The sequence below is a fragment of the Neoarius graeffei genome, chromosome 17 (assembly GCF_027579695.1).
Source record: "Neoarius graeffei isolate fNeoGra1 chromosome 17, fNeoGra1.pri, whole genome shotgun sequence".
Lineage (NCBI taxonomy): Eukaryota > Metazoa > Chordata > Actinopteri > Siluriformes > Ariidae > Neoarius > Neoarius graeffei.
Genome location: NC_083585.1, coordinates 42,713,665 through 42,841,262, shown reverse-complemented (window position 1 = coordinate 42,841,262; position 127,598 = coordinate 42,713,665). Strand labels below are relative to the sequence as shown.

Genomic DNA, 127,598 nt, shown 5'->3' with positions numbered 1-127,598 from the left:
ACCACTACACCACCGTGCCGCCCCCAATAAATAAATGACCAAGTATAATATTTTTGTCTCATTTGTTTAAATGGGTTCTCTTTATCTACTTTTAGGACTTGTGTGAAATCTGATGTTGTTTTAGGTCATATTTATGCAGAAATATAGAAAATCCTAAAGGGTTCACAAACTTTCAAGCACCACTGTACTACAAGTGGTCCAAGCAACAGGACAGCGACAGGATCATGGGTACTCATTGATGTCTGATGATCATTGCCTAAATGTTTGATCTCAATAATTATCAAAAACATGTTGAGTTTTTATCAACTACATGGCCACCATTTGCTCATCAATTCTTGAATGGCTGAGCTTAATTCACTCAATAAGCTATAACACGTGATATTTTAGATAGATTTACATGAAAGTGAAGGTTTTATTTAGGGCTAAATGCAGGGGCGCAGATAGGATTTTTGAACTGGGGGGGACTGAGCTGTCAGCAAATGATTCCATTTTGTGTATGCATGTATGGGTGCGTGTGTATATATATATATATATATATATATATATATATATATATATATATATATATACTACCGTTCAAAAGTTTGGGGTCACTTTGAAATGTCCTTATTTTTGAAAGAAAAGCACTGTTCTTTTCAATGAAGATCACTTTAAACTAATCAGAAATCCACTCTATACATTGCTAATGTGGTAAATGACTATTCTAGCTGCAAATGTGTGGTTTTTGGTGCAATATCTCCATAGGTGTATAGAGGCCCATTTCCAGCAACTCTCACTCCAGTGTTCTAATGGTACAATGTGTTTGCTCATTGCCTCAGAAGGCTAATGGATGATTAGAAAACCCTTGTACAATCATGTTAGCACAGCTGAAAACAGTTGAGCTCTTTAGAGAAGCTATAAAACTGACCTTCCTTTGAGCAGATTGAGTTTCTGGAGCATCACATTTGTGGGCTCGATTAAATGCTCAAAATGGCCAGAAAAATGTCTTGACCAGTGATGGGAATAACGGCGTTAGAATAAACGGCGTTACTAACGGCGTTACTTTTTTTAGTAACGAGTAATCTAACTAATTACTTTTTACATCGTTATAACGCCGTTCCCGTTACTTACAATAAAATACTATGCGTTACTTTATTAAAGCTGTTCTCATCTGGCACGCTGCTCGTTCAGCCTTTCTTTACTCTGCTTTAGTGTGGGGCGGGGAGACACGAGACAACGGCACAGTAAGCCAATCAGAGTAGATTTGGACAACATATGTAGGTAGGCCACGCCTACTGCACTACTGCGCACGCTTTCAATCGGAAGACCCAGCGATGGCGAGCGGTCAGCCCAGCACTGCGCTTTCACACTGGAAATACAGCCATTACTTTTCATTACTTGAAATAAAAGGCAAGAGTGTTTACGTGCAATGCACATTATGTCGAGGAACAAAGCGTTTGTCCTCGTCAGTGGCCAGTAATTAGTAACATAATTTTAATAACTGCAAAAATATATTACATTTGATAGATGTCTTCTCACATTGTCCCACAAAAATATTAATATAGTGTAGATAATGTTACTAACTGGTTCTGTTAAGTGTCCATTTCAGTCATTAAACACATTTAACATTCACTTTTATTATGATTACACTAATTGAATTTGATTTTTTTTTTTTTTGGGGGGGGGGAACAAAATGTAACGGAATAATTACTTTCCCTGGTAATTAGTTACTTTTATAACAAAGTAACTCCGTTACTAACTCAGTTACTTTTTGGGAAAAGTAACTAGTAACTATAACTAATTACTTTTTGAAAGTAACGTGCCCAACACTGGTCTTGACTATATTTTCTATTCATTTTACAACTTATGGTGGTAAATAAAAGTGTGACTTTTCATGGAAAACACAAAATTGTCTGGGTGACCCCAAACTTTTGAACGGTAGTGTGTATACATGTTATTTCACCTCCCTCACTGCCATCACCAGGAACTACCTGCAGGCCAGGACAATGATAACATTTTAACATAGCCTATGGAAATCCAAAGTTTACACATTATCATCACGCACAGAAATTGCAAAACTAGTTTTAAAACCGCTAAGTTCCAACTGTTAACCATAGCGAGAGGCTGGGCTACGTGTGTGTGTGTGTAAAGTGTAAACCAGTGCATCCTGACTTTCTAACTATGCCTGTGTGTTGCGTGAGCGGCAGTCAGTCAACAACTCTTCGCAAAGTTTCCTTATGAAACAATATGCTCGCTGAAATTATGTCAGGGAACGCCAGATTAAACATTAAAACTGCCTTCTGAGCACTGTATCTACAGGCTACCACCGAAAGAAGGAGGCTACCAGAAAGGCATCTCTACTCCGTACAATTTTACTTTCACTACGACATTACTTTGAACAGACTATCAAAACATTGCAAGGTGATATGATAAAGTAAGGCACAGTTTACTTACAGTCGTTTTTTTTTTTTTTAAAAACGATGCAATCGTTTTCTGCCTCTTGGCACCCTTCATCATGCCGTGTTGGGGTCCTGAACTAGGAGGCGCTGTCCCCGATATGCCTGTCAAACTTGTAACCATAGCAACCAAGCTCGAGCTCGCAACCTGTGCAGTCTGCGCAGTTGCAACTATGTCTGTACTGCTGCTGTGCACCTCAATAAACTTAAACTTGCTCTTTTGATTTTTACCTGAGGTTTGCCTTATGCAAAGAAAGACAGTATAGACGTTTTTTCCTCCCTATAAGTGGGGGGGACCGAACGAGGTGAATTTAAATCCGGGTGGGACGAATCCCCTCCGTCCCCCCCTCTATCTGCGCCCGTGGCTAAATGCTGAGACCATATGTCAGGCTGAGGCATGCTCATTTATGAAGTGTGGGGTTAAAGTCACATAACTGTTTCTTAGATACTGTAGGTCCAATCAAGACCATCAAATAAAAACTGGTGTTTTAGTCCTTTTTTTTTTTTTTTGACTAGTCTATTGAAACTGTGGACACACACAAGCCAGGATGTATTTTTAAAATTAAAAACAGTGGAGGGACATCCTGTAATGTCCAATTCATGCCTAATCAAATGCTTTTTAAAACATGCGCATACGGCACATAGCCACTAGATGGCAGCATTTCTCCCATTTGAGGCCCTTAAGCTTTTCATTTTTCTGTGAGAGAATATACTGTATACATATACTTAAATAAATAACAAATGCACGTTTTTTTCTGAGTTCCTTAATAATTCTGGAATTGGTGTAACATGTCTGTGTTAGTGGACTATCTAAAGTAGGCTGGTGGTATATTTAAAAGTATTTACACCCCTAAACATAGTGAGGAAGAGGTTTCCTGAGGGAAGAGCTATGGCATCTGTTAATGGCATTAGAGAAATCTCTTGCTTTCTTCTTCACTTTTGAAAGAGTTGCCTGTTTTGGTTCCTGCAAGAACACCTGAAAAAACAACCATTCGCCAAAAGCCCAAGAAAAAAAAAGTTCTTTATTAAGGAGCCTTTCTACATACTTGGACACACAACTTGTGTCCATCTGCAAGTTTGGCTGAAATATATCAGGATTAAAAGTATTTCATGTAAAATCTACAATGTAAAAACATTAATAAAATCTGATGAGGCTGATGATTGTCTTGCACGACTATGGAATAATAACTACGTCATGGAAGAATTTCCCAAGATAATTTCAGTAAAGGGATCATTTATTTAAAAAAAAAAATGAGTAGCATCAGAGAGATTTTATGTAAGAGTCACTTTCTCTGACAGCGAAAGAAATGCATCAACTCTGGTCTGAAAACATCGAGTTGTACTGGTCTTGAGGAGGGGGATCATTTGGTGCACATCTGGAAAAACCATTTCCTTACATCTGGGAATGTGATATTCTACAAATAAACTATGAAGGTTTCATGAGAGACTGTAACCATGCTTGTGGACTAAAGCTTGTAGAGATAGTACCATACTTTTATTATTCTATATATGAGTGGGGCATTTAATTATGGTTTTACACACAGACCATTGCTACAATTTGATATACTTGAAATAAAAGCTCCTAAGAAGCTCCATCACTGTCTAAACTCAAAACTAAAAGAGTCAGGTTCACTTGGGAGATTTATCAAATGCCATGTAGACCTTTGTAATATACATCTATCACACTCTCCACTCCTTTTTCATTGTGGTGGTTATCCTATTCCTTCCTTGTCATGGATCAGTGTCATTCCTCCTCTGTCCTGAAGGTGTGCTGTAGAACAGGGTGGCATATCCAGGGAGCTGGACCCCATTCCTGAACCCTCACTCTTCCCTGTTCCTTGTGTGTGAGAGTTTGTGGATACAAGAATGGCCGTGTTTAATCAGTCATCCTCACTGCTCTGGACTTACCTCTGTATGGCCATGTTGGGTCTTCTGGCTGGTGGGTGTCTGGGAGGATCTGACTCACCCCGTGGCGTCTCCTTGCCTTTTGTGTTTGATCTGAATGCAGTGTGTGATCCACCATGCAGACATGCTGGGATTTGTATCCGAAACAGCACCTGCTTGTGCTCACGGGGCTACGAAGGAGAGACCTGCCAGTATGGTGATGTTTCCACATTTTACTCATTTAACAAGTGTGGGAGGCTGTGAGGAGTGTGTGACTGTGTTTATAGATGTACACTTGTATACAGTTTCCATTTTGGTTATTTAATACATTAACCAGAACATTTTAATGTAATTTTCTGCATATTGGAACAGTTGTGTCATTTATAAACTGAAGATGTTTAATGTAACATCATGATTGTTGATTTCAGCTACCTGTGAGCCAAAGTGTAAAAATGGTGGTGAATGTCTCCGACCTGGAAAGTGCAGATGTCCTCCAGGACTTGGTGGAAAATATTGTGAAAAAGGTATTTTGAATGTTTCTATACCAAACTCTCACTGTTGTGATTTTTAACCTCTGAGAGAATGAAATGTGTGAGGGTACAGATTTCATAATTACAAAAGAAAAGGAGCAGAAAAAAATAAGGACATATGACAGATAGATATGTAGAAAAAATGAAAGATGAATGGATAGCAAACCTTGGAGTGTCTGTCTTTAACAGTGGCATGTGACGGTGGCTGCTGGAATGGTGGAGAATGCATTGTAGTGAACGGACAGGCCAAGTGCATTTGTCCCTCCAGCTGGATTGGATCCAAATGTCAAGAAGGTTTGTTGATTTTTCTTTAGTAATATTTCAAAATAATAATAAAAAAAAATTCCAAGAAATAATGCCATGGGTTAAGTTTGGATTTAGGAAATGAAGGAGGCCTGTTTCATTCATGAGGAATGTGCCATTCAGTTTATATCTTATAATGAAAAAGTTCTCAAAACTTCTATCATGGAAATTTGATTAAACACATTTTTGGTGTGTCTGGTTTTCAGGATATAATTTAACAAGCAACATTTTCAGATCTTTTCGGTAATCCTTGTTGAGCAGTTTCAGCAGCAAATTGATATGAAACAAAACAGTAAAGCTTTTAAACTTTAATGATGAACTGAATAATTGTACAGTTGGGGCCCAATGAGGATGGCAAAGTTTTCTAAAAGAAACTGTAAATGAGAAATCTAATATGAGAACATGTCCATGTGTGTGTTTCATGACCGAATGCCATTTTGAGTGTGTGTGCTGGTTCTGTTTCGACAGCAATTTGTCCTCAGGGTTGCCAGAATGGAGGCAGCTGTGTGGCTCCAGGAATCTGCAGCTGTCCAGAGGGATGGCTGGGGGGAGCCTGTCACATCGGTGAGCCAAATTTAAACATTGTAAAACAATACTGAAGACATAAAGGCTATGAAATAACATGTACGGAATTATGTGGTTAAAAAAAAGTGTTAAAAACCAAAACATGCTTCATATTTTAGATTCTTCAAAGTAGCAAGCGTTTACCTTGATGACGCTTTGCACACTACTGGCGTTATCTTAACCAGCTTCATGAGGTCGTCACCTGGAATGCTTTTCAATTAATGGGTGCCTCGTCAAAAGTTAATTAGTGCAATTTCTTGCCTTCTTAATGACTTTGAGATCAAACAGTAAATAATAATAATAATAATAATAATACCAAAGAACCACTCAACTAAGTAAAGAGAAACAACAGTCCATCATTACTTTAAGACATAAAGTGTCTTTTAATTAATACAAATAATGAAAAACTATTTAATTCGGTGTGTCCAAACTTTTGGCTGATACCGTATATTTATGTGTTTTCTTTTTGAACATTGTTGTGGAAAAATGACAAACACCAGTCTCGTCCTTTTGCAAGAGAAAGAAGGTTTATTGCAGAAACGGACAAGTGATGAGGGTTCGTCACACCCCTCACACCGTCCCTTTGTTCTCAAATCTATATATACTCTTTACTAGATAAAAAGGAGACATTGCATCTTTTGCATTACATCATTGCAATTACATGCCCTGATCACGCGCCGGGAGCATGATCAGGTCTAAAGCTGATTGGATCTTGTCTAATCGCTGGCTCGTACACACATCTGCTACGTACACTACCGTTCAAAAGTTTGGGGTCACCCAGACAATTTTGTGTTTTCCATGAAAAGTCACACTTTTATTTACCACCATAAGTTGTAAAATGAATAGAAAATATAGTCAAGACATTTTTCTGGCCATTTTGAGCATTTAATCGACCCCACAAATGTGATGCTCCAGAAACTCAATCTGCTCAAAGGAAGGTCAGTTTTATAGCTTCTCTAAAGAGCTCAACTGTTTTCAGCTGTGCTAACATGATTGTACAAGGGTTTTCTAATCATCCATTAGCCTTCTGAGGCAATGAGCAAACACATTGTACCATTAGAACACTGGAGTGAGAGTTGCTGGAAATGGGCCTCTATACACCTATGGAGATATTGCACCAAAAAACAGACATTTGCAGCTAGAATAGTAATTTACCACATTAGCAATGTATAGAGTGGATTTCTGATTAGTTTAAAGTGATCTTCATTGAAAAGAACAGTGCTTTTCTTTCAAAAATAAGGACATTTCAAAGTGACCCCAAACTTTTGAACGGTAGTGTACGTCTGCTACACACGTAATGAGCATAAGATAAACATGTTTCGATGCAAAACGTTCTGAGCCGTTAGTCCTTGAAGAGATGACAAGGAAAATTACAAACCAGTATGACACTAAAATTTACTCTGCAACACTGTTTTGTTTACCACATAATTCCATACATGTTCCAGATGTTATTTCATAGTTCTGATGTCTTCAGTATTGTTCTATAATGTTCAAAATATGTATATAGTTGCTCTGAAAACATAGAATAAAATATTTCAACATACCATAGTTATATAGGTGACTCTATTGAATAATATTGCTGGACTGTACTATTATTAACAGCAGCGTAAATATAAGTCAGACTGTGAGCTTTCCTGCTTTCTTTAGCCTTTAAAAATTGTAATGCTGATCTCAGGCAAGTTCCAGATGAAGCAATGTGTTTGCCATTATGAATATTATTTCTTTCCGCAGCTGTGTGTAAGAAGCCGTGTCTGAACGGTGGGAAGTGTGTGTCTCCAAACAAATGTCGCTGTCGCACTCTGTTCTCCGGCCCTCAGTGCGAGGACAGAAAAAAGCTCTTCTGATCTCAGCACTTACGCTCCTTCAGAGCTGGAGACTTGGCCAACATGGTGCTATTCATTTAAGTTTGTTCACTTACTTGTACCTTTTACACTTGTAAACAAATTTCTTACATTATATATACGCTGTGTGATTGTATAATATTAAATAAATTAAAACACAAGTTTGTGTGTGTGTGTGGGGTTGATTACTTGGGGATGTTTTCAGATATTATAATGAACATTCAATTCAATGGTACTGTATATGAGCTCTGCTATTACTAAGTGTTCATCTTTTGTCAGAATTTATACACACTGCCACGCCCTAAATACGTTTGTTTATGTCTCCTTTCAGTATAATGAAAAATAAATTTAAATATTCATCTCTCATAGAAAACTTGATTGTGCTCGTGTAAATTATAATTAATTTCTTTAAATCCAATCTATTATTAGAAGTCAAGTTTATTTGTATAGCGCTTTTAACAACAGACATTGTCGCAAAGCAGCTTTACAGAAAATTATAGACTTTAAACATGAGCTAATTTGATCCCTAATCTATCCCCAATGAGCAAGCCTGCGGCAACGGTGGCAAGGAAAAACTCCCTCAGACGACATGAGGAAGAAACCTCGAGAGGAACCAGACTCAAAGGGGAACCCATCCTCATCTGGGTGATAACAGACAGAAAACAGAAGTCTGATTATATTGCTGCTTTAATTTAATTCAGTACAGATTCATTAATAAGAAATAAGTTATCACAAGGGGCGGCACGGTGGTGTAGTGGTTAGCGCTGTCACCTCACAGCAAGAAGGTCCGGGTTCGAGCCCCGTGGCCGGCGAGGGCCTTTCTGTGTGGAGTTTGCATGTTCTCCCCGTGTCCGCGTGGGTTTCCTCCGGGTGCTCCGGTTTCCCCCACAGTCCAAAGACATGCAGGTTAGGTTAACTGGTGACTCTAAATTGACCGTAGGTGTGAATGGTTGTCTGTGTCTATGTGTCAGCCCTGTGATGACCTGGCGACTTGTCCAGGGTGTACCCCACCTTTCGCCCGTAGTCAGCTGGGATAGGCTCCAGCTTGCCTGCGACCCTGTAGAAGGATAAAGCGGCTAGAGATAATGAGATGAGATGAGAAGTTATCACAATTTGATGTTATAAATCTGCCAGTCAGGCGGTTTTGATCATCCCATATTAACATTTGACACTTTGTTTAAATCTCAAGGTTTATTTTAAATCCTTTAAAATTAACGTGTGCTTTTAGTAAATGAGAAATGTAAGTTTAAAAAAGTCTTGATCTAACTGAAAAAGGTCCAGATCTCAGTCACTTTAATTAGGCACTTGTGGCACCTATTTTTTTTAGAACCAATGCTAGTACAAATTAATTAGTTATTTATCTGCATCTTTAACTGGTTCATCCTCCAAGTGCTTCTGCCTTTAATAAAGCCTCATTTAGAGAGATTAAGATCTGAGACTGGACAGTTGATACAAAGCTATCATGTAAAGGCCACGGGCGATTGCTCTAAGACAACGAGGGAGGCTCAGCCTCCTCTAAAAATGACGAACATCATGTAGGATGAATTACGCTAGGCTTATGTTATAGCCGAACTTATAACATTGCTATTTCAGATCCAGAATCATAGAAATATATGTGCTCAACCCAACTACAGTGCGAAATCATTCCGTTATAACTTAAATGTGTGCATGAGTTTTTCCCCCTCGTGACAGCGCGATGCAGCCCAGCCTCAGTGGACTTCAATGGCATTTGGGAGCTATGCGCTTTTCAATCTCAAAATGCAAGACGGTTATTGGACAAATACTGCGAAAACGCCCGCCCACGGACTCCCAGCCTCAGTGGACTTCAATGGCATTTGGGAGCTATGTGCTTTTCAATCTCAAAATGCAAGACGGTTATTGGACAAATACTGCGAAAACGCCCGCCTACAGACTCCGAGCCTCACATGAGCGGGACATGGCAAAGCTTTCCGCGAGGAGACTGGTGATTGGTGAAAGCGGCCGGATATTTTCTTTGATTGACAGCTCGTTTCAACTATAGACAGGCAGCGGTGAATTTCAGTTCAGTCCCATGCGGATTCGCAAGTGCTGTGGTGTACTGTAAGAGATCAGCTTACATTTCGATTTCATTCATTACATACGGTTTCTACCAGCTTTTTTAGTTTGTATATATTTTCATTGTAAATAAAGTGTAATATAGTGTTAAGTTTGCTATCTTAGTTCCAGAAATTTCGTTTATTTGAGTGACTGAACTTGAACTTGAGGGGGCTAGTCAGCTAGCAAGAAAGCTGCGCAGGGATGCCAAGCATTGCGGATTTAATTTTGGCGAAGCCATTTGCCAGTCTTCCTTTCGAGGAAAAAATTAAAATTAAAGAGCAGGGTAGACCAACGCCTCAAATTGACTTGGTGAAAAAGGTAGGGAATAATACTCGCTCCTTTCAGTTCTCCTGGTACGAGAAAGTGAATTGGCTAACAGCAAGTGACCCACATCAACAACAGTAAATAGGCTACTTTAGTAATATGTCATGGATGGACCAAAAATATAGAATCTATTTAAAATGTTTATGCTGAGTATATTATATTGGAATATATATTTTCTGGATATGAATTAAACACAGCTACAATTTGGAAAACATTTTTAAACAAAAACACAGCCGAGAACATTTCACACTACAGACCTGGATTAAAAGTGAAGGGTTATCAGAATTATCAATAAAACATTTCTCAGTCAAAATAAGTAAAATATAGGGAAAGTGTCATTGAATGAAATGTGTGGCACCCAGCTCTGTTTGGCTCCCTAAGGTCAGTGCTTGTGCCTATTCCAGAACACTCTGCTGTTACTGCTGAGGTTCCTGACAAAGAGCTGCTTTCAGTAATGATCAATTTTTAAACAACATGCCACAATTTTAAAATATAAAATGTTAAAATATACCCCTCCCCCCCAACACCACCATCATGTATATTGGACAGTAGGCTAATGGGCCAAAAGAACCTGTTATTTCAGAGTTTGTGACGCTGCCAACAATCAGCCAGATCAGAGGCAAGAGTATGGGCAAAATTGATGTTTTTTCTTTTAAAATCTGGAAATATCGTAGCCGACCAGCCTCCCCTGTTTGAAAGACTACCAGCCGCCACTGGTAAAGGCAGTAGATGGATGTAAGTGCAGAAAGATTTTATTAAAAGCATGCTGGTGAACAGGTCCAAAACGTAATGTAAAAGCAGTGTCGAGAAACAGGCAAGGGTAATGTGAGGCACGGACAGAATATTAAAGGCTGAGACAAAGGGCAAAAGTCAAAACCAGAAAGGCAATTTAAAGACAAAAGCCTTGGTAACATGAGACACAATGTACAGCGTGTATACACTACCGTTCAAAAGTTTGGGGTCACCCAGACAATTTTGTGTTTTCCATGAAAAGTTACACTTTTATTTACCACCATAAGTTGTCAAATGAATAGAAAATATAGTCAAGACATTTTTCTGGCCATTTTGAGCATTTAATCGACCCCACAAATGTGATGCTCCAGAAACTCAATCTGCTCAAAGGAAGGTCAGTTTTATAGCTTCTCTAAAGAGCTCAACTGTTTTCAGCTGTGCTAACATGATTGTACAAGGGTTTTCTAATCATCCATTAGCCTTCTGAGGCAATGAGCAAACACATTGTACCATTAGAACACTGGAGTGAGAGTTGCTGGAAATGGGCCTCTATACACCTATGGAGATATTGCACCAAAAACCAGACATTTAGTAGAATTTAGCTAGAATAGTCATTTACCACATTAGCAATGTATAGAGTGTATTTCTGATTAGTTTAAAGTGATCGTCATTGAAAAGAACAGTGCTTTTCTTTCAGAAATAAGGAAACTTCAAAGTGACCCCAAACTTTTGAACGGTAGTGTACTTCGCAAAGTCTGTGTATTGTGAGAGTCTTTATATGCCTGCTGTGATTGCACTCTGATCAGGAACAGGTGCACGATGATTAGTTCTAATGAGCTTGAGCATGGTGTGTGAGTAGGCGCATGCTCCGAGCACGAACACGTGCAGATGTGGCACAAGATTTTGGTCTATGGCTGAAACTGTGTTTAATATGGGGCGGCACAGTGGTGTAAGTGGTTAGCACGGTTGCCTCGCAGCAAGAAGGTTCTGGGTTTGCGGCCAGCGTGGGTCTTCCTGTGTGCAGCTTGCATGTTCTCCCTGTGGGTTTCCTCTGGGTGCTCTGGTTTCCCCCACAGTCCAAAGATGTGGTTAGGTTAATATGTGACAGCCTTGGGCTGAGGTGCCCTTGAGCGAGGCACCTAACTCCCAACTGCTCCCTGGGTGCTGTTAGCATGGCTGCCCACTGCTCTGGGTATGTGTGTGTTCACTGCTTCAGATGGGTTAAATGCAGAGAGGAATTTCACAAGTGTGTGATGAATAAAGTTGTGCTTTCTTTCTTTAATATTACTTATTGGCTCAGTGTTTGGCTGAAACCTATAGAAGCACCTGTCTGTATGTGTGTTTAAGAATGTAAGATGGTCATTGGCATGCCAGCCTCAGGTAGCGAGTCCACAGTTGTGGTGTGGCGCCACGTTACATAACCTCAGTTCCTGATGTAATCCTGAGTGGTCTAGCACGCACTCCAGGAAAGGAACAGGTTTTGCAACATCGGTTCGAATCCTGGTGTCATCATAAAAGGCTGAGCTCAGACCTGTACAGGTCTCTAGTTTTTTAATTACTTTTATGTGCCTTTTAATTTTGTCTGTGGTGATAAAAGTGAATAAGTTATTGCCAAATCATTGTAAGAGGAAAAAACATCGCTGTTATTCTAAATTCAACACACCACCCATATAGATTATATTCCTGTAACAGCATGCCCTGTCATGTTTTATTCTTTATATATCAAACACCTTCATATATTAAAACCAATAAAAAACCCACCAAGATTACAAATTTACATTAACATTTATTGTATTCCAGTATAAAGTACACATACATCAAAATAAACCTAAAACTATTGTTTTACAAAATAAAACATGACCGTAAAATAAAGAATGTTCCATTAATTTCTTTAAGAAATGTACCTGTATAGAGGAAAAGCTCATCAGTCTGTTCCAGGTCACCATTACCCGTAAGAACACTGTGCTCTCTCACATGTATACACTACGTCCTTACGGTTTCTCTTAAACAGTGCGTATTATACTGTACGGCTTATAAAACTGACGAGGTTAACAGCTGAACATGGAGAAAAAGAAAATACTTTCGTGAGATGTATACTTGGCAGACACACTTTGTTGAATGCACTCACCTTGTGACAAAACAGCAGAGTGAAACTGCAGAATTACTGTAGATGTGTGATCATAGCAAAAAGCAAAATGTCGAGTGTTAGTCATTCTTTTCTTGTCTGCTGCCTGAGATACACATTCATAAACATATAAACAGTTACATACACGTAAGGCCATGGAGTCTCTCTCACACATACACTACCGTTCAAAAGTTTGGGGTCACCCAGACAATTTTGTGTTTTCCATGAAAAGTCACACTTTTATTTACCACCATAAGTTGTCAAACGAATAGAAAATATAGTCGAGACATTTTTCTGGCCATTTTGAGCATTTAATCGACCCCACAAATGTGATGCTCCAGAAACTCAATCTGCTCAAAGGAAGGTCAGTTTTATAGCTTCTCTAAAGAGCTAAACTGTTTTCAGCTGTGCTAACATGATTGTACAAGGGTTTTCTAATCATCCATTAGCCTTCTGAGACAATGAGCAAACACATTGTACCATTAGAACACTGGAGTGAGAGTTGCTGGAAATGGGCCTCTATACACCTATGGAGATATTGCACCAAAAACCACACATTTGCAGCTAGAATAGTCATTTACCACATTAGCAATGGATAGAGTGGATTTCTGATTAGTTTAAAGTGATCTTCATTGAAAAGAACAGTGCTTTTCTTTCAAAAATAACGACATTTCAAAGTGACCCCAAACTTTTGAACGGTAGTGTATATCCACTCCTGTGGAGTTTGTACTTTGTATGAGGTGGGTAGAGACAGTGTATATAACGCCATCTCCTCATGTTTCTGGGTTCCTGTTCTTCTTTCATCATCTGGTCTGGAAATACAAAGTTCAGACTTGCTTTATGTTCCATACAGTATGCAAGATATAATATCAACATGTAGCCTGTAATAATAATAATAATAATAATAATAATAATAATCTCATCTCATTATCTCTAGCCGCTTTATCCTGTTCTACAGGGTCGCAGGCAAGCTGGAGCCTATCCCAGCTGACTACGGGCGAAAGGCGGGGTACACCCTGGACAAGTCGCCAGGTCATCACAGGGCTGACACATAGACACAGACAACCATTCACACTCACATTCACACCTACGCTCAATTTAGAGTCACCAGTTAACCTAACCTGCATGTCTTTGGACTGTGGGGGAAACCGGAGCACCCGGAGGAAACCCACGCGGACACGGGGAGAACATGCAAACTCCGCACAGAAAGGCCCTCGCCAGCCACGGGGCTCGAACCCGGACCTTCTTGCTGTGAGGCGACAGCGCTAACCACTACACCACCGTGCCGCCCTTTTAGATTATTATTATTATTATTGGGCGGCACGGTGGTGTAGTGGTTAGCGCTGTCGCCTCACAGCAAGAAGGTCTGGGTTCGAGCCCCGTGGCTGGCGAGGGCCTTTCTGTGCGGAGTTTGCATGTTCTCCCCGTGTCCGCGTGGGTTTCCTCCGGGTGCTCCGGTTTCCCCCACAGTCCAAAGACATGCAGGTTAGGTTAACTGGTGACTCTAAATTGACCATAGGTGTGAATGTGAGCCTGAATGGTTGTCTGTGTCTATGTGTCAGCCCTGTGATGACCTGGCGACTTGTCCAGGGTGTACCCCGCCTTTCGCCCGTAGTCAGCTGGGATAGGCTCCAGCTTGCCTGCGACCCTGTAGAACAGGATAAAGCGGCTAGAGATAATGAGATGAATGAGATGAGATAATCTAAAAGCAGTGAGGAAATTGAAACTCGGCTTACTTTGGCAGCGCAGGTCGATCCTGTGTATCCTGAGCGACACTGACAGAAGTTTGGAAGCACACACTTTCCTCCATTTTGGCACTTGTGCTTGCAGGTGGCTGTATTTAATGACACAGTATGTCTCATTATGTGTCAGAAAATCATCAAAAGGCCCAACAGTAAAAATCCAAAATATGAAAAGTTAAAAAAATGTGCAGTATATTACAGTTTAATGATCAGCAAGATATGAGTTAGACTTACGAGTCTGGCACTGTATGCCTTCCCATCCAGCAGGGCAATGACACATGTTGGGTCCCACACACTCGCCTCCGTTTTTACACTTCTGTAAGCAAACCGCTACATACAGAACAGAGATTACGCTTAATGGGTCTGCTTAATATGCTGTAATGTGATAAGACCTACAGTGGTGCTTGAAAGTTTGTGAACCCTTTAGAATTTTCTACATTTCTGCATAAATATGACCTAAAGCATGATCAGATTTTCACACAAGTCCTAAAAGTAGATAAAGAGAACCCAGTTAAACAAATCAGGCAAAAATATTACACTTGGTCATTTATTTATTGAGGAAAATGATCCAATATTACATATCTGTGAGTGGCAAAAGTATGCGAACCTCTAGGATTAGCAGTTAATTTGAAGGTGAAATTAGAGTCAGGTGTTTTCAGTCAATGGGATGACAATCAGGTGTGAGTGGGCACCCTGTTTTATTTAAAGAACAGGGATCTATCAAAGTCTGATCTTCACAACACATGTTTGTGGAAGTGTATCATGGCACGAACAAAGGAGATTTCTGAGGACCTCAGAAAAAGCGTTGTTGATGCTCATCAGGCTGGAAAAGGTTACAAAACCATCTCTAAAGAGTTTGGACTCCACCAATCCACAGTCAGACAGATTGTGTACAAATGGAGGAAATTCAAGACCATTGTTACCCTCCCCAGGAGTGGTCGACCAACAAAGATCACTCCAAGAGCAAGGCGTGTAATAGTCGGCGAGGTCACAAAGGACCCCAGGGTAACTTCTAAGCAACTGAAGGCCTCTCTCACATTGGCTAATGCTATGTTCATGACTCCACCATCAGGAGAACACTGAACAACAATGGTGTGCATGGCAGAGCTGCCAGTACACTACTTTAAAACTTACAGTAAGTTATTAAAAAACATTTATAGTAAAGTACTGTAGTATCTTTACAGGTAATTCCTGTATGTTTCCAGTAATATACTGCACATTTTTTTCAAGTAAAATATTTTTAAATATGATTATAGTATAAAATAAAACATAATCGAGTAAATTTTTTTTCTGTTCATTTGGCTGATCCAGGATACAACTGAGCAGAAGGTTAAGGGTCTTGCTCAAGGATCCAATCATGGCAGCTTCTGCTATACTGAGATTAAACACACAACCTTCTGAACTGTAACACTGAGCCACCATAACTAGCTCAACAAGTTTGATTCAAGATTGTACTAGCATCTAAAATTTAATTCAAGGTTGACACAAGGATCATTTTTACCATTCATACCCCTGCCAAAAATGATAGATGCCCCACTATGCACTGCTTTTTCTGGTATTTTACTGTAAATCAGTGCACTGCTCTAATTGCCTAATTGTTTAAGTGCAATACTGTAAAATAAAAAAAGTACTTTGCAGTAAAATAAATACTGTAAATTTACAGCAATTTTTACAGTATATTAAACATGATAAAGACTAGAAGATGTGACTCATACAGTATAAAAGCTCACTTACGGATGTTACAGATTCCCCCCCACCAGCCAGAAGCACAGGAACAGGTGTTTGGACCCACACACTTTCCTTTATTCATGCACATCGGATCACACACACCTACACACAAACATGCAAGAGTAATACAAGACGGTCAAAACAATTTAAGCAGAAACGGGTTTGCTTTCCTTGTAACTGAAACCCTGGACAATATGAATTTAAAAACAGTTGTAATTAACCAAGCTCTCAGACAAAAAAAAAATTGTTTCATCCACATCTTGCAATGCCTTATTTGTATATCATTGCTGTGCACATAGATGAATGCAACTTAAAATTTAGCCTTTTGTGTTTTATGTCCAAGTCGAACACAACAGTTCCAGGATCACAACTGTGATGTGTACAAGGCCAAATTTGTGTGTGACTTGTTAACATCTACAGTACCAGTCAAAAGTTTGGATACACCTTCAAATTCAATGATTTTTCTTCATTTTTATTAATTAAAAGACACAATGTGTTAAAGTAATGATGGATGTCGTTTCTCTTTACTCAATTGAGAGGTTCTTGACATAATATGGATTACTACAGTTGTGTTACAGGGCTATTTACTGTATTATTTATTGTCTGAGCTCAAATGCATTAAGAAGGCAAGAAATCGCACTAATTAGCTTTTGACGAGGCACCTGTTAATTGAAAAGCATTCCAGGTGACTACCTCATGAAGCTGGTTAAGATAATGCCAATAGTGTGTAAAGCGTCGTCAAGGTAAACGCTAGCTACTTTGAAGAATCTAAAACATGAAACGTTTTGTTTTGAAACACTTTTTTGTTTATCACATAATTCTATTTATTTTTTTCGCGGTCTGGTTTCCATCAAATCCTGCGCTCTGATTGGCTGGCGAGCGGGTCCGTATCCTACGATATGGACCCCAGTTACGGACCTCTGGTGACTCGCTTGTTCACAACAACAACAATAGTCGCATTTTTTGTCAACATTTATCTTTTTTTATAAGATTTATTTATAAGATTATCAAAAATCTTATAACTTTTTGCCAGCATTTCTCAGGAGAATAGCATTAATTTTACAGCATGGATAGCGATAATGACAGTGTTCACAGCGAAAGCGAGTTTTACTACCCTGAGGAAGAAGAAATAAAAGAAAACATTTCAGGAGAAAGCTAAAACCTGGAACTGTTGCTAACACCGAGCAAAAACATGTCTGAATCCTGAATGACTCAATTTTGTATAAATAGGAGACTACATAGGCGGCAAAATGTAGTTTTTTCCTGCCATGGAAGTGCACTTGTATACCGAGGAGGAAACCATTTGCATTACAGCCGTGAATGAGGATTCAAAATGGCGGCTCAGCTCGGTTTTCCCTTTCGGGCGCTCTCGTTTTCTGTTAGAATTTGGTAAAGAAAAATATTAATATATTATTTACCAGCTTAAGGTCGGTCCGTATGGTGAAATACCGTGACCTCGGCCTTGAATACTGACCTCAGCCCAGAGGGCCTCAGTTAGTACTTTCAAGACCTCGGTCACGGTATTTCACCATACAGACCTCCCAGCTGGTAAATAACATATATATATACACTACCGTTCAAAAGTTTGGGGTCACTTTGAAATGTCCTTATTTTTGAAAGAAAAGCACTGTTCTTTTCAATGAAGATCACTTTAAACTAATCAGAAATCCACTCTATCCATTGCTAATGTGGTAAATGACTATTCTAGCTGCAAATGTGTGGTTTTTGGTGCAATATCTCCATAGGTGTATAGAGGCCCATTTCCAGCAACTCTCACTCCAGTGTTCTAATGGTACAATGTGTTTGCTCATTGCCTCAGAAGGCTAATGGATGATTAGAAAACCCTTGTACAATCATGTTAGCACAGCTGAAAACAGTTTAGCTCTTTAGAGAAGCTATAAAACTGACCTTCCTTTGAGCAGATTGAGTTTCTGGAGCATCACATTTGTGGGGTCGATTAAATGCTCAAAATGGCCAGAAAAATGTCTTGACTATATTTTCTATTCATTTTACAACTTATGGTGGTAAATAAAAGTGTGACTTTTCATGGAAAACACAAAATTGTCTGGGTGACCCCAAACTTTTGAATGGTAGTGTATGTTCCATATGTTATTTCATGGCGGCACGGTGGTGTAGTGGTTAGCACTATCGCCTCACAGCAAGGAGGTCTTGGGTTCAAGCCCAGCGGCCAACAAGGGCCTTTCTGTGTGGAGTTTGCATGTTCTCCCCGTGTCCGCGTGGATTTCCTCCGGGTGCTCCGGTTTCCCCCACAGTCCAAAGACATGCAGGTTAGGTTAACTGGTGACTCTAAATTGAGCGTAGGTGTGAATGTGAGTGTGAATGGTTGTTTGTCTCGATGTGTCAGACCTGTGATGACCTGGTGACTTGTCCAGGGTGTACCCTGCCTCTCGCCCATAGTCAGCTGGGATAGGCTCCAGCTTGCCTGCGACCATGTACAGGATAAGCGGCTACAGATGATGGATGGATGTTATTTCATAGTTTTTATATCTTCAGTATTGTTCTACAATGTAGAAAATAGTCACAATACAGAAAAACCTATGAATGAGTAGGGGTGTCCAAACTTTTGACTGGTGCTGTAAGTCTGTAAGTAACTGAATCTCACACACACACACACACACACACACACACACACACACACACACACACACAGTGGAAGAGTGGGTTAAAATGAACAGAAGCTTGAAACACAGTCTTACTGGACAAGCTGGCACAGTTATTGAGGTCAGAGGAAGTATAACCAAGTCTTAAGAAACAATTAACGCATGCAATTATCTTTATCTGGGGAGCTATAATGTTATAAATGTAGACATGTAACACTCACTCATTTGACATCTCTTGCCAGTGTAGCCTTCAGGACAGGAGCACACATTGTTCCTCATACACTGACCGCGGTTTTTACAGGGAGGGTTGCACACAGCTACAACACAAATCCTGCATTATGCATTTATTTTGTATTATCCTGCAGAACAAATTATCCATAAGCTAGACAATTAAGCAGATCTACAAATTAAACAGCTAATAATACCTAATGGAACATAAAAGCAATAAAAATAATAAAGTAATATGAGTAAATATTGGCGTCACAGTAGTGCAGCAGGTAGTGTTGCTGCTTCAGAGCTCCAAGGTCCCGGGTTTGATCTTGAGCTTGAGTTAGTATCAATGCAGTGTCTGTGTGTGTTCTCCCCATCTGTGTAGGTTTCTTCTGGGTTCTCCGGTTTCCTTCCATCTCCAAAAAACAAGCCAGTAGGTGTACTGGCTGTGTTAAATTACCCCTAAATGTGAATGTGTGTGTTCATGGTGCCCTGGGATGGAATGGTGTCCCACCTCAGGCTCAGTGTTCCTGGGATAGGCTTTTGTAAAATTATCACAGGTATCAAAGATCACAGAACACTCTGGTACTGTACCTATCTGGCACTGTGATCCATAGAAGCCACGAGGACATGTACAGATGTTAGGCTTGATACAGGTGCCACCATTCAGACACACTGGCTTACAATCAGCTGAAAGACAATCAGATTACAATTATTACTGAACAGTGTAGAGACATAGGCGAGGTCGGTATTTAAGGCACCCTGAGTATTCTAAGATATACTTTTATACAATAATTTCAGGGGAATTATTGTGAGTGTGTAGAAATCTGACACCAGGTTACAAAGGGAAGGTTGATGGACACATTTGAGGTGACAGGTACGGTATTTTTATTTGCATATTAATGAAATATAGGTTTGCTGATGGGCTGCACGGTGGTGTAGTGGTTAGCACTGTCGCCTCACAGCAAGAAGGTCCGGGTTCGAGCCCCGTGGCCGGCGAGGGCCTTTCTGTGCGGAGTTTGCATGTTCTCCCCGTGTCCGCATGGGTTTCCTCCGGGTGCTCCGGTTTCCCCCACAGTCCAAAGACATGCAGGTTAGGTTAACTGGTGACTCTAAATTGACCGTAGGTGTGAATGGTTGTTTGTCTCTATGTGTCAGCCCTGTGATGACCTGGCGACTTGTCCAGGGTGTACCCCGCCTTTCGCCCGTAGTCAGCTGGGATAGGCTCCAGCTTGCCTGCGACCCTGTAGAAGGATAAAGCGGCTAGAGATAATGAGATGAGATGAGATGAGAATAAATGAAGAAAAAAAGTTTTTTATTATGTTGGAAAGAAGAAACTGTTGTTATTTAACAATAAAAAAAAGTATGATCATTGATATAGTAAAACGTTCGGTCAGGAGATTATTTAACATTTTGGAAGGATTCTCCGTTTAACAGTCAAAACTGATTAATTTCCTATAACAACATTAATTCCTTACTACACACATGTACTAAGGATATGAGCAGGTACCTGAGTTACAAGTTGGTCCATACCAGCCAGGCTTGCACTTACACACTTCAGGAGATACACATTCCCCACCATTCTCACAGTGCCGGGTACACACCACTGTAGACACACAGCCACAGATTAAATCAATGTGCAGTTTGTTAAACTGAGTGCCATAATCGCACAAGAGTGCTCTGAGAGCATGATATCCCCCGCTGGCAAATCTGCCATAACTCTGGTAAAATGCGACTGAATTGAACGAAATTGCAATATACGTATTGTTAGGACTTGGATGATCTTGGCCTCTAGAGGCCGCTATTATTCTGTATTGTCATGTTTATTTTGGCCTCTAGGGGCCGCTTTTGCTTCTGTGTTTTGTGTTTGTCTTTATTGCCTGTTTAGTCCTCATAATTGTCACCTGTTTCCCATTTATCTTGTGTATATATACTCCCTCAGTTCAGTCCCTAGTCACGGAGTCTTTATGCTATGCTGTTAGTGCTAGTTCCCTCTGTCCCATGTACCTTGCCTGTGTCCTAGTATTCTTGGTTTTTGTTGCTTTCTTTTGGACTTTGTGGATTTTTGTTTTGACCTTTGGATCTTCTGAGTGTTTGGGTTTTTGCCTCTTCTTTTCTGGGTTTGAATTTTGGACATTGAACTTTGGATATTTTTATTTTGTATATCTTCTGAGCTTTTGGATTATCCTTTTTGTTTTTCCCTTGGATTGTAAATATTGTAAATAAACTGTTTTTGATACTCTACTTTCGCCTCACGCCTCTGCACTTGAGTCATCCCCCTGGTGGCCTAGTGGGGGTTTGCTGGATTATCACACCAGTGACCCGCGTTCGAATCCCAGCAAAACCCTAACATGTATTACCAACATATAACAAAGAATCCTGTCAAGTACGACTGTGCCATCAACTTGCTCCCTGGGACTACCCCTCCTCGGGGCAGACTGTTCTCCCTCTCTCAGCTAGAATGCAAGGCCATGGAGGAATACCTCAAGGACGCCCTGGTCTCTGGGTTCATTCGACCCTCCACCTCACCTGCTGGTGCCGGCTTCTTCTTTGTCGGCAAGAAGGATGGGGGGCTCCGACCATGTATTGACTACAGGGGCCTGAACAAGATCACTGTGCGCAACCGCTATCCCCTTCCGCTGATGTCCACAGCATTCGACCTGCTCCAAGGCGCCACCGTCTTCACCAAGTTGGACCTACGGAATGCATACCACCTCATCCGTATCCGACAGGGAGACGAGTGGAAGACTGCCTTTAACACCCCGTCAGGGCACTACGAGTACCAGGTGATGCCCTTCGGACTCACCAATGCACCAGCTGTTTTTCAGGCCCTAATCAACGACGTCTTGAGGGACATGATTAACCAGTACATTTTTGTCTACCTCGACGACATCTTGGTATTTTCCAAGACCTTACAGGAGCACCGCCACCATGTCCGCCAAGTCCTCTAGAGACTACTACGGAACAATCTGTTTGCTAAGACCCAGAAATGCGAATTTCATGTCCCCGAGGTCTCCTTCCTGGGATTTATTGTATGGACGGGACAACTCCAAATGGACCCAGCCAAGACCCTGGCCGTCCGGGACTGGCCCACTCCCAAGTCCGTTAAGGAGGTTCAGCGGTTCTTAGAATTCACTAACTTCTACTGCAAGTTCGTCAGGAACTTCAGTTCCGTAGCAGCACCCATGTCGGATCTCACCAAGAGGACTGGTGGATCTTATGTCTGGTCTCCTCAGGCGGATAAGGCGTTCAAGGACCTCAAGCACCGCTTCTGCATGGCACCCATTCTGGTCCTCCCGGACACTTCCCAACCATTCATCGTGGAGGTGGACGCCTCGGACAGTGGTGTCGGCGCGGTGCTCTCTCAATGTTCGGTAGGAAAGTTGCACCCCTGCGCATACTTCTCCCACCGCCTGAGCCCTGCGGAGTCCCGGTACGATGTGGGGGATCGAGAACTGCTAGCGGTCAAGCTGGCCCTTGAGGAGTGGAGGCACTGGCTGGAGGGAGCGCAACATCCATTCCTGGTTTGGACGGACCACAAGAACCTGGAGCACCTCCAGCAAGCCAAGAGACTGAAACCACGACAGGCTAGGTGAGCCTTGTTTTTCAGTTGATTCGACTTCACCCTATCGTACCGCCCCGGCTCCAAGAACACCAAACCTGATGCACTGTCCAGGCTGTTCTCTGCCACTAACAGGGAGAGTGAAGTCGGGCCTATTATCCCTGTGTCCCGGACTGTGGCCCCTGTCCGCCGGGGTGTCGAGGAGGTCGTCCGACGAGCTCAACGCCAGGACCCCAGTCCTGGGACGGGGCCATCGGGCCTCTTGTACGTCCCTCGTCAAGCCCGGGCCAAGGTTCTCCAGTGAGGGCATTCGTCCCCTCTCACCGCCCACCCGGGAGCTCGGAGGACCCTGGACTTCTTGAAAAGACGCTTCTGGTGGCCAAGCATGGAGAAAGAGGTGAGGTCATTCGTTCTGTCCTGTGAAGTGTGCACCAGAAGCAAAAATCCATGACAGCATCCCCAGGGCCTCCTGCACCCTCTGCCTATTCCCCGGCGTCCCTGGTCCCATGTGGCAGTTGACTTCATCACGGGCCTTCCAGACTCACAAGGTAACACTGTCATTTTGGTAATAGCCGACAGATTCTCTAAGGCCTGCCGCTTCATACCACTGTACAAACTCCCTTCTGCTCTTGAAACAGCCAAACTCATTTTCACTCATGTCTTCCGAGTCTTTGGTCTCCCGCAGGACATCGTCTCAGACCGGGGGCCCCAGTTCTCCTCCCGAGTGTGGCGCGGGTTCTGCAAGCTTATCGGAGCCACTGCCAGCCTCTCCTCTGGGTTCCACCCCCAGTCCAATGGCCAGACGGAGAAGCTCAACCAGGACCTGGAAACCACCCTGCGAGGCCTGGCAATGGATAACCCGACTACATGGAGCACCTGGCTGCCATGGGCAGAGTACGCTCACAACACCCTGCAGTCATCGGCCACCAGGTTATCACCGTTCCAGTGCCAGTTCGGGTTCCAGCCACCTCTGTTTCCGGACCAGGAGGAGGACGCTGGGGTGCCCTCGGTCAATCAGTATGTGGGACGGTGTCACAAGACCTGGAACAAGGTCAGGAGGACCCTCATCCAGACTTCCAGGTCCAACCAGATTCAGGCCAACTGCCATAGAAGGCCTGCCCACGTCTTCTGCCCAGGGCAGCGGGTTTGGCTGTCCACCAAGGACCTTCCACTGCGGGTGGAGAACCGCAAGCTTGCTCCTCACTACATTGGCCCCTTCAAGGTTGTGCGCAGGGTGAACCCTGTCGCCTACCGGCTCCAGTTGCCCCGGACTCTTAAGATCAACCCTACATTCCATGTTTCCCTGTTGCGGCCCGTACTGTCGTCCACGTATGCCCCTGCCCCTAGGAATCCCCCGCCCCCCCGCATCTTCCAGGGTCAGACCATGTTCACTGTGCGCCATCTGCTGGACTCCCGCCGGGTCCATGGCAGGCTTCAATATCTGGTGGACTGGGAGGGCTATGGCCCTGAGGAACGCTGTTGGGTCCCCGCCCGGGACATTTTAGATAAAGGACTTTGCCGGGAATTCCATTTGGCCCATCCTGAGCGTCCTGGGAATGTCAGGAGACGCTCCTTGGGGGGGGGGGGGGGGGGGTGTCCTGTTAGGACTTGGACGATCTTGGCCTCTAGAGGCCGCTATTATTCTGTCTTGTCATGTTTATTTTGGCCTCTAGGGGCCGCTTTTGCTTCTGTGTTTTGTGTTTGTCTTTATTGCCTGTTTAGTCCTCATTATTGTCACTTGTTTCCCATTTATTTTGTGTATATATACTCCCTCAGTTCAGTCCCTAGTCACGGAGTCTTTATGCTATGCTGTTAGTGCTAGTTCCCTCTGTCCCATGTACCTTGCCTGTGTCCTAGTATTCTTGGTTTTTGTTGCTTTTTTTTGGACTTTGTGGATTTTTGTTTTGACCTTTGGATCTTCTGAGCGTTTGGGTTTTTGCCTCTTCTTTTCTGGGTTTGGATTTTGGACATTGAACTTTTGGATATTTTTATTTTGTATATCTTCTGAGATTTTGGATTATCCTTTTTGTTTTTCCCTTGGATTGTAAATATTGTAAATAAACTGTTTTTGATACTCTACTTTCGCCTCACGCCTCTGCACTTGAGTCATCCCCCTGGTGGCCTAGTGGGGGTTTGCTGGATTATCACACCAGTGACCCGCGTTCGAATCCCAGCAAAACCCTAACATGTATTACCAACATATAACAAAGAATCCTGTCAAGTTTCATGAAATTCCTCCAAAAATTGAGAGAAGTTGATTTCAGAAGGTGAGTACCCTTCCTGGGACGGACGGACATTGCCACGACATAATCCCCTTTTGGCCAGCAGGGGATAAACATTGTGAGGAAAGTTGATTTCAGAAAGCAAGCACACCTTGATGAAATTGCCAAAGTATAAGTTTGTTAATAATCAAGGGCATAACTCTGGTAAAATTTGCCCAAATTAAACGAAATTTCAATTTGCGTATAACTGTCATATAACAAAGGCTTTTGCCAAGTTTGGTGAAATTCCTCCACAAATTGTGAGAGAAGTTGATTTTAGAAGAACGTACACCCTCCTGAACTTGTCAAATACAAGTTATTTAATCAAGGGTCAAAACTCTGGTAAAAATTTCACAAACGAAATTAAATTGCAATATGCGTATTACCGTCATATAACAAGGCCTTTTGCCAAGCTTCGAGAAATTCATCCAAAAATTGAGAGAGGAGTTGACGTCAGAATGCGAGCGCACCTTCATGAAATTGTGGAAGTACAAGGTTGTTAATCAAGGGCCACAACTCTGGTAAAATGCGACTGAATTGAACAAAAAAACGATCTGTGTACTACCGACATATAACAATGTCTTCTGCCAAATTTCGTGAAATTCCTCCAAAAATTGAGAGAGGAGTTGATTTCAGAAGGAAAACACACTCTCATGAAATTGTCAAAGTATAATTTTGTTAATCAAGGGCTGTAACTCTGGTAAAATGTGACCGAATTTAACGACATTACAATATGCGTACTATCGACGTATAACAAAGAATCTTCCCAAATTTCATGAAGTTCCTCCAAAAATTGTAAGAGGAGTTGATTTCAGAAGGTGAGCACCCTTCCCAGGACAGACGGACAGAAATCACCATGTCATCCAGTTTTTATTCTTTCGGCCAGCAGGGGATAAAAACTGGATGTTGGAGCTTTATCTGATCCTTACCTAAAATGTACAATATTTTTAAGGGTAAAGCACTGTATTTGTAATACACTGCTTAAATAAGTAAAATAAACTGAAGCATCTGCTCACTAATTTCACACCGTGGCCCCACATAGCCGAAGGAGCAGGTGCACAGGTTTCTGGACAAGCAGCTGCCACCATTTTGACACAGCGGATCACATGTAGCTGGGAGGCAAAACAGAGAGAACATTTTTAACTTCTTTCAGCTACCGTACACACACAGCAACATAAATGATGCACTCAAAAAAAATCATCCTAGAAAGTGAAAATATCTGAAATACTGTCAAATTTATCTAGTATTCTCTATTATAAGAGTATAATAACACAAATAAGATAATTCAAATAATTTCTATACATTTATTTTACTAATTTCAAGTTTGAAATAGTTTTATTCTTGTTCAATTTAGCTAATTTTAAGCAATTCTATCTACAAAGAAGCAAAATTATTTGCCAAAAGGCAAATATGGCAATTTAAAGACTGAATTTAGTAACAATGTCTAGATATAGGTTTCATAATTTTATATTTGGTCAAGTGTAATCTTATAATAGGAAATACTACATACATTTGACTATATTCAAGATATTTACACTTGTTTAGATGTTAGTATTTGCAGTGTGGAAATAATACTGTATTGCATAAATTCATTATAAATTCCACTACAAAAAGTTATGCATTAGAATGTCAATGACTGCGAGACAGTGAAAAATATCTAGCACAAATCCCACCTTCCTCACAGGTTGGTCCACTGTAGCCTGCAGGACACTCACACACGTTGGGCTTTACACACCTCCCTCTGTTCTTGCAGTCAGGACGACAAATAGCTGGTAGAAAGGAACAGATTTTGAGATCGTGGTTTGATAGTGTGTTATGCATGAAGCTTGCTGAAAATAGTAGCTAATGGAGGAAACACAACTCACCGATATGGCAGTTATATCCAGTGTATCCTTCTTTACAGGTGCATGTATTAGGCAGAGTACACTCCATGTTCTGACCACATGGATAACGACACATGGCTGCATGCAGAGCAAAAAACCACAATCATGCATGTTCTAACATTGTTATGAACTGAACTTGTGCATTTTGTGGAAAATAATCAACAATGGGGGCGGCACGGTGGTGTAGTGGTTAGCACTGTCACCTCACAGCAAGAAGGTTCTGGGTTTGAGCCCAGCAGCCAACGAGGGCCTTTCTGTGTGGAGTTTGCATGTTCTCCCCGTGTCTGCGTGGGTTTCCTCCGGGTGCTCCGGTTTCCCCCACAGTCCAAAGACATGCAGGTTAGGTTAACTGGCGACTCTAAATTGACCGTAGGTGTGAATGTGAGCGTGAATGGTTGTCTGTGTCTGTGTCGGCCCTGTGATGACCTGGCGACTTGTCCAGGGTGTACCCCGCCTTTCGCCCGTAGTCAGCTGGGATAGGCTCCAGCTTGCCTGCGACCCTGTAGAACAGGATAAGCGGCTACAGATAACGGATGGATGGATAATCAACAATGGAATGGTGTGATGAAGTGTTTTATTCCTGTTATACCACAGCAATTTTCCATCAATTGGAGATTTTTTTGTTTATTATAGAACATTATACTTTTTCCATCCATCCGTTATCTGTAGCCGCTTTATCCTGTTCTACAGGGTCGCAGGCAAGCTGGAGCCTATCCCAGCTGACTACGGGGGAAAGGCGGGGTACACCCTGGACAAGTCGCCAGGTCATCACAGGGCTGACACATAGACACAGACAACCATTCACACTCACATTCACACCTACGCTCAATTTAGAGTCACCAGTTAACCTAACCTGCATGTCTTTGGACTGTGGGGGAAACCGGAGCACCCAGAGGAAACCCACGCGGACACGGGGAGAACATCCAAACTCCGCACAGAAAGGCCCTCGCCGGCTGCTGGGCTCGAACCCAGAACCTTCTTGCTGTGAGGCGACAGTGCTAACCACTACAACACTGTGCTGCCCTTATACTTTTCCATTTATCATTATTTAATGTTTATACAGTAGTTACATTTACATTTCCTTTTATCACTTATGTTATAGCAGTTACATTCTCTCACCAGCCTCTCTTTTCTCCTCTGTCTTTGTAGTTAAAAGACAAAAAGAAACACAATTTGTATCGAGAAAGCAGAACCAGAAAAGGCTCTTTGCCCTGAAGACTTCCCTGTAGTGAAAAATACAGGACTAAAACTACAACTAAAATTTACTGAACTTTATAAAGGTATAGAAGGAAAGTGAATATCATTCAGGCATATAGTCACCCACTGGCTTTAATGGACTTAAAGTTCAATCATTAGGAGGAAGAGCAAACCTTTACAGGTGACTCCATCCCCCCTGTATCCGTTGGGACAGCGGCCACACTTGAAGTGTCCAGCGGCAGAAGGCTCACAAGGCACGCCAGGAAAACAGGAAGAGTCAGAGCAAGTCCTGCCATCTTCAACCACAGACTCTGAATCCTCCTCATGAAGCTGACCTCCAGAACCAGAAGCTTTTGTAGGACTGTTATCATGGTTAACAGGGCTTAAAGAAGTCTTTCTATCAATGAGTGATGGTATCTTCTTGTTAAATAGAGGCCTTTCAGCTATAATAGAAGATTCTGTGGATTTCTGAGATGAGGAGGAAATGGAGAATGATGAAGAGAAAAGGACATCAGGTCTGTTCCCTTCTCTAGTGCCTGGTGTTAACCCTGTAAAATGTTCAGAATGTAAGAAGGCCAAGTCTGAGCAGCTAAAATATTCAACATCAAAATCAATAACCTTGATCTGAATAATAAAGATCATTTCAGGATCACAATCTGCTTTTCATTGGTCTGTTTTCTGTGACATAACCATCACAACCACGGCCTATTTTACGACAGGAAAGTCTTTACTTACTGTTTTCTGGTCTTGACATGCAGTTTTGGCCGTTACCATGGAGACCTGGAGGACAGGGACCACAGATATATCCAGCAGATGTATACACACTCTCAAAGCACTGGACTCCTGGGTAACAGGGTTGACTGGAACATTGGCTTTGAGCTACAGAAGAAAAATTATTGACATAGATGGCAAGCAAAACAAGAAAAAGATTTTTAAACATACAGCAAAAATTTAATTGCATTATTTTCAGAAAGCAGATCTATAGGCAGCATTTTTATCAGCATTTGAACACTGCAGAGATGAATGCACGTCTTATTTTGGCCAAATCACTTGTTTTGTAGTGAACAGTCAAACTGTTGATTGTATTTTTGTTTCATAGTACTTTGGTTGAAATGAGCTAACTAATGTAACTTGATCTCACAGGTTATTTAGTTAGCTTTTTTAACTTGCTAACCACTATCTCTCTAACCACGAATGCTAACTTGTTAGATAGCCAGCAAACCTCAGAAGCAAGCAAGTATTACCTGCAAGGCCTTAAAGTGCCATTCCACCATTGGATGTATTCTTTGGCATAAAATACAATATATTTTGACAACATATATAAATGGTATCACTAGATAGAGAAATCTTTTAGCTTCAAAATGATATATCAAACATAAATTTTTGACAACGACAAGTATATTAATTTTGCGACCAAAGTCACCTACCCTTTTAATTTCCGTGCATGATGTCATCGGCAGGTTCCCCTTCTTGTGTACCACGTGACGTGTGACGTGGCACATATTATCAGCAATGGCGGATAGAACGCGATAAAAATAATACCAATAAATCTAGCTAATACCAATAAATCTAGCTAACTGAAAGATTAACTCAAAATTTTTCGCAATTTTTTTGGCCCCCATATACGAGGAGAAATGACTCTCTCACTTTGGGGGTTTCCTGGTCTAAAAATAGACCGACACGTGGTACACAAGAAGGGGAACCTGCCGATGACATCACGTTTCACTACCGCGCGGAAATTAAAAGGGTAGGTGACTTTGGTCGCAAAATTAATATACTTGTCGTTGTCAAAAAATTATGTTTGATATATCATTTTGAAGCTAAAAGATTTCTCTGTCTAGTCATGTTGTCATAAAATATATTGTATTTTATGCCAAAGAATACATCCAATGGTGGAATGGCACTTTAATATACACTACCGTTCAAAAGTTTGGGGTCACTTTGAAATGTCCTTATTTTTGAAAGAAAAGCACTGTTCTTTTCAATGATGATCACTTTAAACTAATCAGAAATACACTCTATACATTGCTAATGTGGTAAATAACTATTCTAGCTAAATTCTACTAAATGTGTGGTTTTTGGTGCAATATCTCCATAGGTGTATAGAGGCCCATTTCCAGCAACTCTCACTCCAGTGTTCTAATGGTACAATGTGTTTGCTCATTGCCTCAGAAGGCTAATGGAGGATTAGAAAACCCTTGTACAATCATGTTAGCACAGCTGAAAACAGTTGAGCTCTTTAGAGAAGCTATAAAACTGACCTTCCTTTGAGCAGATTGAGTTTCTGGAGCATCACATTTGTGGGGTCGATTAAATGCTCAAAATGGCCAGGAAAATGTCTTGACTATATTTTCTATTCATTTGACAACTTATGGTGGTAAATAAAAGTGTGACTTTTCATGGAAAACACAAAATTGTCTGGGTGACCCCAAACTTTTGAACGGTAGTGTAGATGTGTAATCTGCAATGCTCCCAGACTGTCAAGTTTATGTTCGAATTAACTCTCCTACCTGGGTCGAGGTTGGGTTTGAAGTGTCTGAGGTTGAGTCCTTGGTCTCCTGTATGGTCTCGGTGTCTTGTTTTACCTTTTAAACCAGTACAAGCAATTTCCATGAGAGGAGGTACATCTACTACAAAAACTACTACTACTAGTATTACTACTAATAATAATGATATTCAAGTCATGATACTGGACAAATCAGTGTTTTTTCACAGCTTAAGTACAAACTGCTCAAAATGGAATGTGACACGTTCGAGGGATGAACTCACGGATGCAGTTTTTCCCGTCTCCAGTGAAGTGATCAGGACAGGATCCACATACAAATGACCCTAATGTGTTTGTACAAGGCACCCCAGGGAAGCATGGAGCTGACAAACACTCATCAATATCCTCCTCACACGTCACACCTGTAGTAACACACAGCATCAAAAAGATCTAAATTACCAACCTTAACCAAATCTCCTTGACCAGTATATCCTTCCATAATTATAACCATACAGAATAACAACCACAAATTTTTTTTTTCTAAGAATACGAGTATGTACCAGTAAAACCTGCTGGGCAGAGGCATGTGAAAGAATTCAGTCCCTCCACACATTCACCTCTCTGACACGGGTTTGATTTGCAGTCATTCACATTAACCAGACATTTCTCCCCCTCTAGACCAGCTGGGCAGACACACAGATACTCGCCGCTGCCAGGAGGGAAGTTCATGTTGGTCACGCATGAGGCTCCATTGTAGCAGTCGCAATGGCGAACTGAGACCTGGGAAATATGTATGTGCTGAAATTACTCAGATGCAGTAAGATCAGTCTCAGCAGCACTGTTTTTTAATCTGAAGTTTAAAGTGAAATATCACTGGCCTTAAGCTGTTTATTGTTGCAAAACATGGTATTATTTTAATCCTGTTATTCTGCTGAAACCTGAGCTGGGTATGCATATAAAGTATAATATTGGTGAGTTCACATTTTCGAAAACCACTTACCACCCTCTTGTGGTCATGATATGCACTAAAAATATTATACGTCACATATTCAGACATGCAATTATTATTATTATTTTAAATATGCAGCATATGTGCAAAAAGGTATTGTTTTGTTTGGATCAAATGCTCACCAGGCAGTCTTATGCAAACTAAATAGCCACATGGGTTACCTAAACTGAGTGCGGGTTTGACAGCACATGTAAACTATACCTCACCTTTACCATAGCCTGTGTCTCTGCATTACAGTCATCTCTCACAGCCAGTTCAAAGGTCACGAGGGAGGATGACAGGGCTTTCCAGATGAGCAGGCCAGCAGGAGAGAGAACAGCATCTTTGGGCCCAGACAGCAGTGTGAACAGAACTGCAGAACCTTCTGGATCAGTTGATACAAACTGGTACACAAAGTTTTCCCCGTAAAATGTCTGCAGGTGGGTTTGCTCTGAATGAAACACCGGAGGTTTGTTTTCTGGAACACAGTGTGACAATCCAAAAGAAAAACTTATATGCCCGGGTCTTGATGTTGATTACAACATTTATGACAAAAAAGCTTATGTGCATTCACGTGAAGTGATTCCTCCTCATTGTATATAGTCATGCATACTGCATGGCAGGAAGAACAAGAAGATATTATCACAAGGTTACAGTGATGGGAATGAGTGGTCTTTGAACACCAACGTCAGCAGTCACATAGATGAGTCTTATTTAATATAAACTGTATACAGTATAGGAGGAAGCCATGGCCTAATGGTTAGAGAAGCAGTTTTGGGACCAAAAGGTCATCAGTTCGATTCCCTGGACTAGCAGGAATGGCTGAAGTACCCTTGAGCAAGGCACCTATAACCCCCAACTGCTCCCCAGGCTGATCTGGGTATGTTGTATGGGTACATTGCTCTGGATAAGAGTATCTGCTAATGTAATGTAATGCGTCTTACTCTCACTAACAGACCAGGTGTACTTGGAGAGATCGGGCCGACAGATGAGACAGGGGCTGCTGGGACTGCGCTCACTTTCTCCATAACACTGACCATCAATGTTACAGCTGCTGTTCTGAGAAGGCAGAATTAAACACATCCGAATGCAAAATCATGAAAAATAAACAATATGACTGAATTGAATCATTTTAAAAAGCAGCCATAAACATTTTTATAAACTCTATTTTTATGATTTCTTCTGATTTACTCTCCTTCTTATATTTCTTTACACTCTACTATACTTTATGATTTCTCTAGTTTTTATTTACTCTTATTCTCAGTTTTCTCATGATGTTTCTTAATAACTTATATTTTATTATTTGCTGCCCATATTATGTCCCTACTTGAAGTTTTGCATTCTCTTTAACTGCCTTTTTAATCTCCTTAGGAAACACTTTGAGCTGCGTTTTCTCCATAAAAGGTGCTATACAAATAATCATTATTATCCATTACCAGACTTGGAAATGCCATATGATAATACAAGTAATATCATTAAAAATAATTGGGGCTTTATCAAAATCTTATAAAATAAAAATACTGTTTAAAGGGCAGGAGAGCCCTCTATTATATATATACACTATAAAAACAAATAATATCACTATTATTACACTACGTTCAGACTGCAACCTGAAACGACCCATATCCGATTTGTTGTGAAATCCGATTTTTTTGTTAGGCCGTTCACATTACCAATTATATGAGACTTGTATGCAATCTCCAATATGAACGGAAAACGACCCAAAAGTGTCCCGCATGCGCAAATTGACACGTAATAAGCACATCTACGTAATATGTAAACAAAAAAAAGCGCACTCTTCAAGTTTCCACCAAAGAGGCGGGATTAGCCAACGCAGAATAGTGACGTTTGTCTCTTGTTGATGACGTGTAGGTCGCATGAATACGACCTGTCCGGTCAGACTGCAGTCGCATGTGAAAATAACGGATATGCATCAGAATTAGGACCACATATCCAAGCGGCCTGGGTCGCATGTGAAAAAAATCGGATCTGTGTCGTTCAGATTGTCAATAACAAATCGGATACAGGTCGCATATGGGCAAAAAAATCGGATATGGGTCGTTTCAGGGTGCAGTCTGAACGTATGACTGATCAGTGCAAGGACATAGGCCAAGAGCCACAAACTGCTAAACTGTTTCCAAACACACATAATAGTTGAGAGGAATATCTTTCAAGGCTTTAGGTAACTGATATGCGGTGAAGTAATTTTCTATGCTTAGTAAAGAATGCAAGCAGGTGTAGGTGTGTTAAAATAAATAATAATTTCTTAGTGTGGCAGCTCAACAGAAATGTCATTAGCAGGGGTGGACAGTAACGAAGTACATTTACTTGAGTACTGTACTTAAGTACACTTTTTGAGTATCTGTACTTTACTTGAGTATTATTTTTTTAGAAACTTATGACTTTAACTTCACTACATTTGAAAGACAGATATCATACTTTTTACTCCACTACATTTCTATCAAGGTCCTCGTTACTCGTTACGATGAAGCGGATTTGAAAGTGGATGTTTTTTCTTTTCTTTTCTAAAAGGTGATTGGTTTTTTTGCAGGTGAGACTGAGACAGACTATCAGTAATCACTCGGGTCACGTCACGTCCATAGACTGTATAAAATCAAGTTCAGTGATTTCTCAGCAGCATTATTTAACTCGATCAGTTGATGGCAGAATGGAAGGAGGCGGTTCTTCTAGGGAATACACGCACTCATGGCTTTACCTAGAACCCATGTTTCAGTTTTCTGAAAGGAATAAAGAGTTGTTTCATTTTAAATGTTTGTTTTGTTTGCTGAAAACAAACCACATGACGGCCTACAAAAACTCGCCGTCCAACCTGCGGAAGCATATTGAGGGATATAAATGTTTTATTCCAAGAGAAAGCTTGCAATGAAGCTGTCTGTGCTTTTAGAGCTAGCGATAATGTTGCAATAGCTAAGCAGTCTGGTTAGTCAAATGAATTTCTATGGATTTGCCCGCCAAGTTGCCATCGCCTTGTCCACAGCTAACGTTAACATGTAGCTAGTTAATTTGGACACTGTTATTTGTCACATGCACACTCAAGCACAGTGAAATTCGTTCTCTGCATTTAACCCATCTGAAGTAGTGAACACACGCACGCACACACACACACACACACAAGTGAGCAATCAGCACACACACATACCCAGAGCAGTGAGCAGCTATGCTACAGCGCCTGGGGAGCAGTTGGAGGTTAGGTACCTTGCTCAAGTGCACTTCAGCCCAAGGCCGCCCCATGTTAACCTAACAGCATGTCTTGGAACTGTAGGGGAAACCTGAGCACCCGGAGGAAACCCACGCAACACGGGGAGAACATGCAAACTCTACACAGAAAGGCCCCTGTTGGCCACTGGGCTCGAACCCAGAACCTTCTTGCTGTGAAGGCGACGGTGCTAACCACTACACCACCATGCCGCCCAAAATTTAGGTCTTTACTATTTCTACATTTCTACAAGTTCCTCTTCGCAACTCAATTTCTTATCCTTCCAAAACTATCTCAGCATTATTACTATATGTACAATGGTGCTTGAAAGTTTGTGAACCCTTTAGAATTTTCTATATTTCTGCATAAATATGACCTAAAACATCATCCAATTTTCACGCAAGTCCTAAAAGTAGATAAAGAGAACCCAGTTAAACAAATCAGGCAAAAATATTACACTTGGTCATTTATTTATTGAGGAAAACGATCCATTACATATCTGTGAGTGGCAAAAGTATGTGAACCTCTAGGATTAGCAGTTAATTTGAAGGTGAAATTAGAGTCAGGTGTTTTCAATCAATGGGATGACAATCAGGTGTGAGTGGGCACCCTGTTTTATTTAAAGAACAGGGATCTATCAAAGTCTGATCTTCACAGCACATGTTTGTGGAAGTGTATCATGGCACGAACAAAGGAGATTTCTGAGGACATCGGAAAAAGCGTTGTTGATGCTCATCAGGCTGGAAAAGGTTACAAAACCATCTCTAAAGAATTTGGACTCCACCAATCCACAGTTACACAGATTGTGTACAAATGGAGGAAATTCAAGACCATTGTTACCCTCCCCAGGAATAGTCGACCAACAAAGCTCATTCCAAGAGCAAGGCGTGTAATATTTGGCAAGGTCACAAAGGACCCCAGGGTAACTTCTAAGCAATTGAAGGCCTCTCTCACATTGGCTAATGTTAATGTTCATGAGTCCACCATCAGGAGAACACTGAACAACAATGGTGTGCATGGCAGGGCTGCAGGGAGAAAGCCACTGCTCTCCAAAAAGAACATTGCTGCTCGTCTGCAGTTTGCTAAAGATCACGTGGACAATCCAGAAGGCTGTTGGAAAAATATTTTGTGGATGGATGAGACCAAAATATAACTTTTTGGTTTAAATGAGAAGTGTTATGTTTGGAGAAAGGAAAACACTGCATTCCAGCATAAGAACCTTACCCCATCTGTGAAACATGGTGGTGGTAGTATCATGGTTTGGGCCTGTTTTGCTGCATCTGGGCCAGGATGGCTTGCCATCATTGATGGAACAATGGATTCTGAATTATACCAGCGAATTCTAAAGGAAAATGTCAGGATATCTGTCCATGAACTGAATCTAAAGAGAAGGTGGGTCACGCAGGAAGACAACGACCCTAAGCACACAAGTCATTCTACCAAAGAATGGTTAAAGAAGAATAAAGTTAATGTTTTGGAATGGCCAAGTCAAAGTCCTGACCTTAATCCAATCGAAATGTTGTGGAAGGACCTGAAGCGAGCAGTTCATGTGAGGAAACCCACCAACATCCCAGAGTTGAAGCTGTTCTGTACGGAGGAATGGGCTAAAATTCCTTCAAGCCAGTGTGCAGCACTGATCAACAGTTACCGGAAACGTTTAGTTGCAGTTATTGCTGCACAAGGGGGTCACACCAGATACTGAAAGCAAAGGTTCACATACTTTTGCCACTCACGGATATGTAATATTGGATAATTTTCCTCAATAAATAAATGACCAAGTATAATATTTTGTCTCATTTGTTTAACTGGGTTCTCTTTATCTACTTTTAGGACTTGTGTGAAAATCTGATGATGTTTTAGGTCATATTTATGCAGAAATATAGAAAATTCTAAAGGGTTCACAAACTTTCAAGCACCACTGTAGCTTAAAACTAGGCCAGTTTTGAAAGAAAGATATATGACAAAGATATATGACTAATACATTAATGCTACTGCTAAGGATCTTACTGTGAGTGATCTTACAGAGAGTTTAGTATGTATATCTTACACTTACACACCTTTAAAGTGCACTGAACCCCACTGCTGTGTGTGCACTCTTGACACGTGCCATCAAACAGTGTGAATATCTTGGCATTGCTGAAGCTGTAGCCATCATTTGAAACCTGCCCAAAGCAGTAAGAAAACAGCTTGAAACAGGCTGATTTCAGTGTACTAATGATTTTCATACTCTTGAGCTAGTTTGTGTAAACACAGCTTGATAATACCTACAAATACAGTAGCTGCAAGCTACAGTGGGGCAAAAAAGTATTTAGTCAGTCACCAATTGTGCAAGTTCTCCCACTTAAAAAGATGAGAGAGGCCTGTAATTTTCATCATAGGTATACCTCAACTATGAGAGACAAAATGAGAAAAAAAATCCAGAAAATCACATTGTCTGATTTTAAAATAATTTATTCGCAAATTATGGTGGAAAATAAGTATTTGGTCAATAACAAAAGTTCATCTCAATACTTTGTTATATACCCTTTGTTGGCAATGACAGAGGTCAAACGTTTTCTGTAAGTCTTCACAAGGTTTTCACACACTGTTGCTGGTATTTTGGCCCATTCCTCCATGCAGATCTCCTCTAGAGCAGTGATGTTTTGGGGCTGTCGCTGGGCAACACGGACTTTCAACTCCCTCCAAAGATTTTCTATGGGGTTGAGATCTGGAGACTGGCTAGGCCACTCCAGGACCTTGAAATGCTTCTTACGAAGCCACTCCTTCATTGCCCGGGCGGTGTGTTTGGGATCGTTGTCATGCTGAAAGACCCAGCCACGTTTCATCTTCAATGCCCTTGCTGATGGAAGGAGGTTTTCACTCAAAATCTCACAATACATGGCCCCATTCATTCTTTCCTTTACACGGATCAGTCGTCCTGGTCCCTTTGCAGAAAAACAGCCCCAAAGCATGATGTTTCCACCCCCATGCTTCACAGTAGGTATGGTGTTCTTTGGATGCAACTCAGCATTCTTTCTCCTCCAAACACGACAAGTTGAGTTTTTACCAAAAAGTTCTATTTTGGTTTCATCCGACCATATGACATTCTCCCAATCCTCTTCTGGATCATCCAAATGCTCTCTAGCAAACTTCAGATGGGCCTGGACATGTACTGACTCAAGCAGGGGGACACGTCTGGCACTGCAGGATTTGAGTCCCTGGCGGCGTAGTGTGTTACTGATGGTAGCCTTTGTTACTTTGGTCCCAGCTCTCTGCAGGTCATTCACTAGGTCCCCCCATGTGGTTCTGGGATTTTTGCTCACCGTTCTTGTGATCATTTTGACCCCACGGGGTGAGATCTTGCGTGGAGCCCCAGATCGAGGGAGATTATCAGTGGTCTTGTATGTCTTCCATTTTCTAATAATTGCTCCCACAGTTGATTTCTTCACACCAAGCTGCTTACCTATTGCAGATTCAGTCTTCCCAGCCTGGTGCAGGTCTACAATTTTGTTTCTGGTGTCCTTTGACAGCTCTTTGGTCTTGGCCATAGTGGAGTTTGGAGTGTGACTGTTTGAGGTTGTGGACAGGTGTCTTTTATACTGATAACGAGTTCAAACAGGTGCCATTAATACAGGTAACGAGTGGAGGACAGAGGAGCCTCTTAAAGAAGAAGTTACAGGTCTGTGAGAGCCAGAAATCTTGCTTGTTTGTAGGTGACCAAATACTTATTTTACCGAGGAATTTACCAATTAATTCATTAAAAATCCTACAATGTGATTTCCTGGATTCTTTCCCCCCATTCTGTCTCTCATAGTTGAAGTGTACCTATGATGAAAATTACAGGCCTCTCTCATCTTTTTAAGTGGGAGAACTTGCACAATTGGTGGCTGACTAAATACTTTTTTGCCCCACTGTATGTCTTTCACAATTGCCTGCAATTTCGGTCATTTCCATTTAATACGCAAATACAACATGGTGTTTACACAAATCCATTAATTTTGCACGTGGAATGTGCTTTAAGTTCAGGTATTTGTATTTGCAGGTGTCCTTTGTTGTCACTTGAAGACAAATTTATACCATTTAATTATTCTTCATGAATAAGTTTATAAAACTTAAAATGATGAAGTTAATATTCAGTTAAAGGGGTGAGAACTGGAATTGTGGAGCCATCCATGTCTCTCAGGGTATAAAAGGTTTAACAGATACCTTGATTTGCCAGCGAGTGACAGGTGGGTGATGGACACCTGCAGAGTGCACATCGTCAACAGGGAGCTGGCACTCTAAAGCAGAGGAGCTGAGGAACAACGCAGGAACCATCACAGGATCACTCAGTGACCACTCGCCATCTACTATCTGTACAAAAAGAAACACTGTACACAGAGATACATCCACCTATACAAAGCACAAATTAATAAAAAAAAGGTGGAGAAAGACTTCACCTTCTCCTTCATGACTTCACATTTCAGTTCAAATGCATTCCTAAAGCCTTTCCCAACAACTTTAACAGTGGAACAGGAGCTGTGTTTAAGATCACAGAGCCCTCCACCCTCCAGTTCTGTGATCTCTGGGATCTGATCTGGAAAAATATTGAAGATGTTATTGTTTTCCAGTAACAGCACATACTGAAGTGCTTTATTCCTTTCATACCACTTTGCCAGCGATTACAATTTTTTATTCATTCATTATCTCATCTCATTATCTCTAGCTGCTTTATCCTGTTCTACAGGGTCGCAGGCAATCTGGAGCCTATCCCAGCTGACTACGGGCGAAAGGCGGGGTACACCCTGGACAAGTCGCCAGGTCATCACAGGGCTGACACATAGACACAGACAACCATTCACACTCACATTCACACCTACGGTCAATTTAGAGTCACCAGTTAACCTAACCTGCATGTCTTTGGACTGTGGGGGAAACCGGAGCACCCGGAGGAAACCCACGCGGACACGGGGAGAACATGCAAACTCCGCACAGAAAGGCCCTCGCCGGCCATGGGGCTCGAACCCGGACCTTCTTGCTGTGAGGCGACAGCGCTAACCACTACACCACCGTGCCGCTATGAATGTATTAAATATTTAATTTTAATTTTAAATTAAGCAACATCTTTTTACCAATCAGATTGGAGAATTAAATAGCAATGTAGTATAAATAATCTATAATAAAAGTCTCATTCATCTCATTATCTCTAGCCGCTTTATCCTTCTACAGGGTCGCAGGCAAGCTGGAGCCTATCCCAGCTGACTACGGGCGAAAGGCGGGGTACACCCTGGACAAGTCGCCAGGTCATCACAGGGCTGACACACAGACACAGACAACCATTCACACTCACATTCACACCTACGGTCAATTTAGAGTCACCAGTTAACCTAACCTGCATGTCTTTGGACTGTGGGGGAAACCGGAGCACCCGGAGGAAACCCACACGGACACGGGGAGAACATGCAAACTCCGCACAGAAAGGCCCTCGCCGGCCCCGGGGCTCGAACCCAGGACCTTCTTGCTGTGAGGCGACAGCGCTAACCACTACACCACCGTGCCGCCCCTATAATAAAAGTATATAATAAAATTCAAAACTGCATTTTGTTTGCTGTGGGAAATCATAATATTTGTACTTCCTGGCCCATTCTCTCAACATGATCAAAGAATAGATTCTAATGCTAAAAATATTTACAGCAGACATTTTTTCAGTCCGGCGGCACGGTGGTGTAGTGGTTAGTGCGGTCGCCTCACAGCAAGAAGGTCTGGGTTTGAGCCCCGTGGCCAGCGAGGGCCTTTCTGTGCGGAGTTTGCATGTTCTCCCCATGTCTGCGTGGGTTTCCTCCAGGTGCTCCGGTTTCCCCCACAGTCCAAAGACATGCAGGTTAGGTTAACTGGTGACTCTAAATTGACCGTAGGTGTGAATGTGAGTGTGAATGGTTGTCTGTGTCTATGTGTCAGCCCTGTGATGACCTGGCGACTTGTCCAGGGTGTACCCCGCCTTTCGCCCGTAGTCAGCTGGGATAGGCTCCAGCTTGCCTGCGACCCTGTAGAACAGGATAAAGCGGCTAGAGATAATGAGATGAGATGAGATTTTTTCAGTCCCTTTCTGGACTCACCAGAGACCTGGCTGCAGTCATATGAGCCAAACCCAGGAAAACACATGCAACCACGCTCAGTGCACTGTCCATTGCCACTGCAAAGGTTCGGGCACCTAAGGAAGGTGAATACATCCCGGAGCTCCTCTCTTCTTCCCTCTTCTTGCATCACTCTCCTCTCACACTCATTCTCCAGAAGGGGCACAGTGGCTCCCAGCCAGGTTCTTTCATCCTTCAGCTGCTGGTCTACCACACACATCTCCAGTGCTTTTTCCATCACCTTGTCCAACAGGCCAACACAGCCAAGCGCCACAGTGGAGTTGTACAAGGCATGACCACACAGCTGCTGTGCATCCACCTCTGTCAGGCCAGACTCAGTAGGCCACGTTGGTGCTGGTAATTCAGGATGTGTGGATAGAACCTGATCTTCAGGGAAGAAATAGTTAAAGCTCTCTTGGTCTGACTGGCTTACACTCTGATAGGCAGGAGAGAATGGAGCTTGTTTGTGGTCCTGGAGCCTTCCTCGATTCTGGGTTTCAGTATCATCTTGGTGCGCCTTGGCATGGTTTCCGGCGCTACCTGTGAAATGTTTGATGGGTCTGATATACTCTGCTGTGACATCCCGAGCAGGGATTATAGAAGGGGTGCGAAAATGGGCCAAACGAGAGCAGGAGAAAGGGCTGGAAGGAAGACGAGCTCTGAGGTTTAACTGATGTGGTTCTTTCTCACAGTGGCAGAAGTGGCGGAAGCTCATTCTACTCTCATAGGCTGGAATTTTGTCAAAAAAGCTACTGCTTGGTGCAAGCCTAGGGAACAAAAGCATAAACATCATTCCTTTAAAAAAATCAATTTTCAATGCCTGGCACAGAATGACTTGTAGTAAATGCCATGAAACTCAAATATTGCTAAAATGACTGAATAAAAAAAGCAGGAAGTTCATATAGGCATATAAGCTCGATAGAATATATGCTTTTTAACACTATTCTTGTGTGATATAAAAATTATATTTTAATCTGATACTTTTCCTTGCCATAATATAACAGTGCAAAGTATTCTAAAATGGTCAACAAAAGGCAGTGTGATCAGGCTTGCAGATTTGCAAAAATTTAACTCAATGTAAAAGCATGGGATAGAACATAATGAAAACGAAGTTTACGGCTGGGGGCAGTTAGTGTTTGTACCTTAACTTACCAGGTTACTACTGTGAAATCATACAAACTAGAAACCATATTGTGAAAACGGAAACCCAACCCTCGCACAAGTGAATAAGAAGCCTTACCTCCATGTGTTAATAAAGGAAATACTGTCTTCTAAAGTTTCCCCTCCTGCTCTGTGATAGTCATTGAGTGGCTGTCCATCAAAGGTTCCACAGAGACCCTCAGTGTGGCTCTGATCAGAGCCAGGGGCCATCACAGTCAGGCTCATGCCCCAGTCAGCTACATCTGCTCGCACAAATGCGCCTGAAGAAAATGTCAGCTACAGAAGAGAAAGAGTTTATAACATACATCGATCAGACATAAAATTAAAAACACTGACAGATATTACTATACTACTGTAGCACAAACTGCTGAAAAAGTTAATGCTGGCTACCTACTTTTGGTAGGTACTAATTACATCGATTATGTTGTTACAATAGCACCTGTCAAGGGGTGGGATATATTAGGCAACAAGAGAGCAGTCAGTTATCGAAGTTGATGTGTTGGAAGCAGGAAAAATGGGCGAGCGTAAGGATCTGAGCGACTTTGACAAGGGCCAAATGGTGATGGTGAGATGACTGGGTCTGAGCATCTCCAAAATGACACATCTTGTGGGGTGTTCCCAGTATGCAGTGGTTAGTACCTACCAAAAGTGGCCCAAGCAACTGACAACCAGTGAACCGGCGACAGGGTCATGGGTGTCGAAGGCTCAGTGATTCACATGGGGCACAAAGGCTAGCCCATATGGTCCAATCTCACAGATGAGCTACTGTAGCACAAACTGCTGAAAAAGTTAATGCTGGCTACCTACTTTTGGTAGGTACTAACCACTGCATACCGGGAACACCCCACAAGACCTGCCATTTTGGAGATGCTCAAACCCAGTCATTTAGCATCACAATTTGGCCCTTGTCAAAGTCGTTCAGATAAAATACACAACTTAATTAAAAGAATTTTCATTTTGAACCGGTTCGCCATTTTGACAACACACGTCTAGTCAACAGGAAAACAATGCGGGTGACGTCATCGGAGTGGAGATTTTGGAAAATACACTATATTGCCAAAAGTATTTGCTCACCTGCCTTGACTCACATATGAGCTTAAGTGACATCCCATTCCTAATCCATAGGGTTCAATATGACGTCGGTCCACCCTTTGCAGCTAGAACAGCTTCAACTCTTCTGGGAAGGCTGTCCACAAGGTTTAGGAGTGTGTTTATGGGAATTTTTGACCATTCTTCCAGAAGCGCATTTGTGAGGTCACACACTGATGTTGGACGAGAAGGCCTGGCTCTCAGTCTCCGCTCTAATTCATCCCAAAGGTGTTCTATCGGGTTGAGGTCAGGACTCTGTGCAGGCCAGTCAAGTTCATCCACACCAGACTCTGTCATCCATGTCTTTATGGACCTTGCTTTGTGCACTGGTGCACAGTCGTGTTGGAAGAGGAAGGGGCCCAGCTCCAAACTGTAAAAACAGTCTGCATGCCTAGGTGCTTGATTTTATACACCTGTGGCCATGGAAGTGATTGGAACACCTGATTCCGATAATTTGGATGGGTGAGCAAATACTTTTGGCAATATAGTGTATGTCACTCCGTGATATATTTTGTATGAAAAATACAAGTTTTTCAAAATGAGAAGATAAACTTAATATCTTCAAGCCAACGTGCGATTTTCTTTTTATTATATACAACCCCAATTCCAAAAAAGTTGGGACAAAGTACAAATTGTAAATAAAAACGGAATGCAATGACGTGGAAGTTTCAAAATTCCAAGTTTTATTCAGAATAGAACACAGATGACAAATCAAATGTTTAAACTGAGAAAATGTATCATTTAAAGAGAAAAATTAGGTGATTTTAAATTTCATGACAACAAAACGTCTCAAAAAAGTTGGGACAAGGCCATGTTTACCACTGTGAGACATCCCCTTTTCTCTTTACAACAGTCTGTAAACGTCTGGGGACTGAGGAGACAAGTTGCTCAAGTTTAGGGATAGGAATGTTAACCCATTCTTGTCTAATGTAGGATTCTAGTTGCTCAACTGTCTTAGGTCTTTTTTGTCGTATCTTCCGTTTTATGATGCGCCAAATGTTTTCTATGGGTGAAAGATCTGGACTGCAGGCTGGCCAGTTCAGTACCCGGACCCTTCTTCTACGCAGCCATGATGCTGTAATTGATGCAGTATGCGGTTTGGCATTGTCATGTTGGAAAATGCAAGGTCTTCCCTGAAAGAGACGTCGTCTGGATGGGAGCATATGTTGCTCTAGAACCTGGATATACCTTTCAGCATTGATGGTGTCTTTCCAGATGTGTAAGCTGCCCATGCCACACGCACTAATGCAACCCCATACCATCAGAGATGCAGGCTTCTGAACTGAGCGCTGATAACAACTTGGGTCGTCCTTCTCCTCTTTAGTCCGAATGACACGGCGTCCCCGATTTCCATAAAGAAGTTCAAAATTTTGATTCGTCTGACCACAGAACAGTTTTCCACTTTGCCACAGTCCATTTTAAATGAGCCTTGGCCCAGAGAAGACGTCTGTGCTTCTGGATCATGTTTAGATATGGCTTCTTCTTTGAACTATAGAGTTTTAGCTGGCAACGGCGGATGGCACGGTGAATTGTGTTCACAGATAATGTTCTCTGGAAATATTCCTGAGCCCATTTTGTGATTCCCAATACAGAAGCATGCCTGTATGTTATGCAGTGCCGTCTAAGGGCCCGAAGATCACGGGCACCCAGTATGGTTTTCCGGCCTTGACCCTTACGCACAGAGATTCTTCCAGTTTCTCTGAATCTTTTGATGATATTATGCACTGTAGATGATGATATGTTCAAACTCTTTGCAATTTTACACTGTCGAACTCCTTTCTGATATTGCTCCACTATTTGTCGGCGCAGAATTAGGGGGATTGGTGATCCTCTTCCCATCTTTACTTCTGAGAGCCGCTGCCACTCCAAGATGCTCTTTTTATACCCAGTCATGTTAATGACCTATTGCCAATTGACCTAATGAGTTGCAATTTGGTCCTCCAGCTGTTCCTTTTTTGTACCTTTAACTTTTCCAGCCTCTTATTGCCCCTGTCCCAACTTTTTTGAGATGTGTTGCTGTCATGAAATTTCAAATGAGCCAATATTTGGCATGAAATTTCAAAATGTCTCACTTTCGACATTTGATATGTTGTCTATGTTCTATTGTGAATACAATATCAGTTTTTGAGATTTGTAAATTATTGCATTCCGTTTTTATTTACAATTTGTACTTTGTCCCAGCTTTTTTGGAATCGGGGTTGTAGACACCTTCACAAACAAAAACTACCCAAGTTAATCAAAACAGTTAATTGATATCTTTACAAGTGAGGATATTGTAAAATATGTTACTTAATGTCCCAGATGTCAAAGTCAAAGTCCTTCCCGCATTATTCATGGCGCATTTGGCGGCACCGATCTCTGTTTCGTAGCCCTCAGCCTCTTGCCTATATTACATAGCTAGGGTTACAGTGGGGGGCGTGTCCTCTGGTAACCACGAGAGTTTGACTCCCCACTCACATCTGTATTGCAGCGTGCCTTGCCAGATGGCAGGAGGCACCATTTTTATGATGGTCTTTGGTATGACCCAAACATGAGTAGAACTCGCGATCTCCCGAACGAAAGGCAGACACACTAACCACTAGGCCACTCGCTGGTAATGTCCTGGATATAGTTCATATGAAAAAAAAATATGAGTACTATATACGAACTACGAGTAATCTATTCATACATCCATGTGATGTATTAAAATTCTACCACTGTATTAAGTAAGCTAAATGAAACATATCTTGACTCTACCAATCTGACAAGACACAAACTATAATATTGTAACTCACAATTGGATACAAGAGTTATTACTAGTACTAGTCTATTTAATTATCTAGTTTAAGTAACAGTGCCTTACAGTGACTTTGCGACCCTGGTAAGACTCAGTGATCCGAATGCCACTCTTTGCCAGGTCTCCATTCTTCACTAAGAGGCGTGGCTTTGTTTCTCCAGCCAATCCATGACACATGTCAAAGGAGATGACCTCAGCTCCATCTCTGGCAGCAAAGCCACACACACAGGATGTGGGGTGGGCTGTTGTACTAGCACACTCCCACTGGCGCACGTGCACTTCGAAAAGCCGAATTGTGCTCCTGTACAGCACAAATGTGCCTATATGGAAGTTGTCATACTTCCTAGGAGCAAGGAACAAGGAACAGGCAAGTCAGTGGGTCCAGTAGCATTTTAGATCCAAAGCATGTGAATCTGGCTTGTAAGTCACTCCCTCGCTCACTCACTCATGCATGTTCTTGTCTTTTCTAATGTCTTGTAGATGTATTACTGTACCTGCCATCAAATGTTATGATGTGAGGATCAGTGAAAATGTAACAGTAAGCAGGTAGGATATCCTTCACGGTGATCTAAAAAGAAAAAATGTAAATAATTTCACTAATATATATCAAATATACCATGTACTGAAAGGCTCTGGTTGAAATTATGGCTTCTCCAAGGTGACCGGCACAGGACTATTTTGTGAGGGACACAGCCCCGAAGAAAATAGTACAATGCCAATCACCGAAGAGAATCCATAATTACCAGTGCCTCTCAGTGCATGGTATATTTGATTTGTATCCCTCATCAAAAAATTCCAAACTAAAAGAGTTCAAATTGAATCTCAGCGTAAACTCACTGGAGGCAGCCATATTCGTTGTTTTTGTCGGCATGACCTTCGACCTGCGCATGTGCAATATTCCATGCTATCGCCTGCCTCACTAGGCACGATCATGTTACCTAGAGCTACACATACAGAAATGCTCACAGAGCCACAGCTGTGACTCGAGTTGGCCGTATACCTGTAGCTTGAAATTGTGATGTCAATTCATGGTATATCCAGGATATACCATGACTGACTCATACCATATCCTTTTTTTCTTTGATGTCACAAGATACATTGCTTAATCAGTGGTGGAACTATTTTATGTCACGTGAGCCATCCTTGGCTAATCCTTGCACAGGAATTTTTTGATGATGATTAGATAGATAGATAGATAGATAGATAGATAGATAGATAGATAGATAGATAGATAGATAGATAGATAGATAGATAGATAGATAGATAGATAGATAGATAGATCGATCATCACATATATATAAGCTATTACTTATAATATCTTTTTTAATACCTGCACACTTTCTGGTGTATATCCATTCCAGAGAAAATCAGTGCTGACTATAGGTTTGATGGAAATCTCAGTGCTTCTGTCTCCATCCTTGCTGATATCAGTCACTGCGCTGTAGTGAAGCAGTGCTTGGCTGCACACTTCCTTTTGGCATGGAGCATGAGACAGCTTCACCTCACAGGAAGACAGAACCAGATCAGGACCCAGCACCTCCTCACCTGAACAGACAACACATTAGGCTAAACATGTGCACTTCAAATTTAAGCTACAGACCAGAAGCTTGCATGAAACTCTGCCAAAAGAAACACAGTTTTCAAGAGATAATTTAATGTTTGTGTAGTTGTTGATTACACACCCCAAGCCATGCAACTTCTTGCTAAGTCTTTTTCGACTAGTGGCCAAGCTGATCCCATTGGTTAGAAAAAGTAACTGTGATGCCTACACATGTTCTAAAATGTCTCATTTTTTAAAAATCTTAAACATATCTTCCTTCGCATTTTGTTGTGGATTCTGTATTAACTACTTAATCAAGATATAAAACGTTCACGGAATTTATTGCACATTTTTATGACCCAGCGTTATTGTCAGAAATAAAGCTGGTAAATTGATCACAGATTGATCTTGCCTTATAACTGAGCTGTTATATTACACGCCTTACTCTTGGAGTGATCTTTGTTGGTTGACCACTCCTGGGGAGGGTAACAACAGTCTTGAATTTCGTCCACTTGTACACAATCTGTCTGACTGTGGCTTGGTGGAGCCACAGTACACATTGATTACACATGCTATATCGGATGATGGTTAAATGACTTGGTTGCAAATTGCATTTGAAATTTGCCTCCAGGCGGCACGGTGGTGTAGTGGTTAGCACTGTCGCCTCACAGCAAGAAGGTCCTGGGTTTGAGCCCAGTGGCTGACGGGGGCCATTCTGTGTGGAGTTTGCATGTTCTCCCCGTGTCCGCATGGGTTTCCTCCAGGTGCTCCGGTTTCCCCCACAGTCCAAAGACACGCGGGTTAGGCTAATTGGTGGCTCTAAATTGACCGAAGGTGTGAATGGTTGTTTGTCTCTGTGTGTCAGCCCTGCGATGACCTGGCGACTTGTCTGGGGTGTGCCCCGCCTCTCGTCCATAGTCAGCTTGTGTATGTAAGTGCACGTTCATTGCCAATTCTTTGTGTGCATAGTAGAAACAACAACACCTAACAGTATTTCAAATTGCTGTATTGGTCAATGCAGTTTTAATTTTACTCACTGATGGTTTAAACATTGGTTAATGCAGGTGTTAATAATGTAGCTTATTCTCCATCTCATCTCATCTCATCTCATTATCTCTAGCCACTTTATCCTGTTCTACAGGGTCGCAGGCAAGCTGGAGCCTATCCCAGCTGACTACGGGCGAAAGGCGGGGTACACCCTGGACAAGTCGCCAGGTCATCACAGGGCTGACACATACAACCCCGATTCCAAAAAAGTTGGGACAAAGTACAAATTGTAAATAAAAACGGAATGCAATGATGTGGAAGTTTCAAAATTCCATATTTTATTCAGAATAGAACATAGATGACATATCAAATGTTTAAACTGAGAAAACGTATCATTTAAAGAGAAAAATTAGGTGATTTTAAATTTCATGACAACAACACATCTCAAAAAAGTTGGGACAAGGCCATGTTTACCACTGTGAGACATCCCCTTTTCTCTTTACAACAGTCTGCAAACGTCTGGGGACTGAGGAGACAAGTTGCTCAAGTTTAGGGATAGGAATGTTAACCCATTCTTGTCTAATGTAGGATTCTAGTTGCTCAACTGTCTTAGGTCTTTTTTGTTGTATCTTCCGTTTTATGATGCGCCAAATGTTTTCTATGGGTGAAAGATCTGGACTGCAGGCTGGCCAGTTCAGTACCCGGACCCTTCTTCTACGCAGCCATGATGCTGTAATTGATGCAGTATGTGGTTTGGCATTGTCATGTTGGAAAATACAAGGTCTTCCCTGAAAGAGACGTCGTCTGGATGGGAGCATATGTTGATCTAGAACCTGGATATACCTTTCAGCTTTGATGGTGTCTTTCCAGATGTGTAAGCTGCCCATGCCACACGCACTAATGCAACCCCACACCATCAGAGATGCAGGCTTCTGAATTGAGCGCTGATAACAACTTGGGTCGTCCTTCTCCTCTTTAGTCCGAATGACACGGCGTCCCCGATTTCCATAAAGAAGTTCAAAATTTTGATTCGTCTGACCACAGAACAGTTTTCCACTTTGCCACAGTCCATTTTAAATGAGCCTTGGCCCAGAGAAGACGTCTGTGCTTCTGGATCATGTTTAGATATGGCTTCTTCTTTGAACTATAGAGTTTTAGCTGGCAACGGCGGATGGCACGGTGAATTGTGTTCACAGATAATGTTCTCTGGAAATATTCCTGAGCCCATTTTGTGATTCCCAATACAGAAGCATGCCTGTATGTGACGTAGTGCCGTCTAAGGGCCCGAAGATCATGGGCACCCGGTATGGTTTTCCGGCCTTGACCCTTACGCACAGAGATTCTTCCAGATTCTCTGAATCTTTTGATGATATTATGCACTGTAGATGATGATATGTTCAAACTCTTTGCAATTTTACACTGTTGAACTCCTTTCTGATATTGCTCCACTATTTGTTGGTGCAGAATTAGGGAGATTGGTGATCCTCTTCCCATCTTTACTTCTGAGAGCCGCTGCCGCTCCAAGATGCTCTTTTTATACCCAGTCATGTTAATGACCTATTGCCAATTGACCTAATGAGTTGCAATTTGGTCCTCCAGCTGTTCCTTTTTTGTACCTTTAACTTTTCCAGCCTCTTATTGCCCCTGTCCCAACTTTTCTGAGATGTGTTGCTGTCATGAAATTTCAAATGAGCCAATATTTGGCATGAAATTTCAAAATGTCTCACTTTCGACATTTGATATGTTGTCTATGTTCTATTGTGAATACAATATCAGTTTTTGAGATTTGTAAATTATTGCATTACGTTTTTATTTACAATTTGTACTTTGTCCCAACTTTTTTGGAATCGGGGTTGTAGACACAGACAACCATTCACACTCACATTCACACCTACGGTCAATTTAGAGCCACCAGTTAACCTAACCTGCATGTTTTTGGACTGTGGGGGAAACCGGAGCACCCGGAGGAAACCCACGCGGACACGGGGAGAACATGCAAACTCCACACAGAAAGGCCCTCGCCAGCCACAGGGCTCGAACCCGGACCTTCTTGCTGTGAGGCGACAGCGCTAACCACCACACCACCGTGCCGCCCTTATTCTTCATATTATATAAAAACATACAAGTGTTAGTTTCTTGTTGGGGTGTTAATAGCAGCAGAAGTAGAGTTTCCTGAAAACACCATCGTTACAGTGAGTGTATGGCAGTGTTAGAGATATATGTACCTTGGCTGCTGGTTCTAAGCTGTAATAGAAGAGTGCATGTCTCTGAAAGACAGGGTACAGGAACAGTGCTCTGTATGACCAGTTCATGCTCCTTTCCATCCTCTAAAATGGAGGCAAGTTTGGGCTGCAGCTACAATCCAAACAAAGCAAAAAAGCTATGATGTTACATGTTGTGAGGATTACTCTAACCACATGGCAGTCAGGGAAAAAAAAAGAAAGAAAAGAAAACAGGATGTCTGTGAACATACTTGAATCCCTGCAAAGAACTCTGCACTCTCCACAGCATGACTCTGTCTGTCTGGGGCATCTAGAAAGAAACTGGAGCAACTACAAAAGATCTGTACAAAATGACAGAAAGTCGATGTTGAAATGCAGCACAGTAAACAAAATAAATAATACAACTAATAATAAAAAGTATAAACGGGGTGATCATCATGTTTTATGTGTCACAGTTGTAGAACCTGGGAGCATATTTTATTATTTGTGCACCAGTGTACACTCGCCGGCCACTTTATTAGGTACACCCATCCACCTGCTGTTTTGTGCAGTTCTCTAAACGGCCAATCCCTTGACAGCAGCACACTGCATCAAATCATGCAGACAGAAATCAAGAGCTTCAGTTCATGTTCGCTTCAAACATCAGAATGGGAAAAATTGTGATCTCAAAGTGTGACTTTCACTAGTTGGTGCCAGATGGACTGGTTTGAGTATTTCAGAAACTGCTGATCTCCTGGGGTTTTCACACACAACAGTCTCTAGAATTTACACAGAATGGCGTGAAAAACAAACAAACAAACAAACAAAAAACATCGAGTGAGTGACAGCTCTGTGTGTGGAAACGCCTTGTTGATAAGAGAGATCAGAGGAAAATGGCCAGATTGGTTCAAGCTGCCAGGAAGGATATAGCAACTCATATAATCACTCTTTACAACCGTGGTGAGCAGAAAAGCATCTCAGCATGCAACAGCAGAACAACACATTGGGTTCCACTCCTGCAGCCAAGAACAGGAGTCTTAGACTCAAGAACAAGTTCCTATTAAAGTGGCCGGTGAGTGTATATAGTATATACACTACCGTTCAAAAGTTTGGGGTCACTTTGAAATGTCGTTATTTTTGAAAGAAAAGCACTGTTCTTTTCAATGAAGATCACTTTAAACTAATCAGAAATCCACTCTATACATTGCTAATGTGGTAAATGACTATTCTAGCTGCAAATGTCTGGTTTTTGGTGCAATATCTCCATAGGTGTATAGAGGCCCATTTCCAGCAACTCTCACTCCAGTGTTCTAATGGTACAATGTGTTTGCTCATTGCCTCAGAAGGCTAATGGATGATTAGAAAACCCTTGTACAATCATGTTAGCACAGCTGAAAACAGTTGAGCTCTTTAGAGAAGCTATAAAACTGACCTTCCTTTGAGCAGATTGAGTTTCTGGAGCATCACATTTGTGGGGTCGATTAAATGCTCAAAATGGCCAGAAAAATGTCTTGACTATATTTTCTATTCATTTTACAACTTATGGTGGTAAATAAAAGTGTGACTTTTCATGGAAAACACAAAATTGTCTGGGTGACCCTAAACTTTTGAACGGTAGTGTAAGTACAAGTAATTAATATTATATAGCATATATGCACTTTACTGTCATGATGTACTATATGTACATTGTGCATATGTTCTTCTATAATATTGTCTACCCTGTCTCCAAGCCGAAGGTTGATACCATCCAGCTCGATAAAGGCTGAAGTCTGTAAGGTTGTCTCCTGCATGAGTTCCTCTTTGTTTCCATTTGGGGAAAGACGCCACCAGGTTACCACAAATCCTAGAGAGCTGTTAACACTATGGCCATCAAATGTACACTTCAACAATATGCTGGGACCCGACAGCTCAGCCACGATCTCCGGTACTGATGGAGATGGAGGTTGTTTATCTGAAAAGGAGAACTAGATGAATTAAGATGCCCCCATCAAGTTTGCAATAATATGTGGTGAGAGGAAGAACAGACACATAAACTCAGCATGTGCTTTATTAAGGTGAATCTAATCATCGTAATTAGAGTCCTTAGCTTGAGTCAAAACACAGGAGATCAACATCAAACAGATGAAATCCATAATCAAGACTGAAACACAGGCAAAAGTCGAAAAACCATAATACGGAAACAGGAAATATGAAAACGAGGGTGGCTCATACATTCAGATACAAATAAGCATGATAACACTTCACAACAAAACAAAGAAACAGCTGAATATAAATAGACAAACTACTCAAAAACTGACACAAAACAGGTGGACACAATTGGGTAACAAGTCAGTGACAGGACAAGGGCGGAGACAGGACTAGTACAGAAACGAAATCATAAACACATAGTGGTTGTCACCATGGGAACTGCAACATAAAGAGGGAATCCATGACGACGACAACATGGAAATGTTTCATCTCATCTCATTATCTCTAGCCGCTTTATCCTGTTCTACAGGGTCGCAGGCAAGCTGGAGCCTATCCCAGCTGACTACGGGCGAAAGGCGGGGTACACCCTGGACAAGTCGCCAGGTCATCACAGGGCTGACACATAGACACAGATAACCATTCACACTCTCATTCACACCTACGCTCAATTTAGAGTCACCAGTTAACCTAACCTGCATGTCCTTGGACTGTGGGGGAAACCGGAGCACCCGGAGGAAACCCACACGGACACGGGGAGAACATGCAAACTCCGCACAGAAAGGCCCTCGCCAGCCACGGGGCTCGAACCCGGACCTTCTTGCTGTGAGGCGACAGCGCTAACCACTACACCACCGTGCCACCCGGAAATGTTTCATTTTCTTTTAAATCTTTTCTCGGCTATGTTCTTGCAAAGTACATATCTGTGAGCGGCAAAAGTATGTGAACCTTTGCTTTCAGTATCTGGTGTGACCCCCTTGTGCAGCAATAACTGCAACTAAACGTTTCCGGTAACTCTTGATCAGTCCTGCACACCAGCTTGGAGGAATTTTAGCCCATTCCTCCGTACAGAACAGCTTCAACTCTGGGATGTTGGTGGGTTTCCTCACATGAACTGCTCGCTTCAGGTCCTTCCGCAACATTTCGATTGGATTAAGGTCAGGACTTTGGCTTGGCCATTCCAAAACATTCACTTTATTCTTCTTTAACCATTCTTTGGTAGAATGACTTGTGTGCTGGGCGGCATGGTGGTGTAGTGGTTAGCGCTGTCGCCTCACAGCAAGAAGGTCCGGGTTCGAGCCCCGTGGCCGGCGAGGGCCTTTCTGTGTGGAGTTTGCATGTTCTCCCCGTGTCCGCGTGGGTTTCCTCCGGGTGCTCCGGTTTCCCCCACAGTCCAAAGACATGCAGGTTAGGTTAACTGGTGACTCTAAATTGACCGTAGGTGTGAATGTGAGTGTGAATGGTTGTCTGTGTCTATGTGTCAGCCCTGTGATGACCTGGCGACTTGTCCAGGGTGTACCCCGCCTTTCGCCCGTAGTCAGCTGGGATAGGCTCCAGCTCGCCTGCGACCCTGTAGAAGGATAAAGCGGCTACAGATAATGAGATGAGATGAGATGAGATGAGATGAGATGAGATGAGACTTGTGTGCTTAGGGTCATTGTCTTGCTGCATGACTCACCTTCTCTTGAGATTCAGTTCACGGACAGATGTCCTGACATTTTCCTTTAGAATTCACTGGTATAATTCAGAATTCATTGTTCCATCAATGATGGCAAGCATGTTGAATAAGAAACCAGTTTAACAAACGCAGTGGTATTCAGTCTGTGTAAAGACATCTAAAACCTCGTTAGCTAAGTGTGATTTACTCATACAGTCATGCCATGCTTTCACCAAGTTGTTGCTACATGGTGCTGTAAAACAGACATTAGTGTATGCAGTTTGTCATCAGATACCATCTGTCAAAATGTCTGTGATGCTCCTACACCTCAGCAGGAATAACTCTAATGTGATTAGGAAATATCTCTTATATATTATAACTAATTAAATTATAAATAACTACAGCCTCCATATTCACAAAACACAAAGTAACAAGGAGCTCAGAATCATTGTGGAGACGTTCTGCTTGTATAGTAATCAAGAGACTCCACTGGGCCCCACTGATACCAGATGAGTTATTACTCAATTCCAACGGATGCCATGGAAACATCGCAGGCTAACACATCACACAACACAAACACATATGCTAAGCTCATTCAGTAGACAGTCGGCATTTTTGACTGTAATTATTTTGACTTGCATGAAAAAAGAACCTCAAGAAAGAGAGCAAAGTGCTTCTAAAAATAAAAATGTAGACAAGAAATAATTCCATAAAAATGTATTTATAATACAATTCGCACTTTAACAGTTTAGAGCTAGAAAAATCAGCACTGAATTAGTTGACACATAAGTCATTGGGTTTGGTATAATGTCAAGAAATAATTTGTAATAGCATAAAAGAGACATTATTACATAATAAATTATGATAAACTGGCACTGGGTTTACCGTTGCAACTTCCATCTCTGTTCCTGTGCTCTGGTTCACAGACTGGTTCCGTGGAATCAGAGATTTCTGTAAATATAAAATTCAGAGAAATGCTTTCATAGACATATATAAAGTACTAATAGTAAAATATAAATAAATAAATAAATAAATAAATAAATAATGCTTTATAAACAGGATAAGTGGCTACAGATAATGGATGGATGGATGTTTTATTTATATGATGACTTGCCCTCAGCACAGTAGGCCATACATCCCTGTGTAGGCTGGAGCTGATACACATAGAACTGCCCACAGTTACGCACAGAGACAGGCATTCGAAACAGACAGCACTCCTTCTTGGGCCTACTGAACAGCTGCCAGGTAGCACAAGCAGTTAGCCTCTTAACCTCCATCGGGTGCGGTAGAGTTTCCCCTTCAGCAAGAGAAAGCCACACTGGAGCTTGGGTACCACAGTGATTCACCTAGACAGATCACAGAAAGTAATAGCTTCTCAATGTACAATACTGTATATGGCCAAAAATTTGTGGACACCAGACCATCACACCCAGGTATGATTTTTAAACATCTTATACTAGATTTAATCAGAATCAGAAGCACTTTATTGCCAGGTATGTTACACACACGAGGAATTTGACTCCGGTTCAACTTAGCTTTCATAGTACAGACAGAAAGAAAGTATAGGAAGAAAAAAACACACACACAGAGAGAATCTCACTGCAGTGAACTCCAGGGGGAGAATCGTGTTTCTACAGCGACGGCCTTGAAGGCAGTGCTGGCTGGGAGAGCCAAGATAAGATTGGAATTTGTTTAGACTTAAGATGGGTAGATGTGTCCTTTTTCGCTGAACCCACTTGTCCATTCTGGCCACCAAAATGATCCATTTCTCTTTGCAAAGCCATCAACTTCTCCATGATGTTATCAATGTTGCAACTCAAGTTCTGAACAGCCACAGTCTGAGTGCCGACAGCTCTGCCCACCGCCTCAATCATGTCGGGCAGCTTAATCCTCCCTTTGCTGTTAGAATAGCCTCCGCTCTTCAGGGAAGACTTTCTACTAGATGTTGGAGTGCAGCTGTGGGGATTTGTGTTCACTCAGTCACAAGAACATTAGTGAGGTCAGGCACTGATGACAGGTGAGAAGACCGTGTGCAGTCTGCATTCCAGTTCATCCCAAAGGTGTTCAGTGGGGTGGAGGTCAGGGCTCTGTGCAGGACACTCGAGTTCTTACACACCAGCTGCAACAAACCATTTCTTCATAGACGCTGGTTTGTGCACTGGGGCATTTTTATGCTGGAACAGGTCTGGACCGTTTAGTTCCATTGAAGGGAAATCCTACAGCAAGCAAAGATATTCTGAAAGCAATTGTGTCCTTCCAAATTTGTGGCAACAGTTTAGGGAAGACCCACATATGGGTGTACTGGTCAAGTGTCCACAAACATTTGGCCATATATACGGTATACTGTAACTTGGACATGTGTGTAAATGCATGTATGTAGAATATGTACTCAATAGATGCACACAAGCTAAGAGTACAGGAGGCAATGCTTTAAATTTTAAAATGGCCCTTTATATATTAAGTGAAATTGCAGAGTACCCAAGTTCATATACATGTGACATATTTTTATCTTGTTCCAACACGACACAATATATTGTGCAATTTATAAACACTGATCGTTTTTTTTATTTGCTATTATTCATACCTTATTTTCTACAGCAGCATCAGGATGAACAAGCAAGCTAAGTATTTTATTTCACAAGGAGGCATATGATAATAAAGCTCCTGAATCCTGACAGAATCTTTTCGAGACATTCTCTTTTCAGATGGCCTTTTTCTGGATTTACAAGGCAATATCAATATTTTATGAAATTATTTAACTTCTTAAATACCTCATCTCATTATCTCTAGCCACTTTATCCTGTTCTACAGGGTCGCAGGCAAGCTGGAGCCTATCCCAGCTGACTACGGGCGAAAGGCGGGGTACACCCTGGACAAGTCGCCAGGTCATCACAGGGCTGACACATAGACACAGACAACCATTCACACTCACATTCACACCTACGGTCAATTTAGAGTCACCAGTTAACCTAACCTGCATGTCTTTGGACTGTGGGGGAAACCGGAGCACCCGGAGGAAACCCACGCGGACACGGGGAGAACATGCAAACTCTGCACAGAAAGGCCCTCGCCGGCCATGGGGCTCGAACCCGGACCTTCTTGCTGTGAGGCGACAGCGCTAACCACTACACCACCGTGCCGCCCTTCTTAAATACTTTTCAGATATTTATTTATTTATTTATTTATTTACACAAATATATTTTCTTGCAGTGGTTAGCACTGTCGCCTTACAGCAAGAAGGTCCGGGTTCGAGCCCCGTGGCCGGCGAGGGCCTTTCTGTGCGGAGTTTGCATGTTCTCCCCGTGTCCGCGTGGGTTTCCTCCGGGTGCTCCGGTTTCCCCCACAGTCCAAAGACATGCAGGTTAGGTTAACTGGTGACTCTAAATTGAGCGTAGGTGTGAATGTGAGTGTGAATGGTTGTCTGTGTCTATGTGTCAGCCCTGTGATGACCTGGCAACTTGTCCAGGGTGTACCCCGCCTTTCACCCGTAGTCAGCTGGGATAGGCTCCAGCTTGCCTGCGACCCTGTAGAACAGGATAAAGCGGCTACAGATAATGAGATGAGATGAGAAATTTTTTAAAGCCAAATCAAAAGACAAATGAAAAGAAAATGTCTTTCTATTTGGTGTGTTTACTCATTTCAGAGGGAATAGTAAAACATGTTTTACACGACGTAACAGAACTCCATTGGTAATCCAGGGATTAACTATTCGAGAAGCTTCACTTTTCATTACAAATAAATATTGTCTGAGGCAGCCCAAATGTATCACCCGGCTGCTCCATTAAGTTAAATGCTGCCTTGTAAACACAAGGTTCTTGTGCTCTTGGCATAAAATAATTGCATCTATGATTCTGGATTTGTGTGAAAATGAACAAAGGGACCAATGAAACTAAAACGTTACTGCTCTTTTTTGCTTGTGCATCATTGTTCCTTGGAAAATGGAAGCCACACCTACATGATGACCAGAGGTGGACAGTAACGAAGTACATTTACTTGAGTACTGTACTTAGTACACTTTTGGAAACTTATGACTTTAACTTCACTACATTTGAAAGACAGATATCGTACTTTTTACTCCACTACATTTCTGTCAAGGTCCTCGTTACTCGTTACGATGACACGGCTTTGAAAGTGGATGTTTTTTCTTTTCTTTTCTAAAAGGTGATTGTTTTTTTCGCAGGTGAGACTGAGACAGACTATCAGTAATCACTAGGGTCACGTCACGTCCATAGACTGTATAAAATCAAGTTCAGTGATTTCTCAGCAGCGTTATTTAACTCGATCAGTTGATGGCAGAATGGAAGGAGGCGGTTCTTCTAGGGAATGCACGCACTCATGGCTTTACCTAGAACCCATGTTTCAGTTTTCTGAAAGGATTAAAGATTCGTTTCATTTTAAATGTTTGCTTTGTTTGACGAAAACGAACCACATGACGGCCTACAAAAACTCGCCGTCCAACCTGCGGAAGCATATTGAGGGATAGAAATGTTTTATTCCAAGAGAAAGCTTGCAATGAAGTTGTCTGTGCTTTTAGAGCTAGTGGTAATGTTGCAATAGCTAAGCAGTCTGGTTAGTCAAATGACTTTCTATGGATTTGCCCGCCAAGTTGCCGTAGCCTTGTCCACGGCTAACGTTAACACACAGCTAGTTAACTTGGACACTGTTAGTTAGCATGTAAAAATGGAGTTACGCTAACATGAATAACATTAACTTATCTAAAGTCCTTTCAGAAATATGTTTTAGCATAATCTTGCCAAATAAACAGAATGTAGAAATCTTTCTTTTCTAGTAGCGTTAGCTACCCAATATGATTTTGAGTTTGAAAAGCGTTTACTAGCGTCAGGTGGAGCTTCACTGACTAGCTAGCTTAATGTTAAACCTCCATGATGGCACAGCATGCGTTCATTTTGTGAATTCACATTTCTGTCTTTGGTAAAGTTCACATTGTAGCTTTTGTGACCTTGCATAATTACTATAGCTGCTATGCATTTTTAACCAGTCGCCAAAGAGAAAAACTAGCTAGCATCTTATTGATGATTCTGCTTGGTTGTAAGTTGTGTTTCATTTTGTAACATTCTACCAGGCGTATATTCTACAGGTTCGACAAGTTAGTCAGTAAATCCAGTCGGTTGCTTCAGAGGCATTAGGTTTTGTAAACGTTGTGGCAATAATATAACGATGCGTTGACAGAAAATGTACTTTTAATACTTAAGTATTTTTAAAAGCAAGTACTTCAGTACTTTAACTAAAGTAAAAATTTGACTGGACAACTTTCACTTGTATCGGAGTAACATTTGACCAGTGGGATCTGTACTCTGACTTCAGTAATGAAGTTGGGTAGTTTGTCCACCTCTGATGATGACCATGTACTTTAACTTTTAAAATGTCTGAACTCTAAAGGAATTTTCCAAAATCAGTGTGAACATGCATGTAAAATACAGTGTGGCGTGTTACAGCACATTTGAGCCTGACATTAGCTTCTGATCTTGGGTAAATGAAACATATTTACTGTACCTCCACACACTTGGTGGGCATTTGAGCTGGTTTATCAAAGATCTGGAGCTTATACCAGCCAGGTGTCAGTGAGTGGTCACAGATCAGCTTCTCCTGCAGGCCAGACTGGAGAAGCTGCTGAGAGCTAAAACTTGTGCTCCGGTACGGGTTCTGCAAAACCATGTGACCCCCTGGATTGCACTCAGGAGGTTCCACTGAGGACACACACACACACACACACACACACACACACACACACACACACACACACACACACAGAGAAAAATCGTAGCATCATCATAAATTTCTTCAGAAACATCGTTCACTGTTTCCCACAGATCTGAAGTAAATATAATCTATGGGAAGAATAGTGTTATTAATACAATGCAAAATCTTCAAGTGAATTTTGGATTTTACTGTGTACCTACGATTGAAAAAGCTTTATATGAACGGTCAAATGCAGTTTGTGCTGATTTACATATGTCTCATGTACAGTACATTAAAACAATGATTACCGAGAACAAAAATGAAAGTAAAATGCAAAATGGTGCCGTGACGCCCGGTTTGTTTTCAGGTTTTTAAAAATATGATTAAAACTACTGAAATGGTCAGTGGAATGATTGATCTATAATTAAGGAAACAGAAGCAACAGAGTCTATTTCGTTTTGTGTTATATTCCTCTGTTTAACCCTCGGTGCTCTGCTGAGCATTTGAATTCCATGACAGTTTAGAATTTAAAACCAAACGAAATCACAAAAAAACAAACAACAACAAAAACAGTTTTAACAGCCAACAGCTTCTGACAAGCTGAACTACTTAAAATCTTCAAGATGAGCACTCGAAACCATGACCAGAACAATGACAGTCATTCAAATTCAGCACAAGGCAAGTGGGGAAAAACATAGGGGTGGGTATTATAGCAAAAAATATTATACTAAGGTACTAAAAGATATTTGCAGAAAACTTCAGTATAAATATTGGGCAAGGAATAAGAAATTAAAAACCAATGCAATCTAATAATGGAGTAAGTTTAGGGTGACCAGATTTCCCTAGTCCGAAACCGGGACACTTTTTGCGCGCGACCATGCTCGTGCACGCACACCTTTTTTTTACGTAAACGTGACACTCAGAGAGGTGCTCTTATCATTTTGTTGAAGTTCACATTTATCAACATCTCACATGAAATAAAACAAACAGGCATTTTGTTATCTAGTAGCATAGTGGTATACAGATCAGTTAAATTATGGTCAGACAACAGATTTTGTAATGGCTGAGAATAGGCCAGGCTACGTCCATAGGCCACATTTAAACTGATTTATTTCCCCTGTTTGTGAGAACACCAAGAAGAATGCATATGCACATGTAGGCTATATCTCTAAAATTGTATGCACTATAGCATGAACTTAAAGTAGATATGTGACCTCAACATAGCCTAGGTCAGGATCAACCTTACTAACCGTTCCCCACAACTGAATGAATAAAGCAAGAAGATGTGGACAAAGTGAGCACTTTAATGGAAGGTGCAACAAGCTGTTCAACACAGCAATATGGCCAAACTGTCAGAATGGTATGTTAAACAGAAACAAAAAAAGAGACAAGTGATTTGAGAATATATACTACGGAAGCCGCGAGAGGCCCTTCATATAATCCTTTTTTTTTTAATTCACCTTGTTATCCCGAGATAACGACATAATTAATTCAGGATCTCGAGAAAACAACACAACTAATTCGAGATCTCGAGAAAACAAAACCGTTATTCCGTGATCTCGAGAAAACAAAACAATTATTTCAAGATCTCAAGTAAACAGCTGAGAAATGGTTCATTCAGGTGCGCCAAGAGACTTGTGATATGCTGACTTTGGGGCTATTTCTCATTCTGTATTGACGCAACTTTGGTCATTAGAATGTCTGGAATAATCGATCACCTAATAAGGCAATATTTTGATCAGGGGTTGACACAGGGAGAGATTGCATTAAGTCTTTTAATAAGGGATAATTTCAAAATTAGTCCGCGGCACCTCCGCAAAAGACTGGCCCGGCTTCGTCTCTACCGACGGAGATACAGTGATCCAGCTGAGATCATGAAATAAAACAAACAGGCATTTTGTTATCTAGTAGCATAGTGGTATACAGATCAGTTAAATTATGGTCAGACAACAGATTTTGTAATGGCTGAGAATAGGCCAGGCTATGTCCATAGGCCACATTTAAACTATATCTCTAAAATTGTATGCACTATAGCATGAACTTAAAAAGTAGATATGTGACCTCAACATAGCCTAGGTCAGAATCAACCTTACTAACCATTCCCCACAACTGAATGAATAAAGCAAGAAGATGTGTACAAAAGTGAACACTTTAATGGAAGGTGCAACAAGCTGTTCAACACAGCAATATGGCCAAACTGTCAGAATGGTATGTTAAACAGAAACAAAAAAGAGACAAGTGATTTGAGAATATATACTACGTAAGCCGTGAGAGGCCCTTCATATAATCTTTTTTTTTTATTCACCTTGTTATCCCGAGATAACGACATAATTAATTCAGGATCTCGAGAAAACAACACAACTAATTCGAGATCTCGAGAAAACAAAACCGTTATTCCGAGATCTCAAGAAAACAAAACAATTATTTCATGATCTCGAGTAAACGGCTGAGAAATGGTTCATTCAGGTGCGCCAAGAGACTTGTGATATGCTGACTTTGGGGCTATTTCTCATTCTGTATAGACGCAACTTTAGTCATTAGAATGTCTGGAATAATCGATCACCTAATAAGGCAATATTTTGATCAGGGGTTGACACAGGGAGAGATTGCATTCAGTCTTTTAATAAGGGATAATTTCAAAATTAGCCCGCGGCACCTCCGCAGAAGACTGGCCCGGCTTCGTCTCTACCGACGGAGATACAGGGATCCAGCTGAGATCATGAAATAATTGTTTTGTTTTCTCGAGAACTCGAAATAACGGTTTTGTTTTCTCAAGATCTCGAATTAGTTGTGTTGTTTTCTCAAGATCCTGAATTAATTATGTCGTTATCTCGGGATAACAAGGTGAATAAAAAAAGATTATATGAAGGGCCTCTCGCGGCTTCCGTAAATATACACTCAAACAAAACAGCAATAAAGGAGGAGAGGGGCGACAGCCCGAGGAAAGCCCCCACAGGAGCGCACATCATTTGCAACATAGGCTACCCAACTCAGTACAAGAACAAAACACTTACAGTACAGTGTGTGCAGTAGGCTTCGTGCGCATTGTTCTGCGCCTCTCGGAGGAAGGGGTAGGTGCCCTGTAAATCTTTGGAAAAGGTACATTTTCTTTTCGGCATAATTGCTGCGGCATTACTGCTGCTAGCTGCTAGACAAAGAACATTCGCGCCAGTTAATGTTTATTTTATTGTTGCATGGCAACACGTTCTGTTGTCTGGAATAATGTGGCTAAATAAACACCCATGCCACAGGGCCAGGGGGCAGTAACCAGGAAAGTTTGCGATTCCTGTCAATTCATCAAAATAGTAAATGCAGACATTTATCCGTTAATGATTCCCACGCTGCTCAGTCGCAAACGTCGCAAGTGGCGAAAACTGGGACATATCCGTGTCCTGACAGACTTTTGTCGGGACTCGGGACACACAACCCCAAATCGGGACTGTCCCGGTAAAACCAGGACGTCTGGTCACCCTAAGTAAGTTAATGCTATCAAAGCACTGACTGTACCTGCAATACACTCAGAGCGGAGTGTGCAGAAATGTAATCGACTATATAATGATTTCAATGTCATATTGTCACATTCCCCAGCTCTGGGAAAAAAAAAAGGATATTATCCAAATGCCCTTAAAACTTTATTTAATATATGATTTTTCAATGTAATGTGGTTCAAGATGGCAGACCAAGAGATATTCTGTATCGACATATGATTTAAGCAGCTCAACTGACTGCATTGTGAAGTTAGCTTGGCACTGTTTGTACTGCATATTTTATTCAGGCTTACAGTATGTATTATAAACTATGCACTAAAGCAGCGGCTGTTCTAACAGATCTAAACACCGTTAACCTGGAACCATTTGCAGACAGGGGTGAAGATGCAGCTCCTCAAAATTCAGAGACTGTCTCCAATCCCAGTATTTCCAGAAACATTTCACCTTCTGTCAGCTCCTTTACAAATAACAGTGCTGAATCTACGCCAAGAAGGAGACCAACAAGTGGCATCAATTCCAAAGACGGGCCTCAAGCGTCTATTAGAAGATGTGCTTCTCTAGAAAGCTTGCCCGCACAGACAGCCCCGTTTCATGGACTACGTCGCCGTTGTATGTCAGAATCATATGCCAGCTACAAGCCAGACTCATTGTGGTGTAGGATCACAGTCTGCCCTTTTCCTAACGAGGTCTTTCAACCTACTGCGATTTGCCAGCAAGAAGAGAGAGAGGAGATGAAGAGGAAGGCCCAACGTGAGCGAGAACAGGCAGCTCGAGTCACTAAGTTGGGCCTGGACTGTAACGTACTAATAAAGAGAGAAGAGTATTCACTGGAAAATTACTTAAGCACACCAACAAAAGACAGCAACTTGTGAAGACATCTTGAAGCATGATAAAAGTGTTATTTAAAAAAAAAAGAAAATCAAACTGAGAGTTATATTCAGTTTCTGTTGGATTAATTTTTTTCCTGCTGGTTGAGTAACCTTCACAACACCGATTCACATTTTCTCTTGTATAGAAAAAGACTGTATAAATTAAACTATTCTATTGAATGAATTAAAAAAATTTTTTCGTTTGTTTTTCTAATAAGCTATAGAAGGCCAAAATGGGCATAATTACTAATTACAGTGAAGGTCAACAATCTAAAATTCATGGTTTCTGTAGAAGTTTAGATGAAATGAGATACAGGAAAAAATAAAAACCAAGATATGTAAATTAGTCTTTGTAAGGTACTATTGGGATGAACATCATCGTCTCAGAAGATCATTTTCCCTCAGTTGGTCTGCTGATGATGGTGGCGGGGAACATCGATGAGTTGCTCCACAGCATCCTATACTAGTGCATCTCAAAAAATTAGAATATTGTGAAAAAGTTCAATATTTTCCATCAGTTATTTCTCTCATCTCTCGTTATCTGTAGCCGCTTTATCCTGTTCTACAGGGTCGCAGGCAAGCAGGAGCCTATCCCAGCTGACTACGGGCGAAAGGCGGGGTACACCCTGGACAAGTCGCCAGGTCATCACAGGGCTGACACATAGACACAGACAACCATTCACACTCACATTCACACCTACGGTCAATTTAGAGTCACCAGTTAACCTAACCTGCATGTCTTTGGACTGTGGGGGAAACCGGAGCACCCGGAGGAAACCCACGCGGACACGGGGAGAACATGCAAACTCCACACAGAAAGGCCCTTGCCGGCCACGGGGCTCGAACCTGGACCTTCTTGCTGTGAGGCGACAGTGCTAACCACTACACCACCGTGCCGCCCCCATCAGTTATTTAAGAAAGTGAAAATGTTATATATTATAGGCTCATTACACATAAACTAAAATGTTTCAAGCATTTTTCTATTTTAATTTTAATCAGTATGGCATACAGTACAAAAACATAAAATCTCAAAATATTAGAATATTTCATTTCGAGTTTGAGTAAAACAGTATGAGCACAGTGTATCTCTCGGTCTAGTTCAGTACACACAACCACAATCATGGGGAAGACTGCTGACTTGACTGTTGTCCAGAAGATGATCACTGATGCCCTCCACAAGGAGGGTAAGCCACAAAAGGTCATTGCTGAAAAGGGTGGCTGGAAAAGGTGCACAAGCAACAGGGATGGCCGCAGTCTTGAGAGGATTGTCAAGAAAAGTTGATTCAAGAACTTGGGAGAGCTTCACAAGGAGTGGACTGAGGCTGGTGTCAGTGTATCAAGACCCATCACGAACAGACATCTTCAAGAAAGGGGATACAACTTTCGCATTCCTAATATCAAGCTACTCCTGAGCCAGAGACAATGTCAGAAGTGTCTTATCTGGGCTAAGGAGAGAAAGAAATGGACTGTTGCTCAGTGGTCCAAAGTCCTCTTTTCAGATGAAATTACATTTTGCATTTAATTTGGAAATCACGGTTCTAGAGTCTGGAGGAAGAGTGGAGAGGCACAGAATCCAAGGTGTTTGAAGCCCAGTGTGAAGTTTCCACAGTCTGTGATGATTTGGGGTGCCATGTCATCTGCTGGTGTTGGTCCATTGTATTTTATCAAGTCCAAAGTCAACACAGCCATCTACCAGGAAATTTTAGAGCACTTCATGCTTCCATCTGCTGACTAGCTTTTTGGAGATGCTGATTTCCTTTTCCAGCAGGACTTAGCACCTACCCACAGTGCCAAAACTACTACCAAATGGTTTGCTGACCATGATATTACTGTGTTTGATTGACCAGCCAACTTGCCTGACCTGAACCCCATCGAGAATCTATGGGGTATTGTCAAGAGGAAGATGAGAAACACCCGACCCAAAAATACAGATACGCTGAAGGCCTCTATCAAAGCAACCTGGGCTTCAATAACACCTCAGCAGTGCCACAGACTGATCACCTCCATGCCACACCGCATTGATACAGTAATTCATGGTAAAGGAGCCCCAACCATGTATTGAGTGTATAAATGAATGCATGCGACAGTCAAAGTCGAGGTTATTGTTCCTTTTACATGATGACCAGAGGTGGACAAAGTACCCATCTTCATTACTGAAGTCAAAGTGCAAACCCCACTGGTCAAATGTTACTCCGATACAAGTGAAAGTTGTCCAGTCAAATTTTTACTGAAGTTAAAGTACTGAAGTACTTGCTTTTAAAATACTTAAGTATTGGGGGTCATGTGGCGCAATGCGAGGAACGGCTGCCTAGAATTGTGCTCCGCGAAGCTCTGCTGTAATTATCATTTAAACTTCATTTTAAACCAGAGATCTACAACCCCGATTCCAAAAAAGTTGGGACAAAGTACAAATTGTAAATAAAAACAGAAGGCAATGATGTGGAAGTTTCAAAATTCCATATTTTATTCAGAATGGAACATAGATGACATATCAAATGTTTAAACTGAGAAAATGTATCATTTAAAGAGAGAAATGAGGTGATTTTAAATTTCATGACAACACATCTCAAAAAAGTTGGGACAAGGCCATGTTTACCACTGTGAGACATCCCCTTTTCTCTTTACAACAGTCTGTAAACGTCTGGGGACTGAGGAGACAAGTTGCTCAAGTTTAGGGATAGGAATGTTAACCCATTCTTGTCTAATGTAGGATTCTAGTTGCTCAACTGTCTTAGGTCTTTTTTGTCGTATCTTCCGTTTTATGATGAGCCAAATGTTTTCTATGGGTGAAAGATCTGGACTGCAGGCTGGCCAGTTCAGTACCCGGACCCTTCTTCTACGCAGCCATGATGCTGTAATTGACGCAGTATGTGGTTTGGCATTGTCATGTTGGAAAATGCAAGGTCTTCCCTGAAAGAGACGTCGTCTGGATGGGAGCATATGTTGCTCTAGAACCTGGATATACCTTTCAGCATTGATGGTGTCTTTCCAGGTGTGTAAGCTGCCCATGCCGCACGCACTAATGCAACCCCATACCATCAGAGATGCAGGCTTCTGAACTGAGCGCTGATAACAACTTGGGTCGTCCTTCTCCTCTTTAGTCCGAATGACACGGCGTCCCTGATTTCCATAAAGAACTTCAAATTTTGATTCGTCTGACCACAGAACAGTTTTCCACTTTGCCACAGTCCATTTTAAATGAGCCTTGGCCCAGAGAAGACGTCTGCGCTTCTGGATCATGTTTAGATACGGCTTCTTCTTTGAACTATAGAGTTTTAGCTGGCAATGGCGGATGGCACGGTGAATTGTGTTCACAGATAATGTTCTCTGGAAATATTCCTGAGCCCATTTTGTGATTTCCAATACAGAAGCATGCCTGTATGTGATGCAGTGCCGTCTAAGGGCCCGAAGATCACGGGCACCCAGTATGGTTTTCCGGCCTTGACCCTTATGCACAGAGATTTGTCCAGATTCTCTGAATCTTTTGATGATATTATGCACTGTAGATGATGATATGTTCAAACTCTTTGCAATTTTACACTGTCAAACTCCTTTCTGATATTGCTCCACTATTTGTCGGTGCAGAATTAGGGGGATTGGTGATCCTCTTCCCATCTTTACTTCTGAGAGCCGCTGCCACTCCAAGATGCTCTTTTTATACCCAGTCATGTTAATGACCTATTGCCAATTGACCTAATGAGTTGCAATTTGGTCCTCCAGCTGTTCCTTTTTGTACCTTTAACTTTTCCAGCCTCTTATTGCCCCTGTCCCAACTTTTTTGAGATGTGTTGCTGTCATGAAATTTCAAATGAGCCAATATTTGGCATGAAATTTCAAAATGTCTCACTTTCGACATTTGAGATGTTGTCTATGTTCTATTGTGAATACAATATCAGTTTTTGAGATTTGTAAATTATTGCATTCTGTTTTTATTTACAATTTGTACTTTGTCCCAACTTTTTTGGAATCGGGGTTGTATAGTTGGTTAGCGAGAATAGCGGTAAAGTATCTAAAAAATGGCAAAAAGCTCGAAGACACCGGCTGGTGGGGACATTAAAAAGCATTTACGTTCACAAGAAGTGGGAGATAAAGATGGCGGTGCTAACGCTAGGGCCGAAACATCCAGAAGCCACTTCTCTCAGGAGATAAGCCAGGATATTAGCAATATTAATGTGGCTCTGACAAAGATCTCTAGCGAAATAGAGGGACTGGTGGAAATTCGCCGGACCACCGCATCAACCGAAGCCAAAGTCTCCACTTTAATCTCACGAATTGACGAGATGGAGAGGCGGGTGGAATACCTTGAATCAGTGGATAAAGACTGGCAGGCTACCCCTCCCGCTAGTAAGAAGGATGTAGATTCTATTTGGGAGAAGTTGGAAGATATGGAAAATCGTGCAAGGCGTAATAATGTCCAGTTTGAGAGAAGTGACTAAGTTTGTGGAGGACCTGATCCCGGAGCTGCTTAGCATCGACAGAAGATCGAACGAGCACATGGAGTACCCACTCAACGCCCGTCCGATACTGGCGAATACTGGCGAAGTTTCTACGATCATCCGACAGGGATTTGGTGCTACGAGCGGCTAGGAACAAGGCCAAGTTGAGCTGAGACAACAACAACATCATGCTCTTCCCGGACTACTCCTGGTCTACAATGGTGAAACGTGATAAGTTTAGAGACTGCAAGAAAAAGCTACATGACCGGGGGGTGAGCTTTCGACTGTTGTATCCCGCCACATTGAAAGTTACGTGCGAGGAGGGTGAGAAGACTTTTATTTGCCCAAAGAAAGCCATGGCTTTTATTAATACCATGTAATGAGTGTGAGTATTGACCGAGCTGAAGGCGAGAAAAATAGATTCTTCATTTAGACTACCGTTATGCTTGTGTGTCGAGTTTTAACGATTTTCAATTAATGCTACCTAAAATGAAGCGACGTCAGGGTTCTGGTTAAGCTAATGTACAGCAGTGGAGCCTGCAGGCACTTGGGAGGGAGACTTGTAGAGGAGTCATGGACCACTGATTTTTTGTAAACGTCATACTGGGGGGTAACAGAATGTGCATAGTTCTGGTTTCAATGCATATTCTTTGTGTGAGGGTTCTTTGGGGTTATTTTGTGTTAAGTCACCAATGCAGTGTTTTGTTTCAGGGATTTGGTTGTAAGCTTTCTGTACTCTTATGCGCTGATGGTCCCAAATATCTCATCTCATTATCTCTAGCTGCTTTATCCTTCTACAGGGTCGCAGGTGAGCTGGAGCCTATCCCAGCTGACTACGGGCGAAAGGCGGGGTACACCCTGGACAAGTCGCCAGGTCATCGCAGGGCTGACACAGAAACACAGACAACCATTCACACCTATGGTCAATTTAGAGTCACCAGTTAACCTAACCTGCATGTCTTTGGACTGTGGGGGAAACCGGAGCACCCGGAGGAAACCCACGCGGACACGGGGAGAACATGCAAACTCCGCACAGAAAGGCCCTCGCCGGCCACGGGGCTCGAACCCGGACCTTCTGAGCTCCGTATCAATGCGCTGCCGAAGCGCGCAGAAGGTGTTAGTACGCCTGTCGTTATAGTGCGGACTTTCCATAGCATAGAAAATCGCTACGTTTCAATTTTTTTAACTGAACTTTTTTCATATCACTGGTCATATAAACCTATGTAAACAGGAAAAACGCGGAAGAGTTTGGTCGCATCTAACTACAGCCCCAAAAAATACCATTGGCCATACTGAGCCTAGCTACATTGCTAACAGGAGTGACAGCGTGTCTGACTGACTGGGAGGTCGCGCAAAGCTCGGAGAGGTACGGAGCAGCTCGTCTCAATTCAGATAAGAGCATATTTCATTATGGAAGTACGGTGGACTGTTCCTTTAAATCCCAGAGGAAGGGACTACACTTTTTTTTCTCCAGTACATAAGATATACTCAAGGATAGATTTCTTTTTATTATCTGTCTCTTATACCTTCAGTGCTTGGCTGCTCAATAGGAAATATAGTAATTTCTGATCAGGCCTGTGTATGTTTAGAACTTCAGCCCTATTGTGAAAGACTGTGTTCTACTAGATGGCGGCTTAACTCCCCTATCTTACAAGATTCTGACAATATTGTATGGATGAAGGCGGAGCTAGATTTATATGTTGCGACTAATTGGTCCACAGGTACATCTATGGGTGTGGCCTGGGAGGCTCTTAAGGCTGTCATCAGAGGCCGTATTATTTCATTCACTTCATATATCAAAAAGACAAAAGCAAAGGAACTTTTGGAATTGGAAACAAAAATTCAAAGTTTAGAAGCAGAGCTAAAAAGACACGTCAAACAACATCCTTAAGGAATTAACACAATTAAAATACCAGTACAATGTCATCTTGTCTAAAAAAATGGAATTTCTTTTATTTAAGGCCAGACAAACCTTTTTTGAGTCGGGTGACAAAACAGGGAAGCTACTTGCCAGGTTTATCAAAGAGCGAGAGCAGGTTTCCACTATCCCAGCGATCAGGACGTTAACTGGAGGTACACTAACAGCAACTGGAGATATTAATAAACGTTTTAGAGAATTTTATATTGGCCTTTACAGTTCTACATCTACCTCAACAGAGGAAGAAATGCTTGCTTTCCTGGAGCCATTAGAGCTTCCTAAATTGTCTGAGAGACAAAAACAAATTCTAGATGAAGATATTACTGTGGAAGAGCTGATGGAAGTAATAAATGCACTTCCTGCGGGAAAATCGCCAGGCCCCGATGGCTTTACTGCAGACTTCTTTAAGAGCTTTGCAACAGAGCTAGCGCCACTGTTGCTAGATCTATACGTCGAGTCACTGGATAAGGGGATATTACCTCAAACTCTGAGACAGGCACTGATCACCTTGGTTCCTAAAAAGGGGAGAGACCCCATAGAACGTAAGAACTATCGTCCAATTTCTTTAATTCAATTGGATGTGAAAATTCTCTCAAAGCTTTTAGCAAACCGTTTGAATAAAGTCATAACATCTCTGATTCACCCTGACCAAGTTGGATTTATTAATGGCTGCAGCTCTACAGATAATATAAGGAGCTTTATTAATATAATGTGGTCTGTGGCAGATGTTCAATCCCTGGTGGCAGCCATTTCTTTAGATGCGGAAAAGGCCTTTGATTTGGTTGAATGGGGCTATTTGTTAAAAATACTGGATATGTATGGGTTTGGTAGTAAGTTTATCCAGTTACTTTACAATCAACCAGAAGCTGCAGTACAAACCAATGGACTCATATCAGACTATTTTGCCCTGGGGAGGGGAACCAGACAAGGCTCACCCTTATCACCCTTGTTATTTTGCTTGGCCTTAGAGCCATTGGCAGCTGCTATAAGAAAGGCTACTGATTTCCCAGGCATAATGGCAGAGGGTAAAGTACATAAACTTATGCTTTTTGCAGATTGATTGATTGATTACTTTATTCTGAACAATAAAGAAGAAAGATATAAAAATAAAAATTTAAATAAAAAATACAATAATCAAAACATCATTTTTGCAGATGTCATATTATTATTTGTCTCTGAACCATGTCGATCAGTGCCTTCTCTCATCTCATCTCATTATCTGTAGCCGCTTTATCCTGTTCTACAGGCTCTCAGGCAAGCTGGAGCCTATCCCAGCTGACTACGGGCGAAAGGCGGGGTACACCCTGGACAAGTCGCCAGGTCATCACAGGGCTGACACATAGACACAGACAACCATTCACACTCACATTCACACCTACGGTCAATTTAGAGTCACCAGTTAACCTAACCTGCATGTCTTTGGACTGTGGGGGAAACCGGAGCACCCGGAGGAAACCCACACGAACACGGGGAGAACATGCAAACTCCACACAGAAAGGCCCTCGCCAGCCACGGGGCTCGAACCCAGACCTTCTTGCTGTGAGGCGACAGCGCTAACCACTACACCACCGTGCCGCTGAAGTTAAAGTCATAAGTTTCTAAAAAAAATTAAAAATACTTAAGTAAAGTACAGATGCTCAAAAAGTGTACTTAAGTACAGTACTCAAGTAAATGTACTTCATTACTATCCACCTCTGATGATGACTGCAAGGATGGATCACATTTCTGTATCATATTGTAATAATCAGACCTGGAGCTGGTGTGCCTGCTAGGAACATTTTGGCCACCAGAGGGAGACATGTGCAGTCCTCCAGTTAATTACTCTCAACTGGTCTCACCTGTCCCTGAGTCTATTAAGGGAACCTTCGCACTCACTGGCTGCTCAGTCTTGAGTTCATTTTGAGGGTACGATCAAGTTGGTATTGGTAATTTTGAAAACTAGAGCTGTACTCTAGCCTTTCCTCTGCTCCAGGTTCGGTTCGGTTCGTCTCGTCTCGTCAACCTAGCCATCCTTTCAAGTCCCACCTCTTAACGGGGGGATTGAGTTCCTTCTTTCTCTTCAGCCTCTTTGAGGACAGAAGGCATCTGTTTACAGTTTTCTGTAGTTTTTCAGTTTCATTAAAGTGCCATTCCACCATTGGATGTATTCTTTGGCATAAAATACAATATATTTTGACAACATATATAAATGGTATCACTAGATAGAGAAATCTTTTAGCTTCAAAATGATATATCAAACATAAATTTTTGACAACGACAAGTATATTAATTTTGCGACCAAAGTCACCTACCCTTTTAATTTCCGCGCGTGATGTCATCGGCAGGTTCCCCTTCTTGTGTACCGTGTGACGTGGCACATATTATCAGCAATGGCGGATAGAACGTGATAAAAATAATACCAATAAATCTAGCTAATACCAATAAATCTAGCTAACTGAAAGATTAACTCAAAATTTTTCGCAATTTTTTTGGCCCCCATGTACGAGGAGAAATGACTCTCTCACTTTGGGAGTTTCCTGGTCTAAAAATAGACCGACACGTGGTACACAAGAAGGGGAACCTGCCGATGACATCACGTTTCACTACCGCGCGGAAATTAAAAGGGTAGGTGACTTTGGTCGCAAAATTAATATACTTGTCGTCAAAAAATTATGTTTGATATATCATTTTGAAGCTAAAAGATTTCTCTGTCTAGTCATGTTGTCATAAAATATATTGTATTTTATGCCAAAGAATACATCCAATGGTGGAATGGCACTTTAAGCGTTCTGTCCACTGCGGTGGTGCAGTAGGTAGCATGTTGGGTTCTAAGTGCCAACAACCTCCTGGGTTTGGTCTCTGCTTAAGGAAGGTGGAAACAAAGTTAATAAATCTAATTGTTGGGTTATTATAATGTAACCAATTGAGTCAGATTTTCTGAACCCTTAAGCTAACTCTGCACTTGGGGCCCATTTTCCTGCCTCCCCTGTTCCATTCTTTTTTTTTTTATTTATAGAATTTATTTTCATGAAGTCAGTGCAACAACCAGCAAACACAATACGCGAGTGTCTTTAAAAATATAATTGTAGATTATTTCCTGGTGATTGTGCATAAGGTACATTATTAACAGCTGGAGTGCACTATGATGACATGCTTGAGGGTTTGTTGTTTTGATAAACCTCACTAAGATTTGGCATGATGGCAAATCTAGTAGCATTGTTGTACATAATTAAATCAGGTTGTATTTAGTTAATACCAATATAAAATAAGAATTAACTACAACCCCGATTCCAGAAAAGTTGGGACAAAGTACAAACTGTAAATAAAAACGGACTGCAATAATTTACAAATCTCAAAAACTGATATTGTATTCACAATAGAACATAGACAACATATCAAATGTCGAAAGTGAGACATTTTGAAATTTCATGCCAAATATTGGCTCATTTGAAATTTCATGACAGCAACACATCTCAAAAAAGTTGGGACAGGGGCAATAAGAGGCTGGAAAAGTTAAAGGTACAAAAAAGGAACAGCTGGAGGACCAAATTGCAACTCATTAGGTCAATTGGCAATAGGTCATTAACATGACTGGGTATAAAAAGAGCATCTTGGAGTGGCAGCGGCTCTCAGAAGTAAAGATGGGAAGAGGATCACCAATCCCCCTAATTCTGCACCGACAAATAGTGGAGCAATATCAGAAAGGAGTTCGACAGTGTAAAATTGCAAAGAGTTTGAACATATCATCACCTACAGTGCATAATATCATCAAAAGATTCAGAGAATCTGGAAGAATCTCTGTGCGTAAGGGTCAAGGCCGGAAAACCATACTGGGTGCCCGTGATCTTCGGGCCCTTAGACGGCACTGCATCACATACAGGCATGCTTCTGTATTGGAAATCACAAAATGGGCTCAGGAATATTTCCAGAGAACATTATCTGTGAACACAATTCACCGTGCCATCCGCCGTTGCCAGCTAAAACTCTATAGTTCAAAGAAGAAGCCATATCTAAACATGATCCAGAAGCGCAGACGTCTTCTCTGGGCCAAGGCTCATTTAAAATGGACTGTGGCAAAGTGGAAAACTGTTCTGTGGTCAGACGAATCAAAATTTGAAGTTCTTTATGGAAATCAGGGACATTGTGTCATTCGGACTAAAGAGGAGAAGGACGACCCAAGTTGTTATCAGCGCTCAGTTCAGAAGCCTGCATCTCTGATGGTATGGGGTTGCATTAGTGCGTGTGGCATGGGCAGCTTACACATCTGGAAAGACACCATCAGTGCTGAAAGGTATATCCAGGTTCTAGAGCAACATATGCTCCCATCTAGACGACGTCTCTTTCAGGGAAGACCTTGCATTTTCCAACATGACAATGCCAAACCACATACTGCATCATGGCTGCGTAGAAGAAGGGTCCGGGTACTGAACTGGCCAGCCTGCAGTCCAGATCTTTCACCCATAGAAAACATTTGGCGCATCATAAAACGGAAGATATGACAAAAAAAGACCTAAGACAGTTGAGCAACTAGAATCCTACCTTAGACAAGAATGGGTTAACATTCCTATCCCTAAACTTGAGCAACTTGTCTCCTCAGTCCCCAGACGTTTACAGACTGTTGTAAAGAGAAAAGGGGATGTCTCACAGTGGTAAACATGGCCTTGTCCCAACTTTTTTGAGATGTGTTGTTGTCATGAAATTTAAAATCACCTAATTTCTCTCTTTAAATGATACATTTTCTCAGTTTAAACATTTGATATGTCATCTATGTTCTATTCTGAATAAAATATGGAATTTTGAAACTTCCACATCATTGCATTCCATTTTTATTTACAATTTGTACTTTGTCCCAACTTTTTTGGAATTGGGGTTGTAAGAATGAATGAAGATTATCAAGATTTAAATGCTCATTTAAGTAATTTTTCCTAATGCACTTCTCATATTTCTCATAGTTATGGCTGATAATTGCATGAAATTGACAAACAGTATTTTGAGACAAAGTTCTCTATATTTACCATCACTGATGGAAAAAAGATGATGCCACCTTATAACGTAAACCAGTAGGATGCTGAGTGTGTCAGAAACCTTTAGCGTCCACCAGTAGATGTATTTTAAAGTATAAAGGACATATCTGAATAGGCCTTGCACATGGAAATAAATGTTATTTTTTTCGTGGTCCAGTTTCCATCAAATTCTGCGCTCTGATTGGCTGGCGAGCGGGTCTGTATCCTACGATACGGACCCCGGTTATGGACCTCTGGTGACTCGCTCGTTCACAACAACAAAAAAAAACATGGTAGCAATTTTTGTCAAAATTTATCTTTTTTATAAGATTTATTTATCAAAAATCTTATACGTTTTTGGCAGCATTTCTCAGCATAATAACAAACTTTACAGCATGGATAGCGATAATGACAGTGTTCACAGCGAAAGTGAGTTTTACTACCCTGAGGAAGAAGAAATAAAACATTTCAGGAGAAAGCTAAAACCTGGAACTGTTGCTAACGCCGAGCAAAAACATGGCTGAATCCTGAATGACTCAATTTTATATAAATAGGGGACTACATAGGCGGCAAAATGTGTTGTTTTGGTTTTTTTTCTCTCCTGCCATGGAAGTGCACTTGTATACCGAGGAGGAAGCAATTTACATTACAGCCATGAATGAGGATTCAAAATAGCGGCTTGGCTCTGTTTTCCCTTTCGGGCGCTCTCGTTTTCTGTTAGAATTTGGTAAAGAAAAAAATAGATTATTTACCAGCTTAAGGTCGGTCCGTATGGTGAAATACCGTGACCTCGGCCCAGAGAGCCTCGGTCAGTACTTTCAAGACCTCGGTCATGGTATTTCACGATACGGACCTCCCAGCTGGTAAATAACATATGTATATCACCTGAAAACAAGGTCTCTCCTGTAATAGTGACACACGTTACTTAGTTTGGTTACAGATTTCTGTCCAACATTAGTATAGTGCAATAAGAGCTGTGATGAAAATAACTGATAAGAGCTGATAGAGGGAATGAGCTGTCGCTTGATGATATTACCCAAGTATTACGACAGCAGGAGTTTGCATGTTCTCCCCGTGTCCGCGTGGGTTTCCTCCGGGTGCTCCGGTTTCCCCCACAGTCCAAAGACATGCAGGTTAGGTTAACTGGTGACTCTAAATTGACTGTAGGTGTGAATGTGAGTGTGAATGGTTGTCTGTGTCTATGTGTCAGCCCTGTGATGACCTGGCGACTTGTCCAGGGTGTACCCCGCCTTTCGCCCGTAGTCAGCTGGGATAGGCTCCAGCTTGCCTGCGACCCTGTAGAAGGATAAAGCGGCTAGAGATAATGAGATGAGATCACGACAGCACAGAAATAAATGGCATATCAAATGCAATATGATCTTTACCGTCATTTTCAATCAGCTGTAATATAATGGACTCAAAGAGACTTCTGCTCTCACAGGCTATTTGACTATATTCAGACAGACATAAATGGAATATATTACATGGTTGCGCGAAGATGTGAAGTTTATCTTCGAGTGCTGAATGTATACCGTATATTCGAGAGAGTAAAACAAACAAGTGAAAATATTTTCAACGTGAGAAGGTAAACTTCATATCTTTACAAAACCATGCAATGTTATTATTATATGGGGAGACACACACACAAAAAAACCCCCTGCAAGTTAATCAAAAGAATTTAAATTTTGAACTGGTTCGTCACTTTGCCATTCCATGTCCAGTCAGCGGGAAAACTCACAGTGATGTCATCGGAGTGAAATATTGGTAATTATACATACAGGACACTTTCAATAGAATAAAAACATGTATTCCGTTCCCTTCTAGCGGATTTCCTTCATTTGGTTTGATAGCATGCAATTTTGTTAGCATATCGCTTATCCTATGTGCATTACATCACTCTACTCAATGGAGAATGAGTGTTGAATATGGTTTATGACATTGCATGGTTGTCAAGACAATGTGACATCACATGTCAGAGACGTAAAACTTCTGCGCTAGCAAGCGACTGTGACAATTTGTAAACAAACATGGCCGCCAGGTTTGCTTCGTTAAATACGGAAGATTTTGAGAGAATTTTGAAAGAGCAAGAGGCATTGAGCACCCAAAAGGAATGTGTATAATAATATCTTGCTTATTTTTAATGATATCTGATATATTCCAGTCAGCTACTTGTCTTTGACTCGTTCAATATCATGCTAGCTGAATGGAATATATCTGATATACTACTCAAAGCCAGCCAATATTTAAATGTCGCTCATATCCACGATGTACTTCGTAGGAAAAATGAGAGTTTTTCAACACGATAAATTTCATATCTTCAAGCCGTGTGATTTTTCTTTTTATGATACACATTCACAAAGTTCCCGTATTTATCAAAACAATTCATCGATTTCCTCACAAACGACAGATTTGTCACGGTTTTTGTTCTCTATGTCCCGAATGTAGTAATAAAAACATTTTCCCAGTAAAACACTTGTTTCCATATAATATAAAATTTTACTCTTAAATATTGTAAGCCAAACAGCACTTCCTGCAGGCACACTATCAAATTCCATAAAATTGCAAAATTCTCATCTCATTATCTCTAGCTGCTTTATCCTGTTCTACAGGGTCGCAGGCAAGCTGGAGCCTATCCCAGCTGACTACAGGCGAGAGGCGGGGTACACCCTGGACAAGTCGCCAGGTCATCACACTCACATTCACACCTACAGTCAATTTAGAGTCACCAGTTAACCTAACCTGCATGTCTTTGGACTGTGGGGGAAACCGGAGCACCCGGAGGAAACCCACGCGGACACGGGGAGAACATGCAAACTCCGCACAGAAAGGCCCTCGCCGGCCACGGGGCTCGAACCCGGACCTTCTTGCTGTGAGGCGACAACGCTAACCACTACACCACCGTGCCGCCCTACTGCAAAATTCTGTTTCAGCAAATTACTGTCAAATGATGGTCATCTACTATACAGGGTTAATACCTCCCCCCCCTTCTCTTTCTTCTCTGGCCCAGGTTTGAGGAAATTGGGTCTCTTAGGGTTTGGTAACGGGACATATTTGAATAATTCCTGCCCATGTTCACAGAGTTCTGCCTTCAGGATCTTAAAGCAGATACGCAGAGCCATGGCCTCACTTTTTGTTTATAAATGCCTTGAGACCTCAAGAATGGCACAGGAACAGTTTTAAGCATTAACAATAAATCTAATATAGTCATTTTTATGATTAAAGTGATTCATATAGGTAGCGGTCTGAGTTGAACGACCTTGACATCTGTGACGTCACAGCAGGAAGTCTATCAGTCTCGTCGCCATTTCCGCTATACTAAAACACAGAGCTGACTGCAACTCCGATCCTCTATTTTGAGCTAATTTATCGCCGTGCCATGTAGATGTGTTGCTGGCCGGTGCAGCAACACGGCAGAAGGTGGATTTACGTTGCATTCATGGCCCAAGGATGTTCAAACTGCAAAGATTTGGACGCGTTTTGCAAGAAGTTCACGGACACATTGGGCGTCTACGAAGCGGTCTCTCCTCTGCTCTGCACGTTTTACTGAAGACTCTTACGAAACCTCTGATCTGTTGAGGAGTGTTGGCTATAAGCTCATATTGAAAGAGGGTGCAGTACCAACAATTAAAGAAAACAACAAAAAAAAGGAAAGTATCTATTTTATTTTATTTTTTTTAAAGGAAAGTGAGTTCAGTTGCACCAGTTCTCCTGGAGTGAGCCGAGGGTTGTTGCTAAAACCCAGGATCGAACGGGATGAGACGGGACACATTGCTCGGGCAGTGACCTCCCTGCGGTTGTTGCTAAAACCGGTGACGTTCCGTTCTGTCCCGGGTTTTAGTAATTGCCCGAGCCCAGCAGTAATGGTGGAATACACAGTATGAAGAAGTGAATGAGTGGCGCAGCCTCTTATTTCTAAACTGGATATTGCTGCCATCTCACCCTTACATGGAAGAAATGAATGAATGGAGAACTGAACAAACAACTGAAAATCAGATTGTTTCAAAAACAATCGGCCACAAGATCGGCCTTCAAGAAGCGAGAACGCAGACGGGTAAGCTCCGACTCTCATTTGGATAAAAAAGCACGTTGTTTACCTGCATTTAGATTAATCCATGTAACTTGTATTGTGTGTTTAAGTTACCGGTATAATATTATTTAATTTGCTTCAGAATGTGATTGTCTCAGTTCATCTGATTATTTAATTAGCCTTTTACGTTTTATCAGTGAAAATGCATGCATGTACGGTACATGTATGCTGCATAAGTTATAACACCCATCCTGTTTTAATGAGAGTCGACCCACAATCAGTGAAGTCAAATCAGTCTTAGTTGAGCAAGTCGGTAACGGTATTTCTTACTTTCACCATAAATTTTTATTTACATGACTTTGGTCTAGGGCGGCACGGTGGTGTAGTGGTTAGCGCTGTCGCCTCACAGCAAGAAGGTCCGGGTTCGAGCCCCGGGGCTGGCAAGGGCCTTTCTGTGTGGAGTTTGCATGTTCTCCCCGTGTCCACGTGGGTTTCCTCCGGGTGCTCCGGTTTCCCCCACAGTCCAAAGACATGCAGGTTAGGTTAACTGGTGACTCTAAATTGACCGTAGGTGTGAATGTGAGTGTGAATGGTTGTCTGTGTCTATGTGTCAGCCCTGTGATGACCTGGCGACTTGTCCAGGGTGTACCCCGCCTTTCGCCCGTAGTCAGCTGGGATAGGCTCCAGCTTGCCTGCGACCCTGTAGAACAGGATAAAGCGGCTAGAGATAATGAGATGAGATGAGACTTTGGTCTATAGCTATAAAAGGCCTCGGCCTTAAAACCAGTTACTGCTGTGACATCACACACTCAGGGCTGGCTGGCTCAGCTCGAATGCCAACTTTGCGGTCGATTTTAACTCTCAAAAATATATATTTATTTCCATTTATGCAGCATACAAGAGTCAAGGATGGAGATACTATCCACTCAGAAATGTATTTAAAAATAAAGGTTCTGTGTATCTCCTTTAAGTGGCCTGTCATGTTTTGGCTGCTCCTGGTTAGGGGTCGCCACAGCAGATCTTTCATCTCCATCGCTCCCTGTCTTCCGCATCCTTCTCTACCACACCTGCCACTTTCATCTCCTCTCTCACCACATCCATGGATCTCCTCTTTGGCCTTCCTCGTTTTCATTTGCCTGGCAGCTCCATCCTCAACATTCTCCTTCCCACATGCTCTGCATCTCTTCTCAGGATGTGCCCGTACCATCTCAGTCTCATCTCTCTTAGCTTCATTCCCAAGCTCTCTACATGTGCTGTCCCTCTGATGTGCTCGTTCCTTATCCTGTCCAACCTCCCATCGCAAACCTTAACATCCTCAACTCCGCCACCTCCAACTCTGCCTCCTGCCTCTTCGTTAAGGGTACGGTCTCCAATCCATACATCACAGCTGGTCTCACTACCGTCTTATACATCTTACCTTTCACTTTTGCTGGGACTTTCTGATCACAAATGACTCCCGAAATCCTTCTCCAACTGCTCCACCCTGCCTGCACACTCTCTCTCTTTCTCACCTCACCATCGCAGCCCCCATTTTCCTACACAGTTGACCCCAGGTACTTGAATTCACCAACTTTCTTTACGTCTACTCCTTGCATCTTCACTACACTCTCATCCGCATTCTCATTGATGCACATGTATTCTGTTTTGCTCCTGCTCACCTTCATTCCTCTTCGTTCCAGTGCATCCCTCCATCTCTCCAAACCCAGCTCAACCTCCTTTCTACTTTCACCACATATCACAATATCATCCGCAAACATCATGTTCCATGGTGACTCTTGCCTCACTTCGTCCGTCAAGCCATCCATCACTATGGCAAACAAGAAAGGACTCAAAGCAGATCCTTGATGGAGTCCCACCTTCACCTTGAACCATTCAGTCGTTCCAACTGCACACCTCACTGCTGTTTCACTGTTCTCATACATGTCTTGCACCACTCTGAGATACTTCTCATTCACTCCACTCTTTCTCATACAATACCATAACTCATCTCTTGGCACTCTATCGTATGCCTTCTCCAGGTCTACAAACGCACAGTGTAGCTTTCTCTGGCCTTCCCTGTACTTCTCCATTAACATTCTTAAAGCAAAAATTGCATCCGACGTGCTCTTCCTTGGCATAAACCCGTACTGCTGTTCACAGATTGCTACCTCTCTTCTCAATCTCGCCTCCAATACCCTTTCCCATAACTTCATGGTCTGGCTCATCAGTTTCATTCCTCTGTAATTACTGCAGCTCTGTACATCTCCCTTATTCTTTGCATATTGGGACTAGCACACACTTTCGCCATTCATCTGGCATTTTCTCATTCTCTAGGATCTTAAACAATCTCGTTAGGAACTCCACAGCCGTCTCACCTTTAAAGGGCACATCTTGGGTATATTTAGGAGCAAGATCAATGTAATTCTCTTATTTTATATTAAACTTTGGTCAAATATGTGTCACATTTTTTGCATTTTGTGCAATTTTTTTTTTACCTTGTGCAATCCCAGAAAAATTCAGTTGAAATCAAGCCATTTGAGGCGAATTGGTCCGCCTCTGAAAAAACTTGGCATTTGGATTTCCCGGCAAACACTGATTTTCATGACATCGCGTGCGGGACGCCTCCCTCTGAATCCCACGTCAGCGTTGGTTTGTTTGAGAATACGACCTGGTGGTTTTCTGCAAATTTCTTCAATGTGATCACGTACATACATGTCAACCCCTACGGATTTCCCGTATTCCCTACGGATTTTGGCATTTTAAAAATGGTACGGGCGTAGTGGTATTCAACTATGGATTTTTCTACATTTTCACCTTAAAATTATTTTGATTTATTACCATCAAAAAAATCGTCATGAAATACGAAAATGCATGGGAGCCGCCATTTTCTACATTTAGAATTACTCAACTGGTACTTCCGCTAGTACCAACAAGCCATTCCGAATGTCTGAGCATGCGCAATTGTGATTTTCCTGCACACCGAGCGGGAAATAACAGCACATGTAGCGTAACAATAGACAGGTCAAGAGGTCAAGATGTCGCCACCACCGAAGAAAAAACTCAAAACATCTAAAACTGGAGGTCGCTTTCTTCCCGAATGGACAGAAACATTCAATGGAATAATTATCGCTTCCAAAATGGGTGCGGAGTATGTCAACTGCACAATTTGTTGTAGAGACGTGAAAGTGTTTGCCTCTGGAATTTACGACGTGAGGGAACACATGAAATCTCAAATGCATGTGAAGAATGCAAACCAGAAAAAGAGACAGCCATCAATTAATTTCTTCACGCAAAAGCCAACAAAGGTTGTATCTGACATTAGGTATTAGGTAAGATCTGATGCATTTTTATTATGCATGAAATATTACTATGGATCTGGTATGGAAATTATGGATTTCTTTACCAGGGAGTACAGGTGAGAGCCGTGAGGGCTTGACATGTATGCACGTAATTATTAAAATGGTTAACAGATGTATCGTAGGAGGGTGTAGCAACAACAATCTTGATGGGATTAGTACTCATCGTTTCCTGAAAGACCGGACAATAAGAGAGAACTGGGAGCGCTTCATGCGAGGCACCCGGAAAAACTGGCAACATGCAACAGACCACAGCATCATATGCGGGGCTCTCAGCCTGCTGGCGGATCCACATGTGACGTCACGAATCTGGATCAATCTGTCTCCAGACTCCCTTGGGATTTTTCCAGACGTGTTTTATTTTATTTTTCTGCTGGAGACGGATGGCCTTGAGCAAAATTACCCTTCTGGATGAGTGTGTACAGGGGCGTCACTAGGAATTAAGCTTTACTGGGGCACTCCCCCCCGACACACACACACACACACACACACACACACACACACACACAAAATGCCCCCCCTCGCACAATGCACCTTAACGTTCCTGTCCCCAACCCAGGGACGCAGGAACTAGGGGTGCTGAGGGTGCTGCAGCACCCCCCTCCTGGACAACAGACGCAACTACAACATTGGCGTTGTAAATTCAGGCATACGTTTTTCTTTTATTCTAAAATAAAAACAAAATGAAAAAACATTTTTTTTCTAATTTTTACATGCTTATAAGTAGTTTTAAATGTAATTTAAAAATTTGGTTTGAGGTGAGTGATAAACGTTTAGACCTCAACCAGACCGGAAAGAACAGTGGTGTAGAACAGTGCACTGGTGGCGGGAGAGTTCGTTTAGCTAGTGGTGTGTGTCAATGTAGCAGCAATAAGCCAGAAAAGGATTTCTGATTTCTTTAAAGATGGAGGGGGCTGCCTCCGCTGCGTGTGTGAGAGCAGGAGAACACGAACGCGAGTGTGGACTATGAACGATGTCAAAATGCGGCCGTAAATAATTTAATAGGCCCTCTCTTCTTTTAGTATGGTTAATCTTATTAAGGTTATGGTTATCTTGTTTTTGTCACCTAAAAATGTACGCCTACGAGTACGACCTATCATAGTTTGGATGTTTGATACCATGGACAGCTACGCGGCGCGCTCTGGCTGAGAACGCACTTTGTATTTTTCATCTTTTGTCTAAAAAAATAAATGCACTTATTATTGAATACATGTGAGTGTCTCAGTAAATGTAAGATTATAGCTCTGGCCTGGCTTTTAGTAGCCTACTGTAAGAAATAATACTGAGAATATAGCCTTTGGGCTATATTTGGTGCATCATCTGATGACATAGCCTACAGCACCCTGCATTTCAGATGAGTTCCTGCGTCCCTGCCCCAACCTATGCAAAGTGGATAATTCTCATGCTCTCGTGGATGAAGTTATGCGAGGAACAGGTCAGCGAGACGGAAAACACATCCCAGTCCCCAAAAAATTTATTGTTGGCATTTGGGCTTTTAATGCATGCTGATGCTAAACGTGTCACCTCAACTCTCACGATTCACGAACTTAGCTGGTTAGTTATGACTGACTAGCACATAGCCTACAACCTTAATCTTACCTCTCTCACCCTCCTCCTCATCTGTCACTGTTTCCCTGCCCCTGTCTCTGCTTCATGAGAAGAATTGTCTGATATCCATCTGGAAAAGTAATTTAATATCGTTTAATTCGATGTAGTTTAATGGGTTTGTTAGAATATGGTTTGCTTAGTTTTGTTGCAAAAACTTTGCGCTACCTTAACTCATCCAGAGCCCGTTCTCTGACTCATCCAAAGAGTAGACTCATCTCTCCAGTAGGCTAAATGGACTCACGGCACGCCGCACGCACGCTATGTTTACAGTGAGAATCTCCCAGACCAATCAGAAAATTAGTTAGAAAGAAGAGGCGATAGAAGTTTGAAACACACTCTGTCCTACTACTACAGGGCTCGACATTAACAGTAGCCCGATTGCCCGGGGCAACCATTCAATAGATTCAGACAACCAGACTCTCTCAAATGCTTGCCCGATCGGGCAACTACCCAAATATGTCAACTTGCGTGAAAAATGATGTTTATTCATTCATATTATGATGAAATTCCATCACGATTTGCGATTGTTTGACTCGGAAAGACCGTGTCCATGTTATCATTACGGGATGTTCAACAACTAGCGGAATTCACATTTGCACATCTCGGGCTCGCAATGCAGTTTCCCATTGCTAATAATTATCGCGTAGTGCATATTCAGTGTTCTATTCAGACCCTCCAGGATTTCGCGATGTTGTGATTTGCAACTTCAACGCAAATTCAACCAGTCCCCGCGGATTCAGGGTGGTGTTACAATTCTATCCAATCACCGCAACTTTCCCGCAAATTTGACCAATCGTTGGCGTCGTCTTGAGGTGACGTCGACAAACTACCTTCCGCCTTACTTCCGTGTATACGTTCAAGAGAAGCAGCATGTGCGCAGTGTTGCCAGATTGGGCGGTTTCAAGTGCATTTTGGCGGGTTTTGAACATATTTTGGGCTGGAAAACGTCAGCAGTATCTGGCAACGCTGCATGATGTGCGAGTCAGTGTTTATAGGCTTAAATTCTGTTACTGAAAGTGTGTTATGTTTACAGTGAAGGACTGTGTGCACTTTACATTATTTTTTTTTTTACTTAATACAAGAAACTAATGGATGCCAACATTTTTGCCAAAATGGTATTTTATTTTCCATTGTTTAGGCAGCTTCAGCATCATACTGTGAGATTCTGTTCAAATTGTTTTTTTTTCTTCAATGAAGCCTGAGCCATTTATTTTATTAGTTTATAATTATTGTTTAATTTAGTCTTCAGGAGAGACTGCCTGCACACAGTACTAGTATTAATAGTTTTTTTTTCTTACATGAAAGCTGAGGCATTTATATTATATTTTCAGGTAACTTCATGTTGTGCTGTGAGGTTCTCTGCACTTTAACTTTTGAACCAACAGGTGCATTTGGATAAGTAAAGCCTATTTTTCTGCATTTTTGTAGTCCTGGTAATCTTTTATATTGGTGAAGTTGTTTATAGGACCATTTCTCAGTGTCTTTGTTTTTTTTTAATCAATAGTTTTTCAGTAATAACTTAATATTTAACATATCACTCAATTTTAATCACAAAAAGAGAAAATCGCAACAATTTCTCGCAACTTTCACTTCCTCCCGCAATGTAATTGCAACAAAAACCTAAAAAACACCGCAACTTTCATCGCAATTTTTTGGAAAACCCCCCGCAACATCAGACATTTTAGCCCGCAACAATCACAAAAAAGGCCCGCGAAATCCTGGGGGGACTGTCTATTGGTATGTCCTTCACTACATGACTAAAGCCTAGGTCACAACCAGACATACGATTTTTTGGCCGTGCGATTTTTGGGGTTTCCCAAATCGCTGCGGTTTTTTTTGTTCATGGAGAAAGACGCGCGTTGGCCGTAAGTTTGTCTTGCAACCTGAAAAAAACGTAAGTGCCCGTAGAGTTTGTTTGACATGACAAAGAACCTCTGCGGCCAGTCTGCGGCTCGAAAATCAGCACATCACACACGTGCCCTCCGTGCATTTCACGCGCACCCTCCGTGCGTTTCTTGCGTTTTTTGCACGTAGACCGGCCGTAGGAGCACGTACGGCTGGTTGTGACCGAGGCTTAATTACCGCATTACTCGCACGGGGCGCTAGTGTCAATGCTTGCTGATACAGACAGCGTCTGAGAAGGTTGAAGAATAAATAAAAAAATATGTAATATTTGGGCAGGGCGGCACGGTGGTGTAGTGGTTAGCGCTGTCGCCTCACAGCAAGAAGGTCCGGGTTTGAGCCCCGTGGCCGGCGAGGGCCTTTCTGTGTGGAGTTTGCATGTTCTCCCTGTGTCCGCGTGGGTTTCCTCCGGGTGCTCCGGTTTCCCCCACAGTCCAAAGACATGCAGGTTAGGTTAACTGGTGACTCTAAATTGACCGTAGGTGTGAATGTGAGTGTGAATGGTTGTCTGTGTCTATGTGTCAGCCCTGTGATGACCTGGCGACTTGTCCAGGGTGTACCCCGCCTTTGCCCATAGTCAGCTGGGATAGGCTCCAGCTTGCCTGCGACCCTGTAGAAGGATAAAGCGGCTAGAGATAATGAGATGAGATGAGATGTAATATTTGGGCAGGGCGGCATGGTGGTGTAGTGGTTAGCGCTGTCGCCTCACAGCAAGAAGGTCCGGGTTTGAGCCCCGTGGCCGGCGAGGGCCTTTCTGTGCGGAGTTTGCATGTTCTCCCCGTGTCCGCGTGGGTTTCCTCCGGGTGCTCCGGTTTCCCCCACAGTCCAAAGACATGCAGGTTAGGTTAACTGGTGACTCTAAATTGACCGTAGGTGTGAATGTGAGTGTGAATGGTTGTCTGTGTCTATGTGTCAGCCCTGTGATGACCTGGGGACTTGTCCAGGGTGTACCCCGCCTTTCGCCCGTAGTCAGCTGGGATAGGCTCCAGCTTGCCTGCGACCCTGTAGAACAGGATAAAGCAGCTACAGATAATGAGATGAGATGAGATATTTGGGCAACCATGTTCTGAGTTCGGGCAACCAGATTTCTACATATGGTTGCCCGAATGGGCAACCATGTCTCAAAGGTAGAGCCCTGCCTACAACTGACAGTAGATAAATGATCTGCCAAAGAAACTAGTTTGTTACAAAAATCTTTCAACATTTTCTTAATGGGGCACAGCTGATTTTTACTGGGGCACGTACCCCAGTAAAAAAGGCCTAGTGACGCCCCTGAGTGTGTAAAGGGACATACTTTCATATTAAAAAAAACGAAATTGGTCCAGGATGTGCACTTTAAATACCCTGTACAGTGTCTATAAAATGACTGACAGGAGGTGCAGCCAATCACAAACAAATATTCCGGACCGGAAGTCAGCTTTCCAAACTCGTTTTCTTTTAGACTTAATGACAAACTCAAGTCTTTACGGCTTTAAATCATTTCTGAAATATCGTTTTCATGTTCCAGGTTATTTTTAAAGCTAAAAATACTAATTAATAAAAATCTGTGAGTGTACCTTTAAGGCTGATTCACACTGCACGGTTTGGGTCAGTATAATGCAGGTATACGGTCCTTAATGCAAACATTATAAATCCCAAACGTGCAGAGAAGCTGTGGCTGTGAGGTAAAGGCAGTGGGTTTAAATAACTCGACGCGCTCACAGACAAAGCCCGAGCACAAAGCAGCTGAGGGAGACCAGTGCAAGATGCGTTTCACAAACAAACTGCATCTGTGGAGGAAGTCGGCGCGGGTAATGAAGCGGCTGCAGGAGGAGAGGAGTGTTCAGAGCAGGGAGTTCAGTTTGCTGTGCTGACAGGGCGCACAATAACAGCGCTGATAGTCATTCAGGCATTTCATCTTTTTAAATCGTATTTCTCCAGCCGAGTAGAGTAGTGCAGTGTGGGGGTGTAAACTTACCGGACTGCGCGGTGTAAAGAACCGCAGCCAGGCAGAGAAACCGCAGCCCAGTCTCGGCTCTCATCGCTGGCTTCATCACAGTCCCGTGGGCGGCCTGGATTTTTTTTTTAAATTGTTCCTCAGAAGTGATGTTCAATAAACTCCGAGAACAGATTCGAGTCAGTCCTCACTAAATGTTCCTAAATCCGACCAAAACACAGCCGGGTTCCGGTTTACCTCAGGGTATGAGCGCGAGCGCAGCTCCTCATCTGCTCCAGCACGAGCGCCTGCGCCACATCCCATCACCATCACCCCATCCCACCCCATCCCATCACCCCCATCCCACCCCATCCCATCACCATCACCCCATCCCACCCCATCACCCCCATCCCACCCCATCCCATCACCATCACCCCATCCCACCCCATCACCACCATCCCACCCCATCCTCATCACCCCCATCCCACCCCATCACCATCACCCCCATCCCACCCCATCACCATCACCCCCATCCCACCCCATCACCATCACCCCATCCCACCCCATCACCATCACCCCCATCCCACCCCATCCCATCACCATCACCCCCATCCCACCCCATCACCATCACCCCATCCCACCCCATCACCATCACCCCATCCCACCCCATCACCATCACCCCATCCCACCCCATCACCCCCATCCCACCCCATCCTCATCACCCCCATCCCACACCATCACCCCCATCCCACCCCATCCCATCACCCCCATCCCACCCCATCACCATCACCCCATCCCACCCCATCACCATCACCCCCATCCCACCCCATCCCATCACCATCACCCCCATCCCACCCCATCACCATCACCCCCATCCCACCCCATCACCATCACCCCATCCCACCCCATCACCATCACCCCATCCCACCCCATCACCCCCATCCCACCCCATCCTCATCACCCCCATCCCACACCATCACCCCCATCCCACCCCATCCCATCACCCCCATCCCACCCCATCACCATCACCCCATCCCACCCCATCACCATCACCCCCATCCCACCCCATCCCATCACCATCACCCCCATCCCACCCCATCACCATCACCCCCATCCCACCCCATCCCATCACCATCACCCCCATCCCACCCCATCCCATCACCATCACCCCCATCCCACCCCATCACCATCACCCCATCCCACCCCATCACCATCATCCCCATCCCACCCCATCCCATCACATCACCCCCATCCCATCACCATCACCCCATCCCACCCCATCACCCCCATCCCACCCCATCCCATCACCATCACCCCCATCCCACCCCATCCCATCACCATCACCCCCATCTCACCCCATCCTCATCACCCCCATCCCACCCCTCCCATCACCATCACCCCCATCCCACCCCATCACCATCACCCCATCCCACCCCATCACCATCACCCCATCCCATCACCATCCCACCCCATCCCACCTCATCCCATCACCCCATCCCACCCCATCACCATCACCCCATCCCACCCCATCCCATCACCCCATCCCACCCCATCACCATCACCCCCATCCCACCCCATCACCATCACCCCATCCCATCATCATCACCCCATCCCATCACCATCACCCCATCCCACCATCCCATCACCATCCCCATCACCCCATCCCCATTCCATCACCATCATCCCATCCCATCACCATCACCCCATCCCATCACCATCATCCCATCACCATCACCCCCATCCCATCATCACCATCATCACCCCATCCCATCCCCATCACCCCATCCCATCACCATCACCCCCATCCCATCACCATCCCATCACTATCACCCCCATCACCATCCCATCCTCATCACCCCCATCCCATCCCATCCCATCACCCCCATCCCCATCCCATCACCACCGGCCCCAGCCTCTCCACTCTGAGTGAGGTTTAAATCCCCCACTGTAGACCTGCACAGTCTTACTCTCCCACTAACAGACTACCGTGGAGCCCATAAAGGTGTTTTTAAAGTTATAACATGCTCCCCAAGGTAATAACTTCAATAGAATTCATCACACACTTGTGAAATTCCTCTCTGCATTTAACCCATCTGAAGCATTGAACACACACACACATACATACCCAGAGCAGTGGGCAGCCATGCTAACAGCACCTGGGGAGCAGTTGGGAGTTAGGTGGCTTGCTCAAGGGCAGCTCAGCCCAAGGCCGTCCCATATTAACCTAACCGCATGTCTTTGGACTGTGGGGGAAAGCGGAGCACCCAGAGGAAACCCACGCGGACACGGGGAGAACATGCAAACTCCACACATCACATTTGTGGGGTCGATTAAATGCTCAAAATGGCCAGAAAAATGTCTTGACTATATTTTCTATTCATTTTACAACTTATGGTGGTAAATAAAAGTGTGACTTTTCATGGAAAACACAAAATTGTCTGGGTGACCCCAAACTTTTGAACGGTAGTGTACATCACATCACATACAGTAGATCATCATGCATCACATCACATAGATCATCATGCATCACATCACGTATATATCATATATCATATCATATCATATCATATCATATCATGCATCACATATATATCATATATCAAATCATATATCATACATCACATATACATCACATCACATATATCATGCATCACATCACATGTATACCGTATATCATATCCTACATCATATATATCATATATCACATCATATCATATGTCATTGTAACGTACAACAATACTGGAGTGCAGTCCTCATCAGTGTAAAACAAACTAATAAAAGGATTTAAATTAAGCTAAAACTTAAACTAATATAAAAATTATAAAAACAGTCACTCACAGAGACAACAGTAAACTAATGAACTAATACTGTATTAAAAAAAAAAAGCCTAACTTAAACACTATAAAAATTATAAAAACGGTCAAACACACACACCAGGGGCGTAGTTAGGATTTTTCAAAGGGGGGGGTCACACACTGACTGGCAGCCTGAGTACATTATGTAACAAAAAATAATTACCATTGCTAGTTTTAGGTAGCTTAGAAACTGGCTCTTCCATTATTGCTGTTTCTTCCATGTTTTCCTGATGTTGTGTTCTAGAAATGGCACACTAAATCTTAGCTTCGAAGCCACAAAATGCAACTTTGATGGAAAAAATAAATAAATAAATTGCTTACCTCTCTTCACATCAAAAGAAGGAGGAAAGTTTCGCTTGTTTTGACATGGGGAATTATTAACACGAGGACATACTTGTAATTCGCAACTAAAAAGACTGCAGCTACACTGGCATCTTGACCATGCTTTCTAGTGCGATTGTGTTGAGCTTGTGCAGAACTGTCAGTCCTGCGCATCTTGGTTCGTGCACCTGAAGGCACGCCTTGGGCTGGGTGCACGCTTAATGTGCTCTGGCACGCGCGCCGTTAACAAAACACCTGTCTTTAATCACTGAACTGTGTTTGGGCTTTTTAAGGACTGCGCCCATGCAAGGACGATGCAAAGTATTACGCTGCATCTAGTGTGCCTTACTGAGCCTTGTTTCCTGTTCTTGTTGACCTCCTGGTTTTTCAACTCCTGTTTCTCGTCCCTTGATCTTGTATAGTTTTGCCTCAGATATTCTGTCCACGCCTCAATTGACCTCCTGCCTGTTTCCTCGATTACGACTTTGTCTGCTGTTTCGGATTGTTTGCCTGTTGTGTGCATTTCACTCACTTTATGCTCATATTGCACTGGGCATATTATTTAACATATCTGCACTTACATCCACCTCTCCTGCACACACTCTGGCAAACTGGGTTTTCGCGCCCAAACCACAGGAAGTCCATACAAGGTTATAGAAACCTTAATGAGGCTGAGGTGACGATCTAGTCTCATCTCATCTCATTATCTCTAGCCGCTTTATCCTTCTACAGGGTCGCAGGCAAGCTGGAGCCTATCCCAGCTGACTACGGGCGAAAGGCGGGGTACACCCCGGACAAGTCGCCAGGTCATCACAGGGCTGACACATAGACACAGACAACCATTCACACTCACATTCACACCTACGCTCAATTTAGAGTCACCAGTTAACCTAACCTGCATGTCTTTGGACTGTGGGGGAAACCGGAGCACCCAGAGGAAACCCACGCGGACATGGGGAGAACATGCAAACTCCACACAGAAAGGCCCTGTTAGGACTAGGACTGTTTTGGCCTCTAGAGGCCGCTGTTATTTCCTTTTCATGTCGTGTTCATTTTGGCCTCTAGAGGCCGCCACTGTTCCTGTGTTTTGAGTTTGTGTTAATTGCCTAATTATCTTCACCTGTGTCCTTAATTAGTTTGTCTATTTATACCCCTGAGTTCAGTCCTCTTGTCACGGAGTCTTTGTGCTGTTATGTTTATCTCCAGTTTCCTTTGTACTGTGTTTTTTGATCTTCTTAGCTTTTGTATTTTTGCACTTTGCTTTTCTTTTGGATTATACTCTTTGTTTTTTTTTTGTCTTTTGTTTTGCCCTGTATATAGTGTATATAGTTTAAATAAACCTTTTGATTCTTTTTCTACTTCCGCCTCACGCCTCTGCATTTGAGTCATCCCCCTGGTGGCCTAGTGGGGGTTTGCTGGATTACCACACCAACGAACCAGGTTCGAATCCCAGCAAAACCCTAACAGAAAGACTCCGTCATGACCGACTCAGCAGAGGCTGCTTCAACTGTCTACCCGGCCAACCTTCAGGGAATTATGGCAGCTTTGACACGCTTCGGAGCGACCATGGACGCTCATGGACGTACGCTCACCAGCCAACATGAGGCCCTTGCTCGCCACGAGGAACTGCTTCAGCAAATTGGGAAAACCCTGGCACAGCTGACATCTCTGCCTGCATCTCCTGCTCCTGATCCAGTTCCTGCTCCTGATCCAGCTCCCACTCCTGCTCCAGTGCCTCCTGCCATGCTGCCTTCTTCACCTCGCGAACCCAGCCTTCCTGCACCACAGAGGTATGACGGCAAGCACAGTGAGTGCCGAGAGTTCCTTACCCAGTGTCAACTCACCTTTGAGCTTCAGCCTACCACCTACACTACGGATCGCCGCAAGATTGCCTTTGTGATCACCTTATTAGCTGGTAAGGCGCGAGCCTGGGCTACTGCTATCTGGCAAAGACAGGGACCTGAGTGCTTTGATTTCCAGCTGTTTTCTGAAGAGATGCTTCGGGTCTTCGATCAGGCAGACATCAGTACCGACGCAGCCCGAAAGCTCATGTCCATCCGGCAAGGAGGAAGCGTCGCAGATTACGCCATCTCGTTCCGAACACTCGCAGCAGTAAGTGGATGGAACGAGACTGCCCTGGTGTCAGCCTTCCACCATGGTCTGTCTGACCCCATCAAGGACGGTCTGGCCTCTATTGGATGCCCAAGTGACCTCGAAACCCTCATCTCACATGCTATTCGTCTGGACAACAGGATGAGAGAACGCCACCAAGCCTTGAGCCCCCCCAGCCTCCCTACCTCTACCTGGAGACCGTCTACCTCCTTCAGTGACTGTCCAGAACCCATGCAAGTGGGTCGTACTCGCCTCTCCGCATCTGAGAGGGAGCGCAGAAGGAGGGACAAGTGCTGCATCTACTGTGGCAAGCCTGGTCACTTCCGAGCATCATGTCCCGAACTCTTGGGAAAAGGACCGCCCCGTCCAGCCGAGGGAGGGTTGTGACGGGGCCTACCCTCTCTCCCGGACTCCCTGGCCAAGGAATCTACATCCCGGTCTCCATCTCCTGGGGTGAGTCTGTCCACTCTTGTCAAGCTTTGATAGACTCAGGGGCGGCTGGGAACTTTATGGATATTCACTTCGCCCAAAGCATCAATATTCCGACTGCACCTCTTGAAGTCCCACTGTCTGTGTCTGCCCTCGATGGCCAAGCGTTAGGTGATGGAAGAGTCACCCAAGTTACTTCTCCAGTTTTCCTCCAGTCTCAAGGTCACAAGGAAGAAATATCCCTGCACCTGATTCCTTCACCTGAGTTCCCAGTTATTCTAGGCCTTCCTTGGCTTACTCGCCACAACCCTCGCATAGACTGGGTAACAAGCCAGGTTGTGGAATGGGGCCCTGCATGCCATGCCTCTTGTCTGCTCTCTAGCTCTCCTGTGTCTCCTGCCGAGCCCCCTGATCTCACCGAGTTATCTCAAGTTCCCACAGAGTACTGGGATCTCAAGGAGGTATTCAGCAAGAGCAGGGCCGCCGTTCTTCCTCCGCACCGGGCCTACGACTGTGCCATCGACTTGCTCCCTGGGACTACCCCTCCTCGTGGCAGACTGTTTTCACTCTCTCAGCCAGAACGCAAGGCCATGGAGGAATACCTCAAAGATGCCCTGGTCTCTGGGTTTATTCGACCCTCCACTTCACCTGCTGGAGCCGGCTTCTTCTTTGTCGGCAAGAAGGATGGGGGGCTCCGACCATGTATTGATTACAGGGGCCTGAATAAGATCACTGTGCGCAACCGATATCCCCTTCCGCTGATGTCCACAGCTTTCGACCTGCTCCAAGGCGCCACCGTCTTCACCAAGTTGGACCTACGGAACGCATACCACCTCATCCGTATCCGACAGGGAGACGAGTGGAAGACTGCCTTTAACACCCCGTCTGGGCACTACGAATACCAGGTGATGCCCTTCGGACTCACCAACGCACCAGCTGTTTTTCAGGCCCTAATCAACGACGTCTTAAGGGACATGATTAACCTATACGTTTTTGTCTACCTCGACGACATCCTTATCTTTTCCAAGACCGTGCAGGAGCACCGCCACCATGTCCGCCAGGTTCTCCAGAGGCTGCTACAGAACAATCTGTTCGCCAAGGCCCAGAAATGCGAATTTCATGTTCCCGAGGTCTCCTTTCTGGGATTTATTGTACGGACAGGCCAACTCCAAATGGACCCTGCCAAGACCCTGGCCGTCCGGGATTGGCCTACTCCCAAGTCCGTTAAGGAGGTTCAGCGGTTCTTAGGATTCGCTAACTTCTACCGCAAGTTCATCAGGAACTTCAGTTCTGTGGCAGCACCCATGTCAGACCTCACCAAAGGGACAGGTGGATCTTATGGCTGGTCTCCTCAGGCAGAAAAGGCGTTCAAAGACCTCAAGGACCGCTTCTGCACGGCACCCATTCTGGTTCTTCCGGACACCTCCCAACCATTCATCGTGGAGGTGGACGCCTCGGACAGTGGTGTCGGCGCGGTGCTCTCTCAACGTTCGGAAGGAAAGCTGCACCCCTGCGCTTACTTCTCCCACCGCCTGAGTCCTGCTGAGTCCCGGTACGATGTGGGGGATCGAGAACTGCTAGCGGTCAAACTGGCCCTTGAGGAGTGGAGGCACTGGCTGGAGGGAGCACAACATCCATTCCTGGTTTGGACTGACCACAAGAACCTGGAGTACCTCCAGCAAGCCAAGAGACATAACCCTCGACAGGCTAGGTGGGCCCTGTTTTTCAGTCGGTTTGACTTCACCCTCTCATACCGCCCCGGCTCCAAGAACACCAAACCTGACGCACTGTCCAGGCTGTTCTCTGCCACTAACAGGGAGAATGAAGTCGGGCCTATTATCCCTGTGTCCCGGATTGTGGCCCCTGTCCGCTGGGGTATTGAGGAGGCTGTCCGACGAGCCCAACGCCAGGACCCCGGTCCTGGGACGGGGCCACCAGGCCTCTTGTACGTCCCACATCAAGCCCGGGCCAAGGTTCTCCAGTGGGGTCACTCTTCCCCTCTCACCGCCCACCCGGGAGCTCGGAGGACCCTGGACTTCCTGAAAAGACGCTTCTGGTGGCCTAACATGGAAAAGGAAGTAAGGTCATTTGTCCTGTCCTGTGAGGTTTGCACCAGAACCAAGAACCCACGACAGCGTCCCCAGGGTCTCCTGCATCCTCTGACCATTCCCCGGCGTCCCTGGTCCCACGTGGCAGTCGACTTTATCACGGGTCTCCCTGAGTCACAAGGTAACACGGTCATTTTGGTCTTAGTTGACAGATTCTCCAAGGCCTGCCGCTTCATACCACTGTGCAAACTCCCCTCTGCTCTTGAAACTGCGAAACTTTTGTTTAATCATGTCTTCCGAGTCTTTGGTCTTCCACAGGACATCGTCTCAGACCGAGGGCCCCAGTTCTCCTCCCGAGTGTGGCACGGGTTCTGCAAGGTCATCGGAGCCACTGCCAGCCTCTCCTCTGGGTTTCACCCACAGTCCAATGGTCAGACGGAGAGGCTCAACCAGGACCTGGAAACCACCCTGCGAGGCCTGGCTATGGATAACCCGACATCGTGGAGCACCTGGCTGCCATGGGCGGAGTACGCCCACAACACCCTGCAGTCATCGGCCACCAAGCTGTCGCCATTCCAGTGCCAATTCGGGTTCCAGCCACCTCTGTTCCCGGACCAGGAGGAGGACGTGGGGGTGCCCTCGGTCAACCAATATGTGAGACGGTGTCGCAAGACCTGGAGCAAGGTCAGGAAGACCCTCATACAGACCTCCAGAACCAACCAGACTCAGGCCAACCGCCATAGAAGACCTGCACACGCTTTCCGCCCTGGGCAGCGTGTTTGGCTGTCCACTAAGGACCTTCCACTGCGGGTGGAGAACCGCAAGCTTGCTCCTCGCTACATTGGCCCCTTCAAGGTGGTGCGCAGGGTGAACCCTGTCTCCTACCGGCTCCAGTTGCCCCGGACTCTGAGGATCAACCCCACTTTCCATGTTTCCCTGTTACGGCCCGTACTGACGTCTACGTATGCCCCTGCCCCTAGGAACCCCCCACCCCCCCGCATCTTCCAGGGGCAGACTGTGTTCACTGTGAATCGCCTGCTTGACTCCCGCCGGGTCCGCGGCGGGTTGCAATATCTGGTGGACTGGGAGGGCTATGGTCCTGAGGAGCGCTGCTGGGTTCCTGCTCGGGATGTCCTTGATAAAGAACTATGTCGGGACTTCCATTCGGCCCATCCGGATCGCCCTGGGAACGTCAGGAGACGCTCCTAGAGGGGGGGGTCCTGTTAGGACTAGGACTGTTTTGGCCTCTAGAGGCCGCTGTTATTTCCTTTTCATGTCGTGTTCATTTTGGCCTCTAGAGGCCGCCACTGTTCCTGTGTTTTGAGTTTGTGTTAATTGCCTAATTATCTTCACCTGTGTCCTTAATTAGTTTGTCTATTTATACCCCTGAGTTCAGTCCTCTTGTCACGGAGTCTTTGTGCTGTTATGTTTATCTCCAGTTTCCTTTGTACTGTGTTTTTTGATCTTCTTAGCTTTTGTATTTTTGCACTTTGCTTTTCTTTTGGATTATACTCTTTGTTTTTTTTTTGTCTTTTGTTTTGCCCTGTATATAGTGTATATAGTTTAAATAAACCTTTTGATTCTTTTTCTACTTCCGCCTCACGCCTCTGCATTTGAGTCATCCCCCTGGTGGCCTAGTGGGGGTTTGCTGGATTATCACACCAACGAACCAGGTTCGAATCCCAGCAAAACCCTAACAGGCCCTCGCCGGCCACGGGGCTCGAACCCGGACCTTCTTGCTGTGAGGTGACAGCGCTAACCACTACACCACCGTGCCGCCACGATCTAGTTTAAAAAAAAAAAGTTAGAAAAATTACAGTGGGCGCTTTTCTAATATTCTTATACGGCTATTGAAAAAATGTATGGTCTGACGGGGGGGTCACGGGCACCCCAGAACCACCCCCACCCCAGCTACTCCCCTGCACACAACTGCATTCAACCGGAAACATTGCACAGGTCCCTTATTGCATAGTATAAAAATACCTGGACACTAAGAGCAGGTTAGTGAACCCTGACCTGATGTTTGGAATTTAGAGTTCGTATGGCAGTTGGGTAGAAGCTGTTCTTGAGTCTATTTGTTCTAGCTTTGATGGCCCTATAGCTCCTGCCTGACGGTAGTAACTCAGAGTGTGACCGGGGTGAGATGTGTCCTTTAGGATGTTATCGGCTCTCCTGAAGCAGCGGGAACTTCTACACACATTAGCGAATGGTCTGTTTTACAGATTAAAGCTGGTTTTCTCATCTCGCGATATTTTCTTACAGAACTCTTTTTATTTCAGAAAGGTAGCGTTTCCGTTTACTCTTCATGCCATGTTATGCGAAAAATGTGTTTTCATTTCAATTTTGTGAAATATTGCTTTCTCGAATCATCTGAAAAAACAACCTCATGTGAGCGGAAAAACTTATTTGCAGTATTTGAGTGTTTTTTTTTCCTGAAATTCACGGGTTTCTGTTACTCTTTTTTTAGTTAATGCCATATTTTATTTTGTATACCTCCTGTACTTCATTTTGGACCACAATGGAAATAAGTGTTTACACTTTATTCTGCACTTTAGGGGTGGCATGGTTAGCACAGTCGCCTCACAGCAAGAAGGTTCTGGGTTCGCGGCTTGCGAGGGCCTTTCTGTGTGGAGTTTGCATGTTCTCCCCGTGTCTGCGTGGGTTTCCTCCGGGTGCTCCGGTTTCCCCCACAGTCCAAAGACATGCAGGTTAGGCTAATTGGTGGCTCTAAATTGACCGTAGATGTGAATGTGAGTGTGAATGGTTGTTTGTCTCTGTGTTAGCCCTGTGATGACCTGCCGACTTGTCCAGGGTGTACCCTGCCTTTCACCCGTAGTCAGCTGGGATAGGCTCCAGCTTGCCTGCGACCCTGTAGGACAGGATAACTGGCTACAGATAATGGATGGATAGTTCATAATTTTTTTTTTTAGTTAATGCCATATTTTATTTTGTATACCTCCTGTACTTCATCCCCCCCCCCTTTTGTTTATACCCCCTTTTTGCCACTTGATATACTTGGACCACAATGGAAATAAGTGTTTACACTTGATTCCGCACTCTAGGGGTGGCACAGTTGGTGTAGTTGTTAGCACAGTCACCTCACAGCAAGAAGGTTCTGGGTTTGAGCCCAGAGGCCGGCAACGGCCTTTCTGTGTGGAGTTTGCATGTTCTCCCCGTGTCTGTGTGGGTTTCCTCCGGGTGCTCCGGGTTCCCTCACAGTCCAAAGACATGCAGTGAGGTTAAAATGGGACGGCCTTGGGCTGAGGTGCCCTTGAGCGAGGCACCTAACTCCCAACTGCTCCCCGGGCGCTGTTAGCATGGCTGCCCACTGCTCTGGGTATGTGTGTGCGTGCTCATTGCTCACGTGTGTGCGTGTGTTCACTGCTTCAGATAGGTTAAATGCAGAGAGGAATTTCACAATGATGAATAAAGTTCTTCTTATTATTATGATTATTGTGCTAGCCATGTATTTTAATGTGCACTGTACTTGTATTTTGTACATTATTTACTACATAAACTCTATCATAATCATCCAATTAGTACCTGGTTACCGGAAACCCGGCTTCGTACTTCCTGTCTATCACTAATGATAAATGTAGTGGTGCCACTTCAGCAATATACTTGTGCACCTGGGACTTAAGAGAAATTACATTTAAATATTTCTTGAATATCCAATAAAGTAATATTACATCACGCCCTCTATGTAAAAGCCAGTCTAAAATAGTCTACATTTCCTCACATTTGGTCCAAATGATAGGAGCTGTTAGCTTGGATACTGATGCTAATGCTAACACTTGGGGGGGGGTTGTCGCTATCCAGGGATTAACTTGAATGGTATGTGTTTTGATGGGGGGAAAAAGAATAAAAAATTAATTTCCCCAAATGCACAACCATTTTATAGAGATGGATGGATTGATTATAGCCCTGAGTATGAGACATTCAAGGCCATTTTGGATTAATAAACTAACATGACTTCAACATCGCTCGCTAATACTTCACCAGCTTCAAGAAACAGAATATCTGTATAAGAGTTCAGATTAATGTGTCTAATTTCCTTTTCTCTCCCTCATCTCTCTTTAGTTGGAGAGCAAAACCACTCACTACTGTGTCTACTACTGCCTTTCTGAACTCGAATTTTGGCCTTTTGGTAGTTCCAGTACGATCTTTGAATGTGACCTGGAGTGACTCTTCCTGGTCTAATGAGAGGTAAAAGGATGACGAGGTCAAAGGTTTACAGTATCCCTCAGGTTTTTAAGGGCTCAGAGGCCTATGATGTGCATACCCAGCTGAGCCTGCATTCTCAGGACAGGTTCAGACTGCATGACTTGTAATTACCTCATCCTGATTATCTGAACAAGCTGATTACCCCAATAGCTCTGTGTGTGTGTGGCTGGCCAGCTGAAGACTGTTTGCCCAAGGCAATTCCTCCCTCACCTGGTTGTTAACCCAATAAAAGCCAGGCGTGACCTTCTGACCTATTGACAGAACTGCCTGTAAAGACACTAGTTCTGAGTTTGGTTTTGCCCAAATGTGCCATTGTTGTATATGGCAACTCTTATCTGCAAAGATATGCATTCAGTATTGTATATTTATCATTCTCCAATAAATAAGCAGCTTTGGGACCAAAAGTTCGCCAGTTTGATTCCCTGCACCAGCAGGAATGGCTGAAGTGTCCTTGAGCAAGGTACCTAACTGGTACCCCAACTGCTCCCCAGGCTGCTCTGGGTATGTTGTACACCACTCTACCGTAGATAAGAGCGTCTACTAAATGCCTGTAATGTAACGCAAATATGCAACAAAGATCAACACAATGTAATTATTGTGTAACTAAAAGAGGAAAATTTGATAATTGTGCAAATTCCCTGAAATCCAAGGCCAATTGTTCTTATGTGACCCTCCATTACAAAACCAGTTACATGGGTCAGTTTTTCAAAATTGAGTTATTGGGTTTTCATGGAAGGCCATTAAAAAGTTTTACACTGATGCATATAATCAAGGAAACTGACCAATAGATCAATGAGATATGGACATTTGAAGTCATCAGATTTTGCTTTTTAACAAAGGGTTAGAAATGGAGAAAATTGCTTGCAAAATTTACTACATAAACTTCTTAGCAACGCATATTTTAAAAAAATGTATATTAAAATGAAATTTGAAACACATTTATTATGCTTCACAGATGTACGCACGATTTTTTTTTCCACTGTACCTTCTCAGGAACATGTTAACATATTTACAAAATATATACAGGGCATACACGTATGTACGTACAGTAATGAAAAACAATGTTCACACAAAGCGTTATTTTATTGATTATACAAACATATCAGTAATATCAATAATAAACATATTAATCCCTCAAATGTTCAAACTGTTTGCCCCCGGCATTCACGCACTCTGCTTGTCGAGTGTGGACACCCATGCACACTCTGGCACAAAGGTCTTTATCAGCATCAATTTCCTGGCAAGCCTCCCGCATGAACTGGATCATGGCATCAACAGAACATGGCATGCGTGCGAAAACCCTATCTTTTACACATCCCCAGAAAAAGAAGTCCATGGGGTGAGATCCGGTGAACGTGGTGGCCAGTCAACGGCTCCCCAGCGTCCAATCCACTTGTTGGGAAATTTTTTTGTCAAGTAGTGCACGCACATTGAGTGCGAAGTGCGGTGGCGCCCCATCCTGCTGAAAATAGAAGTCCTGCTGCTGTTGTTTGTGTATAATCCTTACTGTATACCTACTCTTGCAGCCCCCTGTATATTATATAAAAATATAATACAATTTCCCCCCCCTCAGTCTACAGTTCCAAAGTTCTGAAGTTCTTTGAAAATATTGTCTCTAGTTTATGTATAACAACAAAAGCTCCATTTTGCTTCAACCCCTCTGCCATGGCCACAGCCATACCCATGACCACACCCATGTCCTTGCCCACATCCATTACCTTGACCGTGTCCTTCTTGTCCTTTAGCTGCCTGTATCTCTATATCTTCTGACCTATCTGGAGTCAGCAAATCTGGTTTGGGACACATTATGGCCTTCTAGGGCTCAGCAACAAAGGCTTGGATGTATTTGTAGAGATACCATTGCCTAACTAGCAGAAGTTCAGGTCAGGAAAGTGTGATTGGGTGACCACCAGAAACTCTGCTTTTGGTAAGAGAACATGGAAGGCAATCTCTTCACTTTCGGACTCTCTCTGAACGAAGACTGTTCCTGGAAGGTTGGGGTTGAATCCGGGAAAAAAAACACATTAAGACGGATTGTATTTTACAATTTAAAAAATGAGGACATTTAACTAAGTATTGTACCCTGTGTTGGGGAGGTTAGTGCAGGGGAAAAACATCAAAACCAACCACTGCTTAAGAAATCAAATGATATTGTTTAAGAAATTAAACCATCAAGGAAGATACTGAATTAAGAACATAAACTCTACATTAGTTAAGAACTTTATATACCTCAAGTGCCCTTGACTGTTTGTTTATTTGCACCAATTTATGTGTGTGTGTGTGTGTGTGTATACCATATGTATTAGTCTACGTCTAGTTCTTATCTAGTGTTTTATACTGTTTATATTGTCTGAGTGTTTAGTCTTTGTCTAGTTCTTATCTAGTGTTTACACTGTTTATTTATACTGTTTATATTGTTTGTCTGAGTGTTTAGTCTGTCTAGTTCTTATCTAGTGTTTATACTGTTTATATTGTTTTTTTTTTCAATTATTCTATTTTTATTTTTATTTATTGCATTGCCTGTTTGCACCGTGGATCAGAGAGGACTGAAATTTCATCTGTGCTGTATGTCGAGCATGTATAGCACATTTGACAATAAAGTTGACTTGACTTAACTGCAATACCAAGATCTAATGCATCCCAGCAGTATTTCTTTCATCATTAGTATCCACTCGTGAGTTAAATGATCACTGTATCTTCAGTTAACTTCATAGTGACACCTAAAATGTTAGTATTTCTTCATTCCAGGGATTGGTTTGCATGAACTGCTGAAGAAAGCCTGCCAGTCATAAACAGGTACAACTTTAGAGCAATCCTCTCTGCCTGTGACCTGGGCGATATTGACTGAAGATCATCCATTCACACCAATTTCTCCCACACTGAGCACCAGAATGCTATTTTCAGAATCACAAAGCACCAGTCTGGGGCAAATTTGGTGCCTATGGCGATCAGGAAATGCAGTGAAATGCACTGCGGAAGAACCACTGTCACACACCATGCTATGTACCACATCACAAATCTGTTCTAGTCAGAACAAAAAACAATTATCATAATGGAGATTGACATGTTTCTCCAAGACCATAATTCTGAAAGAAATAATCGAAGGAAGAGATCATTGCATTTGACCCTTTACTGGTCATGTATTATATGGATACGTTCATTTGAAAATCTTATATTGCACTGTATGCTGTCATTGAAGATAAGTTATGTTTCCTTACCAATTTCATGACTTCTTTCTACAGGGCAGTGAGTAGCCGTGCTGCCTGACAGATTCCTGGTCCCTAGCTTTGTATGTTTTTCATGTGTCCACCTGGGTTTCATCTGGGTTCTTTGGTTTTCTTCCACATCCCAAAAATATGTCTATAGGTCAATTGGCTGCACTATTGCCTGTAGATGAGAATTAATGTTTGAATGTGTAAGTGCGGGGCGGCACGGTGGTGTAGTGGTTAGCACTGTCGCCTCACAGCAAGAAGGTCCTGGGTTCGAGCCCAGTGGCCGGCGAGGGCCTTTCTGTGTGGAGTTTGCATGTTCTCCTGGTGTCTGCGTGGGTTTCCTCCGGGTGCTCCGGTTTCCCCCACAGTCCAAAGACATGCAGGTTAGGTTAACTGGTGACTCTAGGTTGACTGTAGGTGTGAATGTGAGCGTGAATGGTTGTTTGTCTAAGTGTCAGCCCTGTGATGACTTGCTGACTTGTCCAGGGTGTACCCCGCCTCTCGCTCATAGTCAGCTGGAATAGGCTCCAGCTTACCTGCAACCCTGTACAGGATAAGCGGCTACAGATGATGGATGGATGGATGGATGTGTAAGTGCATGGTTCTGGATGGGTCCCATCCCAGATGAGCCTCATGACCAGTGTACCTGGGATCAAATCTGGATTCATCTTGTCCTTGACCAGGATAAATCAGCAGTATTGATAATACTAATTATGCTCCCTCTCTCTGACAGACAGACACACACACACACACACACACACACATCTTGTGCTTCCCTCTACTCATTTAAATTTTCTTCTACATGGCATTTTTGTATGTGAATTTGAGTGTATGGTGCATAATAATGAAAGTGTACAGCAATAAAACAGTTGTTAAATGTCTTTTATAAGATTGCATGTAAATTTATTTGTAATGCATAATAAAACAGTTTCTTGTCTATTCACTGTTTTCCATCATGGCTTTCCTGCACAATGCCTCTAAACTAAAGCCTCCTAGCAACCTCTTTTTATTGTTCCCAATGCTTCAAACTTGCTCTCCAACACAACAACCCGCTCTCCCTGCTGTCACACACATGACCGACGGATGACCGAACAGGAAATGGTAGGGTAAACATTTTGAAAATATTTTTTAGGCAAATTTGATTAGGATACAATGCAGTTATTACTCAGGGACACATTTTCATTTTGTTGCATTAACATGTCAGTTATTTTTATGAAGTAGTGTACTGTAAATATCACTCTCATACACTGTAAATAGATATATAGACACCTATTAAAAGGGAAAATATGTTTTGTGATCTCTAGTGAGGTATCATATAATAACATTTGATCTCAGGACCAAGTACATGCACTGAGATCTACAGATATAATGGATTCAGAAACGTCATTCACCTTCAGTAGAAAGCTCCTGTTCACTGCCAGTCAAAATTTAATCACAAGCCGTAGTAGGAATCACACGCTCCTACTACCAACTGCAACTGTCAGGAAGACAGACTTGTGGGAAATAAAGCCACCTGACTTTAGCCCAAAGCTGTACCGCACTTTAAGCTTGCCTCGGATCAAGAAAAAAACACTCAACCCAGCTATACTCAAAGAAGGGTTGGAAGAACGATCTCAAAGCCTTGACAAAATGCCTTCTGTCATACAATCCAAACAAGAAGAGAAGAGGAATATACCAGTGTTTATAACATCATACAAACCACCTGGACTACTGGAATTACAGCGCCAGTTCGTGAAGTTGGGACAGTTTCCAAATGGTCCCTACAAAAACCCGAAACCTCACAATTTCAGACCGGTAAGTTTGCAGTGAGCATATTTAACAGTTATTCCACAAAATAGTCATACATGAGCTGATAGCTGACGAGGCATGTATCACGAGATTGAGTGAAATAACTGTTTTATTCTATCCACATTCACTGGATTTTGAGAAACAGAGCATCTCATCTCATTATCTCTAGCCGCTTTATCCTGTTCTACAGGGTCGCAGGCAAGCTGGAGCCTATCCCAGCTGACTACGGGCGAAAGGCGGGGTACACCCTGGACAAGTCGCCAGGTCATCACAGGGCCGACACATAGACACAGACAACCATTCACACTCACATTCACACCTACGGTCAATTTAGAGTCACCAGTTAACCTAACCTGCATGTCTTTGGACTGTGGGGGAAACCAGAGCACCCGGAGGAAACCCACATGGACACGGGGAGAACATGCAAACTCCGCACAGAAAGGCCCTCGCCGGCCACGGGGCTCGAACCCGAACCTTCTTGCTGTGAGGCGACAGTACTAACCACTACACCACCGTGCCGCCCCCCCCCCAAAAACAGAGCATCTCATCTCATTATCTCTAGCCGCTTTATCCTGTTCTACAGGGTCACAGGCGAGCTGGAGCCTATCCCAGCTGGCTACGGGCGAAAGGCGGGGTACACCCTGGACAAGTCGCCAGGTCATCACAGGGCTGACACACAGACACAGACAACCATTCACACTCACATTCACACCTACGGTCAATTTAGAGTCACCAGTTAACCTAACCTGCATGTCTTTGGACTGTGGGGGAAACCGGAGCACCCGGAGGAAACCCACGCGGACACGGGGAGAACATGCAAACTCCGCACAGAAAGGCCCTCGCCGGCCACGGGGCTCGAACCCGAACCTTCTTGCTGTGAGGCAACAGTGCTAACCACTACACCACCGTGCCCCTCCCCCCCAGAAACAGATTATTATTTTTTTTTGCAAATTTTATAAATAAAACCTTTATGCAAAACGTCCGACAAAATAATTTCCACTTAGAATGTAAACAAACCGGCGAAATGACGAGCAATTTGTGAAAAATGCGATAATAATGATTCTTGAAAAATAAAAAAGGTAAGTTCTTACCATCAAATACTTTCATTCCATCTTTTGTTGCTTTTTTTGGGTATTTTTTGGGGTTTTGTTTTCAAGGAGAGTTTTTATTTCATCCTCAGTTGGTTCAGCAACATACTCCGCCATTTTGTTTTTCTCTACTCATGGTATATGAGCTGATAGCCTAGTTATAGAGTAGCCAATCAAAGCACGTGATTGCTCATATCCAGTGAATGTGGATAGAATAAATGTCACTCTACATGGTGTATGATGTATATCACTCATTAACCACTAATAAAAACACCTGTACTCCTGCACATTCATGCAGTTATTCAATCAACCAATCACGTGGCAGCACCTTTAAATTCAAGCAGATACAGTTCAAGATTTTCAGTTCCTATTCATATCAAACCTCAGAACGGCGACAAAATATAATCTGTGACTTTGACCATGGCAAGGTTGGCAAGGTGGCAGATGGGCTGATTTCACTTTTTCAGTTGATGATCTCTTGCAGTCTTCACACAAGACAGTCTCTAGAGTCTCTCAACTCTCTTTTGGTTTGAAAAACAAACAAATAAACAAACAAACAAAACATGTGCTAGTCTTATTCTACTTTTCAGCTGTCCAGTTTCAGTGCGTCTCTGCCCATGTTATCCTCAGATTCCTGTTCTTGGCTGATAGGAGTGGAACCTGATGTGGTCTTCTGCTGTTGTAACTCATTTGCTTCACGGATTAGCATGTTTTGTGTTCTGAGATGCTTTTCTGCTCACCACATCTGTAAAGAGTGACTTAGACTTCCTGTTAACACAAACCAATCAGTCCACTGTTCCTTGCGCCTCATCAACAAGGTGGGTCTGCCCACAAACCTGACACACTGGATTTATTTTTTAAATACATTGCACTGCTGCCACATGATTGACTTATTGATTGATTAGAAAATTACATGAATGAGCAGGAGTAAACGTTTCCCCATTAAAATGGCCAGCTCACCTTTCCCAGAATCCAATTCATGGTTTGTTTTAGTGCTGTCAAGCGATTAAAATATTTAATCGCGATTAATGTCGAGACTGTCATAGTTAACTCGCGATTAATCGCAATTTAATCGCACATTTTTGTCACATGAAAAACCATTGTAATTCTCTTACCAGCATAAAAAAGTGAATGGGCTTGCTTTGTACCAATGTTTTTTTTATTGCAAAGCATAACACGTCTTGACACAGCCACTGCAAAGTGAAACCTAAACTGAGCACCGTGGCTCTTTGTCCCGAGGCTAGCAAGAGAACCATGAGTGAAGTGATCTACTGCTTGAGTTAGTCTACAGCTCTAATCAGAGAGACAGGTTACACAGTGATGGTAGGCTTGACATGCTTGATTATAATATAAAGTACACTATCATATTAACTTTAAGTTGTTCGTTGATAAATATTGCATTGAATCTGATCTTTACTGTTTCAGCTCACTTAACACATTTTGTACTTTTACACTTTCTGCCTGTTGATGCGTCGCGCTGTCCAGTCAGAGGCGGCCAAATTTGCATATTACAGGAAGGATTTCTGGGATAGCATTGAGTTTACAGTTCAGAGGGATCTGGCTTCTTTAGACGCTGTCTTCTTAAAACTGAATAAATATTTAAAAAGAACAAAATGAGCCAGTCTTTTGAACGGCTCTTTTCAAAGAACGGATCACAAAGATGCGGATCCCATCAAAGAGCCATAAATCCCATCTCTACTAGCGCGCCCTGCCCGCGCTGGTTCTTTGGGGGAGGAGGGCAGAGGACTCTGGCTGTGCGGGGTGTGGCATTACAGTCTAGCTGCTATCGTTTTTCTAAGCAAAGTCTCTGTTCCAAGTTCCTGGCAGTTTCAAAAGCTTATGAAAAACCTACATCATGTCACAGAGCGTTAATCTCGTGACAAAAAATTTATTGCCGTTAAAATTGAGTCAAGTTAACGCGTTAATAACGCGACATTTTTGACAGCACTAGTTTGTTTACATACGGACCACTGTATTTGAAAGCATGTGACTGCTACTCTGCTTGCTCTCTTCATGCATGGTCACCTAGATGAATACCGAGCCTTTACAAAAAAACTTTGATTAATAAAAAACATACAATTTTAAACACAAAACCCTTGATATTTTCTTTCTTTTTTTTTGTGGCCACCCATGAGATGGCTGAGGCTAATTCTGGTCCATTGATACGTAATAACCATACGAAAATGGAATGAATCGGTCAAATAATTTAAAATACATGGTGTTTAAAAAAACTGATATCATTTCACAATCTAATAACTTTGCCAAGTCTCGTTCAATTGACCTCAAATTTTAACAGCATGTGTGGAAACAGGTCAAAATTTTATGTTGAATGTTTTTTGTTTTGTTTTTAGGTATAGAAATGCCATTCGCTGGAAAAGAAAAGGCGTTTTGTGTGTTAGAGTACGCTCGAACACAGTCGAACAAGACTGTACAGCGTGCATTTATGAGCGAATTCACTAAAAATGCACCGACGGCAATGCAGATTTGGACACGGCACAAAAAGTTCAAAGAGGAAGGCTGTCTGTGTGTTTGTGTCTCAGGCAGCGCGCATATTGAAAATTTGTGAAATCGTTCATAGAATCCACATACCTTTGAATTTCTCATTCAAATTTTGAGGAATAAATCTTATATTGCTCAATATTAAGCCTGTTCAGTTTCATTTGCCTAGACTATGTAGTTTCTGGGATATTTACATCTCAAATAATATCAACATTTTTGAAACACCCTGCATAACCGCTATGACAAAATGTCTTAAATTTCATGTTACAATTTATGATTTATGGCTTACAATGTTGCCACAATGTTGTGGGTTGTTTTTCAAAAATAACCCAGTAGAATGTCAATGGCCTAGAAAATGCTGATTTGCTACTTATTGCGGAGGCTTCTGGGAAGGCTGAGCAGGTCACTTTAAGTGTGTGTGTGTTTTCTACACACAGTAGAAACATCTCATCTCATCTCATTATCTGTAGCCGCTTCATCCTGTCCTACAGGGTCGCAGGCAAGCTGGAGCCTATCCCAGCTGACTACGGGCGAAAGGCAGGGTACACCCTGGACAAGTCGCCAGGTCATCACAGGGCTGACACATAGACACAGACAACCATTCACATTCACACCTACGGTCAATTTAGAGTCACCAGTTAACCTAACCTGCATGTCTTTGGACTGTGGGGGAAACCAGAGCACCCGGAGGAAACCCACGCGGACATGGGGAGAACATGCAAACTCCACACAGAAAGGCCCTCGCCGGCCACGGGGCTCGAACCCGGAACTTCTTGCTGTGAGGCGACAGCGCTAACCACTACACCACCGTGCCACCCCAGTAGAAACATATAATAACTATATAATTATAGCCTTCACATTGGCAGTGTTTTAGTAATTTAATTACCTTGCCTGGGCGGCACGGTGGTGTAGTGGTTAGCACAGTCGCCTCACAGCAAGAATGTTCTGGGTTCGAACCCAGTGGCTGGCGAGGGCCTTTCTGTGTGGAGTTTGCATGTTCTCCCCGTGTCTGCATGGGTTTCCTCCGGGTGCTCCGGTTTCTCCCACAGTTCAAAGACATGCGGGTAGGTTAATATGGGACGGCCTTGGGCTGAGGTGCCCTTGAGCGAGGCACCTAACTCCCAACTGCTCCACGGGTGCTGTTAGCATGGCTGCCCACTGCTCTGGGTATGTGTGTGTGCTCATTGCTCACGTGTGTGTGCATGTGTGTGTTCACTACTTCAGATGGGTTAAATGCAGAGAGGAAATTTCACAAGTGTGTGATGAATAAAGTTGTGCTTTCTTTCTTTCCTTAATAGTTTGATCTATTGACTATTGTGTATTATTATTATTGTTGCCTCTGCTTATATAAAATATTGGTACTAAACCATTAATCTAGACTCTTCCAGAATTTATACCATAACAGTATGGACTATGACACATTTTAATATGATAATCTAAGGATAAATACTGTATACAGTATTTTTGATGTAAGATATTGACACTAGATGGCAGTGTTTAAGAGGCTTTTGCTGCTTGTGTGCTGCTGTAGTGTGATGAAAACCTGCCAGTTATGGAGACCTCCATAGCGAAGGATCCTGGAAATTTGAAACTTAAGACTCAGTTCTTGGGAACAAGTGAGCTTGATTTATTCCTATATATTCATCATTCTACTGTAGTATTAATGTCATTAATAATACATCACTGTTAGAAATGCTGTACCCAACATCTTATTTGTAAAATGACAGTCTTGTGCTTTTTTTTTTCCTGAGTAAAGATTTGATTGGTTAGAAATTGTTATAAACTAATCTACCAAGACAGGTAGGCAAATATTATGAAATGAAAATGTAATATAAGGATGTGTTTCTTTGAATTACAAATTTGTAATATAAAAAGAAATCTCAGGAATACAGCATGAGATAAATCATCCAAACGGAGAGCCAGCCAGGAAAATGATCACCTTCAAACCAGCAGAACCCAAATGGGATGCAAGACTCATACTGACGAAGTCGCCTTGGCCACCAACATCGGCTACATACACAGTGAGTGGAGATGTGCAGCACGATCAAGTTCTCATAAGCTAAATTTTAGTAAAATTATTCATTTGAAGCTGACACAGTTATCAAATAGTATGGAAGCGTGAATTATCTGGCCATACAGGGTAACTTGAACCATCATCCCATTCTCATTATCTCTAGCCGCTTTATCCTGTTCTACAGGGTCGCAGGCAAGCTGGAGCCTATCCCAGCTGACTACGGGCGAAAGGCGGGGTACACCCTGGACAAGTTGCCAGGTCATCACAGGGCTGACACATAGACACAACCATTCACACTCACATTCACACCTACGGTCAATTTAGAGTCACCAGTTAACCTAACCTGCATGTCTTTGGACTGTGGGGGAAACCGGAGCACCCGGAGGAAACCCACGCGGACACGGGGAGAACATGCAAACTCCACACAGAAAGGCCGTCACCGGCTGCTGGGCTCGAACCCGGACCTTCTTGCTGTGAGGCGACAGTGCTAACCACTACACCACCGTGCCGCCCCTCACTCAATTTTATGTGTTCACTTATTAGGGCCCGAGCCCGAATGGGCGAAGGCCCTATTGCTCTTGTAAGAGTTCACTATTCTTCTTCTTCTTCTTCTTTATTTTTCTCCGCTGTTGGGCCATTTTCGGGGCGCTTGCCATGGGCGAAAACGCACGAAATTTGGCGCCAGTTCCGAGAATTGCCACCGCTACTCAGAACCAGAAGCCCAAACTTGGCCGGGGCTCAGGGCCTCTATAGCGCCCCCCAAGTCGTTGTGATTTTGGCCTCCCGCATTAAGGTGCCTGGTTGCCATGTAGTTTGTAGTAGTGGCATGCCATTTGGTACGCATATGTATCTCACTAAGCCGGACAAAAATGTAATGCCAATGCATTAGCCACGCCCAACAGGAAGTGAGGTAATTTCACTTTTGTGCGAAATGCATGGCCACGAAGACGGCGCAACTCCTCCTAGACCGTTCATAGGAATGTCACCAAAATTGATACACATCATCTACAGACATGGCTGACAAAAGTTACTAAATACGTTTCACGTAGGGTAAACCGTTCAGAAGTTATACGTCAATCAATTTTCAATGCAAAATTTTACATGCTTAAAAATTCATAACAAATCTTCTAATTGCTCAAACCTGCTCATACTTCACACGCAAATCACTCATTGGGCTTCTGACATGTTACCCAATTTCTGTGATATTTCGCCACTGGGGGCGCTATTTTTGGGCAAAAATTCCAATCTTTCCTCAAATTTGGTCAAACTTCACGGCCACCCTCTCACTACCTCCCATGTCATGTATACCACATTTTGGGAATTTTCGTCCATGGGGGGCGCTGTTTTTGGCCGACGCAATTGCTCCAAAACGGGTTTTTGGTAAATAATTCCTTAATGCTTTTCCTTCACACCTCTGCCTTGTGATAGTACGTTGCTGTTGTGGACACTTATTTTTCCAACTCATAATCGCTCATGTACAGCATAGTGCCACCTACTGACATGGGAAAAACCAAAAAATTTATTCTTCACAAATCTATATCTCATCTTCTATTTACTCAATTGTCATCAAACTTCATACGCAAACTCTTCATAGCTCACCTGACATATACGCCAAATTTTGTGCGCTTTCGCCCCTGGGGGTGCTGGTTATGGCAAAAATGATATTGCAGCTTCTGATTTGTCAAACTTGGCAAGCAAACTCTTTACAAGACCCTTATTGGGGCGCTTGCCATGGTCGACAACGCACGAAATTTGGCTCCTTCTTCTTAGACTGCCTCCGCAGGCGGGCCTCAAGGCCTCTACAGCGCCCCCTAACGTGTTGTGATTTTTGCCTCTCGCATTAAGGTGCCTGCTTGGCATATAGTTTCTAGTTATTATTATTATTATTAGGGCCCGAGCACCATACAGTGCGAGACCCTATTGTTTTTGAAGGATTATTATTATTATTATTATTATTATTATGCCCCGAGCACCGTACAGTGCGAGACCCTATTGTTGCCATGTGTCCAATTCTGTGCTTTGTCGCCATTGTGGGAGTAATGTCTCTTGCCGAAGAAGCTGTGGAAGGTATTTCGCGGGGACGCATGCCCCCGGCCCCCTTGGCCGCTGGCGCGAGGGCCCGTCAAGGCCGCTTGCGGCTTTAATTATTTATCTATTTTAAATATAGACAGTCTCGACTATGTTCTTCTGTTACTTATACCCATTGTGTGCTATCCATGTATTCTCAGAGAAAAACTAAATCTCCAAGATCTTATCTCTAGGTGATTTACAATGTTAAACCAACATCATAATAATTGTATAATGTAAAAATTGGATTTAAAATCTTGTTTAATTCTTTAGCTTTACTTGTTGTCTTGTTGTTTACTGGTTGTCCGAAAGTTTTGTGTGTGATTTTAAACATTCTCACTTTGGATTAATTTAAGATTCATTAGAAAATGTAAATATTTCCTTACCTTTTCCAGAGGCATCGGCGCAGGAGAGGGGCGTACAGTGCATTTATGGACCGTGTGGAAGAGAAACTCACCAGATCTTGGATTAAATATTAAAATATTCTAAAAGTCAAAAATCATTGCTTAGAGTGAAGCAGAAATTAACTTGTTTTGTCAAGTATTCTTAATGTGTGAAACTGATTCACTGGTCCTACAGGATTTGTCAGGAAATCATTTCTACCAAACATGTTTAAGGTGATGTTAGATGTTAATATTTTTTAATTATATGGATACAGTTCTGTTCGACATAAGAGTTTACCTTTCAGCAAATACCAATTACGAGTAAAACTCAGGCCTGTGTAGCAATAAATAAATAATTAACTCACTTACTAACTAACTAACTAACTGGTGGCTTACTGTTTGTGTGGAATCTCTTTGCATGTTCTCTCTGTGCCTGCATGGGTTTCCTTAGGGGTCTCTGATTTCCTCCCACATCCCAAAAAACATGCCAGTAAATGGAAAAGTGTGTGTGTGTGTGTGTGGTGAGAGACTGACAGGGCGTATTCCCATCTTACATGAAGTGCTCCTGGAATAGGCTCCAGCTTCACCACCACCCAGGCCAGGATACTGAAGATGAATGAATGAATGAATGAATGAAAGCCAAAAAACATTGTTTGTTCTATCTGTCTGGACACCTGACCGTCACACCCATATGTGTTTAATTGAACAGTCCATTCCAGATTTAGTCCCCCCTTTACAGTTATAATAGTGCTCACTCTTCTGGGACGGTTTTCCACTTGATTTGGGGGTGTGACTGTGGGGATTTGCTCATTCAGCCACAAGAGCATTGGTGAGGTCAGGCACTGGTGCGCAGTCAGCATTCCAGTTCATCAAAAAGTTGTTCACTGAGGTTGTGGTCAGGGCTCTGTACAGGACAGGAGTTTTTCCACCATGTCTTCATGGACCTTGCTCTGTGCACGGGAGCACTGTCATGCTGGAACAGGTTTGGGACTCTTTGTTCCAGTGAAGGGAAACTGTAATGCTAGAGCATACAAATACATTATACACAATTGTGTACTTCAATTATTGTGCCAACAGTTTGAGGAAAAACCACATATGTGTGAGACCGTCTGGTGTCCACATACTTTTGGCTGTATGGTATTTCTCTATCTATCTATCTATCTATCTATCTATCTATCTATCTATCTATCTATCTATCTATCTATCTATCTATCGTCACTGGCCACTTTATTAAAAACACCCATCCACCTGCTGTCTGATGCAGTTCTCTGATCAACCAATCCCTTGACAGCAGCACAATGCATACAATCATGCAGATACAAATCAAGAGCTTCAGTTAACGTTCACTTCAAACATCAGAATGGGAACAATTGTGATCTCTGTGATTTTCACTGTCACATGGGTGTTGGTTTGAGTCAGATGGACTGGTTTGAGTATTTCAGAAACTGCTGATCTCCTGGGGTTTTCACACACAACCAGAGTTCTAGAGTTTACACAGAATGGTGCAAAAAACAAACAAACAAACAAACAAACAAACAAACAAACTGAGTGAGTGAGTGAGTGACAGTTCTCTGGGTGGAAACACTTTGTTGATAAGACAGGTCAGAGGAAAACAGCCAGATGGGTTTGAGCTGCCAGGAAGGCTATAGTAACTCATAGCAACTCTTTACAACCGTGGTGAGCAGAAAAGCATCTCAGCATGCAACAGCAGAACACCACATTGGGTTCCACTCCTGCAGCCAAGAACAGGAGTCTTAGAACCAAGAACAAGTTCCTATTAAAGTGGCCGGTGAGTGTAGTTGCATACACAGTATAAAAATGTGTTGTTTCAATGTTTTGTTCATAATCATATAATTTTAGATTTTGGTCTATAAAGCTTATGTAAATGAACAAATAAAAGAATGTTCTAATAGTTCTCTGTAAAGGTTTTATATATTTTTGTGATTTTACATTTAAATATACAGTACTATGCAAAAGTCTTAGGCACCCTATTTTTTTTCATACAAACTTTGTTATAGATTTGTTTTATGACTTCTACATTATTGAATCAGTATAAAAAACATTTTAGAGTCCAAATGTTCGTTTTCCAGCACAAAAATAAATGTTACAGGAAAAAAAAATGTTTGTATGTGAGCTTATTACATAAGAGAACACTTTTCAGATTGAAAAAAGAAACCATAATGAAGGCTGCTGGGTTTTGGTGCAAAATGAAGAAGCGAGTGTGACAGTCAAAGTGTCCAGAAGAACTGTGGCTGGTTCTGGAAGATGCTCAGTAAAACCTACAGCTAATTTCCGCATAAAACTGCACTCACTGTACCTCAGACTACTATTTAAAAAAAAAAAAAAAAAAGGTTGTCTCACACCAAATACTGACTTTGTTTCATTTATTACAGGTTTTTATAGTATTTTTTTAATGTTGAAAAATCCATCCATTATCTGTAGCCGCTTTATCCTTCTACAGGGTCGCAGGCAAGCTGGAGCCTATCCCAGCTGACTACGGGCGAAAGGCGGGGTACACCCTGGACAAGTCACCAGGGCATCACAGGGCTGACACTTAGGCTACATCCACACAACAACGGCAACGAGATTTTATTTAAAAAAATATCGCGTCCACATGGGCAACGGATCAGTAAAATATCAGGTACATATGGCAACACAACGCTTGCTGAAAACGATGCAATACACATGCCACACCTCTACGTGCGCTGTAAGACGGTCCCATCGGAGACACCAGAACAATAGAAGAAGTAGGACGCATGCGCTTAAACTCCTTCTTCTATCTGGCGTGAAGCACTCTCAGGAACAAGCACACAACAACAAGAAGAAGATGGCTGCGACTACGCGAGGAAATCATGCCTTCTGTGTGTACAAATTAGTCTTATTAGTGTGCATAGTTTTATATAACTTAATTTTCTTATTGTGTGTGAACATTTTGAAAAGCATTTTTATATAATTTATATAACTTTTTATATTGTGTGTGAACATTTTGAAAAGCAGTCTTATCCAATAAAAAAAGAAATTCAAGAAATGGTTCAGTTATTTGTTTATTTAAAAGAAAAGCTGTATACAAAAGTGAATGCAATGCAGTGGTTCATACAAAACAGTGAGAGTGCTGCTTGTTCTAGTCATGTGGTTGTGATGTCATCGTAAACAAATCTGTTCTTCTCATCCAGACGACTTCGCAATGGCGCCGTTGCCAGATTTTTCCACTCTGGAACCCGTTCTCGTTTTGGGGCACCCAAAACGCCGATGCCGTGTGGTTGCCAGGCCGAAACGATAAACAATTTTATCAGATTCACCTGAATCCGTTGCTGTGTGGACAGCCTCTTAGACACAGACAACCATTCACACTCACACCTACAGTCAATTTAGAGTCACCAGTTAACCTAACCTGCATGTCTTTGGACTGTGGGGGAAACGGGAACACCTAGAGGAAACCCACGCAGACACAGGGAGAACATGCAAACTCCACACAGAAAGGCCCTCGTCGGCCACTGGGCTTGAACCCAGGACCTTCTTGCTGTGAGGCAACAGTGCTAACCACTACACCACCATGCCGCCCCGCACTTACACATTCAAACATTAATTCTCATCTACAGGCAATAGTGCAGCCAATCTACCTATAGAGATCTTGCAGTCACGTGACCGGAAAGTTAACAGCCGCCATCTTGTTGGTAAAAAACACAGCTGAATACTGCTGCACTCATGTAGTCTGGCTAACGCAACTTCAAAGCTCTGCGAGCATTTGGTCTGGCAAAGATATTAAGCCCAACCGTTTCCCAAAGGCGTGGTTGACCCGCCTCCCTGAAATGCCTCAGTTTGCTACTGGTCGAAGCCAGAAAAGGCTGTGACGAAGCTTAAACCAATCACATCACTCTTTCCTCTGACGTATGTGACGCGACGGAAACTGCTTGAGTAACAGGAAGAAGATAAATACCTCCAGGGCTGCTCTTTGCTCCGTTTTCAATGAGAACTTCCCGTTGAATGCTTTCAATACACTATCTACCGCTGTGTCAAAGGCTTGCCGCTGCTCCATGTTCGTAATGTTTCTAGTGAATGAAGCGCTTCCGGCATAGATTCTGTAAACAATCTATGGCTTCCGGTCGCAGTTCTACTACGTCACTGCCTTGAACATGCCTCTACCCAGGGCCGTTGGAGATGCTCAAAGTTGATTGGCTCCCGATTTTTTGGGAGATTGTAAGAGCTGGAGATAGCTTGCCTTGCCAGACTAAGCTCGCAACAGGCCCTCGTGTTGCGTCACACTTAGGATGGGCGGGCCCAGGCTAGCACTCGTGTACAAAATGGATCAATTTCAACCGATGGACTACACGGCTCATTTTTCTAATGAACAGATAACTAGATATATGTCTAAAATAAACGACCTACTGATTAGTGACCCTTATGACTTACCGGACGTAGTTTTCACGACCGTGTCAGTGGATATTGAACTGCCAGCGGAATACCCAGACGTGTATAATTACCTCATTAACTTTCCCTCGCTGTTCAGTGGTGAAGCACTGTGTGCTTATAAATCTCTGGACAGTGGGTGGTAAAAGAGAGCAACTGGACTTGCTTGAAGATTCTTGAAGACGTTTCACCTCTCATCCAAAAGGCTTCTTCAGTTCTGTCTGACTAGTAGGGAGTATCAGTTATTTATCCTCTCATGGATGAAAAGCTCATCTAAGGTGTCGTTGAGTCATCCTGTTGGTGTGGGTCAATGGGGGCTGGATGTGAACGGCCTCGAGAGTCGTTAGGGTGATCAATGGATTGCCTGTTAAAATGATCAATGGAATGCTGATTCTCTCTGTCCTCTTGTGAGTCACTGACTACGTTTACATGCACATCCAAATCGAGCTGCTGTCGGTAATCGAGCTGAAGGTCCCAGCAGGGTGCCAGAGAAATCCAATCCTACATGCACACAATGAAATCGGGCTATTGTGTGAGGTGCATTGTGCACCCGAGCCACAGGTGGCGCTACACGCCCCATCGTGTTGGTACACTTCCAGTTGTCGTCATGAAGAGCTATTCAAGAGTGTAAACAAAGTTATCAGTTCCGTGTTCTCTACTGCGCGTTTTTCTCCCGTCCATGAATTTTAATATATTCAACTCCTTAAGCTGAATGAGCATGAACTCTGTCTCCTCATTGCTCCAGAAGTGCACGTTTCTGCTTGCCTGTGGCAGTGGGGGCGTGGTCAAGCGCCGGTCTGTGACAGGAGGGCGGAGCCAGGGAAGGTGAGTGGCAGAACGACGGTACACCTGACGGTAATTAACCTGTGTTTGTGTGTCTTCCCAGTAACCGCGCCCTATTTAAGGAGGCAGAGGGGACAGCTCATCCCGGGACTAGAACACAGCGCGCGCGCGTGTGTGCGCACGCGCACTTCTCTCAAGAATAAAAGTAGGCTGTTAAACTGAAAAGTCTGACAATAAAAAGCCTATTAGTACCAGAAGCTTTGTCCTGCCGTCCTCTGTGCTCCACCCACACTTCAGAGAGCTCTACATCCACATTTTCTCTTCTTTGTTTGTTCCTCCTGACCTCTTCTGCTGCTCGCTACTACTGTTGTCATGCCGACCGAGGCTGTTGTGTTTCCCGCTTGTGGTCTCGTCACTCGTCACTTCCGGAAGTAGCTCGACAACTAGCTCGATAGGGTATACATGCACAAAGTAGCTCGACAGAAATCGCATAAACTAGGTCGTGTAGCTCGATTCCGAGAAATCAAGTTCGGTTCAATTTCAGCCGAATTAAGGTGTATACATGGCATTTTGAACTTCGATTTCAGTCGAGCAACGGCAGAAATTTGATTCTCTCTATGTGCATGTAAACGTAGTGACTGAAAACCGCTGGGTTTTGATGTGCATTCAGTTGTCTGGGAAGTGTGCCAAGGACTGCATTGTAGGTGGCTGATAAATGATGTCCACACGACATCCACACAACGGCAATGAGATGTTATTTAAAAATATATCGCGTCCAAATGGGCAACGATCAGTAAAATATCAGGTCCATATGGCAACGCAACGCTTGCTGAAAATGATGCAATACACATGCCACACCTCTAGGGGCGCTGTAAGACGGTCCCTTCGGAGACACCAGAACAATAGAAGAAGTAAGGACGCATGCGCATAAACTATTATGCGCGAGACTTCATATTAGCCACAAAGTCAGGAAAATCTGTTCGTAAAATTACATTATAATGACCAAATACAATGAAAAGTATTTTTCCAGTCTCACCTGTGAAAGGTAATCCCATGTGATCTCGTTTGGACGGCAAACCTGTTGGTACAGTTAAACGCAGCTAATCTTTATTCTCCGCTTTGACCTATCCAATATGGCGGCGAGGATGACGTATGATTCTACGCGGAAGGCGGTGTCTTTAATGGTCCGGAATAAATTGAATGCTACACGTTGATGGATTAATTTGTTGTTTCTCACCTGTGAAAGGTAATCCCATGTGATCTCGTTTGGACGGTAAACCTGTTGGTACAGTTAAACGCAGCACATGAATCTTTATTCTCTGCTTTGACCTATCCAATATGGCGGCGAGGATGACGTATGATTCTACGCGGAAGGCGGTGTCTTTAATGGTCCGGAATAAATTGAATGCTACACGTTGATGGATTAATTTGTTGTTTCTCACCTGTGAAAGGTAATCCCATGTGATCTCGTTTGGACGGTAAACCTGTTGGTACAGTTAAACGCAGCACATGAATCTTTATTCTCCGCTTTGACCTATCCAATATGGCGGCGAGGATGACGTATGATTCTACGCGGAAGGCGGCGTCTTTAATGGTCCGGAATAAATTGAATGCTACACGTTGATGGATTAATTTGCTCTTCTAGGCCCTTTTTGAGGAATGTATTGTAGGACTTAAACCATCATCTGAAGAGGTGAGATCGCTCCTTTTTTTCCCTATTTTTGCTGGCGGGATTGACTCTGCCCTAAGGGCAGAGTCTCTCTCTCTCTCTCTCTCTCTCTCTCTCACTTTGCACCATTACACAATAAATATTCACAGTGAAAATATTTTGTAAGCGCGTTTCATGAACCAAGTTATAGGATTTGTTGACAACTCGCATCGAGTTCGTTACACTTCTACCCGGCGTGAAGCACTCACAGTCATGTGGTTGTGACATCATCGTAAACAAATCCGTTCTACTCATCCAGACGACTTCACAACGGCAACGTTGCCGGATCTTTCCACTCTGGAACCCGTTCTCAAAAAGATTGCGTTTTGGGCACCCAAAACGCCAGTGCCGTGTGGACGCCAGGCCTAAATGATAAGCAATTGTATCGGAGTCACCTGAATCCGTTGCCGTGTGGACAGGGCCTTAGACCCCCACCTTTGTTCAGTGACGGCCGTTCCAGGTTGACAAAAATGGCTTCTTTAACTCCTCGCTCATAACAACGATCCTCTCTGGCTAAAAGGCGTACGTTGCAATCCTGAAATGAGTGTCCTTTGTTGTTAATGTAGCCTATGGGAGCACTGCACTTTTATTTTGATACGGCAGCTGGCCCCTTGTTTTCCCTGTTGGTCTCACGTAGAGTTTAAAATGTCACGTCTTTAGCTCACCTGGGAAGAGACGCCGAGTTGATGCTGAGCACCTGCGGTGGTATATGTTGTGTCTCCTCTCCGTGGTTGTTATTTTTGTCTTTTTTTACAAAGAAGTTGGTGGTGTGAGCCCAGCTGGTTGTGTGTGTAGTGACTTCAGTGCCTGGACAAGCAAACGGAAGGTAAAGTTGCGTCTGTTTGCATTCGGTCCATGCATTTGTTTCATGTAAATGTTTGCGTTTATTGACCTCGCTTAATTTAATCACAGTATTGCCAGTGGCCTACAGCTGGAAGCCTGTGTGTGGGTAACAGCTCATGCGATTTGACGAGCAAACGGAAGGTAACGTCATGTCTGACTTTAGCCAAATTTAAACAATGTTTTCTTGTTGTTGATTTTAATTTATTATTGAATTTATCACAGTATTACTGATGGGGTGGACCCAGCTGGAACCTGACCTTCTATGAGTAAAATTCGTTTCTGTGTAGCTGTCCAAGCGGGATGTAATTTTGCCTTTGTTTTGTAATATATCTCGTGAAAGTACTACGGTGCCCAGCGCTATGTGGGAGTGGTCGATGTTTTTTTTTTTATGTAAGTGGGTAACCTTAGTATTTTCCTAATGGCAACCTTCTTGTTAAAAATATGCAGGAACACATCGTCATCACGCGGCACGGTGGTGTAGTGGTTAGCGCTGTCGCCTCACAGCAAGAAGGTCCTGGGTTCGAGCCCCATGGCCGGCGAGGGCCTTTCTGTGCGGAGTTTGCATGTTCTCCCCGTGTCCGCGTGGGTTTCCTCCGGGTGCTCCGGTTTCCCCCACAGTCCAAAGACATGCAGGTTAGGTTAACTGGTGACTCTAAATTGACTGTAGGTGTGAATGTGAGTGTGAATGGTTGTCTGTGTCTATGTGTCAGCCCTGTGATGACCTGGCGACTTGTCCAGGGTGTACCCCGCCTTTCGCCCGTAGTCAGCTGGGATAGGCTCCAGCTTGCCTGCGACCCTGTAGAAGGATAAAGCGGCTAGAGATAATGAGATGAGATGAGACATCGTCATCACCATTGGTGCTACAGCAACGGTAGATGGGGCACCACTGTTTTTTTTTTTTTCCTTATTGAGTTTTAATCAATTTTTTTTTGTTGGTTTAATACTCTGGGCAATTAGGAAACTGAGCTTTGGTGATCCTGTGTGTCGTGACTAGGTATTAGGTTTGTGCATTTAAAGTGTGCAGCCTATGGGCTGTAGTTCCATCCTTTTAGTAGTATTTAGGCTACCGTTGGGGGAAACCAAATTAAGTATTTTTAGAGTAGTACGTGTGTGCAGGTGTGTGTTGTGTTACCATTTAACAAATTAGACTGTGCCCACGTGACAGTAACTTTTTTTTTCTTTTTTTGGGTTTGTGGTTTTTGTATTTTTTGTTTATTTTTTTTCTTGTGCCTTGTTGATTAATACGTTTGCTGTGTATTGTCTTTTGGTTTTCCTCTCATGAACACCTATACTATTTATACCATACATTATTTATTTTTGCTATTTGCACATTCCTGTTGCCAATAGGCACATTGTCACCTTATCCTCTGTCTATGTGGCTGAGAGCCTAGTGCCCATGAGTAGTCCTGTTTTAAATTAAAAAGAGAAATTAAAAGAAAATAAAAGCTTTTTATATGACTATATGACAGTTGTATTTCAGTTATTTATGTTGAACTGTTGTGGGGAAGTAAATCCAGGTGCCTTATTGTAGGGTACTCTCATCCTTGAAACAGAGTGGCGTAGTCACTTTTGTTATAGCAGTGGCCACATTTGGCGTAGTCAGCAGGATAGCTGAGTGCAACTGTCATGAAGTTTCAGAGTTAAGTTGGTTTTGTATGTATTTTTTTTTTGGGAGAAAAACAGTGGTTGCCTCCAGTCAACGAAAGGCCCTCTAAGTGACCAGCCCTGCAGACGACCAGCCCTCTAGACGAACGGCAAGGTTAAAAAGATCTGCTTTTTCTGCTAAGCTGAAATTTTGTGCCTCTGAACTAGTGCTTTTTTGTTTTGTTTTTTTGTTTAATTGTTGGTGGTAATCAGTCATGAGTAATAGTGATACAGAAGTGAACCCTGATGAACATCTTAGACTTTTAAATGAACGCATTCAACAGCTGCAGGCTGATAATGACCGCTTGCATGCTACTTTTGGTCAGGCTGGTATTTCCGGGGCTGGTATTTCTGATGCTTATGCTAGCTCTAGTGGGAATGATGGGGGTGGTTCTTCAGGGGCTGGTATTGCTAATGTATCTCATAGATCTGAACATTACATATATTTGCCAAGGGAGAGAAAATGTCCTAGGTTTTCTGGGAAAGACACAGACACTCTGCCAGTAGAGGAGTGGGTGGAGGAGGCCCGTAGATCTCTGGAAGTACGACACATGTCCCGGGCAGAGCAGGCTTTGTTTTTGTATGACCTCTTAGATGGCGAAGCAAAAAATGAGATAAAGTTCCGCCCTTCCATAGAGCGAAATGATCCAGACAGAATATTTCAAGTTTTGACTGATACCTATGGATGTTCTAAATCGTTTATTTCTCTCCAAAAGCAGTTTTTCCAGCATAAACAATTAGAGGGGGAGTCCATTCGTGAGTTTTCTCATGCCTTGCTAGGCTTTCAAGAGGATTGTGCTGAGGAGGGTTCAATAGAGGACTGGGTGCAAGAACACCAAGAACGCCTCTGGGTGGCGTATGATCTCGCAGGGCGCCACCTGGAAGAGGCTGCAGTCAAAAGAGCGGTCCAACAGCCCCAGGCCAATGCCGAGTTTCTTCCTCCTGGAACAGTTGTTTATCGACGCAATTATGTGCAAGGCCGCAATAAGATCCAGGACGTATGGGGTCCAGTTAAATATAAAGTGGTGAGGTGCTTAGATGATGAGGGAAGAGTCTATGCCATCAGTCCCTTAGATGGTGAGGGACCAGTGAAGAACATCCATCGGACGGAGTTACGGGTCTCCCCAACTGACTTTTGTCCTGAATCGGAGGCGGACCCAAGTGCGATAGAAATGCACACCGAGCCAGGTGTGTCCAACCAGGAAGTCGACTCCGAAGAGGATACGGAGTTGTTGCTCATCGCAACATTGCCTCAAGGTCAGGGGTCTGTTGAGCCCAGTGTCCCAAACCTTGTGACAAGGACCAACCCCTTCAGGATGGATGGCAACCTAGGAGGCCCTATCCTACAACAGGACACGTCACCTGCCCTCAGCACAGGCCAGCCCAGTGAGCCCTTGCAGATCCCAGTCTTGTTGCCACAGACTTTAGGGAGACGGCCTGTGGGGAGTGACATCCCAGTCGAGGCCATTCTTCAACGGTTGTCCAGAGCACAACGGGGCCATCACTCTAACCCCCATCGATTACCATGGTCTGTGACTGCAGTGGGGATTGGGGAGGAGTTAAGGGCGGCAGCTCACCCGTTGGGGGGGGGAAATCTTAGACTCCTGTAGTTGTAGTGGGTCAGTATAGAGAGGGTGGGTCACCGGGATGGTTCCCTTCCGATGTGGGGGTGAATGTAGCCTATGGGAGCACTGCACTTTTATTTTGATACGGCAGCTGGCCCCTTGTTTTCCCTGTTGGTCTCACGTAGAGTTTAAAATGTCACGTCTTTAGCTCACCTGGGAAGAGATGCCGAGTTGATGCTGAGCACCTGCGGTGGTATATGTTGTGTCTCCTCTCCGTGGTTGTTATTTTTGTCTTTTTTTACAAAGAAGTTGGTGGTGTGAGCCCAGCTGGTTGTGTGTGTAGTGACTTCAGTGCCTGGACAAGCAAACGGAAGGTAAAGTTGCGTCTGTTTGCATTCGGTCCATGCATTTGTTTCATGTAAATGTTTGCAAGTTTATTGACCTCGCTTAATTTAATCACAGTATTGCCAGTGGCCTACAGCTGGAAGCCTGTGTGTGGGTAACAGCTCATGCGATTTGACGAGCAAACGGAAGGTAACGTCATGTCTGACTTTAGCCAAATTTAAACAATGTTTTCTTGTTGTTGATTTTAATTTATTATTGAATTTATCACAGTATTACTGATGGGGTGGACCTAGCTGGAACCTGACCTTCTATGAGTAAAATTCGTTTGTGTAGCTGTCCAAGCGGGAGGTAATTTTGCCTTTGTTTTGTAATATATCTCGTGAAAGTACTACGGTGCCCAGCGCTATGCGGGAGTGGTCGATGTTTTTTTTTTTTTTTTATGTAAGTGGGTAACCATAGTATTTTCCTAATGGCAACCTTCTTGTTAAAAATATGCAGGAACACATCGTCATCACGGGCGGCACGGTGGTGTAGTGGTTAGCGTTGTCGCCTCACAGCAAGAAGGTCCTGGGTTCGAGCCCCGGGGCCGGCGAGGGCCTTTCTGTGTGGAGTTTGCATGTTCTCCCCGTGTCCGCGTGGGTTTCCTCCGGGTGCTCTGGTTTCCCCCAAAGACATGCAGGTTAGGTTAACCGGTGACTCTAAATTGACCGTAGGTGTGAGTGTGAATGGTTGTCTGTGTCTATGTGTCAGCCCTGTGATGACCTGGCGACTTGTCCAGGGTGTACCCCGCCTTTCGCCCATAGTCGGCTGGGATAGGCTCCAGCTTGCCTGCGACCCTGTAAAAGGATAAAGCGGCTAGAGATAATGAGATGAGATGAGACATCGTCATCACCATTGGTGCAACGGTAGATGGGGCACCACTGTTTTTTTTTTTTTTTTCCTTATTGAGTTTTAATCAATTTTTTTTTGTTGGTTTAATACTCTGGGCAATTAGGAAACTGAGCTTTGGTGATCCTGTGTGTCGTGACTAGGTATTAGGTTTGTGCATTTAAAGTGTGCAGCCTATGGGCTGTAGTTCCATCCTTTTAGTAGTATTTAGGCTACCGTTGGGGGAAACCAAATTAAGTATTTTTAGAGTAGTATGTGTGTGCAGGTGTGTGTGTGTTGTGTTACCATTTAACAAATTAGACTGTGCCCACGTGGCAGTAACTTTTTTTTCTTTTTTTGGGTTTGTGGTTTTGTATTTTTTGTTTATTTTTTTCTTGTGCCTTGTTGATTAATACGTTTGCTGTGTATTGTCTTTTGGTTTTCCTCTCATGAACACCTATACTATTTATACCATACATTATTTATTTTTGCTATTTGCACATTCCTGTTGCCAATAGGCACATTGTCACCTTATCCTCTGTCTATGTGGCTGAGAGCCTAGTGCCCATGAGTAGTCCTGTTTTAAATTAAAAAGAGAAATTAAAAGAAAATAAAAGCTTTTTATATGACTATATGACAGTTGTATTTCAGTTATTTATGTTGAACTGTTGTGGGGAAGTAAATCCAGGTGCCTTATTGTAGGGTACTCTCATCCTTGAAACTGAGAGTGGTGTAGTCACTTTTGTTATAGCAGTGGCCACATTAAGATGAAAGTAGACAGCAGAGTCCTGGCCTGAGGAACTGGCTCTCCTGTGTTGAGCCATATGCCTGTGGAGCGGTTGTTTAGTTTTCCCAATATATGAGTCCGTGCATTCCTCACTGCACTGAATTGCATACACTACAGTACGTTGTCCTGTTTGTCTTTGGGTATTCTGTCCTTAGGGTGGACCAGTTTCTGCTTCAGGGTGTTACTGGGTCTGAAATGTACCGGAATGTTGTGTTTGTAGAAGATCCTCCTGAGTTTCTCAGATAGACCAGAAATGTAGGCAATGACAATGTTCTTGCGTTTGTTCCTGTTATCCTCCTTGTCCGTTATGTTCCTTTTTCTACTCTTGAAGAAAGACCAGTTGGGATACCCGCAGTTCTGAAGTGCTTTCTTGATGTGATTCTGCTCCTTCTCTTTTCCCTCTACCATTGTAGGGATGTTCTGAGCCCTGTGTTGCAAGGTCCTAATGACCCCCAATTTGTGTTCCAGTGAGTGGTGAGAGTCGAAGAGTAGGTACTGGTCTGTGTGTGTGGGTTTCCAGTAGACCTCGATGCTAAGGCTTCTGTCTTGTCTAATGTGTACATCACAATCCAAGACGGCTAGATTATTCCCACTGATGTCCTCCCGAGTGAAATTGATGTTGATATCCACTGCATTGATGTGCTTAGAGAAGGCTTCCACTTCATGGGTTTTGATTTTAACCCAGGTGTCATCCACATATCTGAACCAGTGGCTGGGAGCAAATCCTGAAAAAGTGGTCAAAGCTTTATGTTCCACTTCCTCCATGTAAAGATTGGCCACAATAGGGGACACCAGTGAGCCCATGGCGCATCCATGCTTCTGTCTGTAGAAACTTTCATTAAACTGGAAATAAGTGGTAGTCAAGCAGGGTGCAAATCTGGTCCGTGGTGAGGTTTGTTCTATCCAGTAAGGTGTTGTCTTGAAGGAGTCATTGTCTAACAGACGCAACTGCTTCTGTGGTGGGAATGCAGGTGAAAAGAGAAGTGACATCGTAAGAAACCATGGTTTCATCTAAGTCTAGTTTGAGGTCTGCAACTTTAGTAGCAAAATCTTGGGAGTTTTTGATGTGATGTAGCATATTCCCAACAAGAGGAGCCAGGATAGTGGCTAGGTGTTTGGCAATGTTATAGGTGACCGAGTTTATACTGCTGATGATAGGTCTGAGTGGAGCTCCTTCCTTGTGAATCTTGGAGTTCGTATATGAGAGGAACGGCTTCCCCAGGGTACAATCTGTAGTACAGAGATCGGTTGAT

The 127,598-nt window shown here is 43.0% G+C and overlaps 4 protein-coding genes across 4 annotated transcripts; 3 read left to right on the top strand and 1 right to left on the bottom strand.

Moving 5' to 3' along the window:
- Window positions 1–4,301: 4,301 nt before the first annotated feature.
- seraf (Schwann cell-specific EGF-like repeat autocrine factor) lies at window positions 4,302–7,574 on the top strand. The gene is made up of 5 exons (XM_060943510.1): window positions 4,302–4,536; window positions 4,748–4,843; window positions 5,039–5,143; window positions 5,621–5,716; window positions 7,448–7,574. The coding sequence occupies exons 1-5, from the start codon at window positions 4,302–4,304 to the stop codon at window positions 7,558–7,560; spliced, it is 645 nt and encodes a 214-aa protein (XP_060799493.1). The 3' UTR covers window positions 7,561–7,574.
- Window positions 7,575–12,576: 5,002 nt separating this feature from the next.
- vwde (von Willebrand factor D and EGF domains) lies at window positions 12,577–88,462 on the bottom strand. The gene is made up of 32 exons (XM_060943509.1): window positions 88,399–88,462; window positions 59,691–59,884; window positions 55,291–55,522; window positions 55,062–55,127; window positions 52,273–52,505; window positions 50,827–50,916; window positions 50,579–50,708; window positions 47,157–47,371; window positions 46,321–46,394; window positions 45,893–46,169; window positions 42,041–42,237; window positions 40,783–41,567; window positions 39,127–39,263; window positions 38,894–39,040; window positions 36,766–36,870; window positions 32,436–32,550; window positions 31,719–31,969; window positions 31,064–31,283; window positions 30,788–30,925; window positions 30,529–30,603; window positions 28,754–28,897; window positions 28,192–28,566; window positions 26,804–26,899; window positions 26,612–26,707; window positions 25,955–26,050; window positions 20,626–20,721; window positions 19,710–19,805; window positions 19,127–19,222; window positions 16,291–16,386; window positions 14,791–14,886; window positions 14,551–14,648; window positions 12,577–13,626 (listed from the first exon to the last, which is right to left on the bottom strand). Exons 1-32 carry the CDS (start codon window positions 88,460–88,462, stop codon window positions 13,618–13,620), a joined length of 5,139 nt encoding a protein of 1,712 aa, XP_060799492.1. The 3' UTR covers window positions 12,577–13,617.
- A 160-nt stretch (window positions 88,463–88,622) lies between these two features.
- Window positions 88,623–90,293, top strand: LOC132901157 (uncharacterized). Its single transcript, XM_060943508.1, has one exon. The coding sequence runs from the start codon at window positions 88,623–88,625 to the stop codon at window positions 90,291–90,293; it is 1,671 nt and encodes a 556-aa protein (XP_060799491.1).
- Window positions 90,294–104,925: 14,632 nt separating this feature from the next.
- si:dkey-30e9.6 (uncharacterized protein LOC564083 homolog) lies at window positions 104,926–113,492 on the top strand. The gene is made up of 4 exons (XM_060943506.1): window positions 104,926–105,351; window positions 110,464–110,548; window positions 110,808–110,953; window positions 113,409–113,492. Exons 1-4 carry the CDS (start codon window positions 104,926–104,928, stop codon window positions 113,490–113,492), a joined length of 741 nt encoding a protein of 246 aa, XP_060799489.1.
- The last annotated feature ends 14,106 nt before the right edge of the window (window positions 113,493–127,598 follow it).

Bases quoted from the DNA above. Each gene is read 5' to 3' on its own strand.
- seraf (XM_060943510.1), top strand. From the start codon at position 4,302: ATGGCCGTGTTTAATCAGTCATCCTCACTGCTCTGGACTTACCTCTGT. The intron at 5,144-5,620 runs GTTTGTTGATTT...CTGTTTCGACAG, and splicing joins TGGATCCAAATGTCAAGAAG to CAATTTGTCCTCAGGGTTGC. The intron at 5,717-7,447 runs GTGAGCCAAATT...TTCTTTCCGCAG, and splicing joins GGGGGGAGCCTGTCACATCG to CTGTGTGTAAGAAGCCGTGT.
- vwde (XM_060943509.1), bottom strand. From the start codon at position 88,462: ATGAGAGCCGAGACTGGGCTGCGGTTTCTCTGCCTGGCTGCGGTTCTT. The intron at 50,709-50,826 runs GTATGTTCACAG...TTTGGATTGTAG, and splicing joins AGTTCTTTGCAGGGATTCAA to CTGCAGCCCAAACTTGCCTC. The intron at 26,051-26,611 runs GTGGGATTTGTG...TTTGCCTCCCAG, and splicing joins TGGACCAACCTGTGAGGAAG to CTACATGTGATCCGCTGTGT.
- LOC132901157 (XM_060943508.1), top strand. From the start codon at position 88,623: ATGAGCGCGAGCGCAGCTCCTCATCTGCTCCAGCACGAGCGCCTGCGC.
- si:dkey-30e9.6 (XM_060943506.1), top strand. From the start codon at position 104,926: ATGGATTCAGAAACGTCATTCACCTTCAGTAGAAAGCTCCTGTTCACT. The intron at 105,352-110,463 runs GTAAGTTTGCAG...GTGCTGCTGTAG, and splicing joins AACCTCACAATTTCAGACCG to TGTGATGAAAACCTGCCAGT. The intron at 110,954-113,408 runs GTGAGTGGAGAT...TACCTTTTCCAG, and splicing joins CAACATCGGCTACATACACA to AGGCATCGGCGCAGGAGAGG.